We start from the raw sequence: 144,179 nt of genomic DNA on the forward strand, positions 1-144,179 counted from the left end.
ACCATTTTAATGGAAATGATTCCAATCTCTTTTCACTCCTAGCCTGTCTGCAACCATACCTCCTTTCTTTCACATTGCAGGTTGGTCCCTGTCAAATGGCTCAGGATCAAATGGAATGACCAAGCCCCAGTCTTTCCTGCAAACCTCCTTTCACTCTCTATGACCTCAAAGAATTAATGTTGTTGGCAGTCTTTGCTTCAGTTTTCCCATGACCAAATCTCGGATCAAAGAGTACGCGCAAGGGCGTGTGTGCACACTTGAACTTTCTCTCACGTGGGTGAGAACTGGATGACAACATCTGTGAAGCAATGGAGAGACTATTTTTCTTCAGTTGTTTTCAAGTACTGATTTACCAACTCTGAAAATACAAGAGAAAAATTCAAAAGGGAAAGACAGATCAGCAACTCAGGGGAGTATAACTGATTACATAAACAATTTAGACTTTTCTGTTCCCTTTGATTTCTGCAAGCTCATTTTTACCTGTGTTTTATTACAAAAGCCTTTCCCATTACTTGACTATTTGTAAAGCTTAGATTCAATATATGAAATCTGCAGTCTCTCTTCATAGATAACATCACTGACAGCTCAATATATTTTTCCCCTTTGGTGGAAAAATGAAATGAGGAAAACTTTGGAGTTAATGAAGAAAACACAATGGATATTGAACAATGAACTGCTTTTATAAATTAAAAGTTTTTCTTGCAGGAAGGAGAATGGTATACGCACAGTTCTTGACGCATTTTAAATGGTCATAGGACTTTCTTGAGGACTGCCATATGCTGTTATTCAGAGCCGTAGTAGCAGTGATTTAATGTGCTTTTATGAAGTCAGGCTGTCTATGCTGAGGCAGTGATGCCTGATCTGATCACTATAGTTTACTGTTACAGTAAGTAAAGGGCTTTTATATATATACGTGATTTTCCAGCCATGGACTAACACCAGGTTATCTGTGCTTGAGGAATTACAGTGACCTTTGGGTCAATGGGATCTGTAGTAAGTCACAATGGCAGGATGATTACGTTATCCATAAGTTGTTTCTCATAGATGAGCATCATTTGGCTGCACGTCTGCTAGAAAAGACGAACCCACAAAGCTGCCACCAAGTCTCTCAGTTGTTACTGGTGTGGAAAATAGTGGGTCTACACATGCTGAGCAATTTTTAAGACTTGGCATTTCTCCCAACATACGTTATCACTGCTCCATTGCACATCTCCAGGTTAAGATCAACTCTGTTTTATTTTCATTTTTCCCTTTCGACTCATGCTATGTTGCTGCTCAGCCCTCATGACCTTTGGCAGGTGAGCACCACAAGATTCAGTGCAGCATCTCTGACAGCTTTTGGAGGACACTATAAGGAGTTGTGAACTGAGATGCTGATAACATCCTTTTCTAGTGCTATTATGCAGCCTAACAGGATCTGGGCTTTTGGCAAAACTTGGACTAACTTCAGTACAGTTGTGAATTTCTCCAGGGGTTCTCTGGAGTTTGGAAAAATCCTCAGGGAATAATAATTATCTCATGGAAACACTGAAATTATTGTGTTTGGGTATAAGAAATGCTTTAAAGACTGGACATAGACTGCCATCTCCATTCCCAAACCCAGGTAACTACTCTCAGACAGGTAAATTGACCTACAGTTTTGAGGTCATGCTGAGTTCATCACTTGAGCCTTGGTTAGGGGCCGCAGTCAAAAAGCCCTTCTCTTTTTGCCCCTTGGATCTACATTTTTTTTTATAAAGCCATGGCGGTAGTTCTGAAGCTGGATGTTTTTGATGCTCTCAGTCTCACTCATTGCTAAAGAAAAACTTCAAGCAACACATAGCTGCGCAACCCTTCCTCTGGACTATAGGTAAAGGCTAACCAGTCTTTGCAGCAAGACAATTTTCTACTCCCTAAGCAGCGAATCCTCAACATTAAATGGCTTTGCACTGACAGAGCCCTGTAAAGAGATGCTCTTGCAGAAAACAATCAGTCCCAAAGTGTACTGTGAATTGGTGTGGCAAGCTGCCACAAGCAGCCCCTCATGATGCCAAACAAATACTGCTTGTCTGAAAAAAATATCAAAAAACTTTAATGCTATGACTTCTTGATCATACAAGCTGTCACTTAATCTATTAATACATGTCCAGTTATACATCATAGTGCAGCATGAATCAGGACACCTCTAACACTTCCGGCGTCCTGCATAGTATTCTCAAGATTATGGCCCTGGTGATAAGTCTTTTGTTGGGTATTTATTCACATCTATACCATCCTTAGATGTAACACCCCTTCCCGAGCACTGTCAGCAGCATTAACCAGGGCTGAATGAAACACGCTCAGAAAGTGCCTGTCTTTGGGATACTCTTTGGACCCTCACAGTCCAAAATGGATTGAGAATTCACTTAGCCGCTTATTCCACTGTCTCCTGCTGCTAAGCTCACTGGAAACGTGGCCTAACCAGCCATTTCTGCTGGCGTCCCTGCGTGGACCTGAAAAATAAGTGCATAGACATTTTTGTCAGTGAAGCTGGTATTGAGAAGTGCTGAGGGCACGCTGTCGGCATGGATTATACAGTTCAATTTAACCACTCATTGAGCAGAGATTATATTTTCTAGAAAAGGCACAGGCAGAAGCATGTGGTTAGTCTGCATGTGAAGTGGCTGAAATTGTTGGCTGTTTTCACTCCTTGCTTCTAGGACATAGCAATTTAGGAAAAGAATACTGAAGCTGAAAACCTTAAGAGTGTAAAGAGCCTAGGGCTTTGTGCCTGCATTTTAACTTTGCTATAGGCAGAATTTTAGAGGAAATTGCTAAGGGCTATTGGCCACATAAGTAAGTAGAGAGAGAGAGAAAGCAAGAAGGTGAGAACAAGTGCAGTCAACCATATACCCTTTCCTAACAGGAGAATTTTGGGGGTCAATTTGTGAAGCAAAAGCTAAATTCGGAACGTACTCTAGTTATTGTTAAGTGATGCAGTACAGTGAGCAGCCCTCCCAGAAGCATCAATCTTTGCTAATTCAATCAACATCTACACAGAAAGGAGTTTCTCTATTGACTGGTAGCTCAAGATACTTTGATTTTTTTTAGGACTTTCAGCCATTTTCACCTCTATGTTTTCTTATTTTCTGCTTGTGGTTTTAATCAGAAAGATCAGCCCTGTGAGAGGATGCTTAATTGAGAATAGTAGTGAGATAATGAAAGAGGCCATTTGTCACATCTCTTGTTGCATGGTTGCTGCTTCCCTTGACGTGCTTTCCTAGGGAGGAGACAGGCTGCCCTTCTTTCATGCTATTCCAGCTCTGCTCATTTTGCAAATGACAAGCTGGTTTTACATTGTCAAGAAGCAGAACAACCCCTTGCTGCTGCTTGAAGCCATGCCCAAGGCTGAGCATTTGTGAGTTGCTTGTGTGCAGGGGATTGCAGCAGTAGCACTGTCACAGCTGGCAGTGGGTTTGTGGGTGAGTTATTAAAACCTAGATGACTCTGGCTGTGATATTCCCCCCAGGTATGCTGTTTCCTCCCCAAAACTGTGGGTTGTCCTGATAGTGGAGTCTAAATGCAGTTGCTTTTCATGACACCAGATGAAGGAATACTGTTGGGTGGCGAAATAAGTGCAGGACAAAGGAAGGTCAAAGACAAGCTTTGCATTGCATTATTTACATCAGTGCTGGGAAAAAAGCCTCGTGGGTTGAGAAGGGGCAAGTGGAGATTAAAGGTGTGCATTAAAGATTCTTGAAATCAATGAGTAGGATTCCATTGACTCCTGCGAGCTCCAGATCAGATCTGAACAACCATCGCATAGACACTTTGCTTGTGTGGATTCTCTTTTTCTTAAAAAAAGAACCCTACAGTGTCAAATACAGCCCTTCTGGAAGAAATACCAGAGCTTTTACAATTCTTCTCCATGCTTGCTTCCCATATAGTTGCTTTTTTTTTTTAATTTCTCCTCTTGCTTATGGATTTTTTCCAATGTGTCTGAAAGAATATGGATTTCCTCACAAGGTTTTATCGGTTGGAAAAAATAATGGACGCCCAAAAGGGAAAAGATTTGTTTTGTGAAATATAGCCTTCTAATTAAGTGCGTGATGGAACAGAAATACACAGAGTTATCTTGGGAACATATCGTTACGGATACTGAAGACTTGAGTGTGGTTGTATTCATTTCCCTGTAGGTTCCCTATAGCTTAACTGTGCACTATCTGATGCCAGTGCTGCTTAGCTGCAAACCCTCTCCTCCTAGCTGGAAGGGTTCTTACCAGAATTAGGGAAGAGTACAACACTGGGGTGCCAATAGGAAAAGTGCTTGCTGGAGGTCCTGAACTTTTGGCAATAAACTAAATCAAATTCTCTTTCTACACATGGGGTAGCAGAAACAAATAACAACAATAAGACCAACCCCTTGCTGTTAGACAGAACTTTTCATAATGAAATTTTGAAGTCTTTTAAAAAGAAATCTGATTTATCCACTGGGAAGCCAGTCCAGAGAACGATGATATGACTGAGCCTGAGTCCAGTCAATGATCGGACTCAGTGGGTCTGAGATGATAACTCAGATCTCCCCACCTGCAGGGCAGAAGCCTTTAGGCCACTCTGCTGGGAAAATGAAACAACAGACAGCGATCATGTGGAGATGGAGAAATTATTTCTTAGTGTCTCAGGATTGTTTATATGTATATATATGTGTGTATGTATGTGTGTGTATATATATATATAAAAAAGCTATTATCTAGGAGTAACACTGAACAAATAATCTTCAGACATGTATTTTCCATTATTACCATTCGTGGATAGAAGTATCTCCATGTGAGTTGCAGTGCTGTGCTGTCCTGGGCCACATCCCACTGAAGTCAGTAAGATTTTTGGAAATGACTATGCTGGTGCCTGTGTGATGAATGTAACTAAACACATGAGATACAGTCTGAAAAATCATAGGGAAACCCTGTTCCTTTCTCCCTTTACAACCAGAGGCTATCAGCTTGGTGACGCCACTACAGAAGAAACTAAGAGGAGGCACTGTACGTAAATGCACACAAGGCATCTCACCTTTCCCTGAATAGCTGAATGTGGAAAAAGTAGCAGTAGTCAATGGGTTAATGAATCATAAACTAATTCTTGACACCTCCAGTGACAGAACAAATGAAGATTAAGTTCCTTTGGAGAATCATGATTTTCATTAAATTTATGAACTTCAGGACCGATAAATTCTAATCTCTAATGTCTCTACATTATTCCAAAGCTTCTTGATGGGATAGAGCTCTTATAGGCAGGCAATGAAGTGATTACATTAGATAAATTGGGAATAGGACAATGATCTCCTGCACACCAGCTATAGCAGGGCTCTTGTGGACTGGATTATCCTTTGGATGCACAAAAGGGGTCAGTATCAGGTAAATTAAATGATGGGCTGCCAGAGGAATTAATAACTATAACTCCCAGCTCAGATGCAGAGTCCTCTAAAGGAGCAGCCTGGTGCATTCATTAGTTCCTTGACTTCTTTCCAAAATCCTCAGCAAAGACAGTGTCACCACACGGTCAAAAGAAGGGCAAAAGGATGAGATGGGAGATTAGCATAGTTTACTTCAGCAGTTGCATTTCTCTGGTGGGGAAAAAATTCCTGAAAAAAAATATTTAACTGCAAGCCTCTCTGACCTGTTAGAACTGAATGCAGGCATTGCTCTCTGCAGCAGTTCAGGAAGCCCCCGCACCTCCTAAAAACCATGATGTGGGGAGCTCCCTGTTCAGAGCCTGTTTTAGGATGGGATTATAGAAAGTTGTTTGCCAAGCTTCCCTGGAAATTCAGGGCAAAGGATGTGTAAATGAAGGGGAAATCATTGTTTTGCCGATCTGGGTGAAATGTGAGCTAATTACTCATATCAACCCTCTCATTCTCTACAATCGGTTTCTGTAAAAAATGACTCCTGAAACCGGCTTTTTTTTCGTCTTCCTTTGCTTGTACCTCAACAAAAATAAAGGATCATTTTACTTGCTTTTAGTGTGTATCCATTTATGCACTTTAATAGCTTGATCCTGCCTCCACTGAAGCCAGTAAGAGAATTTATTTATAAGTGAAAACCCTTGGACTGATGGCCGGAACTTTTAATCATTTATTCTGTCCTTTTATTGGGCACAGATCTTGCATGGCCTTTCCACAAAAAAAGCTATGCTTTTAGGGATCTCACTCAAAACCCTTTGGACTAGCCGAGCAGAGAGACATGCACAAAGCTCAGCTAAGCCTGCGTAACTGGAGAAGCGGTGACCACAGGCAAGGGACAGGATGGAGCTGCCCAAAATATGCTGCAAATGCAAAGAAAAAATGACTCTGCAACTAATGGTACATGAGGGACTTGGAAATGGAGAGACACTTTCTACTGCAGAGACCTCGGTGCGTCTTTTAGAGAAAACGGGGTCCTCAAATTATCTGAGGTGATGAAAAAGTTTCCATTAAAAAGCAGCTGGGGAAAACAGTGTAACTCAGGGAGAAAGGGTGATCGCAGCAAAGACAGCATCATGCTGTGCTGCAACATGCCACATTTGGAGCATTAAGCCCCAAACACACTGTAAGCCTTGGACACAGCGATACACTGAAGTAGCGTGTCTGTTTTTGGCAGGGATATGAGAGCCTTTCTGCTCCTCTTGTATAGCTTTTGAAGCAGCAAAGTAATGTGAATTTGCTTGGGCATTACTGTTCGGAAAGAAAACCGTTCTGTATCACACATAAGTCTTCCTGCAACACCTTGGATTTTCTGTAGCGGTGCCTCATTTAATCACTGCCCAAAGCCAGCTGCAATTGCTTCAAGAGGGAATTGCCGGCTGGATCAAAGTAGTGGTCCACCTAATTCCGTGTCCTGTCTCTAACGGTGACTGGCTGCTTCAGAGAAAAGAGGGGAGAAACTATTCAATAGGCAGTTACAGGAATACTTTTTCCAGGGATCTGATAAGATCAAGCCACCACATAACATTTCTGGTGATGTGAAAATAAATAAAATTAAAAAACCATCCGGATTATCAAGGTAAATGGAAGAACTGACTTAGAGATAGTGTGTGAGAGAGGACGTAGGAAGAAAGAACAATACTGGAGAAACACATGGGGAAAGATGTGCTACCAGGGGGCATTTTACTAATATGAATACTCCCTTTAGCATTGTTATCAGGACAACAGATGGTAAATCATCAGCAGAACATGAAGAAATCAAATAACCTTCACAGCTCAATTGAGGCTGTGTCTGTAGTAGTTGGCTTTTCCCAAATAGTAGCAGCGTACTGGTATATATTTTCCTTCTCCCCTTTCTGCTTTGTCTGTGTAGATTGTTATTGCAGGCAAATTAATTTCACTCAGGTGAGTATCCCTACTTAAAGAAGACGGAACGATCAAGGTACTGCTCTAAATTGGAATTATCATAGAACCATAGAATGTGTTGGGTTGGAAGGGACCTTTAAAAGTCATCTACTCCAACCCCATTATTACTTTAGAATTACTGGCGAGGACCATCCAAAAACCAAGCACATTAGTTTATCTTTGTAGATAAGCAATACAAATTAGTGAGACCTGAAAATATCTCCATTTTGTTTGGATTGCTCTTGAGCCCATCATCTGTTGATGGTTGAAGACTGGGGGCAATCTTGGTTTCTGTGAGAAGCACAACCTGGATCAGGTTTTCAGTTCACATGTGGCAGATGAGATCTCGTGTCTTGCCCTACCTTGGATCATGGCAGACTCCCTACATTTCTGCCATGTTAGTGCACAGTTGAAACACGCTCCCCAAAAGAAGCATTTTTCATTTTTGAATCTTTGGAGCAACACTGGATGAATTTTTGATGTCTCTTCCTGTATGACCTGAAAGTCTAAGGGTAATCTATAAAAACCCCTAAATAATTAGGCATAACATTTGTAGGTCTGTTATCATTTTATAATAGAAATGCCAAATCTTTGTGTACTTTAAATTGGACTTGACAGGATTGATGTTTACATCTGAATTTAATTTTGTCTATATTGTGAGGTACCCTGAAGCCATTTTGGCAGAAAACACCATGACCGTATAATGATAATCACGTATGGTTGGAAGGCACCTCAACGGTCATCTAGTTCCTCCCTCTCCCAAAGCCAGGACCTATACCTGCGGGGTTTCTCCCAACTGCCTCTTAAAACCTTCAATAACGAGCACTCCCTGCTCTTCCCTGGGGAATCCATTGCAGAACAGCACACTCCCTACATTTATAAACATTTCCCTAACATCTGAAATCCCACCAGAGTCCCTGTGCCTAACGGCTCCTCCTGGCTAGACACCACTGAAGACACAGGGACATAGATGGAATTAGGCTGTCTGGAGATGGCTCTGTACAGCCAAAATTATCTTATATAAAAGCTGAAAGAATCAAATAGATCGATGGACTTTTTAATGGTAATTTACATGCATAGAGACTGTACTGTCTGGACACAGAGGACACAAGTCCAGGTTCAATATCTTGTTGTGAACTCTGGGAGCAGTTCAAATTACATCTGATATGACCACATAACGATATTTGGAGAATTCTATATGGAGGTTAATATATGAACAGCTCTGGCTGAACACATACTTAAAATAAAGTGCGTTTTAAAGTGATTATTTGCCCTACAATGAACATCTCGTTCAGGTAGATAAAAATGCCCTGAAATTCAGCCTTTTCCTCTGTAGATTATTAGCATTTCCCCTTGCCATTCCATAACTTTCTTCACTGGCTGTCAGCGCTCCTAGATAAGCTGGTTTCCAAAGGGTGTGGGACATGTTGTACCCATACTTTCTTCCTGGCCTTTTAAGAAAGTGGGTGGTACCCCTGCTACTGCTAGCGAAAAGTCAGCTGCAGTCCCAAGGAGCATCCCAGAAGCTGGCTTGGAGATGTGAGGTATGTCCTCCAACACATGGTCAGTCACTGTTACTGCATGGGGAAAACCAGGGAGAAGCGCAGGGTTTGGTTGTGTCCTCTGGCCTCAGAAATAACTCTGTATATTCATTTCAGCCCAGTCCCATTTTTTCTCCTCTAAGGCTGAATAGTTCACATGCATTTCATGCTTATGCTGTAAATTAAACTGGGGAAAGGTTTTCAAACCAAATAACAACTACACTTCAAAAGTTTAAGAACAGCATCGGAATATGTGGCTCTTTCTAATCTCAGGTTTTCATGCTGTTTAAGTCAGCGATACTCAAACATACCATTAAATAAATGAAGGTCCCATCACATCCCCTTCTATTTTGTAAGCCCTGAGTCTAACTGCCTCATTTCCGAATCTGACTGGGAACCTTTCAAACTCACCTGCAGCAGTCACTGCATCATTTGTTGGCATTATTAAAAGAATCTTCTCAAAATAGAAAAGCAAGCAATGGGGCATCGTGTTTCATAGAAGTGATCTTTATCTCAGAGATTTTACAATCCAATTTCCTTCATGCATTCTCTGCTCCACTGGGGCCTTTTATGTGAGGCATTCACTAGAATAACAGTGCATTTCCATTTGTATCTCTTTTGTTGCACATAAAAGCTCAATTAGTATTCCAATTCACTGTCAGCCTGTACCTATTTAATGAACTTTTATCCACTTCCATGTTCCTTAAGTTTAATTAACTATAACAGAGCTAGTAGCTTAGCATTTATTAAATGCTTTTGGAATTAAAATATTCTTTCGTTGAAAGTTTTTATCAAAAGTCCGTAAGCAAAAATCTCTGAGTCCAGTCTGAATATTCTAGTATTTTATTGTTGCTTTGCAGTTTAGTGTAGGACCCAGTAAAGCATTATGCCATAAGTCATAAGAGATGCCCCATCACTACTTTCGCGAGGAAAGGAAATGGTGATACGTCTATCGGACTCACTGTCTGGAACCTGTAGGATGTACACTGGAAAGGCGATTTGCTGCCTGCTGTGTGCCCTGTTCCTCCACCCAGTGGTAGCTGCAGTTAACTGGTCGTTCTCTTCTGTAGGTGGGCTGAGATTTTCAAAGCTGCTCGGTAAGAATTAGGTGCCTAAAACTTCCAACATTTTCCAGTTCAGTAAATAAATATTCAAGTTATTTTTAAATGTACTTGTTTTAAAAGCATATGGCACTGTGTTTGTGTTCTTTTCCCCTGAAGGACCTCTGCAGTCAGCACGTTACAGCAAAATCTGAGAAAAAAGAAGGAAGATATTTACACCTCTGACAGTGAAAGAGAAGATGCTTTTTGCTATGATTTATAGAAACCAACATTAATCTCTATTGCTTTATACTATACTCACAATAAACAGCTTTGGAGATTGATTAAAGACTCCGGCTGCAGCTTTCATTCAATTTCAACAGCTCTTTTTACTCCATAAACTCAAAAGCAATAGAGATTATGCCTTAAACAAAGCCCATGATATCCATCTCTAGGAGCATTTACTATTTTCAGTGCTTTGTATTAAAAGTTATACACGTGTATGCGTGCATGTGTAATTTCAGGCTTTTGTTACAGAGTGTCTTCCACAACAAATGGAATAACAAAATCGGATAAATATGCAGTTCTGGACCTCTTGTGTCTTTTCTTCTCTTTTCCTATTCCTTTGCCCCAAGCTTGATTGCTGATAACAGACATATTGCCCACTGCAGGTGTTTTTCAAAACCCCACACGAAAGAAAAGCAGCTGTGTCCAGCCTCAGCAACATTTCCTTCGCCTCCCAAGGCAGTAGAGAATGGTTTTATTACTTTGGTACTTATTATGCCAACACCATGAATTACATTATAAACTTTAGAACTTTTTGCCTTCATGTCCTCTTGTTCTCTATTACTGACTCCATCCTCAACGTTCCTCTTCTTTGTCTTTAGCCCCTTTTAAAAAGCCGCTTCTCTACTAATTTTGAGAATTAACTTACATTCTGTTTCTTGTCTTCATCCACGCCACCTGCTCCTGCCCCCCTGCTCTCCAGTCCCATGTCTACCTCTGTGTTCTTTTCTTCTCCTGGCCAAAATCAACCTCTTTTTGGACTTCAGCACTTTGTTATTTTTTTTTTTTTTTTTTCGCAAACACTGCATTCTAAGTTACTCTGTCTCTACCTGAGAAAGGTCTTCAGCTTTGGTCCTACTTTATAGTCTCCTATCCAGACTTTTTCAGAATCCCACTCCACAGTTCTTCAGTGCAGTCTTGTCTTATGCACCTGGATGTCTATAATCCCCTCTTTTCTGGACTTTCACCTGCTGTTCTTTAATCCCTTTAATGAATAGTTATAATGAAGAACATACGCTTCTTGGCTGCAATGTTAATCTATTCACATCCTCCTCTGCCTTCCTGTCGCGCTCCTGCTAACTCATCTCATTGACTGTGTCTCTGTCCCAGCATAATGAAGATGCTTAATGAATCTGCACTACCAATTCACAAATTTTTGCCTGTATTTAGCTGGTCAAGGTGCTCCCATCACAGTAATGTCTGCTGTGGTAGGCTTCCTACAATCTCACAAGATTCTTCAAACATCCCTAGAACGCCTGAGATGAACATCCCTCTTCCTGAACTGATATATGACTAGCATCCATTTAATTTCTTCTCTTAAAATTTGCTTCTGTCTTTAACACTTGAATATCCTGGATGGCAAGAGAAGTTGGTGGCAAATTTGGCAGGTCCTAGGTTAGGACCTCTCTCTAGAGAACATCACTAATAAGCAAAAGAATAATCTGAATTTCACATCTTAAACCTTCTCTACTTAGTCTTTTTAAATGGAATCTGTAGGAGTTAGTTAGAAATTTATGGTTCTAGTGCAAGAAACTTCAGTGTGATGCTTGGATGTCCCTTGAGCAGGGGTAAACTGAAAACGTCGACTACTGGTTGAATTGACTTCTGAATAAAGTGTCTTCTTCATCTACCTTCTTTCTGAAGGACAGTATACAACAGAAAAATCCTTTCTGTTACACTTCTGCTGACCTGCGTCCCTCTTAGAAGCATGGCACAGGCAGGCTGATGCAATTCTTTGAGCAACTGCACCAACGCCTCTGATGCAGAATATAAAATCACAAAAGAACAGTTGTATCACCACTACTGACATTACACATGGAGTTTTGATATTTGTTCTGTACAGTGTATGTGGATGTAATCTACACCAGAAAAGCTACTTCAGTCAAGGGACTCTCCACTCTGAATCCTTAGAAAACTCACAGAACGGAAGGGGTAATACTGTGATCAATAGCAGGAGCAGTACTAGCAAAAATCTAGTGTTTTAAGGACTCGGCCCTGAATGAATGGAAAGTGTTGGATGACTGGAATAAAGATAACTTTGTCTTGTGATAGGATTGCTTGATAAATCAGAACCATATATGGATGGATTCTTCACCTATCAGTATGGGCTGAAGCAGAGACCTCCAGAAGCCTGTCCTGACTGTCTGTACCCAAGCTAGGAGGAGTCTATTAACTTGTGCTACTTGTAGCGTCCCTAGAGCTGGATGCTGGCAAAAAGCATGATCATGCCTGTGACTGTATTACATAAAGGTAGTCAAGGAGTAGGATGTTTCTATCTATTAAATATTAAAGCCACAGATAACTGTTAATAAGAAAAAGCCAGTTCCAATCAGGCTGTTGTGAGATATGGAGATGCACTATAGTTAGAACTAGCAGGAGGGGGCATTCCCAACACAGTAATTTGTGGGCGCATATTGGAAGAAAGCCTTTTCCATTGCACCTTTCAAAGCAATTTATTCTATTAGATGTGATCTGTGCTATTGAAAGTGAGCTTGAATATAACATTCTGCAGAAAGAGAATACATGATTAAAAAACAGGCAAGTATGAACCACCTCCTTCCCAGAACAAACCCAGACAAAGGAAGCCGAAGGCAGTTTGCAGATGAGCTTTCCAGGGACCTGAGCAACAGCTTGCATGGATGAGCACAGTGCCTGTGTCCTGCTCATACCTGCAAAAGGACATTTGTTAATTAAATAAACCCCCATTGCACACAGCTCTGTTTGATTATTATCGGCGTGCTAATTTTGTCATTAGGAAAAATAAACAGCACATCTTTGCCACCTGCCAGATTTTGCACATTCAGACTGGTCCTTTCTAACGGCACTGGCTGCCTGGCAGGTGGGGTCCCACTTGGCTCTTCCTCCGGCAGCTTGCTCGGCTCCAAAAGCGAATCAGGGTCACACAGCTGCAGCAAATTGAGTTACAGTTATCCAATAAAGCCCTAGTTAAAGGGTAACCATCTAGAAAGATGCTGGCGAGGTTGATGAATTTGGATGAACTTGCATGTGTGGGGAAGAGCATGGAAGATGTCCAGGTTTTGCAGTTTATTTACAACGAAAGAGTATGGACCAGATTCCTCAACCGGGATAAATCTGTCCTGCTTTATGATTTCAGTGGTGCTCCAGAGGGGACATCCCTCAGAGATTTCAGCCCTGCCACAAAACGAAGCGCAGCTCAGTAGATAAAACCTGAGCTTAGATCTCCAGAGATGTGGGGTTTGTTTCTGGATCCAGCACTGACCTGTTGTGTGGTCCCAGCCAGGCCAGTGCTTGTTCATTATTTGTCCTGAGGCAGTGTGGCACGGAGGCTCGCAGCCCATTTGGCTGGGCACCGCATAAGCATCTGATGAAATGACTCCCCTGCCCAAATGTGCAGAGGGAAAATGAACTAGCAGTGATCTCTCTGCTGCCGTGTTCTGCAAGCTCTGTAAATCAGAGTGTAGGACGCCTGGCTGTGCTATTTGTGGTGTAGTACATCCTGTCCTACACCTGATCTGGATTATCCTCAGGCACTAGACACTTGGTTTTCGAGGCAGCTGCATCTTTCCCATTGAGTGCACCACTTGGAGTCGCATGAAGGGCTCAAGTAACATATTCCAAGTAGGCACCTGAAGTAATCTCCTTCTCCCCTTGGTGAATGCAAATAATTAACATTAATTAGAGCTACGCACATGCATTAAGAGCAGACTCCGGCACTCTGGGGAAATTTTATTTTCAATTAAGTGCCAAAAATACTTTAAAGGCTGATAGCTCGGAAAACAAAGGACACTTCTGTGCCAAGATACCTGACTTTGTTTTAACCAAGTCTGCTTAGAAATTAAAGGCAAGGGCATCATATCTAGATGGTGTTGCCCACTGAGCCAGATCTTTCAACAGCATTAATTAGCCTTGGTGCAGCTTACAGCTAGGTTGTATTTTTAGGCATCTGGTAGTGTTTCTGCATGTCACTGCACCGTAATGTGAAGATGTGCTGGATCACTCACTGAGAGGTTGAAAATCCCTCAGTACTTGGTAGTGCCATGACTTGGCAAAGGCCAAGGACATTGATAGTTTCAATAGCTGACAAAATGCAGGGAGATGGACTCTTCCAGGTACAGAAACTAAGTTGTATTACACTTGCATTCCTAGAAGCTCTCCCTACCAGGGCAGTATAAAATTAAACATTAAATTTTTTTCATTAAGAAGTCCTGCATTTAAAAATTAGCAAATGGCAAAGCAGGGCAGCCTTGTAACCTTAGCCACCTGGTGCTTTTGCGTTTTGATAGGCTCTTCTTGTCCATAGTCACGTTCTCTTATTTCTCTGAACACCTGCCTGATTGGCAAGCAGGATGGATGAGGCTCAGAGGACATGCAAATGTTTGACGTTTCTTATTAGCTTTGTCATTCAGCATGTGGCCCTATGCATTATTTACTATGGCTTCCCTGGAACTCTTAAGGCAGAATCTTTCTCTCCCTTATGGACTCTTTCATGATGCTCTCGCTGTGCAAGCTTCCTTCCAGACAATCTGGTGTTCCCAAGACTGTGGTGAGGTACTTAAATTCTTTCTTTGTAATGTATCCTGAACATCACTTGTCTTTCTTATAAAGCACCTTGAGATTGTGGTGCTCGGTGGCATGACTTGGCCATAGCCCATTTCAACAGAGCCCTGTCCATCCCATGGCCCATTCCCGGGGACAGTTAACAGGGTTATATTGCTTGGCAGAGTGTCGGAAGCATTTTCACAGTAAAACTATGAAAAGCCTATTGGTCAGAAGTAAAACGGACCTTTTCCTAGCGGACACAAGGTTTGCTTTTGGGAGCGGGGAGAATTTAACAGTAAATCAAACAGAGCTTGTAATCTGTTGACAGCACCATTTTACATTAAGACAATGTTAGGAGAGAGGATTTCCAGATGCCTGGGTTAGTTTCTGCTTAAGGTGGTGCCCTTATTTAATTTGTCTTTCTCTTTTTTTATAGTAGTTCATTTGCAGCACTGAGTCATGGTGCAGAGCGAACCTCAGCAGAAAAAGGCACTTGTTAATGCCAGGATGCATTTTAAGCAAAGCTGGCTAACTCAGAAGGGGAGTGCCTCATACGGAACATCTTTGCGCTGACGAAGGGAAGAATTAGGTATTTTCTGCGTTCAGTCACTCCAGATTGGAAGGAATCTGTGATGCCAGAGCGCGGCTGGCCTCGTTGCAAATGCCCTGGCGGTGGTGCCAGGGAGGTGGATGGTCCTGCCTCCATGGCCGGCAGCGGTTACGCACCGCCGGCTCTCGCGGAGCCGTTTCACCTTGGCACGCCGCATCCCGCAGGAGCTGGCGTACCGCCTTGCCAGCCGGCAGCCGGCCACCTCCACAGATGGGCCGGAGCGGTGGTGGTGGGCCAGGGGGATACACGTGCACATCAAATTGCCTTCCCTCCCACCACGGTGCAAAGCCTGACAAACAGCGTTGTCAGTAATGAAAGCTGTCACTGGCGAAGATTTTCTCTCGTTATTTGCAGTTCACGGTGTTGGTAAGGTTATTTTCAAGTCAAGCAGTTTTTCAACAATGTGTGTTTATGCAAGATCATTTAAAACAGTAGCTTGTCACATGCTTTATATTCATGGAAACTTCAGAGAGCACTTTTTAAAGCCCGTGCAATCTGGATTTAATTTGCATTTTAATTAATATTTCAAATGAATTCCTCAGCCTCGTTTATTTATTTATTTGAGCCTTCGAGAGCAAAGACCCTATCAAAGTCCTGAAATTAGGAGGACTGGGATTTCTTTGAGCACAGCTTTTATTTGGCCATACTGTCCAAGACACCTCTGGTTAATTTTTAGTGTTGAACTGAATTATCTGCTCTATAGCTTAGAGTCAAGCTTGTCATTTGCTTTATGGCAGAGGCTGGAACAAACTCACTTTGCAAGAAAGAGGGGGAAATGCTTGAATTCCTCTTAAAAGGTATACAGTTTAAAATGGAGTTTTAGACACATGAAATAAAAATTTTTAAAAAAAGAAAAACAATCTCTATGTTGTAAAAATAATGAGGTCACATGTAGATCTTATGGAAAAATTAGAGGCTACATTTCAGGAAACCATTTAAATAAATGCTTAGCCTTTTGTTGGGTAAAATGCTTAGGCACATAATTCAGATTAGACAGCTGCTTATGTTTCAGTGGTTAAACAAAGCAAACCAAACTAAAAATGAAATTAGTTTCCATTGAAGCAATCAAAATTTCAAATATGTTTTAAATTTATTGCAAGAAAACATATTTTTTCAACTCTCCCAAACTGAGATATTAACAACACCAAATAATAAATACTCAGGGTCAACTCTGAGTTCCTTGTATCGGAAACATAAGTTTTGTCTTGGTTGGCTGTATGCCTGTTATAGGTGGTGAAACAGTTAATAAAGTGATGCACAGCTAAGGGCTGCCCACGTGTATTCAGTGCAGAAATTGTAGCACTGAGCTCTAACAGTTCTTACTGCCTGAAGATTTCAAGGCAAATAACCAGGAAATTAGCAATTAGGGAAATTAACTTTATTATCCCTATATTAGAGTCAGAGAAACTGAGGCAGGAGGCAAAGCATCAACTGTTTCAAAATCAGTGGCCGTCTATCAGCAAAGCTGGGAAGAAGACATCCATCAGTTCAGCATTGATGAGCACATCCCTGGCAGAAAGCCAGACCCTGTTCTTGATGGGGAGAGCTGCAGGGTGATGAGGAAAGAAATGGAACTCCGCTAGTGGCGGGGTAGGCAGCTCTGGGGGTGCAGCAGGGTGGCTTCTTCTCATGCAGGTGGGTCTCTGCAGCATTTGTGGCTACTGCCAAATGTAGCGAGTGCCCTGAAACCTTTCCCCATGGTATTTGGGATTAGGACTTTAGTGAACACATTTCGCATTGTTTTGTTTTTTGACATATTTGGCTTTCCAGACTTGCCTCTGTTTATTAAGGAGATTATTCAAACTTTTATCCATTTGCAGAATGAGTTTGTAATCCTCTGTTACAATTTTTAAGCTTCATACTTCTGGAAGTGCCACATTGCAAATGTGTAACTGTTAAAATAGTCCACCATAAATTAGGTGATAAATATATTCAGGTGCCATAGACTTTATGGTTGTAAAGCCAACAGAACACACCTCAGTTAAACCTTTTTCCCTGACCAAAACGAACCAACCAACTAACTGAACCACCTCCCCAAATGTTGATTGCATTTAACCCAAACTCTTTTCCAGAACATTTTAATTTGCTTATCTGTTTTTCAATAGTCAAAGGATCAAGTTTGCCATTCACTGTTCAATTTTCTCTGTTAAAATCTGCTAAGAACATTTGAAGGTAGCTGACTGTGTCAAACACATCCCATAAATGCTCTCAAAGTGTGAATGCTTTCAGGGACGGCGAGGAACAACAGGGCTCCAACTCCTCTTTTAGAATCAATGCTACCAGCAAAGCACAAAATTCAGACTTTTATAATTGTAAGAGATGCTGATTTATAAGGTAAGTTAGCGTGAGATTATGGCATCAAGAGATTTTCCCCTGGAATCAATTCAGTTTTGCTATATGCATGCGTGGTTTCTTTCTCTCTCTTTCTTTTTCTTTTTTCCCCCCCCCAGTCAGCACTGTAACTAATACCAGCTAATACCCACCAGAACCTTAAGGAAATCCACCTTGACAAAAAGCGGAATTAGGCAAGATGAGGAAACATGTGAGCTACTGCCTTTGAGCAACGGGCAAAATGTTTCCATAGCTACTGAGAGCAAAGCTCAGGGCAGGACAGAGTGAGGGTGGGAATCAGCACAGCTCGTGGTGGTGCTCGGAGCCATTTCCAGCATGAAAGCTCTTCTTTTCGACCTCATACTGAACAACAAGGATTATGAGGCAACGGACTGGGATTCAGAGCGTTTAGAGAGAGGAGGATTTCCTTTTGCACCGACTTCCACTCTGATCCTAAAACTTTCAGCATCTCACTGTTCCTCCCTTCTGCAGCTGTAAAACAGGGATTTGAAGGAACAGGCATTGCCTTTCTTGCCAGTTTATGGTCAGTCCTTCTGCTTGTTTCATGTTATTAACAGCTCCCAGCACCTTCCTCCTCCAACCATGCAGAGGCAGTGGAATTAGACGCCAACCATAGCCTAATTAGAAGATGCTTCCCAATTAGGCCACTTTTAAATTTTGTGAAAACCACAAGCACGTTAAAGAACACACACACAAAAAATGTGACAAAAAAAGGAAAACATTTATGATTTGCTTACACAAAACAGAATGGAATGGGTAATATGTCACTCTTCCTGTGTTCTGAAAATAATCTGATTATTTTCTGATGCTGAAATTGCACTAATAGATTCTTGGCAGACAGTTATATTTTCCCATAAGGATTTTTTTTTTTTCTCCATGTTTCTCCAACATGCCACTCATTTTTCATATTCATTTATACTTAGATGTAAACAAAGTGCCATAAATTAATTCCGTGTGCAGTTAATTTTTCTGGTAAAATATGGATGGATGAATGAATACGTCGTCTTCGTGCATTTCAATTAAGAGCCTTCAATTAGTTTTAAAACCCATGGCGCTTCTCAAATGCTGCACTATTTCCATTCAGCAGCGAGGAAACGCCAGCAAATTATAGGCCTGAGGCTGTTAAAGCGGGGTCCTAACAGACCCTGCTCCTTCAGGTAACCCCAGTGAGAGCTCAGAGGACTGTGTGGAGGCTCACAGCTGGAGCTGATGAGCACCTTCAGGACAGAAAAGTGAGATTTTAATTTATAAATGTGTGCAGTTTTCAAAGCGGCCCCTCGTGAACGCTGTATGAACCACAGAGAGGTTTGTGTGGTACCTGGTGAAGGAGATGTGGGAGGCACGAGGCAGGGGGGACGTTGGTGCTGGCAGGAGGGCGAGGTGGCTGGTGCAAGGTGCGATGCCTTCAAGATGGAAATGTGCTACTGTCAAGCTGTGTGTCATGGTTTGAGAAAGTTGGTGCAGAGTGGTCAGGAGTACACTGCAAGGCTGGGGCAAAATTCGCTTTGGTTCTCGGTGCTTGTTTCTGCTGCTCGTTTGGGTTTTGCCTATTAAGATCTGAAGCCATTTGGGACTGAAATTGTCTTCTAGTGCGTGGCAATATATGCTCCCTGGTGCTACAGAGTTCTTGCATGTATGAGGGCGCTGGTATAATATGTATAATGATAACTTGCGGTAGTGTCTATTCCTGACAGTTAAAGGAGGAGGGATTTTTCACAGAGAAAATCCCTTAAAGAATTATACTTACTAATTTAGAGAATGTCCCAAATCTCTACCTAGTGACTTTCATGGGAACTGAGGGAGGCCCCACCCCTCTCTTTGTAATTGAAAGACTGTTTAAAAAATTTAATTATTGTGTGCTATAGATATCACTACGGCAGCAAGGAGAGATGGATCAGGACCACAGGGAGCTGTATACATGCTTTTGTTTGCAAAACTTTTTTGTATTTTGTGAAAAAGTCAAGAGCTGAAGGAGAACAAATAGATGGATTTGGGGATATTTTCAGAGCACCCCTCAAAGCTTGAGACACTGCTTGAGAGAAGCTTGAGAGAAAGCATGAAAATTCTGGTCTGATCATTGAAGAAATAACTATTGAGCGCTAGCATTAGGGGCTGGTTGGAGGCTGGAAATGACATTTTGGGAGGGAATGAGAGACTGTGGATAGGAAAGTGTTAAGTTAGGAAAGACTTTGGAAATAGAGAGAGAATCAGCTTCCTGTGACAGAGAGGGAACAAGGAAGCAGCTATGTAATGTAAAGTTGTCGCCCTTTCTTGTAGTATTTCTGGATATCCAGCCTTGATTCTCACAGGTCAACGATCCATGAGGACAAGCACAAGAAGCGCTTCATGTGAGAAGGGGGTACTGGCAGCCTCCTGGGATCTGGGTGCAGAAAGGCACTATTTGGGTTTTTTTTTTGTGTGTGTGGCTGTGTGTATGTTGATCAGTCTCCAGATGTTTTGCATTCAGGTCACACGTAGATGGAGACATTGGATAAAGAACCTACAACAAACGCTGTCCGAATGAGATCTGAGTTGTTCTATTATATCTGATAAACGTGTCACAGAATGATAGTTTAATTTGTTTTAGAAGATATGATCATCCCAAAATATGGTGCAGGGCAAGATGACAGTGAAGCACAGGACTTACAGAGAGAAGGTCAGGAGGTCATAATCTCCTCCGAAGGAAGGAAGAACTGGAAGACAAAGAACTTTTATGCTAGCGTTAGGCAAACAAGAGAAGGACAGGAATACAGTTGATTAAGTTGTGTGCATGACTGTGAGTTTCAAAGTGACACAATGTCAAAGATGAGTTTTAAATAGAGAATAATGGTGATGAGAATAATTAATTGTTGACAGTTTACGCTGCCCTTAATACGGCAGCAACATAACTGGAGAGTCATTTCTTTGCCTCTAGTTTCTGGCGACTTTTAAATCTTTGCTGCCAAAGCACAATGACAATCTGACTGACTGTAGTGTTTGGAAATCTATTGTTACTGAAGCACAGTAGCATCTAGAAATCCTTAGTCAACCCAGCCTCACTGCAATAGGCATGGTATGTTTAGTTAGTCTTTCAGACACCTGGCATTATTTTTTTAGTGAGTGTTGCAATGAAATTACTGGATAATGTCATCTCTAATTTTTTCATCTCTGAACTGGAGAATGATCATTCCATCTTTCCCTTTTCCCAGTTTTACTAATATGCTCTGTAATGCCGTGCTATTTGTGGGTACAGTGTCACACGACTGAATTTTGACAACTGCAGAGATATCTGTAAAAGAGTAAAACTGTGAAAATTAGAGGGTATATTTAAAGACATGAGAATGATCACCCAGGCCGAGACAATTTTCATCTCATAAAGAGTAATAATCATAATCAACTTGGTAACATTGAGACAAGTAACATTAGGAGTTATGAAAGAAAATGGGGAACAGTTTTTTTTTCAGCTAACAGGCTAGAAAAGACTAGATGAAGGTGGAAGAAAAATGTCCTGCTTTTCTTTCTTCTGCTTTATCCCCATTCAACTGATGGATGCTTACTGGTACAAACAAATATGATGATGCACCCTGTGCAAAGTTGTTGCACGTAAGAATAATTAAAGGTAATTTAAATCGTAAAAATAACTAATTAATGTCATTTACAAAGTGCTTAAGCAATGCGCTTATGCAAATCAGGCATCTTCTCAGCAAACGGCTTCTTCAATTGTGAACGTTTCTCCCAGGCTTTCACCAATTAATGCTTAGCTGTAATAGGTCCCCTTGGGTACATGGGCTTTCTTGCACAGAGGGATTCAAATGTTCTTCCATTTTGTGCTGCACTAGTTTTGAAGGATCACCGCTCTGTTTTCGTTTCCTTTTAAATGCCCAATTTCCCTCCACAAGATGACTCTCCGTATAATACGGATGATATGTTACTCACGTCAGTTTATTTTTTGTGTGAGCAAGCTGACTTCCAAAGTAGCAGGTGCCTAATCTCTTATCAATGAAACTACACGAATTTTCTAGCAGGTGCCACTAACAACGCTGACCCTGTGCAGCAACATGCTTATTGCATGGTGGCATTGGAAAGACATATTTAGGGGATTTTTTCCACAAAAAGAAAAGAGTGGAAAGAGCATCCAAGGCACTTTCTCATCGGAGCAAAAAACTACATGTCCCAGTAGGACAGGAAAGGAGGGAAGATGAAGTCATGAACTGTTCACAGCTCAGGGTTTTTTCCTGCCTTCTGTCTGTGTTTTGGGCCAGGGAAAGGTACCCACTCTATAGTTACAACAATGGTTTTATGTCGTTGATTCAATCTAATACGCACAGTTACTTTATTACTATGACTATCATTGTTATTATTAATTTAAGTTTGTTATCCATGAGATGAAAGCGCAGCAACATTCGCTTGTACAGCTGTCTGGCCAAAGCTTTCTTCCTTTAATTTCACTGCTTTCGCCTCTGAAATGCAGTCTCCTAATTATTATCCTTAAAGGGAACGCTGCCAGGAAGGATTCACTTTGGAGATGGCTTGCTTTATTGGCAAGGCAACTAAGCCTGGCAGTGAAGGCTGTCAAGAGGAGAGTGGTGTGTTTTTACCGAGTAGGAGGGGATGACAGGGAGAGTCCACTGTGCATAATGTTGACTGAGAAAGGCCATGAGAGAGAGATGCTCACGAAGCGGAGAGGATTTGCGGTGGAAAGAGACAGGAGATCAACAAGGCGGTGAAGGGCAGGGAGCAGGGGCAAGGGTGGGGATGGCAGCACAGCAAGGGCAGTTACGAAAGAAAGGAGGCTCTTACTGAGTTTGCAAGAGAGACTGCTCCAGCACATTTTTATTCTATTCTGTCTTAAAAATTACTGAAACCTCCTTGTGTGGGATTTTCTTCAGGTTACCAGCAAAAGTCTTAGCCAGCTTCATTTGTTTGCAGCAACTGTACCGTCTATTCTAATCCAAAATTCCTTGTCACCGTATCTAACACAGGAGCTGACACAGAAGGAAATGGCGTGGTGGGAAGAGGGGAGGCAAAGATGCAAAAGAGAGACCATGCTTCAGGTATAAAAAATATGAGGGAGGAAAGGATGGTAAGAGAGTGAGGGGAGAAGGGAAAAAGAATACTTTGGGCCGTGAAGAAGAATGACCATTACCACTGAACACTGACAGGTATCTTTCCAGGTAAAGGGCTACAAGTGAGAGTCCATCTCAACCATTTAATTTCCACAGCAGAAGAGAGAAATGAATCAATTTGGACAAAAAGTAAGACATTTCACTGCTCTTAATTTATGCTTCATTGAAAGGCAGAATAGAAAACAAATTAAAAAATCATATTTCACGAGATAATATAATCCTAAAAAGTTCTACCAAATGTTAAATACCTCATGTTTATACGCACTTCAGTAAAATAAGAGCATAATTTCAGTGTGATGCATGTCAGCTTTCATGACTGTAAAACCGGAGCAGATAAGGCTCTTACCCCTGCCCTTTCACAGCAGGGCAACTGAGGCACGAAGAGACGATGTCTTAGGTCTTTCAGATCTTAACTTCCCCTGAAACCAGCAGGTGTTAAATTCTGCAACACCTCAAAGAGACTGGCGTTAAATGATCCATTGAAGACCGCACAGCAGAAATCCATGGGGAAGTAAAGACTTGAAGCTGGAAATCTCAAGTCTTAGTTTACCACCTTAAACAGCAGAGCATTCAACACTGCTGCTGAAGCTGAACTAAAGTTTCAAGTGTTGTGCCTGCTCTCCTTTAGATTTTTCAACAAACATAATTTCTAAACTGTAATTAGAGGGGATGAACCTCTGCTCCGTAGCATCAGTGGAATTCAATAACCTTTGGCAGGATTGCTCATCTGTAACCGATGTCAAACCATGGCGCTCTCTCAGATATATTTTACTTTGGCTTAATTAAAATGTACCTTCCTTTAATGGTATAGAAGCCATTTTACACACAAAACTCAGTGAGTATATTTACTCATCTTACTAAAAAATGGATCAAGCAGCCAGTAATGGCGATATAAATCCTTAGAAATTTTACAGAGCCTTGCCATATTTTGAGATGTGTTATTGAGACCTTTGAATTTTTCTTACAATAAAAAATACTGTAACAATAACAATTACTGGCATTTTCTGTTAAACAGAAGAGTAAATGAACTGAGAAACAGCTTGAGAGAAAAGTAAATGTTCATCAGGCAGTTAAAGCATATAGGTATTTGTTCATTTTCATGTACATTATAAAATATCCAGGCCCAAGAAATACATGCAAAATTCAGAAACCAGGGGACTGTCAGACAAGGTCCAGTAGTTTCAGCAAGGAGGAAATTGAAAAATTGTATAGAAAGAATCACATTATAATTAACTATTCAGGAGCTGTGAACAGGGACAATGTTAGCCCAGTAATATATTGCGAAGCAGTTATCAGGAGAACTGGTAATTTGTTGATGCTCAGCGTTTGGATTTTTTTGGTACTGCATTAGCAGTTTTCACTCTGACCTGTTTTCAGAACTGACCTATTCATTTTTTAAAAACAATACCATTTCATCTGGAAAGGGTTTTTTTGCCCCTCTAATTTCCTTTTAAGTGTGAAATGAAGCATCTCTTTTGGATGTTTACATTGGAAGCAGGATGGTAAGAGGCAACACCCATGATCTAGACCTAAATTTAGCCATTTACGTCGCCATAAGCTCATGGGGGCTGGCATACAGCTCCTGAGGAATAGGCTTTGTGCCAATGAGCTTAAATATTACCATATATTTCCATTTGAGAAATAGCAACGGCTAATAAATATGCCAGAGTGTAGGGGCCTCTTTCATATATCTTAGCTGGATTAGAAACCTTTTGAATTTTCATCAGGCTTGCAGTCATTTTGCTTGTTACATTCCTTAGAAGAGTCTCCCCAATAACCTTCAGAGATGCTATTTCTCCTCGCCAGGCATTACCTTGAAATGACTAAGTAAGAAAACCAGATGGGGAAAAAGCACTTCTTCCTCTCTGGGTATTTTGTACAATCAAATTGCCACTTGTGGGTTCTGGAGGGCTTGGCGGACAGCTTGTTAGTTCTCGCCACTTTGCAACAGTCCTTTGCAATGCTGGAGATATCTTTCATTCTGTAGGACAGAGCAAAATGATGAAAACTGCTCAGTCAGTTTCCACCAGACTGGTTTTTTTTTCTCAAGGGAGCAGGGGTGGATAGGCATGCAACATTGCTTTGGGCAGGGAGATGGAGCCTCAGCCACCGGAGAGTAAACTGTCTGCAACTGAGGAGGGGACAGAGTCTATTTCCTCAACAGACAGCAGGATCTCATTTCTGGAAGAGGACAAGACCGTGATTTCCCACTTGTTCTCCAGTCCCAAGCTACACTGAGTTTTATGGAGCAACAGTAAAAAACAGAGTAAATACAGGTGATCCGAAGTCAACCTGGGGTTGTTACCATAGTGTTTTCTGTCCTTTTGAAAGAGCCTGCTTCGTTGGCTTGTGTCAGCAAGCTTTTACATCCAGACGCTGGCACCAGCAAGCGACTCCATAGCTACTGGAGAAAGCAGGGGTTCTCCTGAGGATGTTTCAATGAAGGAGCCTAAATAAATAGTGCACCATTGTCTGGATGAAAAACATCTCTCCAGCATCAAGGAAGACGGCTGAAGGACTGCTGCCTCCTCACAGCCCCTCTGAGCTGGGCTGGGGTCCCCACCAGTGCATGGCAGATGCACCGCCCCATGGGACATGGGGAAATAAACAGGTGGTGGTGGTGGATTTCATCAGGGACAAGACATCCTCCTTGGTGGCTCCTCACTCTTTCTTTTCTTCTGTTCCCTTAGTCTTGTATGTGGGGTTGTGGAGCTGAAGATGAATCAGGGCGCTGTACTAGAAACACGTGAGGTGCCAGCCCCAGAAACAGAAGGTTAGAGGGAGCTGGGCCATCAGGGGAGCTTAAACTAACCACTTAAGGAAAGGAGATGTTAAGCCCACAGCCTTCTCTATCTTCCTGTATAAAGCCGAGCAAAATAAATACTGATAATAACAACAGTAAACCCTCCATACGGAGAGCATTTCCCAGTTTACAGTCTTCCCAAGTAGAAATGCCCTCAAAGCCTCTTTGTTGAGATTTATATAATCTCGGATTCTCACGTAAATTTGTGCTTGGTGACCTGGCAGCAATCAAGGAAAAGAGGCGCTAACTGGGAAAAGATCCCGCTTTGCTTTGTTTAAACGTTCAACTTGTGCTGTGAAATTGCATTTGTAAGAGAGGAATAAACTCTGAAGCCCTTCAGCAGAAATGGATTTCACATATTTAGTGGATGCCTCAAGGCAATTTCTTTTCTTAATGGGATCTGAGCACAGCTTTAATTTTTCACATTTTATAAGGCTTTTCCTTGAAATTACTTTTTATGTGGTTCCTCTGTTAATGGATCCTCCACAGTGAGGCAAGAGTAAGAGAAAAAAATCTTCAGAGAAGGAAAAAGTAGAATCATACTGGGAAAAAGTCACATAATAAATTGGAGATTACAGGCAATAAAACTGTCTTCCATATTTTTCTTTGATAAATGCTTGTCCTATCTCCTTTGGATTTTGAAGACATTAAAATATCGAGCCAAATCTTTGTTTTTTTAAAAGAGTATTTTACTAGCAGGATAGAGAGTCACAGGAACTATTTGCTCACAATATTTAATTGTCCCTGGGAACTATGGCAGTTCTGATGTGATATAGTATTGTGCTCCAAGGCAGGAATAGTGACCTCACCTGAAAAAAACCCAAAGTGTGCAGACCCTTTGCTTAAAATAAGACAAAAACAGATGAACCAGTCTTTCAGAGAGTTTTAAGGTGCCCATTTTCTAACAGCAGAGTAATTATGGTGATAGCAAAGGCAGAGCAGGATAATTTTTGTTTTCTAGGAGGTCATGCACAATAGTTGAATTTAATATAACTCCTGGAAAAAGTCCTTAGTTATTATTGAAGTCGTTAGTCTTTTCTGGTTTTGCCACTGGCATTTTACAACACTGATGCCATTTGATATTGGAAGATTTTTTCCTTTTAATTCAGACGAGAAATGATTTTACAAATAATAAGAATATAGATAGCGCTGTTATAATAATAAGGGACTTTTCTGAGATACCTAATGTGACAAAGATACCTTTTATTTTTCTTAGAACTAATTTTCCCTTAAAAAATAAAAATGTGCAGAAGAAGAGTCCCATTATTGATCTGGAATCCAAAAGAGTTAGTTTCTAGTCACTATAATTGACAAAGGCTTTTACAGCTCATTAACTGCAAGATTATGTGGCACAATTCATTAAAATTCTGTTTCACTGAATGCATTTGTAAACACCTTCTGAGAAGTTTATCACTCTTTGCATAATGCTGAGCTTTCTTTCAGCAGATACTTTTCTCTGCTGCTGTTCACTGATATAAGAGTCTGGAGTAAGTTATGGTAAAAAAGTGCTATCTTCTCACAGCAAAGGAAAAAAAAAAGGAATTGTGTTGAGAGTGAAGCGTAACAGATATTAATTAAACATTGCTATACTATTTCCTTTAGACCACTGTATTTATTAAACCTCTCATTCCATTAGTTTGGCACAGATTTTTTGCAAGAAGAGTGTGAATTTTAGTACAAGCGTGAAACAAAATTTACAGGACAAGCCATATTTATTTTTCCTCTCTCTGCAGCAGAGGAAGAGATCACTGCATTCCAGCCAGAAAAGCCACAAATAATCTTTCCACCCCTCTTGCCAAATAGATTTCAATTCTCTTTCATCCAGAAGCATTTATCCAGGAGAATATCTAAACTATTTCTTGCAGCTCTATGAGTAAATAAGTCTTGTGCTCACAATACAAGCTGGGCAGAAAATGATGAGAGATATAACACAGTGTGAGAGTAGAGTACATTGAAGCGTAGGCAAGTTTCCCACTCCCATTCTCATTTTAGCATCAAGGACCTACAATCACCGCTGCTGCACACGTCCACATTTAATCATAATTACAGCTTATATCTTTCACATATGAGTAGAGCAGGTGCTCATATGTCTGCTGTTTTGTGGATATGGTCTGTCAAGGCATGGAGCAGATGAGCTTCCAGCAGAAAGAGATGGAAAGGCATGTTTTGTGCATTTTATAACATCAACAAAACACTTACTATGGGTGGGCTTCACCTGATCAAGAGCATGTACCTGTAACAGAGCTAGTCATATTAGGCTCCCTTTTGTCTCTGCAGAGGATTGGTCCCCACAATCAGCAGACGCAAGTGGGAATTTTATTTATCAAACATCTGGCGATAAATGTACGCTAAACTCCATTAATTATATTGACTAAATTTGCCTTGACCACAAAGTCAAGCCAGCATGATTGTTTCAGAAACCACCAGCTACTTTGCGGACAGATAAAGCTGTCAGAGGACACTCTCAAGTTCTGTCACCTTGGTGGGTCTCCAGTCCCTCCTCTCTGTGCCTGCCTGGATGCTTCTACCATCACTGTCATTCTTTCTTACCCTTTGCTTTAATATAGCTGTGCTGGCAAGGTAAGATTTGTTCCCATATGAGACCTGATTCGCTGTGTTATTGTTCTGTTCTCAAGGAAGCAGAACCTCACTGAATTTATGGACTTAAAATCAGCTAAAAAGTAAGGCAACAGGTCTAATGTGGTGAATCTAAGACAACAGCCTTGTGCCATTTTACCAGAATTTTTGATACAACTATGATAAGACACCAGAAGACAAGGCGGTACCTGCTGCCTGCTACCGCTAGCTGTGGCTGTGGCTTGGTGATGCTTTTATATTGAGAGTTTTATTATTGACAGCCCTAGTGCTGATAGGGCCGGCTTAGCTAATTGATATAAAAAATATGCTTTTCTCACATACCTGTAGGATTCATTTGATTCAGGACATGAAAACATACCAGTTGGGCTGTTGCTTTCATTCAGCTGTGGCACTGAGGTAGCAACTGAGATAAAATGTCTTTTTGGTGTGGATAGCTTTAACACAACACAAGTGGCAAGATTTTGGTTTGTTCTGGTACCTTTTGTGTTTTTCAATTAACGTGGTGGTACAGACTCTTACAAATAAATGACTGAATTTTCTATTTCAATGCATGAGAATCTTTTTCCTAAGGTAAGGTGCGTCTATTTTTCTGTACTCTGGGCAAGTACCATCTGTGCATTTGTAGATTCATTGGCGTTGGAGATATTAAATGTATATATCTGTGTGTGTCTGTGCGCGCGCGCGCACATGCATGCATGTGTACATGTTCAAGTATGTAGGCTACATTAATAAATAAATATGATTGCATGTGCGTATCTGTTACACACTTAAACTGACAACCCTGGATCTTTTTAAAAGAAGTTGTGGGTGCTCAGATCTGCTTAACTCAGTGACCAAATTTTCGGACATCACTGAGTTGGTAGAATTAGCAAGACTGTCAGAATAAGTGAGCATAGCTGCCTAGAAAACTTAAAACGCCTGAGAAGAGTGGCAAATCAAAGCACATGAGTGACAAACTGAAGACAAGTTCATCTCCTGGTCCCTTTTTTATCTTGACTGCATGTTCTTCTCTTTCGTGTTTGTTTGTCTTGCTCCACAGGTTGGTGCAACTGTTATAATTAACTTGGCTGAAGGGGTTTACTGCCAGCAGATTAAAATAATCTTTCTTTGTTTAAACTTCTCTCCTTCTCCTCTAAGGAAAGGAAGAACGATTCACGAAAACAAGAATGACTTGAGGAATGCAAAAGCAGCTAAACTGTTGGAATGAGGTGGACTCTGCCCTTGGGCTTTCTGCTCTCTTAGGGTCTATGCAGACAGCCTGACTTTGGAAACAAGCACGCCTCTGACTTTTTTCCTTAAAGCTGGTGATGAGACAGAAGGAAGAGGGGAAGGAGACTTCACTCCGTCTTCTCTGCTACTGGCTGAAATCACAGGACAATAAAGGGAGCACGGACATGCCAAAATTTGAAGGTGATACAGGCTGATGCTGAAAACTAGGTTGAGAATATTATTTAGATACCTAATTCCTTTGACATTACTTTTCATGATCTGGACGGGAAGTCACTATGTGCTGCAGTAAAGGCAAAGCTGAAGGAAAGCAGGCATTGAAATTTCTACATTGATCTTGTCTGATAACTAAGTGAAGACAGGAACCAATCCAACCTTGGTAATGTTATTTATCTGTCTTTCAGTGCAACAACAGACTTGCACAGTCAAAGTGAAAGGAGCCATAATCAGGTACAGTTACCTGAGATTTTCCTGGAGAAATGCTACTTTTGTTCCACATAGAAAAAACACGATGTTTAAAGTACCCTGCAAACTAGCAGCTACTGCTTAAGAGATAAAGATCCAGTGTTCAAGCCCCAAGTCTGGATCATGCAGAGGAGGAATTTGAACTGAGATCCTTTACAACCCAGTAGAGTATCCTACTTACCGTGCTATTCTGGTCAGGCTTTCTGTATGGTGAACATTGCAAAGCTTTTATTAGCTGCTGAGGCAAAATACATATGTAAAAACAAAAAAAATCACGCATTAGGAAAATCTTTTCCAACATGAATCTGAAGGCTCTACTTTCAGATACTTGGAAGAGGAGCCGGACTCTATTTGATAAAGCAAAACAGGAGCATGGACTCTGAGGTTTGTCTCCCAGGGGCGCGGAGACAGATTTAGAATTCATTGCAGAAAATATTTTGTGATTTGACTCTTTTTTTCAATGTTTTAGTTAAAGCATCCGAAGAAGATTCTGGTATTGAAGTGTCTCCTTTCCATTGGTATTTTCTTTTGCATGGAAATGGTGCACTACTGAAACAGCTCAGGCATGATGTATTCTGGAAGAGTACTTGAGAGACAGTAAAAAGCTGCACACTACCAAACACTAACATGACATCTCTGAGTGAAAGACTTTTATTTTAAGCATATATATTTCAAGCTCCAAGGAACGCTTTGTTTTATTTTGATGAAAGTGAAAATGACAGGAAAAAAAACAATTTATCGACAGCTTTACACATATGCATTCCTAAGACTTCCTCATCACCTCTAGTACCAATAAGACTGAGGAAGCCAAGAGTTATCCGTATGAAAATAAAAATGCTGCTAGTGAAATGCTTATCTTCTCAGATTCCTTGTTTACTGGGAGCTGAAGATATGGGTGATAGAGCTGATTGAAATCTAGCTAGTTGGCTATTCACACTCACCTGAGATTTCATGGCTTCCACTTCAGTTCTCTGTCAGTGCTTGCTTGAACCTTAAAAAAGGTCAAGCTTTGCAAAAACACAACTCAGAGGCAGGACCCTTGATGCTTGTAATTTTCAACTTGTCAAAGTAAATATGGTTTGTATTGTATTTATTTTCTGAAATCTGAGCAGACAACATTCATTCCTTCACAAGGGGATATAAAGCAATTGGGCAATTGTTTGAGAGATGTGTCTTTTGAGGGCACGAAACTTTTATTTGTAGGTTCCTCTCCTCATACTTTTTTGTCTCTTCTGTGGCTTAATTGTAGGGTCTGATTCTCCTCTCCAGCAATGTTGTTACTCCCATATGTCTCCATTGCTGTAGATGAGGTGCTGCTATCAGCATCACCATTAGCTAAATGAGCCCAGAGGCTTTTCCCACTTCATTAGTAAAAGCAGGTTTAAACTACATTGCATTTCTTTGTTTGCATTTTCTTGCTTTCAACAGCAGGCTTTGCTTTTGTAACTTGTCTTCATTTAATATTAAACCAGCCTGGGAATACATTTAGTTTGATTATAGTACATTGGAAACCTTCAATAGGATCAGTAGCCAGCTGAAGTGGTGTGGTGCATTCCAAACATCTCTGACGCTGCCTTAAGTTTCCCAAAGTCAGCTTCCTGCACAGCAAGATCCAGGACTATGGTGCCACCTCCCACCTCCCTTCTTTCTCTCTGTTATGTCTGTTTATGGTCTTTAGCTGTAGGGCTTTGCAAAATAGATACAGCCATAACAATACTTTTGCTATTCTTGACTGAATGATTTTCTTCTGGGCAAATACGGCATTCATGAGCCGGCAACAAGTATGTCTCTTCACTTTCACAGTGCTGAGGGAGCAAGACGTTCCCTTTGTTAGTTTATACGAAGGCCAGGCCTTTCCTAGTATAATACTTAGGTGAGAGAATTATCCTGGATGGGCACTTACTCTCACTTAGTCAAAGTTTTTCTGCTCTATATAAAATAATTAAAGGTTTACATAGTAGAGGTTTTGTACTGAAGTCTTCCTTCCTCCCAGCAGAGCAAACCAGCTATTAGCATATAGTGTCTCTTCCCCTTAGTGGATATTAAATCATTAGAAATTGTTCCACTTGATGTAAAATACTTAAATAAGTCTCAGATTAAAAAAGGAGAGAAAAAGAATCAATATCCCAATGCTGAATGTTCTCCTGGAAGGCAGTGAATTTAGTTTAAATCTTGCTTTACTGGGAAACTTATGGCAGAATCAGGAGCTGAACCTGGGTTTCTGAGGGCAGAAATTAGGAGACACGACAAAGTTCAATTAATTTGATTTTACAGTCACCTTGTAGATAGGCTTATATCAGTGTGGGTTCCTGCCAACAATTAAGGGTCTCTGTGAAGACATTTAGTCCTGTAAAAAAAAATTAATGAAATTTTCCTGACTCTTCTGGAGTAACTTGTCTATTCCTTAACTTATTATTGGTGACATGAGTCACAAGACGTACAAAAAAATAAATTAGTGGAGAACATGGCATTTGGGCAGGAAAAGTGTTATCATAGTGATTATGCTCTGCTTTATTTACAGTATGGAGAGCAAGCATGGAGTGGACTATTTATTTAATTTAGCTGCACAACAGAGATCTTTTTAAATCAAGTAGTTTTATAGTCAAGCTGACATTATCATGAACAAGAACTGATTGTCTTGGTTAGTTTAAGATTCTTGCTTCAAAGCCAACCATGCATTTAACACTTATCAACAAAATTAATGAGCAGACACTGGTGGCCTCTGAGGGACCAAGATGGCAGTTCTTTCAGAGCAGAATCCCCATAAAACAATATGTAATGCCTTCCTAACTGAAATAAGAGTAGGATCTGAAGCCTTGAAAACTGAAATTGTTTCAGCTTTGAGGTTTAAAACCTTAAAACCCTTCATATTGATGTCTTCGCCCATACAGACAAGACTGCCTGGATGGAAATACTCTTCTCCAGATGAGAAATTTCAGGGTTGATCTAAACTGAAGAGTACAAACTGGGCTTAGTCTGGTGCAAAACCAGCTGGGGGAATAACTCCATCCTTTCATGAACAGACATATTTCCTCTCAACTCCTTCATCAGCTGGAGGTGAAGCACAAGTGTGTTCCCCAAGTATGACATGAAGCAACTGCACTTACACTGTTTAATAAGCAGAGGCAACACACAGTGCCTGGTAGTGCACACATCTGCTCTGCTTTCCAATGCCAAGACAATGTTCTTTATTTAGTTACTCAATGCAAAGTTCCAGACAAGTATTATGGACACAGATATGGTACTGTGTACTCTTTATCTCAGAAAATATCTTGATATAACACAGGTACTAATACCATTCCCACCACTGTATTAATATTTTCTGGGAAGATGGGACACTGTGGACAGCAGCTATGGTAAATGGCTATCCCTAGATAGGGGTGTAATGTCTGTGGTTTTGTAATGAGAACTTATCTCTGATTTGCCTGATAGTCAAAGGTCTGTCTTTATCGATATGATGACCACAATAATGCAACACAGTTTTTTGAAGGAAAAAAAAAAGTTCTTTTTTTTACCCTCATTTTCTCCAAGACTAGAAACGCATTGAGTAGATTTATGGATGTACTCTTTGGCTTTGGTTTGAGGCTGAGCGGATAATGTGGATATTCTGCAAGGGGTGTAACATGGAGACAAATACTCTCGTGAATCTTGAAATCAGAATGTAAGATTTTATTGCCCTATCCCGTGTTGGAAGTTGCTACTATTGCAACAGATCCAGCAGAAGGGAATTTACACCTGTGCTTCAGCTGTTCAGTTTGCAGTCTGGTGTCTTAACACAAGCTCACACATTCATCAGCAGGTTAAACTGAGATGCCAGGCTGAAAACTGGAGCAGCTGCAATGCAAACACATGCTCTCTTCCTGAAAACCCACTTTCTTCCTACTCTCCACCTTGCCAAAGCACTTCATCAGCCCATTCTAATTCCCCAAATTTCTTACTGGCTTTCTGGTATTGAGGAAGTGGAGCTGAATGCAGTGCTTGATAACTGCACCCCGGTTTTACAAAGAGATATTATTTTTCTTTCAAAGACTTGAAAAAAACTCCCTTCTCCCTTGATATCTCAGAGTTATATTCTACCTGCTCAAGGTGCAACTCACCTAGTAAGTGATTAAATAAAAGGAAAATCTTCTTCAGCAGTACGTTCGGATTCCCTTCTCCACTGCCCTGATTTTTTTAGGTGTAGTTCCAAGAGAACCAAACCCTTTCAGGGGACCGGAGCCAAACCTGTAAAACTTCATCACCTCGCTCAGTGGTTTTCCTGACACCTGCCAACAATGCAGAACTGAAAGACGACAACCGATTGCTAGGCTGCCTTGACCATGATCAGGTTTTCAAGGTAATCAAGACAGAACTGTCCCAACAAGGCTGTTAACTGAATCTGCAGAACATTACTGACCTGGAAAGAACCCAGACTGATTTTCAGGTGGAGCTGTCAAGACCAATTTCCAAGTTCCTGCACAATATAAAGTCCTCTTAGGAATACTCTTGTGGAATAGTAGAAGGGAAAAGAAGGAGAGAACTGCAAAGAAAGAAAGGGTTGTATTGTATTTTACAGTATTCTCATCTGCTGCAGGCTCCACAGCTCCTTAAAGCTACTGCAGAATAATCTGATGGGAGATACCCAGCTTTTCCTATCCATCCCTAGACCACTTAAATCCCACTATAAATTTGGTACGTTGCAAACCTTTAGCAAACTCTCTCTGAAGTATGTAATGAAACGTACAATGAAAATGAAATGGGCAGTAGCCAGCAAGTACAAAAGCAATCTGTCATTGCAAGTCATTTCTACACAATCCTAAAATGTTGCACACAAAAGGTGTACTATCAGTCAAAAGCAGAGGAGCTTGAATGTAAAGCAGCCCTAAGCTTCTTTGTACCATGGGTCTTTAATTAGAACCTAACAAATGAATATGAATCTGGAGGAGGAGAACTGGCAGGAGAGCACCGCTGACGACACTCATCACAATGAACAGTGGTGTTTTGACTCTATAGGGCAGATAAAAGGGAATGTGTGTCCTTTGTTTCTATAACAGGATGCAACACGCATTACACAGACAAAAAAAATCAACGTCTGTGACTTCCAAGGCTCAATTTCTAGAGGGCACAAGGTACAAATGAAAAAGTTCATAGGAGACAATGATCCTACACTTAGCCCCAAGTCTGTTTTCTTTAGAATTAGAAAATGCTGTTTCAAAAAATGACAATACAGAAAAGCCTGCGCACAAAAATGAGGAGATAATGAGAACATAGGAGACTAGGAAGGATTAATATTAATCTGGTTCCAGTTTTACATTCATGCTGACGTTTTTTCCTGAAGATGTCATTCCCTGAAGGAAGTCCAACTCGAACTCAGTAACAGAGTTTTTCTGCATCAGGAAGAAGAATAGGTAGTGTTTCAAAACATTTGAGATGGTCACACTATGATTGTTTGCTCAAGGGACAAGGCAGTTTGAGCTCTTGGTGCAACATCCCCAGGGAACTCAGGATCCCTGGCGAGCTGGAGCTGGGATGTGACTCAGAGTAGGGAAGTGGCATCGCTACTGTGCGTGGCATCAAGAATATCTTGAGTTTCTGCTCTCCCGGCATGTAAGACTCACTGCAAAAAAACCATGTCACAGCCAGAATGTGGGTTGTGCAGGGGGAAGATCCTGTTGGACCACAACCTCTCTCACCTCTTCTTTTGAGAGAAGCTGGCTGAAGAGGTAGTGACTGAAAACTGAGGCTTGATGACTTGGCTAGAAATTTTAGGTTAACTCTAGATTAAAAAAGCTTGTATTCTTTCATTGAACTTCAAATCCAGTTGGGGAGTTTTGTTTTAAAATATGGTCCTGTGTCAGCCAGAATGTATAGGCTTAATATAAAATAATCACGACATGAATTTCTCCAACTTTCACTGTGCTCTGTGAATTTTAATGACTGTGACAGTCTTTTGGCCTTAGGAACGTATTGGCCAAGCTATTAACTCTGATGTCTTCGTAGCCGATCTGCTTTGATCCAAATGAGGAAGGTGTTTTAGCAACAAGATTCTTTATTGCCAGAATTTCAAATATTCAAACAATTTACTAATTAAAAGATCTTTGAAAGAAAATATTTTTCTAATAGTTTTGAAGATTCTGTATTTCAAAGTTGCAGGAAAACTGTTTCTTAAAAGATGAAATTCTCACTCCTCAAAAAATGAATACAAATTAGGATTTAATCTGTTTTGGGTTTTTTGTTTTGTTTTGTTTTGCTTTTTTTTTTGATGGGGGGAAGGTAGGGGCAATATAATTTCTTCTCTTCTGGCTTCACAAATGTATTTGGAAGGTACTGTGGAAATGAATGAAATTCATGGCTTGTTGTGGATAGAAAATTTATTTATCTTTTCCAAGAACAAGATCTGCTCAGTTCATCTCACTTCAACCTGGCTGACTGAAGTTACAGCTGTGACTCACAACGCTTACTTCAAGACTTTTGTATCCCAATTTAGGCACGGACCAAAGCACAAACCTGACTTCAATGATCCTTAGAACAAATCAGGGCCTTGGGAAGCACGAAGAGTATGTGAGGATGAAAAAAACCCCCACAGTAAAAGTGAGTATTGCTTTTGTGCATCTTCAAAGTGATTCAGACCCAGATAGAGGAAGACTTGAGTTGTTACTCTTTTCTTTTTACTTACACGAACTCAGTCCTCCTGCTGACCATCTCACAGAGCTTCATGCCTGCTGTGAGATGTTAAAAGGAGAGGGAAGGGGGGGACCAAGCATTTAAAAAATACAGAAGTTGTGGACTGCTGCGGGAGCCGGTTTGCAGCTCCAAGTGCAAGAGCCACGGGCTTAGCAAAATTCAGCAGCTCTCAGGAAGGAGCCAGTCAGCTCTCTGTGAAGGCCTGTGGCTGACAGATCTCTTTCATGAAAGGGATGTGATGGAAAGACAAAGAGAGAGCATGAGACAGAGAAATTGAGGCAGTAGCACAGGTCTGGAGAGCCCTGAAGGTAGAGCAGGTCAGTGTTGGCAGCTCTCTCCTGAGTGACTCCTATCTCCATATGACTGGAGATAGGAGCACCGACATTAGGAAAAGTCCCTCGAGGAAATATTTGAAGAGGGAAAATGCAAGAATTAAGATTTCAGCTAATTTTCCTCCCTATGTATATAAAATGGATAGAGAAAGCTGGTAGGGAAGTGCTGACAAAGCTGTAGGCCTCGAGGGAAAACTAAACTTGAAAATTTTTGATATGGTACTGGAAGAAAAAGTCCTAGCTCTAAATATACTGTGATCTAAGATACATTTGGTTGTGCAACATGTTTTTGTTCTCTGGATTAATCCAGCCTATTTGCTGCCTCTGGGTACCGCACCACAGGCTGCGGTCCTGTGGGACCACGTTGAAGACACTTGTCTGTCTCCATGGAGTTTCTGAGATCCTGGAGGTGTATTTAGCGCTTCAAGTGTGCTTTGTGTGCCTTCACATGCCTCTGTCCTCTCGTCAGTTAAAGGGCTTGCTGAAAACAGCTGGTAGGAAAAGAACGCTACTCTTTTGTGTTCATCTTTGACAGAAATGAAGGAAACTATGATTAAAACCCATCTAAAGTGTTTCACCTGTTTCACCACTTTTTAATGAAAAAATCTATAGGAAAGCTTCTTCACAAAACTTACAAGCTGGATGGAAATAGCTTTAGACAGCTGGTAAAAACAGGGTTTGTAAAAAGACAACCACACAGGACCAAATGCCAAGGTAGAGAGAAACCTCTCACTGCTGTGAGTGGGCTTTTTCGAGCAGAGGTGGGTCAAATCATAAAAATCAGATTCAGATCTCATAGGAGACCTAGCCCTTTTCAGGTATTCTTAAAGATCAAGCTCGTTTCTGGTTGCAGTATCATCCTCTTCTGCACCCGAAGGCAGAGCCGAGAAGCGGGATTGCACCGCAGTGTCACAGCACGTTAGACAAGATGATGCCACCCCTCGAGAGGAGCAATGGAAGTCGACGGGTCGCAGGGGGTGTCAGAGCAGCGCTGCCCACCAGCCATGCCAAAGCGGGGCAGATGATGCTGCCTCCTCTTCAGCCAAAGGCAAGGAGAGTTGGGATGTAGGTTTTACTTGTCAGGTGTGTGGCTGAGGGGAAAAAATATTTGGCGATTATGAGGGAATGATGAAATTCCACAGCCATTTCATCCTTCGCAGAAAAAAAAAGAAAAAGGAAGAAAAAAGGAAATGCCTTTGATTTACAGTCGCCCCTTCTCTTTTGCTACCCAGTAATGGAGCTCAGTGAGAAAATAAGATATTTGTGCAACTATTTTCTGCCTCAAAATGAGAAGGTAGCTCCGAGTGCCTCAAATACCATTGCTGCCTTGCAACAGCAAGTAGCATTTCAGTGTACTCATTTATAACTGATGGGAGGAAGCAAAGAGATAAGAACAAGCTCTAATATTTTATTACCCTTTCCAATCTGATTAATCCAATTTAGTCTGAGGAATGTAAAGAAAGAAAATAGCAATTCTTTGTACTCCTTTCTAATTTTTCATTACAAGTGCCTAATGAATGTTAATGAATTAATTTTCAGACACCTCTCTAAAGCAAAGTATTTTTGCACCTGACCTGCCCACACTGAGAAAGGGAGGGGTAAAATGACTAAATACTATAGGTCTTTTATATAAATCATTTATATATATCTATTATTCATTTTGCAGGCAGCTAAAAAGGTTCAACAATTAAGTCTTTGTCAGAAATCATGGTAATTGAAATCACAGAAAGTAAAAGAGAGTACTGTATCCTAGTCCTTTAAACACAAGAAGAAACCTCATCTATCTGTGCGTTATGCTTTCCTCTGTCCAGCTTCAGAAAGTAAAAGTAGAGAGTTTTTTCCTTTTAAATTTGAAAATTTCTAATTAGTACTATGTTCTACATTATAGGGACACTTATGAATTAATGTGGGTTAGAAATATTAGTATTTTTAAATTAGCCTACACTGGAAAATTGCCAGATTTAGGGTGGCAAATCTGTGGCATAAAATGTTAACTTGTTCTCATGCTTTTTGGGTACTGCTAATGTACACATAGGCACATACATATATCTATATACACACACACATAAATAAATACTTGCAGTGTCGGAATGTGGGGTGACATCTGACTGAATGAATCTCTTGCCTCTCTTATTTTGCTCATCCCTTGGTTAAGATAGGAATGCATAAAATACCATACACCTCTGGCTTGAATTAATACAACTAGTACACAGACATGACAGTTAAAGAATTTTAAAGTAATAAAAATAATTAATAACTTCAAAAACCCTCAGTAAACATATTCCATTAATTAACAGAATATGCCAAGAGTTCTTATATAACTACAAAGCTCTGGAGATATAGTGTAATTTCATGCTAACTCTTCTTGCACTGCTTATTGCTTTAAAGTAACTGTATCACTGAAAGTATTTAAGAGAGCAATTGCTCTTGGGGATGTAAAAATCCTTAGATGTTTGCATCTAAATAAACTGTCAGCCCCATTAAAATAATGATAAAGGCACATTATCAAACAAGTGGTAATTAGAGTGGTGATTCTTTCTGCATGAACAAAACCCCAAAAAAGTATTAATTAGTGATTAATATCACCTGAGATTAAACTGAGCCGATATTAAATTTCCGTGCTCAAGTTCATGTTATATAGTATATATTTTGCCAATTAAACAGCTTAGACTGGTACAAGAATTTATGGACAGACACTATAATGATTTTGCACCAGAAATGTAGGTTTATATATTTTAAACCACTGGGCTACATTTTATTGCTTTTCCCAACAGAGAATTAGAATAAAGCAGTTTCAGCTTCCAGAAAGATTATCAGACCTCATTTCGCTCTTGTTTTGGCCCAGGCACAGAAAGACAGCAAGTTCACGAGGACTCAATAAGGCTCAGGAGCTTCACAATGTTTCCTTTCCGCACTGACACAGCCTGGTGTGCGCAGTACTCTGGCTGCGGGAGCCGTACACGTCTCTTGAACAGCTAGAAGCTGTTCCTAAAATCACAGTCATCTTGTTTGTTTCCTACTACTTGGTAAAATATTTTGCTTCACATTTTCAGGCTTTTCTTGGCAAAACCACTAGATGAAGAAGTGCTCCCTTTTTGAAAAAAAAAAATAAAAAAAATAATTATTTGCCTGCATATTTATGTCTCACCATTCTGGGTTTTCCAAACTCATAAAACAATTGCTGAAGACCGGGGGTGGCGTGAGGGAATGATCTAAGCTGGCAGTGGCATCTCATGCTGACAGCCATGTTTTCATGGTGCTGGTTATTGTTTTTAGCAGTGGATGAACTATGAACGTTTTCCCAGATTGAATGTTCCAGTATTTTGATCAGGGAAACAAATCCCACAAAGCATCTGCAGTGATTTCTGCTAGTCCCCAGCGCTTCCTTCGTCCAGCCTGGACGGTCTGACTGACCATCTTCCCTCACAGCTTCTGGGCATCCTTCTTTTGGCCTTGACTGGAGCCAGACGAAGGAGGAGCATGAAAACAAACAACAGCCAGGCCAGAAACACCCGACTGGTGCACGCTGGCATCTCTGCTCACTGCATTAAGGACTGCAGAGAAAGCAACTATTTGGCTCCATGTCTTGGTTTGTTTCATCTACATTTTTCTTCAACTCTACCATTACCACAACAATGGTCCCTGGCTGCCTTATCTCTGGGCACTGATCCAGGGACCATATTTGCTGTTCAAGGCACAAACTGCCTGTAAAGCTCGAGGGCAGCAGCAACCTCAAGACCACGATGTCATCCGACCAAAGGAGGAAGATGGAAATCCACACCGTGCGTGCATAGGTTATTGTCTTGTGCTGAAACAATATTGCACGGTGAATCTGAAGCTTGGTGCATGTAATTTTTTCCGACAGTCCTTGAAGTCCCTTCAGTCAAAGGAGCTTTGATGCAGTTCATCTGATATCCTAATCTCTCCTATTTAGGCAGCAGTTGCTGCTCATGGGCAGTACCGCAATAACGCAATTGTAAAGGCTGTGCTGGCTCTGTGCTAAAATAGAAATGAGACCAGCTAAATTGTAAAGCAGGCCCTAATGGTGTGATTTTGTGACTAATAAAAAGAAGTCTTTGGGTACAAGTCATCACGGCTCCTAATTCATAGCACAGACATGACCACGTGAACATATTTCTGCTAGAAACTGTCACTGAGGTGTCACAGGTTGGCCCACCACGGCCAATACATTGTGGAAAGGCTGCATCACCTTGCGTGGTGATCTCCTTGAAGGAAAAGCACTGCTGGCTGTGCGCATACACCTCTCCCTCCTGTTGGCAATTCTGAGCTCCTGACCTGGACGCAGGGTGCTTCAAGAGGGCATGGGGCCATGCAGACAGATGGGCAGGAGGATCAACACGCCAGAGAAACGGGATGCGTTTCAGGGGTTGAATACTCATCCAGGGATGTCAGTACAGCAGTTTGGGCTGGGTGCCCATGCATGAGATCGAAGGGATACCCTATTGTCTCACCACTGCAGCACAGGGCGTGATGAATTAGGCACTTAGCATTTATATGGTGTTTATATGGTCCAAGCACTGTCCCGACACTACCTAATTAAACAGTACAACACCCTTTCAGAGAGAAGTATGGCCTTCACTTCACTGATGGGAAAACAGATGGGAAAAATTGTGTGTTTTGGCCATCAGCATCAGAATTAGGATTCTGCCAGGATCTCCCAGCTCCCTGCCCGGTGCTTATTTCTTTAAGCTCATCTACGCAAAAGGCAGTGCGTGCTAGTCTGTAGTTGCCGAAGGGGAAATTTTGTTTCTAGGGACTTATTTCTTTGCAAGTTGATTTCCATTGCCTGCAAGAAACATTTATTGACCTCAGTGAAAGACAAAATTTTTCCCCGAATTCTCTGACCATACCCCGATCCGTGCCTTCCGTGGTGCACAGGTTTGCGTTTGATCATCATGTAACAGAGGCACTGATTTTCATCCATGCTCAGTTTACAGAAAAGGCTAAGATGCTTCTCTGTGCATTTCTCCCTCTCTGCCATTGCAGTGCTGGACAACTCAGCAGACTGTTATGTTTTTTGGTTACAGTATCTACAGACAGACACGAAAGCAGTTTTTAATGGAAATATTTCTCCTTTTTGGGGAATTTTGGAGTTAGAAGTGCAGTCTCTGCATTGGGCCCTCTTTCATTGAGAAAGCTGGCCAAGCTGACCGAATCACATCATGCTGCAAAACCAGGAGTTGCAGGGGAGGAGTCTTTACTGCCACAAAGTTGTTTGCTTGCCGATGTCACTTGAGCCTTACTGACAGCACCACTGTTGAGGACCCGGCATGTGTTAGGGTGGAGCTACGTGGAACTGGGCTGGCATGGAGAGCTCAGGGAGTCCCACGCTCATGTGTCTCGTGCTCGCTTGCCTGGGCTCTTCCTGCATCCTGTCCAACAGCCATCCTCCCTGCTGGCCCCGGGGACACCTGAAGCCTTCACAGCAAGGACATATCTATGTATTATTCCACCTCCCTGGGAATGTCTTGTAACCCAGCAGTCCTTAAGAAGAAAACATCTGAGGGGAATTTCTGTCCCTCTGGTGTTTCAGTCTATCAGCACAAGAAGGAAGTCATGGGAGAGAAAGGGCACAAACTTTTTAGAAACTTCTCCTTCCACCCACAGACTCCTTCCTGTGGAGTAAATGGGCACAGACTGGTCCTTCATGTGGGAGATAATGATCAATATTTAGCTAGGAGGATTGATGAACATTATATTTATTATGTGAGTCTGTAAAGGCACCTCAGTCCCTGTATTTAACTTATCACATTTAATACAGCAGGAATAAAAAAGCCTCCTCACACTCTGTTCTTTTCTATAACAGGCAAACTATAATGTTCTTTGCTCTCATGCTGCTTCATTTTCAAACACAGCACATGTAAACAAATTTAGCAATAAATTATGCATAAGTGTAGTAGCAACAAATATTTCAGGGAGCTAACTGGCAAGTTTGTTCTGTGAATATGAATGATAAATAATTGCTTTATTTGCTTAAACTAGCTCGAATGCCTGTTTAAAACGTTTGGCATTCCACACCTTTTCAAGTAAATGACAAAATTCTCTGCATTATCAGTGGGGCTCAGATTTTATCCATGGATAGAATAAATTAGCCATCATTTTAATTTTTATCCCCTGAATGAATTAATTGTAATTGATTGTTTTTCACTGATTCAATTTCCTTGTGATATACATCTTATATTGATGAGAAATCGTTCGGGTTTTTCTGCCATAAGGCCTAGCGGAAGACTGCTGCATCCAGCGTTTGATTTTTTGATTTCTCAGCATTATGTGATGTGAGTCCCTGAACTATACAAATAGTTTTGTTTTTTTTTTCCTGAGGGACTCCTTAAGATTTAATTACCCACAGTGTAACCACAATCTTTATTTCCTGTGAGAAACCCTTTGTCCCTTGTCCTTCTCTCATCCACAACAGACGTCTGTGGGTGGACTGCAGAGACATCACCAAGTGCTGCTGCAGAATGGCTCTGTAATAGGGATTTGTTTACTGTCTTCCATCCTGAGATTTGCCCCTCGTTCACCTGGAAGAGGCGGACTGCTGTCCATGGCCCCCCGCACATCTGGGCTGGAGAACAGCCAGGGGTCCATCTTTTGCTGCTAGTGTAGTCTATGAGCAATTTAACTCCCCGTTGCAATAAAGGTCAGCAGCCACATTATCAGAGCTGAGCAGACTCAGCCTGGGGCCCGGGTTTTATTTCACCTTTCCAACACACACAGGCTGTGCAATGCCATCAAGAAAAGCATCGGCCATTCAAAACTCTTTTCTTCCCCAAGCAGAACCTTCCTTCCAGTGAAGTGCTAATGCAGGTACGGAGCACCTGACCCACTGTTACTGGAGAGTGGCAGCAATACAAATCCCCTGCTTATGAGTTGATTACCTAATCAGGTGGTTTAAAGGACCCATCTCAGCTCACCGAATAACCATAATTTCTTGGGAGTGAGTGAATTGACATCGATATCTCCCAGAAAATGAAGGACTGAATATATAGCTGGGGAAAAAAAAAAGAAAAAAGAAAAAAAAAAGATGATTGTGCTACTTCAGTACATGCTACTGGGAAGGACTCTTCCTGTTCAAATCCACAATTTCTTAACACAGTGGAGACTTGAAACAGTTAATAGTGAAATGTATAGGAACTGCAACTGCAAGCTCCATTTATGTTGCACTAAAAATAAGCAGGGCATGATGACTCTCCTTTGCCACAGGAGGAAAAGTCCCATGTTCTAACATGAACGAAGACCACAAAAATTTGCTTATCCATTGGAGGCATGGAGGTACTTTAGGGATTGGTGTAACGTTTGAAGAGAAGTGGTCTCAGCAACAGACTGAACAAGTGTCCGATGTCCATACAGGAGTGGCATTTTCTAAAAGCCGCGTGATAGGAGATAAAATACACCTTCCAAAAATTTTCATGAGGCAAATCTCATAAACAGTAAAATATGAAAATTTCGCTAGGGTTATCTGGTGAAACAAAAACTTTCTGATCAAATATATCTTTGTCTGCATCCTGGTGAAGCCTAGATAATGATCCAGCACAGCAATTCTTCCACAAGTGATGTGGCAGTGTATGAATCTGCCTGGATGCAGGTCTCACCTCTTTTCATTTTATGTCCTTCACAGATGGGAAAAAATAGCACAATCTTTTTCTAGCACCTCTCAGCTTCTGGAAGCTTGGTTTTATCCCAACATTGACTAGAGCAGCCTCTCACAACAGGAAAAAAATGAACCTTCTGTACTAAGAACAGAGATTTGCTGGTGTGTGTTTTATCACACTCTCAAGATCAAAAACAAGGTGATGGATTAATAGCAAAATAACTCAGATTATCCAGGCCGAAGCAAACTGCAAGGTAACTTGGGCATTTTTTATGCAAAACACTCGATATCTCTAGATTTACATACTTGATTTTGCTGCTCGCTTCTGGTAGTTGATGACTGCACCCAACCTAAATCAAATATTGATTGTATTCTGGCTTTGCAAATGATTTGCCACTGATAAAAATCATCACAACTTAGTAAAATTAATTAGCAGTTTGGTATTGCAGCTCTGTGTCAAGAGGAGAGCTATGTATTGATAACTCTTTCTAGAACTGCACCTATAGTTTAGAATTGGAAAAAAAAAAGGAATTTACTCAAGGTCATGGACAAAGCAATTTTTACACCTTCAGGCTTTCAAATTACCAAAATCCCTCCTGTCCCTTAAAGAACCGAAACCAAACAGACATTAAGATCTGAACGGAATATCACAATTGTCTTTTTTGCCAGAGGCGGAATAGCACCTGATGAGCTTTAACGCCTGTAACATTTGAACCACAGAATGTGCTTTAAAAAGATACTGGAACCTGATTTGGAGATTCACAGGAGTGGAAACTGTCTTATATCTGCAGCAGCCCCATGATTACCGAAACTGAAGCTAGCACACAAAAAGAGAGTAAAATTCATAGATCATTTCCTTTTTATGATATCAGAAGACAAAAGGCATATCAAACACCTGCAATAATCTGCAGTGATTTCAGAAAAACAGGAAGAACAGAGTGGGTCTCTGCACACTCTTGTGCAGGGTCTATTTCTGACAACCCATTATAAAGGTTTTCCAAAAGGCACCAGGTTGTAAGCTGACCAAATGAAACAAAACGTAGTTGTCTGGCTTGAAATGACTTTGAAATTTGGAATAATAATAACTCAGATTCTTAATACAACATGGAATTTCTACAGATATCCAGGGCTGATTTTTTTCATCTTTGCATATAGATCATTGCCCTGAAATTTATTTCTAGTTCATCAGAAGGGAATTTTGACCTGTAGCTCAGCACAATTTTAAGGCAATATAGATGTTAAATTAGAATCAGACAGACAAGACAGAGCATCTATTCACACAATCCCACTACTTCTCTTAAAATTTTAACAGGCACAAGAGGTCACTCATTTACCTCCAGACCACATTGCCACAGGAAATGGTGGAGTTGCAGACATACTGCTTTTTTAGGGACTTGCTGGGGAAGAACACTTCACATGAAAGCATACCAATTTGTGTTTCTCTTCTTGCATGCAAGAGGAAAAACTTTTTAAGAAAGTGCTTCAGAGCTGTTTTGGCAGAAGAGGGAGGGAAAAGAGTATTTGAATAAAAACAAGAGACCCCATGAATAAAAAACCTGCTGTTAGACGCGGGAGTCTCAGGTTCAAGTTCCTGAGCTTGATCAGCCAGAACCTATCTGTACCACATTCAGCTTAGGGGCAGGAAGGGGGAAAACTGCAGCCTCCTGCTTATCCTGGCATCAAATTCTCATTCTCACTTCTCCTACCAAACCAAAGAAACAGTCTCAACGTGGAAATGTTTTTCCGATTAGTAGATTTCCGTGAAAATGATGCTTTTGAACAAGTACAGTGCCGCAACAAAAGCATTTGCTAGAACGTTTCCAGTAAACACCACTGATTAGCTGGCAAAATACCAAGTTTGCTTTTTAAGAGAGGAGCGTTCTGATTAACATGTAATTTTAGTGTTAAAAAAAGAGATTTTTTTTTTTTTCCAAAAGAGTTGCATGCTGAATTTCAGTTCCTACCATGCTGACGCTGTAAACTGGGTACTCAAGTGACAGCATTCTAGTTGCTATCATATCATTTCACTTCTTTCTGAAGGATAAGAGTAAAGCTGAGGCTTTCAGATAATGTTTCAATTACCTGCAACTGAGACAAGGGAGCTGTGGCAACGGCTGGCAAAGGAAGGACATCATTTGCTTCAGGGATTGCTGTTAGCCAGGGTATCCGAGTGCCTTATTCTTCAGAGGAATAGGAAGAATTCCTCTTATTGCAGAACAGTTTCGTGCCTGTAAACTTTATTGTAGTCCTTTGTTTTTCATCAACTCCAAGCTATGCAGAGACCATTAGTCCAGTTTAGGAGCACAAGGGGGTGCCTGTAAAGTTACAGCAGCTTTTAAGGTGAGACACGTTCCACTCTGTCTGCAAGCACTTGAAAGTCCCACAGAGGTTCTTTAAAAGAACCTTAACCATGCCTTTTATTTTTTAAATGAAGGGAGAAAACAATTCCTTCTGAGGTGACTGTAGGAAAAATCAAGGCAGGCAGAGTTAATTCTGTGAAGGCCTAGGAAATAGCTTCCCTGAATAAACTAAGAGGAAAATAGTTTTGAAACACAAACTATCTGTCAGAGAGCTCCACATGTACCTAGGGCACTTATTTGTGGCTAGGGAATAATGCAGACTGGCAATTTCTGCCATGACAAAAACAAAAAATCAACCAACCAACCAACAAAAAAAAAAAAAAAATCAACGTAGAGATAGCAAAATTATTTAGCTTTTAATCTAAACCCCAGAACTGCATAAGCCCTCCCTCCACTCCTTTTCTCTTTTTGCAGGTGCTTCTCTGAATCCTAGCCTGGAAATGCAGTATTGATAGAAAGCGAAGGAGCCCTCCCAAGTTTTCCCAACTGTTTCTGCCCCTCCTGTCCCCCCACACTACCAGTCTTCCAGCCCACCTCACAGCCCCCATGGCCTCTCAGTCTCTGTATTTAATGCTGCACCCGTTGCTCCAGCAGCAGCCTTTTGGGGCGGTGGCTTTGTGCCAGCAGCTGGTTTCACACCTGAGGGCAGTAATAAACTGCTTCTGGCTACAGGTGAGCTGGTACAATCCCACATCACTCTGCTGAAGCGGGAGAATGTTATTATCTCATATTGTAGGTGAAGAACAGCTTCAGGAGCTTAAACCCAGGTCCCCTAACGTATGCAGGCATTTTTTACGTAGCACAGTGAGGTGCTTTGCACTTTTAAAGGTCCGAATGTAGTCATTTGTGAAAGATTGTAAGCTGTTATGTGACAAAAGAGAAGATGTGTCTCTTCTCACTGCCCAGGAGGCTTTTTAAAATCACTTGAGTTCTTCCTTCCAGGCTTGTGTTCTTAGGTTGACTATAAGATTGAGGAATACAGAGAAGGTGCACACATTCATTGAATTTGCAAGAACAGCATTTCCTCCTAGAAATGAGGAGAGATGGATTTTAAATGAGTGGCCTTGCAAGTTACAAGCCTTAGGAATTTAGCTGTTAGGAACTTAGCTGTTTCTGGAGGAACTAGGGTTATGCAAGGTCAGAATGAATCTGAGAGTCCCAATCCCAAACATTTTTTTCCAATTTAAACAGTGTTGCAAGAGAAACACCTTACAGAGAGGCCAGGGAGGCAGGGAACTACGCTCTTCACCCGTAGAGAGAAACTAAACAACCATTTGAAGGTCACTGCTTATTAGACCAATTGACTGAACATTAAATCAGCAGGGTGTTAATATCCAAGGATTTTGGCTCCAGTCCTACAAAGTCCTTATGCCAGCTCCAGGTAGGTTTTCTGTGCCTGGAACTTGCTTCTTCCTTCCTGTTATTTCTTTGCAAGGCAGCTAAAAGTGTGAAGGACTTTGCTGACATCACACTTTCTTTCTGGAATCTGTTTTTTTGTAGAAGTTTTTTGCATAAGTTCATTTCAAAGACACTTCCAGGGTGCTTCCTTCACAAAGATCGTCAGCTCCTCCACAGGGGATACTCCCTTCTTGGAGATCAGCTCTAGGAACAGGCTGTCAGACAAAGTGTCTTCAGTCTGAAGTCACTTCTCCCCAGATTCCACTCCTCAATTTAAAAAATACAACAACCACAAACCAAACAATTTGATGTATCAACTGGAAGCAATACTCTCTGCCTGACTCAGGGCTGGGTCTCCCTCGAGGTGGGAGAGCAAAAAGGTCCGTTGTGTGATTTGTGTGCTATTCACCAGGCAGGGATCCGGAAAGGGGAGCTCCAATCATTCAGCCCTGACGCTTATTGCTCTGTGTCCAAATAGCCGAGACAGGCGGAAATGCCAACGCTTGTGTAAAGTGACATGTGAGAGAAGCACAACCAGACCTGAGATACCTGGCTGTCAATTTGGTGTGTCTGGAAATGCCTCTGTGCTTATCCAGTGCCAGTTAGAGAGCAGGAGAGATAATGGTGTGAAACTTGCTGGGCTGGAGACTGTATGAGCTATCATCAAAGTCCAGAAGGAGAGATGAGACCTGTGCTGGACTCCTTCGACAGGACAATATAATCAAACACAATTCTAATTTCTGTTGCTTTTTTATAGCCTCAGATGCCAAAAATGCATTTCTTTGTCCTCCTTTATTTCCTTCATTACAAAAGCTACCTGGACAAGCTTACCCCAACAGTTGCCCCCCCGATGAATTTTCCGATCCTGCAAGAGTCACTCTTAAAAGAGGACTGGCCTTCATCCTCATGCATTGTGGTTCTCTTTAGCTATCAGAAATTGTAGCTGTTGTCACAGCTCTGTTAGTACTTTCCTTGTGGTATCAGTTTAAAGATCCCACCATTCCCTCACAACTCTGATGCCTCAGGCTCTGATCACACACCGAATGACAGCTGCTGTCCTAAAGCACTTATGATCTGTGTAGATGAGACTTGCCAGGGGTAGAAGATAAACTCTAATTTGACAGAGGAACCAGGCAATAAAGTCATCATTTAAAGACGTTCAGTGCTTTACCAAATCATCCAAAGACTTGAGGTCCCTGGAAGCAAAACTGAGTAGGTAGATTCTTCAAAGGCTCCTCTGATGATGGATATACGTGGGCCTTAGATGGAGCCCATGAAATCACAGCTGACTGTCTTAAAAGCTAAACCAAATTTGTCTAAGGATGAGACAGAGAACTGCCAATGGAAATTTATCATTTTCCTGGTTTCAGCTGGGATAGAGTTAATTTTCTTTCTAGTGATTGGTGTGTTTTCAGGTTTGATATGAAAGGAATGTCAACAATGCATATTGTTTTGGTTATTGCTAGGTGATGTTTATACCATTCAAGGACATTTTTCAGCTTCCTATAGAAGATGAGAAGGAGCAGAGACAGAACAATGGAATGGCCAATGGAATATTCTACCATAGACGTCATGCTTGGTATATAAATGGAGGTTGACTGGGGGGGTAGGAATCTGCAATCACTGCTCGGGACAGGCTAGGCAACAAATTCACTAAGTGGTGAGTGTGGCTTGTGTTCCATTATTATTCTTTCACCATTATTATTATTATTATTATTGTTATTTTCCTTTTTCTGTTATTCTATTAAACTGTCTTTGTATCAACCCATCAGTTTTTTTCCCTTTCCTTTCCCCTATTTTTCTCCATCTTCTCCCTGCCCTTCTTGGGGGAGCTGATGGAGAACTGTGTGAGTGGCTGCGTGGTCCCAGCTGCCAGCTGGGGTTAAACTATGACAAGTGGTTTCCATTGCGAAAACCACGTGGTTTCCCAGGTCTTTGCCTGGTACTTCCTTTGTTTTGGCAGTAAATAATAGCAGCAACAGCAAATTTGCTTAATGGAAAGAAATTATTTTCAGTTCTTCATCTCTGATGATTTTTGTTTTGGTATTTTCAACAAAGGAATGACAAAGTAGCAGCCTGATCTCTGAGAAGTACAGTATTTGCCATGAGAAATTTTGTGAAGTTTCTTCCATGTCATCCTGGTATTTAATAACAGTTTGGAACTCAGGCTTTCACTTTTTCACTACAGCTCAACTTCAGACTTGAGCTGTAGTTCAGGCATAATATAATTTCCAACTGTGATTTTTTCAAGTCCTGTAAAAAAAATAATTTTTTTAATATATATACATATATATATATATATAAAATGTTATTTTTAGGCATCCACTTGCCTCTAAAATTGCTGTTAGTGATAACTACTCCAGGACATTACTGGCCAGGTGTCTGCAAACATTTTACTGCCTGTCAGGCTAACTTGGTTTCACCATCTCAGGAGAACAGCTTGAATTCTAACGAAGAGTAAAAGGGACACGATGAAAATGCTTGTAGAACAGAGGATAAGGCTTCTACAGGTAAACGAGTTACCTTTTGTCTTTGGTAGACCTAATTAACTAGAGTAAAAAAAAATCAGAACAAATAAGTAAATAAATAAATAAACTAACTCTCCAAAACCCAACAGCAGATTGCTACATTAGCATGAATATTTCATGTCTGATGTGAGGATGCCCACACAGAATTTTATTTTGTTCTGCGGTTTGCTGGTTGTCTTAAGTAGAAAGTAAAAACCATCCAGAAATTCTACAAGGTCTTAGCTACATGTCTCTATTCCTTGTATTTCAGGCAGGGACTGGTATCTCTCGCACATTTCGACCAGCTGTGTGCAATGTGGAGTGGAAAAAACAACTGCAGAAAAAAAGAAGCCATTTCCATTTGGACAAAAAGCCTAAAAAAAGATCAAGCAAAGCTCAGCCCTGTCAAGCCTTATCAGTAATAAGAGGACCTGACAGCGTTTGGCTTAAACTTGTCCATTTTGGGCAAGGATAGTCCGTTGTTTCAACAGTTCTGAAAGGGAGGAAGTGGCACGTGCAATCCTCTGAGGGCTGTACCACAGCTCCTGTGCCCGTTATATGTCAACATACATTAGGTTTCTTTTTCTGCTGGGAAACTGCTGTCAGTCTGACGGCTCCGTGTACTGACATTTATGATATTAATAGTGCTTCCGGGGGACCTGGAAGGCTGAAGCGCTTTGTTGCATGTGATAATTTGGGGGACAGAGTGGAGGTTAATGATCAGAGGGGTTTGGATGAGGTGGTTTGGTGGTGGCACCTTGGTTGTCAGTCTCCTCTCACCCTCCTAACCCTTGCTGTTCAATTAAAGCCAAGTGGAGTTAATTCACCTTTGGCTATGCTGTTGTTACTGGATCACAGTATCATGGAAAAGCAACACTGGTAGGGAAATTGAAGTGCGGGTGAAAGGCTGTGATCATTGTCCTATGGAATTTGCTTTCCAACCCAACTTCCTCTTAGACTGGATGGCAGCCTCAACAGCCCTGAGCTGACCATGTATTATCCTCATGAAGCCACAGCCTTCCCAGCCAGGAAATTGGTCCTGCCCTTTAACAGGCACATTTGCCTCTTTGAACAAGAACAGTAATAGATGTTTTAGAAGACTTGCTTCCTTCCTTGTTTCCTTGTTCCTTTCCTTCCCTTTCCCCTTCCCTTTCCCCTTCCCTTTCCCCTTCCCTTTCCCCTTCCCTTTCCCCTTCCCTTTCCCCTTCCCTTTCCCCTTCCCTTTCCCCTTCCCTTTCCCCTTCCCTTTCCCCTTCCCTTTCCCCTTCCCTTTCCCCTTCCCTTTCCCTTTCCCCTTCCCTTCCCTTTCCCTTTCCCCTTTCCTTCCCTTTCCCCTTTCCTTTTTTTCTTTTTCTTTTTTCTTTTTTCTTTTCTTTTTTTCTTCCCTTCTGAAAACCCAGCCTGCTCTGCTCTTTCATGCAGCCCCCAGGACCACATATTACCTCCTCTTACCCACCCACTGACTGCCATGAACTTCAATAGCAATGCTGTTATTAAACAGGATTGCAGAAGTCCTTTGAGGCTCCAGTATGGATGAAGCTTTAGTGTTTTGTTAGGTTTACTATGAACATGCAAAATACCCATTTTTCAAGAGGAGCTAATGATTCTATGTTCACTTTTAACCCTCTTTAACACCAATATAAAGAACCTGCAGGTCATGGAGAGTTTAGTCATCACTTTTTCATCAACAAGCTGTTTTTTCCCAGCACCTCAAATAAAAAAAAAAAAAGACTGACAAAATGTCAGACACGCTTTTACACTAATAAATGACAGAGCCAACACTCATAAAGCAAAAAATATATATCCTTTGCATTCTGGAGGCAGAAATCCTGCCAATTTTAGTTGAGGACTTGTCTGCTTAGGATTTGAAAAGTGAAATGATGAACATAAATTACATAGAGCTTATGCTCAGCACACTCTACACATGTGATCAGACTTGACCTTGTAGTGCTCCCAAGCCTCTGAGGGCAGAGGAGAGGTTTTTAGAAACACAGGTAAGAGGCAGGTATCCAACTCCCCTTTTTCAGGGATATTTTGGCTTTTTGTTTTGAAAGATGTTTTATCAAGTGACTTAATTTAGTTAGAGAGAGAATCTTTGGTGTTTAAGATCTGTTATTAACTTGATCACAGCTTCCTGCAAACAGCAGTGTTACAGTAAAACAAAGAAAAGAAGATTTAGAGCAGGAGTAAAGAACAAAATGAGCACAAATAGATAACTATCAGTCAGGCATTTTATGTGGAGAAACGGAGGGGACACTGAGAGGTTCTTTGACAAAACATTCACAAAACAAAATAATGATATAAAATTGAAATAAATTACAGTAACAAAAAGATATACCAGGAGAGAAAAGGCTCAACAAATCTGATGACTGCCCTGAAGAATAATGGAGACAAATCTCATTACAGATTTCATGTGATGTTATCTGCTATATCACACATAGTGCGAGCAGTAACAGAATAACTTTCACCAACAGTACTTGTATATTGTTATGTTTGACAAAGTACAGTATTAGGCAGCTACAGCCCGAGTTGGTGAAATAACTAGGTGGCTATGTTCACTTGCTCAGGCTGTATTAATTTAAAAAGTTAATAGCAAAGTTACAAATCATAAAATTGCAGAATAATTTAGTTTGGAAAGGACTTCTTGTAGGTCAGCTAGTTCCAACTCCCACTTCCCCAGTGCAAAGCAAAACTAACTTCAAATGAAAGGATGAAAAAAAAAAGAAGATAATTCTGTTTTGTTCTAGAGGATGCCTAGACATGTTTTTCTTGTGAATTTTTCTATGACCTCTATTTGTAGCTCATTTTCTGCCATTTTCTGAGGCCTCCTTGCTGCAAGCCCTTGTACTTCAGACGTAAATCAGGTAGACTGTACCTGAGCGTTAATATTTAACACAGACTTATGGGAAAGGCAGTGACTGAAAGTGACAGCTGCATTTTACCGGAGTGAAGGTTGTGAAATGACACCAGGGACTGTTTTTTCCTTCTCTTAGTCTTAATTGCCAATTCGCTCAGCAAGTTTTTTGTGTAATATCTCTAAAATAGAAGGATAGACCTTGAAGCGAGAAGCAAACTGGAGTTGTATTCAAAGTGGCAGGAGAATGGCATATTGTGAGGAGCAGAGGGCTTTTTATTATCACAGGAAGTATTTTGTGTGTCCTGTCTGATTGTGGCTTTGATAGACAGGCAGCTAGAGGCCATTTGATGGCAAAGTTTATGTCACGAATTCTCCAAAGAGCTTGATTCTGCTCAACAGATCTGGAGAGCCTGGTCATTGGAGATGCTTCAAACGTAGGGTACTCCTAAGACCCAGCTTTGCACATTCGTAGTGCCTTGGTAGAAGCTGTGAATTCAGGTTGGTGTAGTCCTTACGTGCACTTGCTGAAACCCAGAGCCCTTTCAGGAAGGATTCCTGGATCTCTCTTACCGCCTTGCCTGGGTGTTGCAAGAGCAGATGTAGGTGGGTGGCTGAGTCAGGACGCACCGGTACTGCAGGTACGTGCACCTCAAGAAGTACCTGAGGTTCCCCCATTTCTTTCCTAAGGCGTGTTACCTGGCTGGCCTTCAATCTCTCCCTGAGAGGGTTCCTGCAAACCAGTCTGGCTAGCTGGTGACTTTAACACTGCAGTAGCCTCTTAGGCATGGAGCAGATGCAGAGTGCCTAGCTAACTCTGTCACTACTTCATTTTCACTCCATCCTTTTAAGCTTTATGCCTCTTTTACAGATAGAGTTTTCTGTGCAGAGAAATGAGGCAAAGCAGAGGTTAAGTGACTGACTCAGAGTTGCACGCAGAAAGTGTAACTGAGCAAAATATTGAATTTTCATCTGCGGATTTCTATTCCTGCACTTTACAATCAGATCACCCTTTAAATTCAGTTTCAAATGGGAAGAGAAAAGGGCTGAGGGGTTTCAAACATTTTCTTATTATCAATCATTCACATATTTCCAAGCCTGAGAAAATAACATGTGGAAGACAATTCATATTGGCAGACATATTTTCAGAAATAGATACATGATGTCTAAACTCTGGCTCGCATGACAAATACACCCTTGCTACAAAAACCTGATAGAGACTTTTACCCTCCAGCGTCAGATTTTGACCTCAGGCCATTCCCGAGAAGGTGTGGCATTGTCTCACTGTCTGTCAGCTTCAGGTTTGCTGTACATCTACATTTCCCCAGGTTGAGAAAAGCAAGCCATTGGTAAATGTATAAGTCCAAAAGTTAACAAACAGAGAAATGAAGCATGGCATATAGTAAACAATGTTGACCATTAATTCTGAGATATGCTTGATTTGCTACAAACATGATGAGCTTATTCTTATGAGTGATTTGGAGGAGGGATTTGAAAGCTAGATTTTTCACTGCAGAAGATAATAAATGGGAACAAAGTATGAATAATAAGGAGCAGAGCAAACACATTCGGGAGGATTTGGATAATTCATTAGGGTAGGCCTGAGAATAACAAATGTATTTCAATGAAGACAATTATAACGGAATCCAGAATCTTCAGAGATGACCCAAGAGATATCTTACAAAGTTGGCAGAAAAAAATAAATCTCTATTGAACCCTCACTGCGAATTATCCCTGTATTTGTTATTTCAACCATGAATCAAATGGATAACGTGACATCTACAGAGCTCCTCTCCTTGGAGCCTTTACACGATGGTCAGGCTTTTCAGAAGTATGCAGCACCACAAGCAAGGTTATGTTTTAGGAGACAGTCTGCTCTCATTCGGCCATGTGAAAAGCAAACATAGGGCTGCACTCAACATCAGAGTTTCTTTGCATGTATAACTTGCTTCAGTCCTCTGCTGAACCAGGGCCAAAGGTATCAATACATCTTGCCTAGGAGTATACTGGTGGAGGCAGCTTGTTTTGAGTTTCGGGGCATTTTTAGCTGTAAAACCAATGCCTACTCTCCTTGTAGGGAGAGATAAGTGATAATTTCCTTTCTTAAAAACTGATCTCCTCTTTTCAGACTATGGGAATGTTCTAACAGGAGTCTTCTCCTGGGAGAAAAGTCTTATTACACTTTAAGAAAATATCTTGCATACAGTGAATGGCCTGTGTAATTACAATAAGTCAACAAAACTAGATTCAAGCCAATAGCTCCAGCAAACATCTGTGCTAAAGCCAGTGTTCAAAGAGGCAGGCGAACACCCACTGACTACAGCAGCACTGAATATCATCAGGATGAGAGCAGCAGTAAATTATAGCCTTCTGTGAAAAAAAAAAAAAAGAGACACAAACTGAAGAACTGGTATGAAAATGATGAAGACAGTGCTGTTTTGCAATAAAAATAAATGTCATAATAGTACATAATTTTGACTTGGAGTCCAAACACTGCTCTTTTAAATTGGTATAAATCAAATGCATTGTATGTGCAATTGGCTGCCACCTGGCATGGTTCCATCCTCCTTTCTTATTTACAGATCCTCCTTGAATAGGGAGCTGCTTTTTACAGACTATAAAGGACAAACTGCTCCTTGGGTCACCCCTGTTGACATACAGCCCTTCTGAAATAGCTGACACATGCCACTGTGTAATAACCAAAGCTGTATTTTCTGGAAGGATGCTGCATTGTAATGCCAGCTGGCGTTTTACAACCTACTTCTGGACACAGAATCAGGTTTTCACTGGGCTTCCACCCGCTTTATGCACTTCTGACCATTTAACTTTCAAAATTCCTTGTCAGTGAATCTTCCCCCTCACATTACGGCTTCCATAACTGGTAAATCCATTGGTTTCACCAAAACCTCATGGTGTACAGCAGCAATCGGAGTGTGGCCTTCAGCGAGCTTTAGGTGTGGCAGAAACACATGGGAGCAAATCTACAACCAGAATGAATTGCCTGGTTTTGAGGAGTGCCCAGACATTTAGTGAAGGCTAAGGGCTACTACTCTCACGACTCCTTTGCTGGCCTACCGCTGAAACTTTCTGTATGCACGTCTTCCACAAGATCTCTCCATTTACCATACGCAATTTGGTACATCTGTTTCAGAGTGAACTTTAATTACCCACTCAGCATTTTCTGCTTGCTTTATTTTCTTTCTGGATGTTTTTGGATATTTTCATCAAGCAGTTACAACAGGTGAAATAAATGATCACCCTCTATTAACTTATTCTTTAAAATTGTTTTCCATTTTTAGCTGGTCTGTTCTCAGTCTATTTGCACTGCTGGCATGGATTCTCTGGAAGGCAATGGCTGTGTTTCAGGAGCGGAACATCAGAGATTCTGTTATCTTCTTCCAGGGTGACTCATGAGGAAGGGCTGCTGTGAGGCTGCTACAGTTAGGTGGGGGCATCATAGACATAGCACTGGAAAAAGAAGCAATGGCATGGTAAATAAATGTAAACTGAATCTTGCTTTAAAAGGAATTTAAATGTAAACTCCACCTCCCCATTCTTTTGTGGGTACCCTACCAATGTGAATATGAAAATAATATCTGGCTTCAGGGATCAGTTTGCCTTTTGAAATTAAGAAGCGCCCCCCCCCCATTTCTTTCTTTTAAACAAGTCCTGGTCACACATGATAAGGCGTCATCAAACACTGATGCAAACCTCTGACATCTACTAAGGTATTTACTCACAAGCAATTCATGATCACCAACTCAAAATCTTCCTTTTCTCTATATCTGGCAGCATGTTATTTGACAGACAGGTCATTTTGAAAAAAAAAAAAAAAAAAAGAAAAAATAAGACTAAAGGACTTAAAGTAAAAGAATTTATGTGCACAAATGGCTCAATGTACCTAAAAGGCCCTACAGCACTATCATGACTGAATTGTATCACATACTATTATTGTCAATTGTTGGTGAGAAAATTGTCGGTAGACGTCAGAACTTCTTTACAAAAGTGTTACTGAAGCACAGAGTTAAATGAAGAGAGATATAGAAACAGGTGTCTAATTTCAGTTTAAGCACTCTAAGGTATTCTTACCTAGCCTCCAGCAGCCACACAATAGTAACATGGGTCCTCTTTAAGTCCTGACAGCCCTGTGTAGGTATGCCACATCAAATGGCACTAGATGCCTGTTTCAGGCACCTGAATTCCTCTTTTGGTGTTTTTACCAAAGTTCACATGAAAAAACTCTGACAGAGACTTGAAATTTTGTCTTTCAAATCCGGGTGAATAACCAGTGAATAATATTTCTGAACAGGAAAACTTTGTATTGAAACATGCTATTTATGAGTACCTGGTTTGTGAGCTGATAATGTTCTTTAAATGGATTTTGTTACTCATCACACATGTATATATATGTAAATGTGTGTGTATATATATATACACACACATACATCCCTAAGTATATGTATATATAGGCACACGTAGTTTTAAAGCAAGCTGAATAAAGACAGCAAGCTGCCATCAGTCAGTCAAGAAGCTTTCCATCCACTACACAGATCTCTGCTGTCACTTATACAAATTGAGTGACTGATAACAGAAATAGGTTGTTAACTGCTCCCATAAGCTAGTACCAGAGAGGGAAGGGACCCTTTTTTTCATGCCTTGCAGATAAACTATTGATAGCTTTTGGCAGCTGAGATGGTGTTGAAGGTCTCCTTTGAAATATTCTTTATGATTTTTTTCTGCTTTGATTAGGAAGTGGCTTTTTCAAAGGAAACTTGTGCATGTGGTTGCCCATTCTTTCACTATTTCTGCAGCCAGAAAGTCTCTTTTCCTTTTTCACAAGGTCATTTTCCTTTCTACTTGTGTTCAGAAGTGTTCGGTTCTCTCTCTGTAGGGAGATCTAGCTTATGCCCTACTGCCTGCCACTTTTCTGAGCCTGATGCCTGGAATTTTGCTTCCTTTCTTGCCTCTCCCCAAATCCGAATGCCAAATACTTACCTGCTTTCCACAAGGGGAATGGAGAACACAAGACCTCCCAGAAACCATGACTTGAGCAATATCTGACTCCAGCCGCATTCCCATCTAATGGTGAAACAATCTCTATTCTAAGTTTAATTGTAATTGTTTTTGTGAGTGTCTGACTGAGAGGCAAATGCAAGCCATTATATCAATGAAATATAAAAGCAAAGTAATCAACAGTTCAGATACTGGTTGTTCTGCGTCATCCTTCTGCCACATTCCTGATGATTCTGTGAAGATCCTGGAGTGTCCAGGGCTCTGTTTCAGCCTGCCCAGCAACAGGGCATGCAAGCTCTTTAATTTTATTTGTTCTATCTCCTTTTTATAAATGAACATGTTTGCATGACAGATAGAAAAAAATCACAGAAATATGGTCCAACTGGGAAGGAAGAAACTACAGCTCTAAGATCAAGTGCTCTTGGGGATAGCATCCATCAGGTTCTGCCATTATCTGCCATGAGACCCAAAAGCTGCCAGATATGGGTTAATTCTGTGATCTTTTCAATGTCAATTAAAACTTTCCTAGTTCTGGAGGATGAAGCCATTCTTCCTGCTTATCTCGCTCCATTGGTCTGAATCTACTGATGCCAGACTTTGTTTCTACAGCTTGTTCCAGGTTTAAGTACTTGACTACATTTATGATGCTTTTGCGTAGTCTAAATTCCCTAAAAGAAAAATATTCAAGTCAAAATGGCATCTGTTCATAGAATTTAAACCAAAAAGAGAAAGCGTGGTCATTTGGGGGATCTATCACAGACTGTTAGCTTTGATTTGGGGGCATCTGTATTGAGCTCAATAACATGTCATTGAAGAATAGTTAGTAGATACCAAAGGTAAAACAAACAAACAAACTAGCAAGGCTCGCAGACCTGATGATGAGATATTAGGAGGTAAATGCCTTGGTCCTTATAAAAGTTAATTGGTCTCACTGTTAAAAAATGCACCTCTTTCCCTTGTGAGTTTCTCTCTTTTCCACTTCCAGCTATGAGTTTCTCTCATGTTTTCCTTTGTTAACATAAAAGCCTTTTAGATATCCAGTATTTTCTGTCAGTAAAAACAGAGCTTTATCAAGTTAACTTCTTTCCTTTGCTTAAATAACTAGATTGAATTTTTAAACTTTTTTTTACCGTGAAGGTTTTTCTATCCCTCAACTAATTTCTGTCGTTCTTTTTTCCCTGTTTGAAAGAGAGGAAGATTTTTTTAATGCCATCATGAAATAGCTGATATTTTTCGAAATGTTGCAAACTATTTTGAGGGTATACTGCATTTTCAGAAAAAAAAAAGAGAGAGAGGCTAATATTACAATGAAAATAATGCACATTCGTTTCCCAAAAACCCACAGCACGAGTCCATTACAGTGAATAAGTTGAAAATATGCTTAAGTGAGGCGTTTTCTTTGCAGAATATAATCCTGATACTTCAAAATGGCTGTAAAGGAGCCAAAACAAATTCACAAGTACAGTTATGGAAAATGAGATAATGGTAATCACAAGTCTTAAAATTGCAAAGGATATTTCTGAACAAATTTCTGGAAAGTGGTAAATGATGATGGTAAATGACATAGACTTCTCCAACAAAGAGGAAGTGATTTTATGCCTGCAATATTCAGAAGATGATATGAACATTTATGAAGTGTTTGCCAGGTTGTAGAATGTAGAGTTTATATTCGTAGAGGTTATCATAGCAGTAAAGATAGACTATTGCTTCTAAAGTTGGACAACAGGACATGGGCAATGTTATGAAAGACCTGCTCGTATGGCAGATTTAATGTCAGGTAAAGCAACTATGAGATCTAATGTCTGAAAATATGTATACATGTATTGTCATGGTTATACTTTGAATTTGGCATGGATGTTATTAAAAATAATACCATTTGAATAAATATTCTTAAATCTGACCGCAAAAATGAATGTGTTTAGAAATCCCAAATTACCCAGAGGAGTCACTGTCTTTCAGGTCAAAAGACAGAATAAGCGGCGTAGGGTGGCACCAGCCCTATGTGTCCCCTGCCCTTTGCAGTGGATGCCACACTGACACAATGGGCTCAGATGCTGAGAATTACCTTGTGCAGCCCAAAGTCTGTCCAGGACATCCAGTAAGTGATGCTGAACTGGGAGCTTGAACTGGTGGGATAACAGCATCAGTGGGAATGCTGAACTTCGCTGATGAAATAGGCCAAAAACTCCTGGGTATCAATCAGCCTATGGCTTTGAAAGAATTTGAGCAACAAAAGGATCCTTTTTTAATAAAAAAAAAAAAAAAGAAAAGGCAATTAGTACAATTTGATCTCTCTGATGCAATTAAAATCCATGAAATATAGAGGGAGAAAGGCCACCTGGAAAGCTTGAAGTTTAACTTCTCGGGAAAATGCAAATAGGAACAGTGAACCTGAACTACCCAAATACAGCACAGACTATTCATAAATCCATTTATTCCAAAGCAATTATTTTATAGTGCCAGTACTCCTTTGAGATTAGAGCAGAAATGCTTCCAAATTATATCTCTAGAAGATATTGCTGCAACTGTAGCACAAAGCCGAGGTGAGAATTTAGTTTCAGGTGCCAACTTCAATCATGATTAACTGCTAAGCTTCATCTATTGCAAATGTACTATGAGGTCATTAAAGTCGGTTCAGAAATGTCTCCATCCACTCAGCCATGCCAAATGCCAGCTGTTTATGAGACAGGAGAAGTGGATCAAAATTATTTTGGTAGTGTGTTCAACCTGTGATAGGAGTACAGTTTCAGAGCTCTTTATCATGTTAAAGCCTGGCTTGGATTGACAGTGTAGAAAATCACCCATGACTTTGAGAATTTGCAGAATAATGTTTCACTTCAACAAACACGAGGTGTTTCTCTAGTCACATGTGGAGAAGATTTAACCCTTCACAAGCCACTGGCTACCTGTGCCGTATTAAAATCCAAATCTTATCCAGGCCCAGAAAAAATGGAAGATAAAAATTCAGTATGGAGGTGGATAAATTAGTCTGTCCAGGCTCTCCACTTAAAAGAGAGGATGAAACCCACCGACAAAGAGAGGGCAAAAGTAGTTTTTTCTTCTTAGTGTAGCACTCTATACTGAATAGCAGTAAGCTATGTTGAAGGTCACCTGATGACAGCTTGACAGTACTATCCTGTTGTTCAGCTTCCTGCCACCTCTCCTGGTCTACCCATTCAGGCTGAAAGAGGAGAGGGATTACCAAAAAGAGGGCAATAAAGTTAAAACATAGGAAGACACCCGCTCTCCTTCGAAGCCAGCCTTACTAGATATCCCTGGCTTGTAAAAGTGCATGTTCTCACAGATTTTCCCCCAGTCTACTGTACCTCGCAGGGATCATTTTCCTGAACTGTCATCCTTAAAGTTTTGTAAGTCACTAAGGGTTTGTCAGGTTAGACATTAATAGACAAGAAAGCTGTTGCACAGCGTTACATCCAGGTTTTCTATCTTCCTCCAGTAAAATGTGTTTGTGATGAAAATGACAGCCCCTCAATTTTCTGTTTGACACAATGACATGTTGCAAAGAATCCCTCAAAATAACAGATGCTGAAGTACCCAAAGTAGTCAGAAAAGGTAAAACTTGTTTTTCTTTTTATTACTGCAAGAAATAGGCCTTACTGTTTTGCTCTGTTTAATAGTATCTCTCCAACTGATAGAGCCCCTCAGCACTACAGAAGAGAAGGTTATAAAATTATCTTAGAGAACCACATGGGATACCTTCAAAAGATATTCTTGGTTCATATATTTATCAGGACCTTTCATTACATAAAACAGCTCTCTGCTTGTCTTTTTCTTTTGGCTCCTTTAACCTGTGCAGGCGCAATATATTCAAAAGGTAAAGCAATAGCACATGTTCTTTTCATTCCCGTAACATGGATGTTTGTACCATAGATCAGCTGTTTGGAGGAGAATAAAGGAAAAAATGCCAGTACCTCACGTGCTTCTGCAGTAGAATACATCATGCCGTATCTCAGCTGCACAATAAAAAAGACAAATTTAGTCATTCTCAGGAAACTCAAGTACACTATGAGGCATTTGCTTTTGGCAATGGAAAAAAGCGAGAACTTAACTACTTCTCTGACCAAAGATTTTGCTCCAAAGTATGAGTCTACAGAAACAAGCTCATTCTGCCAACGCTTTCCTCTAACATGGGCATAGAAAATAGCTTACTAGACCTTCCATGTTTTTGCTTGTTAGGAGGAGGTTATTGCAGGGGTTTTGACAATTAGTGATAAGGATCTGGAGGGTTATATCCACAGCTGGTGTAAATTAGCCTGACTCCCAAAGCCAATGAATGCTGAAATCAATGTGGTGAGGCTCTCAGGGAAGGTTCCATCTCCTATCCCCTTCTGAGTCAGATTTTACTTGCAAAAGGCTGTCACTAATTTCTTTGGGAAAAATATGAGATTTTTTTTCTCCACCTGTATGATGTACATAAACTTGTTTACCTGCATTGCAGGGGCATTGTAAGGTTGAATTAGTTAAGTAATGTACACTTCTTTGAGTTCCTTGAAAGAAAAATGCTGTAGGAATGCAAAACAGTGAGGATCCACGGTGGTAAGATTTCCTAAATTCTGCTTACTCTGTTATGGTAATTTGAGTAAACTAGACCAGAGAGCAATATACTGGCAATAGTTCCTCATAATGCTGTGCGAACTATTATTGGTCAGGATAAAATACATGACATGCTGCACTTCACAGAGGCAGTAGGTCAAGTACTATCGTATTTATAGATACTGCTGTATCTATAGAGATAGGCAGTTAGGTTTAGAGGTCCTGGATTAGTTCCCCAGTGTCAGCCCTGGCTGTAGCCCTGAAATAAGTTTCTCCAGGTGATACTATAGTACAGTAATGAGGTTTAGATAATGGCTATAGAAGCTATGTTTGCTTTTGTTTCATTCCTCTGATTTACACATGTGAATTGCTATAGCTAAGGTGGTTTGGACCTTATTTCTCTCTTACACTTTCCTAAATTCTTTTAGTGTGGGATGAGAGACTTTTCTGCAAAAATCTAGGCTGAAGACCGTTATCACTCTTACTGACTTTTTTTCTTTTTCTTTTTTTTTCACCCCAAAATAAGATGATCAAGGATGTGCCTTTAAAGCTCCAGGTCAGCTAATATTGCTATAAGAACATGAGAAGAGGCAAAATGGTTGGCTTGGGTAATTGCAGCCTTTGCTGTAGATCTTGTCTCTGTTGGAACAGACCATTATCTAGCATAAATCGACTACACTTCTCTACCTGATGCCAGTCTGCTTTTATGCATTGTAATGCAAGCTCCTTTCCTGCTTGTGTTACCCTCTTCTACCAGCAAATCGCTTCCATTTGTGGCCTGGCACTGTGGTTTTTCTCCCACCACCGGATTTGTCACAGCTGTAGGCTGGACTCATTACCTGTGCTCAGGGAGCAGGGTTGGGTTTCGTGGGTGGAGAGAGCAGCCACGATATATAAATGCTTGTAGGTGTGATGGGTGAAAAGTGATACCCCAGCATAGAAGATGAGAGTCTACTGCCTAACATAAATCGTATGGCTGGCTGAGAATCATGCGTGATACTTCTAGTGGTTTGGAAGATATTCATTATTAGGGTAGGGCTCAGAGGTAAAAGCATGGCATTGCACTAGTTGTGTTTTCTTCTTGTTTCAGAAGCTGTTAGGCCTCCACTAAATGGGTAGTCATTGCACAGTTGGGCAGCGAGAAATAGGAGCCAGATGAGTGATAGACACAGAGCGTTGAGCAGAAGTACCAGATTCAACTGCTTTTTCTTCTGGAGGGAGAAACTGAAAAGTTACCCTGTTGCTCCTCCTCTTGTTATCGATAGTAATCAAACAAAACCAAAATTAAGCAATATGGTGTGATGGATGCTTATTAAATTTATTTTTTCTAGAGAAATGAGTTATGAGCTGAAACTGGTTTGAAAAGGAGAAGAAAAAATAAAGGGTCAGAAGGGTTACTTTATTAGCCTGAGTTTTGTTATGCAGTGAAGTTACCTTTGTAATCATTTTCCCTTGAATACTCCAAGCGTTGCCAAGAGTTCAACATCCTTGTATTTCAAAGTAAAGTGAAGGCCTGGTAAATACTGTATAAATAATAGGATTGTCTTCAAAGATAAATAGGCTGTTAGCTTTCTACTGTTGAAGAAAAAGCACATTTTAGCAGCATATGAAGAACGGGTGATGTAAGTTTTGAGATTTGCTCTCTCATAGCTATCTGTCTTCCTGCCATACAGAACTTAACACTAGAAACCAAAGACAATGTTATGAAATTTGGTATGGGAATGGGAAAACCAAAATCTCACACATGTTTTCAAAAATTAAGCATTTATAATTTCAATGCACTTTTTAAAAGGCAGTTCCGAAGTCATTATGCGATCCTAGAACTTTTATCATAATTTCAACTTATACCTGGTTTTACCAGTTAAAACAATTCTCCATCCAGAAGAACCCAGTTCAAAATGTATTGTTAGCTCTTGAACTTAGACTTTATCATTCAATAAGCCATTGTAGTAAAAGGGTGGAAACCAAAATAAGCAATTATGTACATGACAAAGAACTGCATATATTAAGGTCAATTGTTACAGTATTTCACCTCCTCTTTATATCTGAAAATATGTATTTTTCTCTGAATGATCATCCTACATGCAGAAGGAAATTAAATCAAGTGGAGGAAATTAGATCAGAGCTTGTAACAGAGAATAAGAATAATCTTCTTAGAAGAAAGAATTGGGTAGCTGGACCTACTTCCAAGGGATGTGGTGAAGACACCATTGCTACACATTCAAGAACTAGTTAGATGAGACATTAATGGAGATTCTAAATTGAATTGTCTGTAATAGCTGTAGGCTCTGTCTGGAGGAAGCTGGTTTGACTTCACTGACAGCAGACAAAAATCTGCTCTGGTGACAGGTAGAGACAAAATTTGTTGTTTTCTTGGTATCATAAATTTTAACATCAGGCAATTTGAAATAACTATACTGGGAGTAAACTTATGCTTGACTCAAGCAGGTGGAAGGCTCCTTAGGATAGCAATGAAAAAAGAATTTTAAGCACAAATAGGCCAAAGTCTACTTAACTGACTTTTGGTTTAGAGGAAGGTTTATGTTCTCTGTAGCAAAACCCAGAAGAAATCAATTCTGAAAACAAGGCACTGCAGAGAGAAAGCAGGATTCTTTTACATCTTGCAGAAGGCTGTTGGCATAAAGGCAAAATGAACATGTCTTCATTGTAACTTTATCCGTTTTTACTTTGTGAATGTAGAAACAAAATGCACATAAATATCCACAGATAGCTATGAAATAATACACGTTTGCATGTGGATAACAAAAGAACGTAATTTACTGGGTACCACTTTGCTTCCTCATCTGCAGCTGAAGAACATGGGAAAACAGAAGTAATTAGAAACAGAGGCGGTTCTGACCTAGAAATGCTTCCTTTCAAAATCAAGATTATTTTGCTCTCTGAGGATGGAAACAGCTTTGGTAAAGTTTCAGGGAAGTGTGATAGATTTTGTCTTGTTTCATTTCACACTTCAGAGTTGATTTAACTGTCGCATATAGGAAAATGTTGTCTCTGGCCAAGATAATGTACACTTCATGCAGAGTCACAGCACCGAGAATAACGCCATCTGAAAATACCTTTTCAACTTATCTTACATATTGATTACTCAGTTAGCAAGGGAGGTAGATTTTAGCAGGGATAACTTTTTCCTTTTGTTATTTACTTACAAAAACATGCACCCTTAAATTAAACCTTTGGCAGTTTGAAGCCTTTCCTTGGATAAAGCACTGATAGGGTGAATAACTCCTGTGTTAACCAGTAATGGTAATGGCGCTAACCAATATGAAGCCCACAACTCTGTAAAGCTTTATGCTTGTGCCATTGCCTAGAGCACAGGTGAAACTTGAGGAGCCTGTCTACACCCTCAAGAAAGCCCAGTTCTGCCTCATCTATTATCCTTATAGCTACATGAAGGCCACGCTCAAATTTGACCAACCCTTGGACCATACTCAGGCAAGAAAGTTGATATACACCCTGGTATGGATCGTGTTGACTGCATGAATTGTGCATGGTTGAGTTGCCCACCTCAAGGGATCTTGGTCCTGGTGCGACAGCGCAGTTACTGTGAGTCCTAACTATGGTTAGGTCAGTAGTGTATAGAGAAAGGCAATAGGCAATAAAAACATGTAACTCTTCCCTTAACTCTGCCCTTCGCCCCATGGTAGAGGTATGTTGCAAATTGACGAGGACCACTGATGAAGGCTATATTCATGCTTCACTCTCACAATAGGGCTAGAGATTTCTGCAGTCCGGTAGGAAGATAAAAGTCTTCTGACCAGGACAGATTGTCTGTCATAGAGCTATCTGACAGGTAGGCAGTAATGGACACATCTCCCGCCTCCTACCCAAAGTTTATCCTCTCTCATTTTATAGAGCTAGTTACCCTTTTATTTAGCATCCTTTCCCAAGACTGAAATCCCACAAAAAAACGTAAATAATATCCATACTCCCTGGGTTTGAACTCATCGCCCCACTTCAATTTTGTCACGTTGTCTGTTCCTTTAATCCAGCCCGTCAGAGCTGCTTTTTGGGAAGTTTCCCAGTAAAGCATTCCTCTTTCTTTCACCACAGCCAGCAGTAAGGGTTGTCCCTTTCTGCCCCTGTGAATTCAGGAGGGGTTGTTACCGGGTGTCACAGACATGGATAGGGAAGTAGAGAGAATTCACTTCACTTCATTGAAGCCAACAGAAAGCCTGGGGCAGAGGCAAGAACAGATTCATGGTCCTTCAGTATTTCTAAGTAGAACAGGAACTATGTATATTACATGGAGCAAGAGAGCGATGTTAACCAGCAGTATTAGAGAAGAATTATTGGTTAATAAAAATGGCTATAGCTACATGCAGGCAAATTAGATGCATTTCAGTTAATCTGAATTCTTAGTAGCTCAGCCATTGAAGTCTAGTGCTAACATTTATCAATAATAACTACAATAACAATAATTATTAATCGGAGTAGTTCTGATTAATTATATGCTCTGACTGTATTTAAAATGCTTTTTTTCTTTTTTCCTCATTCATCTGACAGAAGTAATTTATCTACCCCTTTCATTACTGCTGGTAATTCACATACACACACATATTCAGGCGCACACACATATATATGTATGAAATAAAAAAAATATTGTATTTAATTTTAAACTGCATATAATTTTTCTAAGCATGCTACATAGCAAGGTGCTTTACTGTGGCTTTCAGTTAATGTATATTTCTGCACTAGACTCTTAATTTCCCGCACTTTATCCACTGTACATACCCACTCCCTGCCAAAATCATCATTTTGAATTTTAGTCTGAATGGTTTCAAGCTGGTTAGGTTTCATTCCCCTGCTTCCTGGGAAATAGCGGGGGAGAAAGCTACTTTTCTTTTAATGTTGAGAGAATAACTACAGTACTTGAAGCCTATAGTGAACTAAGTGGGCAAAGTCATCATTATCACACTGAGTCCCAATTTTAACATCTCGTGATTTGTCTGAAATTCAAGATATGCGGCAATCAGCCCTCTGTAGTTAAGCAGTTTCAGCAAGCTTTCCATAGTGCAAAATGCAAAAGAATTGCGACTCCTGGGCTGAACAGTTTCACAAAAGGTTCTTAGGGGTTTTGTTCGATTCCTCAGGAAGCTAAAATCTGAAATAACACAGTTGACACTGACAGCTGTGAACTACTTCAAAAGGCTTAAATTTAACATGACAAATCTTAAGGTCCTTAACTTAGTTCTTGCTCAGACAAACTCTTCCGCACTCCTCAGTGGAAGGCTGCAGCGGAGTCAGGACTGAGTTTGAGCAGTGCTCGTGGAATGAAGCCTCGCTGGACTGCTGCCCTCGGGCCGTGGCCAGACGCTCAGCAATCCTGGACGCACAGCTGCGTTGCTCTGTCGAACGAGGCAGAGCAGGCGCCCCAGTGGCCACCTCAGTTGGTGCCGGGGATGGGTGTCCCACTCTGCTGCTTCCTGCCCTCTGCCCATCTCCCGTGGCCTTGTGGCCACTATGGCCCTGTAGAGATGTTTTCTGATGGCCCCCTGAGGGGCCCAGCCTTCTGTTTCTGAGGTTAAATGCCCCATGGTCTCGTTGTTGCTCTGCTCCATGGGCACAGTCTGCAAGCTGCTCTGTCTGTACTCCCACACCTCACCCTGGATTGCCAGGCCCCAAAGCCCTAAAATGTCACCCTGCTCCTCTCCTTGTTCTTTATCAGTGGGGGAAGCCTTTATGATGCCCTCCGATGTCCATCCCTGAAACACTAATGAACACTACCTTGCTCTCTCCATTGTAGTTCATCTTTACCATCTCTAGCAACTTGTCCCTAGCTTGAGACTCGACTAATGGCTATGTCGAGGGCTGAGGAAGGGGAGGATGGCCTGAACCCTGCTTTGCTCTGTGTTTTGGCATGTCCTGCGTGACAGAAATAGAAAAGGGCTTGTTTGATGTTGGTGCCTGCTTTTGCATTCTGAAATTTGCTGCCCTGTGGTTGGGTGTGAATGGCCTGGGGCAAAGGACAGGGTTTTGGGGTAGAGGAGCAGGAGACCGAAGTGTTGTGAAACACTAGGAGACGTAGGGCCTGCAAGAGCAAGCAGGTGCTGGCCACATGGCCAGAGACACTCTCAGAGATGCAGGGCAGGAGTTCAAAGTGTGGAGTGCTGAGCAGAGAACATGAAGCACAGCTGGACAATGTGGGCAAACCTCCCTGACCTCCCATGGAAGCAGGTGCCACCAAAGGACTTCATGAGAAGCAGCTCACATGGGTCTCCATGGTGAGCTGGTGATGTACTGTGGGGACCACACTGAGGGCAAGACTGGTCCGCTTTGCCTGTGTGTGCCACTGGCAATTCAGAGCAGAGAAAACTAATGCTTATTTCAGAAATGACTGTCTCTCCTATTTTCCTGGCTGGAAGTGATCAGCAAATTTGACTCTACAGACAAATAATTTCTGCCTATCTCAAATCCTTGTTTTGCTAGTTTCTGAGAACATTTTTTGCCAACTCTAGCTGCACAACAATCAGAGCTACAAAGATTGATTGGCTTTTCAGACCAAATGACTGGATTAACAGCAGATAAACTGTAACACAAGCTGCTGCGTCTCTTGCCGTGCTGTTCGTTCCATTTTCTGAAACACGCAAACTTCAGCCCATCCATTTAGCAACCTGGTGCTAAAAACCTCACTGCACTCAAGCAAAAGACAATTTTTTTTGTTGTTTTCTGTGTGTGGACATTAGAAAGTAAGACTTCCAATTATAAGTCTGAGACAACCGCTAATGGTAACTTCCTAGTGAGGCAATTTTCCTTTGATGAAGGAGCACTCTGCCTAGATTGGCATCCTTTTTTTTTTTCCTCAGGGTGACTGATGCAAGGACAGGCTGTTCAGGGATGTATTAGACAGAACAGCAGAGCAATTAAGATACCTGACCGTAAACCCAAAGTATGAAGTCAGAGCTCACCCTGGCTGTGTACCACACACTACCCCCCAGTGTACCCAGCTGTAAAGAAGTGTCCAGGCATCTGAGCTGGGCAGTCACGGGCGACTGGACATGCTGCCAGTCCTATCGGTCCCTTCTGTGCTGTTGGCTGTAGATACTGGCATGCCCAGGCCTTGATGATAGAAGGGATTTTGATGAACTTGGTGTCAAATGTTTCTCCTCTGGTATGGCACGTATTAATTTTCAACTCACTCTTCATTTGCCTGTTAAAATGATAGGGGTGTTTTTAAATAAGTATTTTCCCTTGGAGGCAAATTTGTATCAGCTATGAGGTTTTGATAGATAAAACACCCCTCTGTTGTTTTCCGAAAGCAGTTAGGGCATTAAGAGTAATGCCCTGATTTACAACTGCAGGTTCTTGGAGGATGCAAAGCAGCATAGGCCTGTGAAATCAGGGAGTTTAAAGCTCTTGACTTCAGTAGGTTTTCACTGTATAAAAGGAAAAGTGCATAATTTGAAAATATGTAAGTAAGTACAGGTGTCAGTACCTTTTCTATGGAATTGGGACATTTATATTCATAGTAAAAAAATAGTAAAGGAAATGCATACTAACAACAGCCTATTACACTGTATATAAATTACATTCAGTTAAAAAGCTTGTGTTTTTCTAAAAAGAAAAAAGTAAAGAGAAATTACATAAAACATAGTTTCTTTTTACAGCCCAGAAAGAGGGCATGGGATCCTTAAAAAAACAATTTTCTGAAGACTCATTAGGCCAAAACAGCTCTTGGAATTCTGCCTCTGGCTCTCTAATGATCCATGAAACTTGAATTCAATAAAAAATGATTTAACTGTAAAGTAGTTGAACTGAGCCGACTTTTGCTTACTGGGGTATTTTTTAAGCCCTTTGTTGTGTAAATAATATTTGTTTCTCTCAGAGTTGAAGAATTTCCATTGAAATATTACCCAGATGCTCTGAGATAGTTTGCAGCTATATTGACCTTTGTGCTTTTTTTCCACTGATGGTATCACATACACCCAGAACCCAATAGCAGTAACTTACGGGATATGCACAATGAGGCTGCTAGTCTTGGGAGACTTTTGAAAGCTCGTGCATTAGACTCTCACTTTCCAATCCATTAATTCTGCTGTTCTCTGCCTGTTGGGAGCTTTGTTGTGTCTTGTAAGAATAACAGATCACTGTTGAAGCTTTTAAGATCTGTTACCAGGAGGAGCTGCTGTGCAGACAGTGTGTCTCCACTCGCCTGGCACTTTTGGCTGCCAAACTTTCATTTTTTTTCCCCCTTTTTTTTTTTTTTTTTTTTTAATAAAGCATTATTTTCAAGAATGGGCATAGGACATTTCTCTTTTTGTCTTGGACTGAGTAATATTTTATACATTGACCTACCAGAGGATGGCACAACGCCTTGGAGTACTGCACCCGCCACTGGAGAACTCGGCCTGATTAAACTTTCATGACTGGGGTTGCCCTGCAGACTCCTCTAGGCAGCAGCTGACTTAGCATAACTTTGCACAAACTCCTTTACCCTTAGGAAAACTCCTCCTGGAAGAGAAGCAGTGTGAAATTTCCTGGGGCAGATTTACCTTAGGGCAAAGGATTATGTCTAGTGGCTGCTTTGCTGTTCCTCCCTGGGGGCAGCTGGGACCTTCCTATGCCGATGACCTGCTCGTGGTGTTCAGTGTGTATAAAACTACTGCTGTGGTTTCCTAGATTTGCACATCGTGTAGACCTCTTCCCTGGAAAACTGCAGGGTTCTCAGAGACTGGGCAGTGCTGCAGCATTCATATCATGGAAATCAGGTCAAATTTGCTGCAGATCTGAATCTCTGGACCTGCCTTGGCTTCCAGGGAAGCATTCCAATTTACAGCAGAGGGGAACTGGATTTCATATGCTTGTACTGCCAGCCTGACTACTTATTTGGTGAATATAAAGAGACCTAGTGTAACTTATCCAGACATTGTTACAGGATTTATCATTACAGAAAAGGTAATGCGTAGAAATTGGTGTGTCAGCTGGTGTAAGAAACCCATCTAACAGAGAACAAGTGTAAAATAGTTTATTAGACTACTGCACACAAAGGCATTCTCAGTGTAGGCTAAGAAAACCCTCATGGCAAGTTATTGCAGAATACCTTGTGGGCTGTAAATCCACGTCTGTCTGCACACTAACATCCCCATCCATCCACATGAGCCCATTGCACATGCCACTGATTTTAGAGCAGAACTCCCCACTGATTTTCATAAACATAAAAATCAATCCCCCGATTTTCTCTCTTTGGAGACCATTCTCCAGATATGGCATATACCTGTACTTTATTCTTATTTATGTTTTAGCTTAGTGTGGTATAAACTACTTTCCATCCAGGGATCGCTAAGCACTTTACAATCTTCAGTTAATATAGTCTCAAAACACAGGTAAATAATCACATACCAAAAACCATGTTGGGTTTGTGATTACTCAAAACAGTCTTACGATGAGTCACTGTGTTTGTGTTCTTCGCTTCCCTCCAAATCCTGACATTCAGAACATTAAATATTCAGAGTAAATATTCAATTATCCTCATTTGTTTAAGTGAAAGGGGGCCAATAGAGGTGAACTGCAGGCTAAAAGCATGTACATGAAGTTCAATGAGGCCACGTGCAAGGTCCTACACTTGGGTCGGGACAATCCTCGTTATCAATACAGGCTGGCGGATGATGTGATAGAGAGCAGCCCTGCGGAAAAGGACTTGGGGGTACTGGTGAACGAAAAGCTGGACTTGGGCCAACAATGTGCACCTGCAGCCCAGAAGGCCAATTGCAACTTGGGCTGCATCAAAAGAACCGTGGCCAGCAGATCCAGAGAGGTGATTCTTCCCCTCCACTCTGCTCTCGTGAGACTCCACCTGGAGTACTGCAATCCAGCTTGGGAGCCCTCAGCACAAGAAGGACATGGACCTGTTGGAGCAGGTCCAGAGGAGGGCCACAGAGATGATCAAAGGGCTGGAGCACCTCTTCCGTGAAGACAGGCTGAGAGAGTTGGAGTTGTTCAGCCTGGAGAAGGGAATGCTCCAGGGAGACCTTGTAGCGGCCTTCTGGTACCTGAAGGGGGCCTATAAGAAAGCTGGGGAGGGACTGTTTGCAAGGGGCAATTGTTTTAAACTAGAGCAGGGTAGGTTTAGGTTAGATATTAGGAAGAACTTTCCAACGAGGGTGATGAGGCCCAGAGAGGTGGTGGAGGCCCCATCCCTGGAGACATTCAAGGCCAGGCTTGATGAGGCTCTGAGCAACCTGATATAAAGATGTCCCTGCTTACTGCAGGGGGGGTTGGACTAGATGATCTTTAAAGGTCCCTTCCAACCCAACACATTCTATGATTCTATGTGGAGAGCTGCAGAGGGCCAGCTAACATGCAATAACTTTTCCTTATGTCTGACCCCGAGTCAGTGCAATTCATAGTTTGTAACTCATGAACCAAGGAGATGGAAGAAGTATGTTCATGGTAAATACATTTCCAAATCTCTCATATCGTTGCCATTTATCAATTAAAAGAAGAAAAAACTACAAAACCAAACCAAAGAACGCTGCTCCTACCGAATTACATTGTGAATAGAAATAATATAGTTTGGGGATTTTCTATTAAAGCAAAGAGAATGGATGTAATAAAATATAACACTGCGAAATTTGAGAACATGGAGGTGATGGGGCAGGGCTTCTGATTTATATCGATCTAAACTTGTACCCAGTGGAGACCTTGATGAGGTAAACTGCTGACATGAACACTGATGTTAGCCTTGTCTTTCACCCGGTGTGTTTGTACTGGGAGTGAGGGGGAAGATTTCAACAACTTCCTGTTTCACCTGTGGAAGTTCAGAGTTTCTTCCATCACCATCTTCAAGGGCTGTCCGTATCAGGTTGGTTATGCTGTAATGGTTTAGATATCAGCTACTCTGTCCATTAAGGCTGTACCTAGATTCCTGCTGCCTTGGTTGCTTTACCGAGCAGATTTCTTCTGTTTCTGTTCTGTGAACTAATGCTGGATGCTGGATCGGGAAAGTGCCTATGTCTACATGCAGGTCTAGTAGCCTAGTCATGGCTGGACTTCTCATCCTGATTTGGGAACTGAGACATGCTGCAGGGTCCTGTAATTTACGTATAGCTGTGCCCTTGCATTTCTGCTTACCACCTTGAAATTTATTTTGCATGCTATCCTACAGCTTTCAAACACTAATAGGTTTCATTCACTGCTAACTTTGTAGCTGAGCGAAAGAACAAAAAATATAAAGGTACAACTCTTGATTATCAGTGGTTTAATAGTACAGTTATATTAAAGCATTAAATATCTTCTACGCTCCACACTGTTTTAGATGATTTTCACTGTTTTAGATGAAAAAATGTCCAGATTATAAAATCTGTAGTGTTCATTATACTCCTAGTATTTTATTTTCTATCTGGAACTGCTCCCTGCCTTCCTTAATATCTTTGCTCACTGCCCATGAGGAAACAAGTAGTTTTGGGTACTTTTCCTGTTTGCTTCATGATATCCTGACAGTGTTGGTATCACTCTGCCTTTTCTTTACATGGCTCTCCAGGGACCAGGAAGGCTAAGGAAAAAAATTCAGGCAGAAGGAACCATAATAATTACACTTGTGCTAGGGTTCCCTGTGATAGACTGGAGCTGCTTCAGAGACCATCAGAGCCTATTATTCATGTGCATTTCTCATGGGATTCATTTAGATCTGGGGGATAGCAACTCATTAGATATGTCTTTGTTGAAGGTTTAGTCTTGACTCTAGCTTAGACATCGATCCTCACTAAACTTTTGCACTGCACAAATCCTTTGTTTGAATTCACTTGCTTTAATCAAGAGTTTATAGGCTGATGCCTAAATGCTGATTTCAGCTTGGCTGATAACCTATACTAATGTACAAAGCCTGAAGCATTTGATAGTTTTGGGGTGTTTTCCAAAAGTCTCCCTGAAGATATCCAGCTGTTTGACCAGAAGACTCGTAGAGTGGTTAGAAACCAAAGGTCCAGGAGTTTTTCTCCTTCACCTCTTAACACATAAACAAATGAGATGAGTAAATTTCTGTACCTTTACAGTTTGGCTGATCAGATCTCATTTGGCCATATCTAAGACGTAAGAACTATGAATTTTTTCCACAAGAGGGAAATAACCTTAAGCGGCAATGCTTCCTCTTCATCTACCCATTACGAAGAGAGAATTTCCCTATGGAAATGGAGTTGCCCTCTGAAGAAAACAGAAGCAATCCTCTATATAGATGGGCAGACACTGAATCTAACTCTATGCAGCCTCTTGATCTCAAATCGATTGCAAGACTTACAGCTCTGTTTATATGCAGGGTGTCTTGGGGCTCTAGCTTTGGTTCAAGTCATGGAATGGGCTGCCAGATATAAAACTATTAATTACATGGTCATAAGCACTCAGGATTACTGGTACTGTGATGGTAACAGTATGGAAGCTGATGGAAATTTTACCTGTTAGAATTGAATTGTCGATATTTCAGAGGCTGCATGTTTTTGTTTCAGTTTCTGCAGTGTGGTGATGAGTTTAAGTTTGAATCCTCCACTTGTGAAAGGAATGAGTGGTACTTCGACAAGGTTTTGGAATTTGACCAGGAATAAATCTTGCAGCACCTTGCCACCATGCTTCATTTTCTATTATATAAACTTTTTTTTTTCTCCTTCTTCTTCTTTCATAAATAAAGTTACGACACAATTTCTGGTTTGGGTAGAAACACATGCTCACAGTCTTCTTGAACACCCTCAATCCTTTTCATTTACTTACAAAGATGTTTAAATGATGGCCCTTCCCTCTCCCTTATTGTTGTTGGTTTTTTCAAAAGCTATCCATTATGTTCAGCCTCATTAGGAATCTCTGCAGAATCAATTAAGAACGGAATTCATCACTTTGGTTTGAATCTAGGCTAATGAGGTCTAAAGCCCTGGGGCCATTTTTGTTGTTCATTGGAAATCAGTATATTTACTCACTTAACTTTGTAATATATGTTTTTGAAAGAACTACAAGGGACATATTCATAATATCAACTTTTGGACATCCTGCTCTATTCTTTGGCTGTAGAAGGTGATTATGTTGATTTTGAATAGCAACAGAAGTGTGCTGTGAATACCTCTTTTTAGTTTTGCGGTCTATGTGTTAGTGTCTGTAACTCCTTTTTACCATTCATATTTTATATCATCACATGTAGGACAGGGTCCTGCCTCAAGGAGAATGGGTTTTGCTGTGAACAAAACATCTGTATGGAACTCCCTCCTATCAACTTCAGCTTATGAAAATTGCATGTAAATCACACATACCAAACCCCTCCAAGGACTGGCTGTAGCTTCAGTGATGACTGGAGGAAAATGAAAAGACTTGAAGAGGACATCGCAGTAACTGTCTCCCATCCTCTTGTGTGATACCGTACATACGATGCATCAGTGAAACCAAATGGGACTCCTTCAGTCCTCTTCTGCCCACATGAAAACATCCCCCGAATTGCTTTCAGAGACATTTTGGTTGAATAAGGTTTACAGAGTCAGACCATAGTGCATAGAAACTGGGGGTTGGCACCTGCAGCAAACTCCTTAAAAAGTGCTTTGTTCACATTGCCATTTTTTGGAAGTCACTTGCCTGAGACAGCATCAGCACCCATGTTTGCAGCACCAGAGAAGGGGCAGTATTAGGACTGTACAAGATAGTAGGAAGTTTCTTTACCACCTGCATCTTGTACAGTCCTCAGGTTCAGTGGACATTAAAACTTCACATGCAAGGTTTTATTTCCCTTGTATTTATTTCCTTTTTTTTTTCCTCCACTGGCTATTTGATTTTAATCAAAGAACTATGTTGGCATTAAGAAGCTCCAACATGCACAGTCAGTCAAAACAACTGTGAAAACACATCATAGTAACACCATCTGATTGTATTGGTACTGATATGTAGCCAGCTGATAAAAAAAAAAGCCTGCTTCTTGTCACTGGAGGTGAAAAATCACCTATATGGCTTTCCGTATAAGGTAGGATTTTTTTAATTACTTCATTTTCTGATAGTCCTCTTCTTAGCAATACTAAAGGGAAATAACTGGTCAAGGATGTTTAGGAGAACATTTTACCTTCTTAAGTTTGTATTAACTAGTGGATGTCACAGCTCTGCTGAAAGAATTTGAATTTCTTTAGCAGAGAAATCTGTAAGGGACTTCTATTAATTTGTAATCATTACTAGGTGACACAAATGAACAGAAAAATCATACGTGAGATCTCAGTCCAGCATAAGTTGCTGAATGTCTTCTCAGAGTTTCAACAGCAATAAAACATCATTCTTATGAAGAACGTTTCTTTCAAGGAAGATCCAGAAGTTCAATATCGCTATTTTTATTGTACAAATATTAAAAGCAAGATGCAGAAAGTTCATAAAAAGTAGAGCCAGAAATAACCTCAGGAACCCAGAATAAATCATCTTGATTTAATTGTGGTGAGAGACTCAAAACAATTGACCAGTTTGGTAATCTATATTCCATATTCTTGCTGCAATGCCATCAATCCAAGGTAAAAGAAGGGGACAGGCAAATGCCTACAATTCTCCTGCATCCTTATGAGATTTCTGGGTATGCTTTGCCTGGAGAATCAGTCAGAAGTCAGTTTTACTCATGCTCTAGTGAGACTGATGGTGCCTGAAGTTTTGGGCCCTTGTTGTCCCGGTACACCCTTGCAAACATGCATTAAGGCACACAGAGATTCTTTTTCAAAGAAGGGGGTGCTGTCTAACTATTCACACGATGGCAGACTGGAGTGGAAGTGAGATTTAAGAGCCTCTCCAGACATCCAAATGCATGTCTCTTCCTTAGACTTGACAAAACCAGGAAGCGTAAACGTAGATTTAAAAGACCAAACCAACATAAAAATCTCTAACGGTTTTTGAGTCTCAAAAATTGTTCTCACCGTTGATCAGTAAAAGTTGCTACAAATTCACTTCTCCCAGTATCCACCATTGTCTCCTTTAAAACACTATTAGAGATAATGTTCTGCCTCCTTAATTTACTCTCCCCTAAATATGCTGAGCAAGTAGCTCTACATTACTCTTCACCCTAGAAAAAGTAAAAAATGAAAATAAAAAAAAAAGGTATGAGAGTGCATTACTAGTTGTTGAGAGCAGAACACCTACAGCTGTCAGGATCAACACTGATTAGCATTCCCATGGTACCAAGAAGCTTCCAATCTGGAGCTTTCATGTCAGCAGTCTCCTTTTTAGCCTCATTTTAGTCTCACATATTTCATTCAACAGATGGTTTCTTGGCAGGAAACATCACATTCCTTAAAGCAACATTAATACCTCAGTTATGGGAGTGGTATAATATTAGTTCAATTATTTAATTCTCTGTACAGAGCAATAAAGTGCTGTTCTGCGGTGGGTAAGTGAAGATTTTTTCAAAACAGGAGTCAGCAGTACTCCTCAGGCAGAGCTACAAGCATTTTTTTTGACTCCTGTGCAGTTGGTATGAAAAATCAGAAGGGTAGTTTTAATGGAGAGAAATTTGTCTTATGGTTCCAGAAGAGGGCCTGGGAGTTGAGTTGTCTGCCAGTGGGGTTGTTTGCAGTAAAAAAACCCTGATGCCTTGAATAGTCGCTTTTAAGAGTGAAGCATAAAAGTCAAATGCAACTACATATTTGGTCCATACGTAGCTGCCCCCCATCCCTTTTAAAGGTCCTTATATGAGACAGCATGGAAGGACAGCCAAGTGAAGTTGTCAGTTTTTGGCATGGTTTTAAGAGCAAATCTGAACTTTCTTGCACATAAGAAAGATGATGCCATGCAGATTATGCATCTGTGTCTCTTTGAACTATCAGTCTCTCAATTCCTCAAACATTAGATGGTTCCATAGTCCTAAGGTCCCTGGTAAGTGGCCTCGATTAAAAGCAAAAACTCACAGAAACGCATTGTAGAATGAATGCTTGGCACCATGGAAAAAACAAATCTCTTCTCAAAAGTTCCCATTGACTCTGGTAGTACCAGGCCTTCACGAGAAAATAGTAGGGCTAGGGGACAGCTGGGAGGGTCATACTGTGTACCTTCCTGCCCTTAATATACACTCCATGAGAACTTTGAGGCCTGAGCATGACCAACATCACTTACAAAAAAATTTAGTTGTCCTTCTGTACCTTAACACCACATACCTGCAGAACCTGGGTATGATTTCCAGAGCCTGTTTTTCATTACGTAGGTGTTTTTGATGCATGGGCAGGCTATTTCTGTTTACATTTACATTTATAAATTACCAATGCCATTTACACATGTACAGACCTGATTTATGCAGCAGAATCGTTTATGGTCACGTTTGCGCTATCATTTCCTAAAAGTTAACAGGAAGTATTTGGCTGCTTTATGAGATCCCATATAAATTGATACAAAGGCTGGCAATGTGTGAGCTCTAACATTACTTAAATATATATATATATGGCCATTGTTAAATTAACAACCTTTTTATTTATAATACTATTATAAGACTGATATGTTTATATCCATACTGTCAATGATAACCTTCCTGCCTTTATTTCAGCCTTGGCTGGTAATGTTTATGTAAGGCTTTTATGTCAATGCATTTTCAATGGCATTAATGTCACACACAAAGCAACATTAGGCCTGCAATATAATTCATAACATTTTGATACGGGTTTTGCATCTGTCCCTTTACTGTTAACACAAGTGTAATTTACACATTTTTTTCACTGGAAGGTGTTCCTGATGTTTCCGAGCCTCAACATCTGTCTCTCAAGATACAAAAGTTGCACTTGATGAAAGTCTAGCTTTCAGATTAAAAAATGTCTGTGTTATCAGGCTCCTCCAGGTTTACAAGAAATAGAAATCCCCTTGCGCTCTTCAAACATGCATGAGAGAGACAGTCCCTTTGTCACCTAGCATACCTCTAGTCTAACAAGGCAATAGCTTAAGTATGTGACATCCTCTGCTGAAATAGGACTGAAAATCAATTATTATTATTATTATTGGTATTTCAATGGAGTTTAGAAGAGCTAGCTAGTATTATCTGAATGATTGACTTCTTGATTTGCTGTCCAGACTGAGAAAAGAGGAAATTTCAAATAAAGGAAAAAAGAGGATCTGGGCGTGTCTGTGAAACAGTAAAATCCCCCAACAACAATAAAAAATCCCTCCCTCCAATAAAATGCCAAGTCAAACTAAACCAAGCAAATAGAAAGAACCTCACAGCTTTTTTTCTTAAGTGAATGAAAACACCTATCTGATTTCAAAATTGTTCCCAGATCAGGATCTGGTTGTGCAAGATACTAATTAAATCTGCATTATAGTCTCATCTTAATAAATTTAGTCTAAATAGATGCAAGCAGACGTAATAGATTTTGGAGTCCCAAGGTCATACATCAGATATTTAGTTGGTATGAAAAAAGAACAGAAGATAATTTAGTTGTCTAGTTGCCTTCTCCACCAGTCTATGCTACAAGGCATGCTATGGCCATGCAGGCTGAAGAATCAAGCCTTTGATGTGCCATGAGTTGGATGTGGACTTGAGATCTTACAGTGAAGCAGGAAAAGAGAAAAGATTTAGGGAGAGGAAGGAGGGCTTGTACAGAGAGGACATTAGCAAGAATTCACACAGGGGCATGGGTAGAAGGTGATGATGATTACGGAGGTTAGGCCAAATGCTGCGAACTAGATTTATGGGTGTGGAAACCTCATGCAGGTGTCCTAGAGGGAGACATAGATAGATGGGAAATATAACTTGGTAGGGTGCTGATATTGCAGATGCAGTAGACATATGAATATGGGAAAACAAACAGGGCCTCCAAGAACAGGTGAAGTGGCTTAGAGAAAATGAAGGAAGGATGGGGGAGTTACAAGATGCCCTTGAACAGAAGTTAGGGTACTCCATGAGTGAGTTGTGAGGAGTGGGTGCAGAGATGTGACTGAGTCCCAGTGCTTGATCTACCAACTTTATGACTTGTATATGGCTGCAGGCTTGACCCAGAGAAAACTACAATTTCTAATTACAGAAATGTTATAGGGAGATATTTAAGGAAGCCAGTGACTTTATAAGGAAGACAAAGAAAAGTAAGGAAATGCTCTGAGTCTCTGCTCAAATTTACACCGAAACATCTTTGAATGATTTTTGCGAAAGTTAATTCATGTTTGTCCAACTTGTCCTTTATTCTTTCTTTTGTCTAGTCAACAAATTCATGTTTTAGTGCTGACCTCTAGCAGGCCTCACAGGATGAATCTGATGCCTCTAACTAAGGCGTCATACCACTCGCCTGACTGCGCGACCTCCCGCTGAGGAGGGTCTCTATATGCTGAACGTATACATTGAAATAATTGCTTTGCTGAAGACAACGGGAGCTTTGCCAAGGATGTCAAAAGGGATAGGATTTCAGCCAAACCATTGGAGTAATGTAATTTGGCATAACTCCATTAAAATCTGTGGAGCCACTTGAATATACATCAGCTAAGGATCAAGCCAATAAAATACATATTAGTCAGCACAGTCACGTAGGTGTTTAAAAGAGGTTATGAGGAAAAGAAGCAGCATATGATACCTGTAATTTTGATTCATACACATACATATAAGTCCTAAGGGCATTTGGATGGCTACAGATTTGAACACACCTTAAACTAAAATGACACCAAGGCTGAGCTGGTGTTTCATAGAGCTGTGCACATCCTGCATGCTTAGACTGAGGCAGAGGAAAAAGCCAAAGAAACAAAACATTAAAAAAAATTTTACTGATAAAGATCTCTTTTTTCAGTTATTAGAGAGTGATATCTAAAGGGTATATAGTATTGTAGAGGGTAAATATACCTGGTGCTTTACAAACTGGTGACTACGTGGAGACTACTTCAGTAGGTTATGGAAAACTAGACTTCTTAGTTTTCAATATTTAGCAGGGTATCCAAGGATATGAACAAAGTAATATCAGATTCCATTAGTCTATGCTTGCAAAATGCAAAGTGGTAGTTTCACACAGGAAGAGGCTGATGAGAACAAAAGGATTTCAGATGAAGTGGAACATACGGCTGCAAAACAGATTTCTATAATGAATTCTGAGGGGCGCATCTGTTATTATCTACGTGATATAAAATTGCTCTTTTTGTCTCATTTCGCTCAGTTGCACAAGATGCAATCACATCAAACAGGCACGTTCAATAAAACTGATCTGACTGATTAAAATGAACAGCAATCTGTTTTCTTCTGACAGTCACATAGCAACTTGAATAACAAGGGCTGTGAACATGGAATTGAATAGCCACTCGGAATTGGTATTAATGTTCGCGAGTGCTGTTAGGGCATTTGACCAAATCCGTCCAGCCAATGAAATAGCAACCCTGTATCATTAAATCATTTAAACCACAAGTCATTGTGAGGCATATTTGATGGCATAATGCTGTTCCTTGCCACATCCAAAGCCTTCTCCTGAGCCACCTCATTGCTTTTCTGTGCAAAAGGAAATGTTTCTGGAAGGAGGGAACAGTCATCTGTGAGAAAGACTCTGAGAATTTTCCATCCGTGGTAGCAGGAAGATAGTTTGGGTAGAAAGAGGTATCTTGGGGAAGTAGTTTCACCTAACTCCAGCATCTAGCCTAAGCTTTCTGTTCACTCCCCGTCTAGCTGACAGAAGTGAGAGCACCCTTCCCTTGCAGGGAAAAATCCATTCTCCTTGTTCAGACACATGTCTGTGGTGGATGACTGAATCTCCTTTTGAGACGTCTCCCGATGAAAATATTAAACCTGCTCAAAGCTGTGATTTTTATAATTTTCCTACAAAATCCATCCTGACTGATTAGTACCATTGAAATTTTGCATTCTTCTGGCTTGGAGCAGGCAGCCTTAAGCTCTTTTATTGTTAAGTATGATGAGGTCTAACATTGTAACCCACTGCTCTGATGTTAATGGGAGATAGCTGACATTTCTATTGATTGTAGAATTCAATGTCACAAAGTGGCAAATTTGATGCCTGTTTTGTTGTCTACTCCAGTCAAATTTGTTTCTTTTCTTTAAGTGTCTCAAACCCACAAAGAGCTTTCAAAAGGGCTTCAGAAAGATTTCTAGCATGAATACAGCAGGTAAATATTCCTATTTGCACTTCCTTTTCTTACAATTTTGAAAATCTATATTAGCTTGCAAAATATGTTACAATATGGAAGCAAATTGAAGGGAGAGGGCAAAAGCAGAGTGAATTCATTCATTCTCACACTGTTTTTTAGCAGTTAACTCTTCGGCTCTGTATCAAGGGCTAAAATATTAAGCAATGAGGATAAACTTTCAGGTTAATATATAGACCCCAGATCATGCGGTCACTTTATATGTAACTTTTTGCTCTTTTTTAAATAGGTATCAATGTTCCATTGAGGAAAAAAAAAACAACCAACACAAAACACTTAAAAGGGCAACTTAAATGTAACATGTCTGTAGATAATACAAACTTATTTGACTGACAGACAGCTAGAAACAATAGGTCTGAGGAAAATAAGCTTCCTCATGTGTCACTGTTTAGGGTCAAGTCCAAGACCAGTGGGCTATAGGACACCCCTCCCTTCCCCCCTCCCCTTCAGCAAACATTTTATGGAGCAAGGGCGCTAATTGTCCTGACTTTCTTACCAAGGCAAATACTTTTGTAGCTGCCCTATCCTCTGTCCCCTCCAAACCCTTCTACCAGGACTGCTGGAAGAGAAACACATGTCTACAGAAGCGTGAGCTGTTTTTCAGTGGTGCTTGTTCTTGCTCTGTATTTATCCTCCTGTCGGACCTTTCCTTGGATGCCAGATAAACCTTTTTTTCCTATGATGGGAATAATAACTTAAAAGGGCTTCATTTCACTATTCATCTTGAACCCAGGATGACCTAGTTAAGCTCTGGAAAAAAAAAAACATTTTCATAAGAGCAAATATTTCTCCTTGTGTGCCTTTCAAATGACAATTTTAGGCTAGCATTTCAGCTTGGGGGAAGAAAAATTATTGAGTTGCATTTCATGTGGTCAAAGTCCCCGGGTTTCTCATTCCTCTCTCTATTCTTTTGACAGAAACTTCAAGGCGGTGAAAATCGCTTGGCAAGTATTGTCAAGATCCATGTAAAAACTGTCATGGCACATCGAGGGACTTTTGGAGTTTCTTGCCTGCCGGCGCAATTAGATTATGAATGAGCCAATTGTCGGGGAAATTTTGAAATGTTTCAGTGATGGCTTCTCATCTTGACAAGCCTTTCATGAAAAATAAGCAATACAAGTTTCTCAGGAACAAGGGGAGTAAAGAGGAAAGCTACAGGTGAAATATTTATATCCACTAAGGATTTTGTTTATAAAATTAATAAAAAAATGACACTTGCCTGCAAAAAGAGAGGAATCTACTTACTGCTCCTTGCAGACAGGACAAGATAAAGCAGTGAAGCATCTAAAAAGTCTGTGTTCTCTGTAAATTAGTAATAGACTATAATAGAACAAAATTGTCTGGCATGCCTAAGTCCATGGAAAGCCAGTGGGGATCTGACTCCAATGCACCCACTGACACCTCTGAAAATGAGAGCTAGAGGCTTTTGTTCCCTGTATGGATTTAAATCGCCTATGTTTCTGTCCTTCTTATGTGGAAGACAAGCTGAAGTGAAAAGTATTGACTACGTATCTATTTTAGACCTGTATACCAATTCTTTACACCAGCCTTTCTTAACATTATTCTGAGGTTATTTAGAACTGGTGAAAATTGGTCACAGACAGAGCGCTCCCTGCATCCTCACTCCTGTTAAGGGAATGGCCGCAGTGCAAGTTCATCATGCTGTGTCTGACTGCTAACCCACCAGTACTACCCAAATAGCTCAGAAATTACTTTCACATGTCCAGCTTCACACCCAAAAAATAAAGATATGGGCACCATATAAATATCTTAGATGGGTGTGTGCATGTGGGGACAGATACAGAGGTGTTTAGGAGAAGCTGAGAAGGACAGGTCAGTGAGATGGCTCAGGAGATGGCTTTGGAAGCGCTGAGGACCTGGCAGGGACAGGCGATTGCAGTGGGCAGTGACACAGAACATCGGTGCATGCTCAGAACCTGCCTCCAATAGTTCCACTGCTGACAGAGCAGCACTTTCTTTTTCCAGTTTTTAGCTTTATGATTTACTTCGTCTACTTCTTGGTCATCCCACAGTGTTGTTGCTTAGGTTTCTAATCTCCCTTGTTAAAATTATGCTACTGATCACCTTCTGCTGCCATTTTTATGGGGTGTCTTTAATCTCTTCTTTTTGTGCTCCACTGATATATGATGCCACATCTATTTCTCTGAGCAAGAAGATACTGGACAGAATTCCTGCAGTCGTAGTAAACTTGAATAACCTTTAGCTATTTTCCCTAGCTATAGTTCATTACTAAATGAAGTGGCTCACAAAAGGATTTTTTTAAATGGGTTAAATCAGGGACAAGTGGAATTAGTGTAGACGTTCTTACAGATCTGATTTGTCCACAGTGTCAGTGAAATGATCATAGTCTCATAAGCTTCTGTAGTGGGCAGTAAACACACACAAGTGTTGGCTAAAACCAATGATGGCAGTTTGAAAAATAGAGGAGACTTGTCCAGAAAAATCTGCATTTTCTTTCCAGATTGCCAAAAGCCATCTGAGATAATCAAATACTGAATATACATAATTCATAAACACAAGCCACATCTTGTGAAGAGACTTTGTCTGTACCAATTGTGGCAGACTTGCCTTTTACTCACTGTGTTGTCAATCAGGAACAGTTCTATCCAGGTGACCATGTCCCTTGAGTCCCCCAGTCTGAGTATTGTTAGTTTCTTTCAAATACTTCGTAAATGTTATCTTGTTGTGATATCTAAAACTCTGACAGACAGGCAGGCCGTGTGGTGGATACGACCATGTCATGCTCATTATTATGCCCATCTGAGCTGGTACTGTCCTACTGTTTCCTTAAACTCTCTCTCCACCCCTCTGCTATCTATCACATACATTTTGTTGCAGTTTTCTACAACGACTAGCATCAAAAAGCCCGTGTCTAAGGATCTACCTGGCATCAATAATAAACAATAATACAGATGAGAATGACACTATTTTGACATCTCTCTGATCGTCTTTGTGTCAGTGATAAAGAAAATCTTGTCAGAATATCAGTTTTCCAAGGAGGTGGCAGGCACTTCAAGATGGGAGAAAAGCATACTTAATAACTTAATTATTAATCCTGATGTAAATATCTTCAAGTAAAATTGTGACTTTGCAATTCCACTGAAATCAGTATGCAGAGGTGACTGAGTTATATTGTTCTCTTTTTCTCTTCTTGTCTTTATCTTTGACAATTAATATACACAAAAAAAAATCATGAGGTGTTTTACCAACACCAGTCTCCCTTCTAAGTTTGTATTGTCTCCCTACACTATGTACTGTGTAAACTAAGTGTTTACCATAGCAACCTTCAGACTAGTCAATTACAAGACAAAATTTCTAGGGAAAATACTGCAATTATTCAGAAAGGATTATCAACATTGTGCATTCTTGTTCCAAACACAGTAATTATTCAGGTACTTAAACTGCAATTTTTTGTACATTAGATGATACAGCACATTCCTTTTGGCTACAATTTTATTTTTTTTAAGTCTCAGATCATTAATCACTTCATTTTACCTTGACCGTGGTTGTACTTCTCTTCTTCCCACCCAGTCCATGGAAAAGGTTTTTCTGATTTTGCACTAAGAATTACATTAGTGGAATAATACATTAAATGGAGCGTGGAGATCAGATGACTTCCTTTGAAAATACATCTCTTCCGCGTCCATTTATTCATAGGCTAGGGTGTGGATAAGAATGCAGTGCTTAATAGAACCGAGAATTTCTTGCTTAAGTTTGTGTAGACATTTATTCCTAACAGACATGGACTGAGGCAGTTACAGGGTAAAAGAATTGTGACAAAAAGGGAAAGGAAAAGAAGAAGCAAGTTCATCAGTGAGGAAGATCATATTGCTCATTGCTAGAGATATTTAAGTAAGATTTTATTCAGAAATGGTCAGCTCATCAATCATGTGCTGTGTGAGCTGCTGTACAAACATACATCTTCGAAGTTACAAATACACCAAAAGTGTGAGCTGATGTCTTATAGACCACATCGTTGTGCTTTTGTGGCATCCCAGCTAGAACTGGGGCTCTCTATGTCTGTCAGAAAATGAGGCCTGTCTTTTTCTGTTTGTTGACACCTTCTGAGCAATTGTAGCTGCTCTCCGGAATTCCATTGGCTAGCAATGAATGTATGTTAGCTACCATTACTTGGCCAAACCTAAGCATACACATTTCAGTGGGTGGAAGAGAGCAACCACTGCACACAATTTCCCCAGCAGTCCTTTCCACATGTCTTTGCTAGCCCTTTCCACTAATTTAACAAGGGTTAAAACTGAAGTTCTTACATGATTTGCGTTTAATCTCAGCGGCACATCTCTTCAGCAAACCTCTTAACCTTTGGATATTTTCAACTGCAAGTTGTCTGAAAGCTAAATGAGAAATTTGGCTTTTGCTTTAACTGTTGAATTGAAACATCCAAGCAAACTTTTGTGAGTATATCAGTTCCAAATTCAGAGTTCGAGGCCAGACGGTGTGCCTGACTCATCTGGTGTCACTTCTGTCTACGTTTGGATTAGCTAAATCAAGAAGAGTGTGAAGACATTTTAGCATTTTTAATTTCTCGGAAGCAACGAACTCGTGCTTCAGCTCGGAATCAATGTCATTTCTTTGTCGCAATTTTACTGTTGTCTTTCCACAACCACGATTGCTACTAGCTGATTTACTAGTTTTCCTTGATCAGCAGCGGTGGGATTGACAGATATTTTTAATGTGCAAACAGCTCTTTGATGTGAGGCCAACCCTCTCTACAGAACCATGAAATCTCAATGTAGAGAGCATTATCTCACCTTAGGCTTCTCCAAAAATAGAAGGCTGCATATTTAGTGCTTTTCATCAAAAGACTTCAAAACATTTTACATGGGAAGATAAGTATATTTATAGTGCAAGTGTATTTATAGTCAGGAAAGACATCAGATTCTGAGACATCAAAACCAAATATAAATGTAAAGCCTTTTTAGAGAGCTGGTGGGAAAATTTATCTTGCTATCTAATACAGTGATGCCCAGTTCTCTGTGTGATTTTCTAAGCCGACAGTTCATTGCCTCTTTCCTGCAGCTGACAGCTTCCTACAGCTGGCAGTTCTGTTCCCTTTTGTGCTTTGTTTATGCTGAATTTTCAACTGGTTGACCTAATATAAGCAATGGGCAATTGTGGCTTCTCCAATAGCTTGGAAAGTCCCAGCTGCTTGTGTAGATTAAATGGTTCTGTGTAGGCCTTGAAATGCTATAATGGTATGCCCTTTATCTCATCAGGCTACTGGGAAATCTGGACAGTCTGAGTCCAGACTTGAAGAGTAACGCTAAAGAGGAGAAAACATATTTGTGCACCTTAATTTTGGACTTCCAGCTTGGGAGTCTTTAGAAAACACAGTCTGAGTCCAGTGTGGCCAGTCACTTTTGGAAAATGAGAATGTCTTTGGCTAACCATTCTTCCCCTGCCTGCCTTGCACCCCCACTCCAGTACTTACCAGTAGTAATTTTTGAAAATGATGGCAAATACCAGCTTTGACTTTGGAACCTCTTCAGTCTACTTGGACAACCTTACTTTGCAATGGCATTAAGTTAAAAAAAAAGAACAGCAAATAAAAGTACCTAGTGTTTTGGGAAAGAAATAAGACAGGGAAGATTGTTTATGCAGTCTCATGCGTACCTCATGATAATGATAATTTAAAATATTTAAATGCATGGTCATCATGGCTTTTAAATTAAACCTTTCCTCTCAAAATATCTTAAGTCAGTGGAGTGCTCTCAGGTAATAGTTTTCAGTGGCTGTGCTGCTGACTTACATAATTTGGATGCTAATCAGAACAGAATGTGTCAATATACTTCTAGACAGTTTTTATTTTGAACCTTTTCTTTGCAATCAGGCAGCTGGAATATTCGTTAAAAAGTTTTAATTTCTATTCATTTCTTTCTGTTCCGTTAGCTTCTCTACTGCTGTGATGATTGTGGCTGTGAGGCATGAGTATTACCTGAACTTTCTATGACCTAATCAAGCTCAGGTAAAGATAAAAAACAACCCTAATTTCTCTTCCTTTGTGCTCTTAGAATTCAAATTATATTTTCAAGGTAAAGGGGTCATCATCTCTTTTCTGCCAGGTATGCTTTTCTCTCTCATTCAAGTTGTGAAGGTATTGTGAAAACTGAGTAAAATCAGATTCACGTTAAGGACATAAGCTTAGTCTTTACTTCCTAATCAGATAACAGCTATTTGTGTATAGGCTTAGAAATCAGAGTCATAGTTCATAGTTCTATTGTGTGAATGTTTCCAAAGGCAAAGAACAAAGAAAAATCCTTGCCACAGAGAGTGGTTTCACTTATTATTGGATTCAAGGTGACAGAAACTATAGCTGGCACTTTAAACTCACTAGATTCACTAAATTATAGTTGGCAGTAGTTATGAAAAAGCAAAGCTTTCTTCACCTCTCCATGATCCTCCTTGTGAGGAATATTGGTTTTCCAGCTGTGATTGCAGTAATGTATCTATTGAAGTAGTGATTCGATCAGCAATTAGATAATTAGATATTGGAACCAAGGGTTGTTCTTTTTTGACAAGGAAGATACGAGACAAAGACAAGAGAACTGTCAGCATTAGCTCAGGATTTCCTTCATACAATCCACACAATAAATTTGGGACTGGACCTCTTAGACGGGGGCCTTCCCTGTATTTAGGCTTGTCAAGTTTCATGCGAAGTCTCTGACACAGACAGCTGTGCACGTGCAAACTCCCACCTCACCCCCTTGTTACAGCTGGAGGGGACACATTTATTTTTTGTACGAAGAAGCTGTGTCAGGTCCAGCCCTGTGACCTGCGGTACCAGACGGTCGGCTGGTGGGAGCTCTGGCTGGGCAGAGCTGGGGGATGAAGGACTGCAGTGCTTTGATGCCTATCCAGAGACTCCAGTGGACACAATATGGTGGTGTTATATGAGAAATTTAAATGATAACCAACCTCACTGTTCTGAAAAAGGAAGAAAACCAAAAAGATTAAGAAATCAATCCCACCCGTAGACATGGGGTGAAATCATGGCTTATTGTTTTCCTTTGGCTCTACCCTCATGTTTCTTCTCAACAAGGAATCTATTTCTACTGGCTGGTACCCAGCCAAAGTTGTATCTTTCTTTGAATAGTTTGATCTGCTTTGGATAAGGATCACTAATGCCGGTTTGATTTTAACTATACCAATCTTGTGTTCATTCTTGTTAATACCTTTTTTATTTTTTTATTGTTTATTTCAGTTTCAGGGGATGACTGCAAAAGGGACTTGCTGATTCCACCTAGTCAGAATCTGGGCTGAGGACAAACTGCCTGCGAAGTTATGTATCAGTGGCAAATGCAACCTCCCCTATCTGTGTTCCTGTAAAACTAAAACTTCAAAGGGCTGTTCTTACCTTACTGAATCTTTACTGCTTTTTGTAGGCTGTATGTTATGATTGCTTAGTTTAGAGACAGATGAACTAGCAACCTAAGTTCTTTTATGGATTTTTAACCCTAAGGGGAATCTTCACACCATTTATCTTCAGTTGCTGTAGGGCTCTAACTTAAATGCCATTCAAAATCTCAAAGTCAGAAATTCCTATAAATCAGTGAAGATATGCAGCCACCTCTGGTGCTGACAGTGAAATTTTAGGACACTGAATTTAGCCTTCTGAAGTGCAGAGTGTAGATATTATCGGTATTTAAATAATCTGCAAAATGCTATTCATAGAAAGCTTTTCCTAAGGGCACCCAAGAAGCCTGTGGTATTGTGCAAAAATAAATGCCCATGTCCCAGGTCCCATGGTTGCACTCTAACATCTGGACAATTCATCTTCTGTGATATTTTTCAGGAAGAGAAAGAATAATACTGTATTGCACTCTGTGCTTTTTCTTTTCTCTGTCAAAAAAGTCAGCATTATTCAGCTTTCTGTCAACAGACACTTCTGTGCTGTTGAAGGTAAAACTCAATGGTTTACAGCAGAGAGGGGCCTGTTTTCTCATCCACTTTCCCACGGCATTAGGTTGGCTCGAAGCAAATGGGAAACTATTTTCCCTAACAAGCACCAGGAGTTGCAATTTAGTGATACAAAGAGCTTTGCCCTGTGCTTATCTTGTATTTCAATGAATGAGAAGAGCCTTTGTTTTACTGCTTAGACATATTAATCATGCTGGAAGATGCACCATTAAGAGAAAATCAGTTTATGTTAGTTATCAAACATGGTTACAGTTATTAGAGATATGTTTCTCTAGGGAAAACATATAGCCTCATAGGCTTTTCAAAAGGTATTTTTCTCTTCATACTTCAGGTTATCAGTGTAGGAGCGTGGTCTCTGGCAGGAGACAGACAGAAGAATTAAGGTCTGCACCTGAACAAAGGGCTGAAATCACAATTCTGTCCTCAGACACTTATAAAATTATACATGAGACCTTGGGCACATATTATAAATAATGAGGTTGAAAGTGTTAATATAAAGAGGTTGCACATGCACGCACAGGAGTTGGGAGTCAGTGGAGCTCTGCAACCCACCGTGTAGTCTGTGCTCCATTTCCCAGGACTGTGACCTGCGTTTTCAGTATGTTCCCCTGGGCCACACGTGCACCTGCATTTGGGATGGTGTTTGAATGGGTTGAGCGGATGGGACCTGACAGGCATCTAGCGCTTTCTCACAACCTCATCCTGCAGCACTTGCTGAGGTACCACATTGTCTAGTGCCTGTCCAGAGAGCGCTGCAGCCTCCTGGAGAGGGCAGGACAGCCACTGCTTTCTGTCACCTCTTGATGCTGTTGGCGTGATGGTGTACGTGCTCTCTGAGTGCAAGTGTGACCCTTGTGCTACTCCTTGCCAGCCCACTGAGGCTGTGTCTGCATCTTCCCTGTTCCAGGCACAGCTGTAGGAGGTCTTTTTGATAACCCCTGAACATTCCTTCTCCCCCAACAAGTCTGGCCAGAGCAGTGCTCAGCACACACCTCCAACCCTGCTCTGAACTTCAGGGATGAAAAGTTGCTGGTTTTCAGGCTTGGCAGAGCTGCACCCAAAGCTTTGCTCAGCCACAGCCGTGGATATTTAAAAACAAAGATGAAAAGGACAGAGAAGCTGCGATTCACACACTAAGACCAGTCCCGTGTTTTCTTGGGAGATTTCCAGGGAAGACGCTAGACTTTGAGGCATTGCTGAGGAGAATCCTAATGCAATTCCAATTATTTTCTATTAAGTCCATGGCAAAGACCTGTTTGGTTAAAATGCTGGAATTCTGCCTGCACACTCCTCTGCTGAATAAATCCTCGGGTAGTCTGCTCCAAATAGGTAACTAATCTTTGGATAATTTAGCTGTGTGAGAGTGCTAAACTAATTCCCATTTATTCTCATTAGGTTCCTGTGCTCTCCTGCCCACTTCGTCTGGGCTGGAATCCAGCTGACAAGAGCTCAGAGAGGCTGAAGGTGGAATCCAGGTTTGATGACAGTTGCTAAAAACTCATTTATTTTCCAGGCAGTAACATTTATTTAATTTACATTTTAATAGACTGTTATTTCAAATACTAATCAACCTACCTGCTACTTTCAGGTGTCTCTTGTTCTATGCACGAAATATGAAGAAATATTTTTGTTGTCATTTGAGCTTGAACTCAAATCAGAGTTTAGCAAAGTTGTTAAGCCTGTGGTTAGTTTTATGCATGTTTATAATTTCATTGCATATTAGCAATTGAATACTGGCTGAGTTTGATTTTGCTAGTAATTTTTCAGATTTAAGTCATATCATGCTTCTTAGTCTTCACATTTTACTAATTTAGCAAACTCACTAACAGTATTAGTAATTTGTATAGGGATGGATGGCTGAAATGTTCCTCCCTCCATGGTCTGTCTTTATGAAAATATAATTTTTCCACTGAAATAGTTTTTTAAGACAAAGAGATTTTCTCCTGTATTTAATAAAAAATTCTGTATACAACTTTCTGCATAAAGCTAAATTTTAATTTTGAAAACTGGTACTTGTTTTCTATAAAAATCAGTTATTTTTTGAAGAACCCTCACCCCATAATGTTACACTTTTAAGAAAAACTTTCTTATGAAAAAAAAGTTGATATCTTCTCATGGCCTGATTAAAGCCGATGGTAACCGCCTATTTTGCGACACCAGAATCCTTGTAATTCTTATCATATATTTTCGCTAGGAGACAAGCAGTAGGCAAAAGAGGGTACATCTGTCCCTGTAACACAAATGAGAACCGAGGGAGAGAATTATAAAATAAGCTGGTCAGGATGTCTGGAGAAGACAGAGTAAGAGCAAGAAACGGAGTTATTTCTTGAGCCTCTTTTTTCCACCAGGGAACTTGTTAATCTTTTCAAAATTAACCTTAACTTTCTCTGTCATTCTTTAAACCTGTGTTTGTTTTGTTAGCTTCTGAATCCAAGTGAACAGGATTAATTGCACTTGGAAAGGTTTTCTTGAGTGATTTCTTTGAATATGAAGGGTAAAAAAAGGTTTGGTGAATGATGCACAGCAAGATGCTAACCAAGCACAGATAAAGAGAATTGGGAAAGTTTGTTGTGTGGGTTTTTTTTGGTTTTGTTTGGTTTTTTTTTTTCCTCTGGGCAAAGACTTCTATGGTCTGCAAGCTGCTTGAGCCTGACAGAGCAGCTGAGGTTCATCAGGCATCTACAGTGTATCACGGCTGGCAGCTCACTGGGTCGTGTGGGACTTATCAGTGGGAAATCAATTGTAAACAGTATAAACTATACAGAGTATCAGGGCTGCAGGAGGTGGAAAATAGGATGTTCTTATATTACTGGTGTGGAGCAGTACAAACCTCTGAGGAGGTGAAAGAAATGGAAATAGTCTGACCATCTATTTTGGGCAGGTGGTATTGCACGAAAAAAAACGATAAACCGTAAAATTGGCTTTGGGCCTTGAGAAAGAATGTTTAACAGTATGGCACATGATCATGGAAATTTTTCTTTCACATAAGTAAAATACTATCAAATCTTGTTCCTACGTACTAGTCAGCAGAAAAATCAGAATCAACAGTTACTGGACTCTACGGGAAAAGACGCTTTTGTAATATTAGACATCGCTATCATAACAGTCATCACATGTAGCCTTCCAATTTGTACTTCACAGGCCGGATCAGCTGCTTTTTCACTGAAAAATAAAAAGGCAATTTTTTTTTTTTCCAGTGCAAATCTGAAATAGGAAATATTTTCACTATACTGTATATTCTATTAAAAGCTGGTTTTAAAAATTAATCTATTCCTCCCCATCCTTTTTGCTCTCACTGTCATCATTTTGGTAAAGAAAATAACTGTCACTTCACTCCCTCAGCCGGATATTATTTCTCTGTGGAATTAATAAACTCAAAAAAGTACACCCGCATAAAATTAGAGCTACCTACAAGCCTGAGCCCAGGTGTGTTCAAGGAAGGATGAGCAGATGAATAATCCCTGCTGAACTCACTGGAACTGCTCATCTGCACGAACTGTTTAGGGTAATGAGAGAAACTGAGGCCCAAATGCACAAGGGATCCATGAGCTGTAATATTTGTTTGCTGAGTTTATACATGTTCCTGAGCATGCCATAAGTACGGTCCTGGGTGTCGGGAACCTCTAGTATCAGACACGAACACACTCAAAGCCTTTAGTTGTTGCTGAGATCGTGCGGCAGACAAGCAGACACATTGAACAGCTCGGTCTGAGACTTAAAAGTATATACAAGTGAAATGCCTATCACCGTTCCATAGGTAAACTTAGAAAGGGAAATCAGATTTCCTGGTTTCCAGTCTAGTACCTTCACAGAGCGATTCCCCCTTCAAGTCCAACAGTCCTCCTAGGGAAAATGGCCAAATTGGTAGTACGCTTGTTGCATAAAGTTTGCAGTAAAGTACCCTATTTGCCTTTCACTGACCTTAATCTTAGAAATGTCCTCTTCAGATCTTAATTTGAATATAAATTACAAATGATTCACAACTTTTTCATAGAAAATGTCTACAGCAGAACTACTGTCTGTCTATTTATTGCTTCCTTTTCTTATCATTGTAAAGATATTCTTAGCACAACTGAGAATTACCACAAAAACCATCATGATTTAAGTGAGTGTGTAGAATAGGCTTCATAGCGAGCTATGGCTATCGTAAAAATGATTCTCAGTTGTTAAAGTTGATTCTGCCTTTTAATGTTTCCTCATAACTCGATGCTTTAAAATAGTCTGTCTTTGGAACTTGCAACAGCTTTGCTCATTTAAATATATTTTCTTCTCTGAATTTTGGAGAGCAGTCCTATATTATTTCTCCAGTTCATCAGTTGATAAAGGACTTTGTGTAATAGAAACTTTCCAAGAACATCATACGTTACGCTGGGTATCCTTCAGAAATTCATCTAGACCCAACCAAATGTGAAGAATGTTGAACTGTATCTATGTCAACCTTTATTGACTTGTCAGTATATGAGCTTATTGAATACGTCAGCTTTCAGGAATGACAGCAGCTGAATGTTAACTAGCATGAACATCTACCCTCGTGTGATCTCTTTCTGTATCCATATCTATACCTATACCTGTATGTATCTCTATATACATACTGAACGTAGTAGCAACATGCCTGGAAAGGAATGGCAACATGGGTACAAAAGCTCATGATAAGACTAAGGATAAGCCAACATCCAGCAAATATTTGAAGGTTACAAAGGGATAATCACAAAGATGATCATGTCTACAGCACTGAGAATAAACTAAAGGCGATCGTATTTAATGGAAATGGAGATACATGAGCCTGGGGAAGTGAGTGTAGTCTGTGTGGTGGTTTAACTCATTTTTCCTAATGCTGATTTTTCAGGTGACTGTTAAAACATGTTGCTGAGAAAAAGAAATACAGATCCCTTGCAACTGTCACAGTGAGAACACCTAGACTACAAGCATCATAAGAAAGCAGACTTGCAATAGGTGGTCATCAAAAAGAATGGAAAACCAGAATGTGCATTTAGACATCATGTAGGTAAGTGCTGTCTATATAATCTTAGCAGTGGTATAGTCATCACAGCAGGTTAATTTTCCAGTTGAGTCCATCAGGATAGAGCAGGAATGAGTGAACTTCATTTTCTTGGGTATTCTTACTATTGCATCCCTGTTGTCTAAATGTGGTGGAGAGAAAATTGGGTCTTAGACAGAGAAGATTTTTTCACAAAAAATTTCTTTTTCCCAGGGAATCTCTCACTTTTCCCCAATGTAATAATTTATCTCAGATTACATAAAGTATTCTTTCTCTGAGAAGCTTTCCAGTATGGACTTCCTGCCTACAATGTCTACAATGTCTTTGGGCCTAGAGGGGACCATGGTTTGGTAGGGAATTAAGGTCTGTGAAGGCAAACATGGGCATGGGGAGTGAACTAGCAAACTACATCTTCCATTAGGGAATAGAGCTCCTTGGCTAAAATTTCATTTTTTACTTTTTATGAAAAACTTAAAAGTGTCCATAGTGTCCGTATATTTCCTGCTGCCTGAATTTATTTTTTTGTTTTAATAAAAGTAGTTCCAGAGCCATGCTAGTATTTGGTTTCAGACAGCAGTACTAACCCCAGAAACTCCCTTTGAATTTATGACACTCTTCTTCAGGGATCCTGTAAAACAGTGTGCCACATGAATAGCCAACGACACTCCTGAAAACTTTCCTTTCTCTTCACTGGCATGTGTGGTAACTTAAGCATTTGAAAGAGAGAAAGACGAGTATTTCTGTCTGTATTCCCCAGTTTATTAGGGATGGTTATCATGTTTTGTACACTTTTCTGTATTAATATTCTGATTCTAATGATTTATCTAGCTGTAATTGAAAAGTTCCGAAATTAAAAAAAAAAAACAACCCCAAGGTAATACAAACCACATATAAAATTAATTAGAACTATGTTGGGTTGGTGAAACTGGGTAATGAAAGCAATAAAATTCACTGTCATTGCAGTCCTTGAAGGCGCTTAGCAGATGTGGGGGCTTGAGCACTCTTGCCATTGCAAGGGTACTGAAGGAGCAAAGCACCTCTCGGCTTTGCACGGGGGGTTGTCTGGTGCAGGCAAACCCCAGAGGTCTAGTGTGTCCTGCCATGCTTTGTTAGCAAAGGCTGTAGCCTGCACCGTGAGTCTCCCTGTGGTTATGAGCTTGCCTTAGCATTCTTTTAACCTAGTTTTTTGTTCTCTGATTAAGGAGATTATGTGTAATGCAGAGCTACTGAGCTAAGCCCAGGGAGACCAGAATCTTTATTAAAGGAACAGATCATGATGCAAACCACATTAACTTTGTCAGCTTAGACTGATGAGAACTGTTGGTGTCTCATGAGATCAGAGATTTGGACAGCAATTAAGAGGAGCACAGTTTTTGTCCATAGTCAATGACTGTGAATGGATAGTGGAATCAGGATGAATAATTCAGGGCCAGATTCTCTCTCCTCAATTATATGACGTGTACCAAGGTTGTAGGTTGACAAACACATTTGGCAGCAGTGTTTACATAGTGATCACCTACGTTTCACTCCCTGCCGCTCACTGTTGTTGCTGCTGTTGCCCGCTGTGATGTGGTAGGGCAAATAACTGATGTGACCAACAGGTAGTCTCTTTTCCATGAAAAATACGGGGTTTTTTGAGGTGGATGAGTTCCAGCAAAGGTTACCATAGACATTCTCATAAAATAATGCAGAAGGAAATGGGTACATGTGAGGTTAAAATATGGTTTCATGCAGACAGGAGCAGTGTGTAAAGGAATATGGTGGATATGTGAGTGTAACCTACTTATAAATGAGTGAACACCATATCCACCATATTAACACCATAATTTTTTATAGAGGAATTAATTTCCCAACGTAGCCAAATAGTTTAAGGACTGTGTGTTCTCTGAAAAACACCTAGTTACCCACTCCAGAGCCCCCAGATTTGCATTGATTCAGTTCTAATGTGTGTTTGGATGAAAGCAGATGAAAACACTTGAAGAGGGAGAGAGTAAGAACATAAGGTCTGTATTAGACTGAAGTTCCAGCCTTTCTCCTGTATTCAGTGAGAGATGCCTAAGGAAATAACATAAGGATACAGGAGGTACATAGAGTGATCGCTCCACTTGCACCACTTTGAGTCTCTAAATATTTTGCACCCTTAGGGACATCCTGACCAAAACATTTCCTCTGTATGCTGTATTTAATAGCTGTTCATTAACTTTTCTACTGCAGTTGCTCTTTGAATCCATGTCCAGACTTTATCCATGGTTTAATTATTTGTTTTAATTCTGTGTGATTATTTCATTAGGTGTCTTCTAGCCCCCGTAGTATAAGAATTAAAGAATAGCTATTTCCCCGCTCAACAGTTCTATTCCATTAATGTTTTTATAGCTCTTTATTGCATTTCCCTCTCCATCATTTTTGCCTAGCACAGTGGCTCCTAATTTTGTTGTGTAACTTCAATATGGATACTGTTCCATGTCTCTAATCATCATCACTCTTCTCTGAAATGCTTTTAATTCTGTTATATCTTTGTTGAGATGGGATGACCAGAATTGCTCTCAGTTTTCATTCAAGTTAAGGTACCCTATGGCTTTAAGCATCATCGCAATGATGTCTCTATTACTTTCCTCGTAATCACTAATACTCTTGATTTGATGCCTAGGCAATGAACAGATATTTTCATAGCAATGTCCCCAGTTATTTCAAGGTCCTTTTTTGAGATAATTTAGCACTTATCCATTTCTATGTATTCTTACTGTGTTTTTCAAGTGCATTGATTTGCATATATTAGTATTGCACTTCATCTGACATTTTAGTAGCCAGTCACACACTCTTGTAACATCCTTCTGCAACATCTCACAAACAAATAATTTTATCTTGGATAACTTTACCCCCTCACTATTCCCTTCCTTTCCACATCATTCATGGGTAAGCCAAAAGGCCCAGACCCCTTGGGAATTTACCATTCTTCTAAGGACTATCTGTTTATCCCTGCCCTTGACTTCTAATCTTTTGCACAGTAATTAATTCATGGTGGAACCTGCTCTTGTATTGCATGACAGCTTCTTTCCTAACCAGCTTTTGTTGTTCATGTTAAAGCTTTTTGGAAATTCAGAAGCCCCATTGTACCCTCTGTGCCACACTGATCCATACCCTTGTTCATGACCAACAAACCGGCAAGCACTCATGAAGCATGACATACATCTGCCATTTGGATTCTTTCTCCATTTATAACATTTATTCAGATGACTATGAACTCAGTTCTTTGTGTAGTTTCAACTAATTTGCTCTATATTCCAGTCCAGTTTACTGGGGTGTAGCTCTTTGAATACCCATAGACTTTGTAAAATTTAGGTCACATTTTCTGCCTTTTACTCCTTTAGTACTATGACTGATTTAAACATAAGGCAACATACTACAGATTTTACATTTGATTTCCTTTAGAGCTCTTGCATGAGTAGCATCTGGTCCCACACATTTGTTACTATTTATTTTACCACCTCTTTCAAATACTTTTCAACTGACGCTTGAATTTGAAACAGTTATTCTGACTCATTCTCCAAAGGTGCAGGTGTGGGATCAGGCCTTAAATATAATGTTATTTCTTTTTATATCTCTTTTCCACATTAAAAATATATGATAAATCAATCACTTATCTGAGCATTTTCAAGAGAGTCTATATTTGAGCTTGAGCGTTTTTGTCAATGTTTTTCCAAGAAGGCGGCATTCGAGAAGATAGATATGTACAGCTATTTTTTTTCTGACTCCATTTTAATTAAGTTAATTTCCTGTTGGTTTTTTTTTTTTTTCCTGCTGTTCCTTCACCATCCTTCTTGTAAGGGGTTTCTTGTAGGTGAAATGTTTGCTTCAGTCTGAGAAATTGTACCAGGCAATATCTGAGGGTTTGACTTTCCGAAGTGCCTTTCGTGTGCTTACTTGAGTACTATCAATATGTTCAAAGCTGCAGCCTAAAGGTGGCCAAAGTCCCCTCTTCACCTGTATTTTTTCCAACCAGGATTTCAAAAGCTTCCTGTGATTTTTAGCTGCTAGTAACCCTCATAAGCTTGAAACCTAGAGATCTCAAGTCAGCCTCGCCAACACTAAACACTCAGGAGAACCAGAGCAAGGTCCTTGGAAGAGCTCAACCAAAATGAGAATTCTATGTGAAAAAAAAAAAAGAAAAAAACCCCCAAACCAAAAAACAACACTTCAGAATTGAAAGCAGAAGGAAAAGAGTTCAGGAGAGAGCTATTAAATACATACTGAAGGCAGAAAGATGTTCTGATGCTATAGGACATCTAAGCAGCTCAACCATACTCAACAGTGACAGTCTCAGGTCAGTCGCACAGAACAAACCTTTGGCTTATGAGCCTTATTTATCAGAACTGGTATTCCAAAAATCCTTTTATTGGGTATTTAACTGCAGTCATTTCTTCTAAAGACAACACCTCCAGGCTGACAAATCCATCCAGCAGAAGATCTTCTAGTGCTGGAAAACTTCCTTATGAGCTGAACAACAGCTACAGCCCTTTAAAAATATGGCTTCGTCAGTCTTTGCAATCCTGAAAAGTGCTTGGGACACTCATGTTCTCGGTGCCTCATGGTGATCTGTTCAAGGAGGCCCATCCAAGGTCAACCAATCCTTTGCAGAAGCATCTTGCCTGTGAGGTTGTTTAGCTACCCTTAACTATCCAGCACCTAATGTTCTCCTGTCTCTCAGTTATAGTTCCCAGTTGTTTCTTGTTGTGTCCTCTGATCCTGAGGACGGGGAAGCTTTTTAGGGGAAGCTTTTTAGGGAAGTTTAGGGAAGCTTTCAGTTGCAACCACTGTTGGGGTAAATGATTCATTTCAGTGACATTGCTTTGCACACTGGTGTTCTGAGCATGAATGGAGAGAGAAAAATTCAGTCCTCAGCTAGAAATGGAAAATAGTCAGATGCTCCTCATGAATTTTAAACTGTTTTTATTTCTAGCATCAGTAGCAGCCGGAGAAAACTTGGTTATAAAATTGAATAATTCCTACTAGGTCCAGGATGAGAAATGAGAAGCCTTCACTCCTCAGAAGCCCATTTGACAGGGGCAACAGTTTGATATTGCAGGGATCTGGAAAAGCTTTCAGGCTTGAAGCTCCTTCTGCAGAGGAGCTTTCACCTGAAAATGTCTTCAACATGGGAAGTCAGAAGTGGAAGAGGAGAGCAAAATTAAAGACCAGTGAACCCATGCTGAATGACTAAGACAGGACTGAATTTGAATGCCCATTCCAGATTAACATCATTTTTCTCCAAAAGCAGTCAGATTAATTCCCACTGAGCTGGTCACTGCATGGGATAATGTGGTAGAAGCTGATTATGTTCTGTGAAGAATCTGGAAAAATAAATTTTCTGTTTGGTTTCTGTTTTGTTTAAGTGTAATTTTTAACCCCCGTTTGTTATCACCGTTGTTATCTTTGGCTTATTTATTTTGGGTACTGCAGAGTCCTTCCCAAATCTCTGGTCTGATGCATCTTTGCTGCAGTGTGAACAGTTTATTGCTAGTACAATATTAGCTTTTCTAATCAGAAACTGACATTATTACCTAATAGTTATTGCTCTGCATTACTAGCCAGATGTTGGAAATAATGGGCTGATAAAGCTGACTATTAATTTAAACTGGTTGACAATTCCAGGCTTTTGCAGCACAAGATCAGGAGACCCATAAAGGAGCAGAAAAATAATTTGAGTAGTGAAGGTAATCAAAACCTTGTAAATTCGGGAATTAATATCCAAGTGCGATACCTTTCCTCAGCCTGACAGCTGCGTAGTCACAGAGGGTACAGTATGTGCTCCAGTCCAGAGCCCAGAGACTCTGACCAGACCTCAGGCTGACAAAAACTATGAGACTGTGTCGATGTTGCTCTGAATCTCAGTTAATATGTTTGACCTCTTCAGAGAAAGTATTTTATGTTCTAGCACTGAGACAGTCCTGAGGTTTTTGGTCATTTGGAAACACGGACAGAATGGTCTTTCCATGGAGAAGGAAGTGCATGGTTATTGCATGGGATTTAAGGAGCTGTTGTTGTGCATGTTTAGCAACTGGCTGGGGAAAGTTCTCTCCTCATTTGCTGTGTTAAAGTCAAAACTTTTCCCTCTGATGACGGAAGAGGAAAACAGAAGATCATTGCAGTCTCAAACCTGCCTTTCTCTGTGAAAAAAATGCTTCACTCAGCTTGAGAATGCATTTGTAGGGCTTGCAATTCTAGGATGGAAAGAAGGAACAAAACTTTGATACCCAGCAAGGTACCTTTCTTTGATCTTCAATTCTATGTTGAAAATAAAGAGGACTTTAGTGTAACATAATGGAATAAATGTCATCACCAGATGACATTTCAGCGCATGCCTATCTATCCTTGGAGAAAGATTAGACAGCAAAGGGGTTTCAGATAATGGAGTATTTAATAAACATGTTGAAGGTGCTTTGATGCAGTAGCAATGAGGAAAAGAGGACATCTATTGTCATTCAAAAATAGAACAGAGTACACAATAGAGCACAGTCCTTTTGGAGCAGAGAAGGTATACTACTAAGGATCTACTGATGTTTCAACCTCCAAGAAAATCAAAAGCAGCTTTGCTACCTCATCATAGGCAGCAGTGCTTCCTGTGCTTGATTCTTGTCTCAGTTCCAACTGAAGAACCTTCCAGAACAACGTTCAGTGAACATAGGCACAGACTCCTATTCAGTTTACTGAGCTTAGTCCTAACTCTGCTGAGAGAGAGGAAAAATGCAAAAGTTAACCCTCACTGATGGATTTGCTTGTAATTCTAATTACTGGATTTGCTTGTTTGATCTGGACTTTTTTACAGTCTAATTGGGATAAAATATATCTAGTTATACATATGTGATACTAATCTATATGATGTAGAGAATGTATAGAGCATGCTCTTTTCTGTTATTTGGCTAATCCCAATTATACCATCTAGGATAGAAGGAACAAGGATAAGGAAAATAGAAGTCTAATTTAATTGAATTCTATTTAACTTTTGAAATCTCACATTAAGAGGTTTGCATTTTACTGTGATTTTATAAAACTAAACTAGTATCATGAGAAAGCATGAATACTCCTTTTAAGCCTTTTTGTTTGAAATTATGGCTAGTATTATATTTATATCTTGAAATAAAATATTTTTATTGTCATTAAAAATATCCCTTGGAGAACAAATATAAATTTAGTAGAAACATTTATTAAATCTTTATAGACACATTTATTTTAGCCTACAAGCATTCTCAGAATCTTGACTAAAAAAATTCTAATTATGATGTCAAATGTGATCTGACAATGTCTTTTTTTTTAAAAAAACAAGCTGATAAAATAAATGGAAATGCCACATTGATAATTGAAACACTAAGAAATCTTTTCTGTGAAAAAATGCTTCTCATTCTGTTTGATTGGCATACACAAGGACTTACAGGTAATGACTTTTATTCATCAGTGACTATCAAGATATCAGCATTGTCTGTGAAAATGGCATCATTGACTCACTTCCTCATCAGAGGTGTTTTCACCCAAATATAATGGACTAAATACAAGAATACTTAGACAGCTATTGTAGCATTGGTGTAGATGAGTTGTCTAAATCAAAAATAGTAATCTAAAGAAAATCTTAATGAGCCGTCACCTAACACTGGAAATGTCTAGATTCACTACTTTAAAAAATTTATTTACTTCCAGAGTTGTTAATATCTGAGCAGCTATCTGTTCCAATGACTTGTATTTCTTAAGAGATAAAACAACTCCACCAAGACTGGTGGTGAGACCAGCCCTGGAGTGCCTTGTAGCCTGTTGATTTCTCTGAACCCTGCAGAAGAGCAGGGGTTTGAGCTCTCATCCTCAGGCAAGTGCAACAGAGAAAAACTCCCGGGAACCCATCAACTGGGTCGGCTTTTGTGCAAGACCAAATCTGGTTGGTTTATTTGGAGAATATCCACGGCTTCAGGCAAGAGTCACTGGGGAGTGCCCAGCCCGAGAGTTTTATTCACCTCTGTGGCACCAGCACTACTGATACTACTTATAGGTCCCTGCAGCACAACAAAAAGGACACCGAGGACAAGATGACAATATCCATGCTCACACTGAGTCATGCCATATCTTTATGGGGCTATGCATGGGCTAAATAGCTTCTGAGAAGGGGAACCCAGATAAGGCAAGCAGACCACTATTTCCTTTTAGTTCCTGAGGGAGAAACAGGGCTCCAGTCATTTCTGTGACCTACCCAGCATCAAATTAGCAGATCAGTAGCAGACCCAGCAACATTTATTTCTCAGACCTGAAAGTTCGCTAAAATCTTAGAACAGAGATTCTATAGGCCCTTTAGCCCCTAGCAGTGATGCTTGCTTTCTAGTGCCTCCTTTAGAAAAGGTCAGCCATGTGTTATTCAGATCAATTTAACTACTTTTCTTTCTAAGAACTGGTTGGGTATTTTCCAAGATTTGCTATTCTAGAAGATCTAAATTTGTTTAAAAAAATGTAAAGTCCTGTTTTACTTTGAACAAAGCACATCAATTAGAGAATTATGAAAATACTAGTTAGGAGAGTATCTTCAAACCTTCACATTCTTGCTATAATTAATAGCTCTTAAAATCTCTGTTCAGAGACATCCCATAGATTAGGAGAGAATTCAGAGTAGAAATAGATTTATTCATTCAGCATCTGCCTTTTATAGTCACATAATTATAACATTTTTAACAGCTATGTTTTTGTTGGATGTTTTTGTGTCATATTGTTATCTTTCATTTTGGATTTCCATATTGTCTAGGTTACAGTTTCTGGTTTCTGTTCTACAAAACAGGTTTCTTCTATGATTTTCCTTCCTTCGACTTGTTAATGTTGTCAGTTCTTAAAATGGATTCACTTTTACACTCAAGTTTAAACAAATTTTTTGTTATCCAATAATATAAGATTATCTTCGCCTCCATTTTATGCTAATTAATTCTTCTTATTTAATATTCACATTTTGCATTATTCAGTGCAGATGAGGAGTGTTCTCAACTGAACAGCTTTTCAACAGGTCAAACTGACTGATTTTACATGCTCATAGAATTCAAGGTAATAGTTATAGGCTTCCCCATCTTTCCCACCATCTTCTTCTCCTTCAAATCGTCCTGTAAGCAAATTTCTAGGGAGAAATCACTGTGAAGGCTTTTATTCATTGAGAAATGTACTAGCGTAATTATATCACTGCAAATTACAATATTGATATAAGCCCCCATGTGTTTCTTCTGGGACAATGATTCTTTGTTCCTGTTTGGTTTATGTTGCTGCAGAGATGATATAATGCTAGAAAGGAAAAAAAAAAAAAAGAAAGTGCAATTATGTTTATTCCATAATAAAACACGTGTCTGTGCTGTGGCAATGGTATAAGAACCAAAGGGATATCATTTTAGCAAATACCCCATGTACTGGAGATCTGTAGCACCATGTCCCTTGGGATGATGAAGCTTACTGACCTAACCTCCACGAGTTCAGTGCTGTGTGTTAAACTTTTCAGAATACCTTTTTTTTTTTTTTTTTTATATGGCTTATTTTTCCCAGAAGAAGGCCGGGATAAAATTTCTAAAAGCAGTCTACTTTACAGCCTTTGTCTTATTTCCAAAAGAGAACTTCTTAGCTCTGTTGGAATAAATATAATTGAAAGCATTCAAGATTGTCTTTGTGTTATTTGCCAATTGTGGAAAGGTCATAGGGTACTGAATGGCTGTTTAGGTTATACTAAGGGTTACAACAAAGAAAAATCACTCCTATGAAGATTCACCTTTGAAAGCGGATGCTTCCTTCTTTAGTACAAATTATTCAGTGTTTTTCTCTCTATAATTCAGTCACAGTGCAGAAACAAAGTAATGCTGTTCAGGTAATGCAAAAAAAAAAAAGAACTAAAGAGGTGAAAGAAGTTATTTGAGAGGTGTTTGTGGATAAGGAAGCACACAGCAGAAAGCGGAAAAAACTCATAATGGAAATGTGGGGGAAAATCTCCATGCTACATTAAAAATTATGCAGTTGCTAGAAAAAGGATTTTGCCGGTTTCTTTTTGCAGAATCTGAGCGATGCTATTGCAAAAGAGAAGTTTGGTTAGAGACATAATGGATTTTTTAAATTATTAATTTTAGAAGTTGAGAAGTGGCCTTGAGCATCAATATAGTGTTTATTTGTTGGGGGATTGGTTAGCTGGAGGAAATCACAAAACAATTACATTATTAGGAAGCACTTTCCAAAAGGGGATAATTTAAAAATACTTCTTTTGGAAGAGTTGGTATATATTTTTCTCAAACTGTTTAATGGGAAATTCAATGGTGCCAGTAATTTGTGTTAAATAAAAAGAAGAAATAATAATTAGAATTAAAGTTATAAAATTGCAGTTGGAACCTGAGTAAAAGTCTCGAGCCTCCATTCATAACAAGTGCTTAACAATGCCTTTGTAGTGCAGTTTAACTTATCAAAAGGTTTATGTTTGATGAAATGAATTAATCAGAAGAAACTCAAAGCAGCACTGAAAAACCACACTCTCTTCGTTGACATAGTGCCAATCTTTACAGTCCGCTTATTTTCATGTTGCAATGTACCCATGTGAAGTAGACAGTACAGAGTTTTGTAGGTCAACATGGATCAGGTTTTCATGCATGAACTGGAGAAGGATGATCGTGTTGCTCTTAACACATAGTTATATTCAAGTTGTAATTAAAATATGCCTTGTATGCCTGTTTTTTCCTCTTAGGAAATTGAACTGTGATATGTTCCAGTGGAAGTGCTATGATGTAACATGTCTACACACTGAAAAACTCACTGTAGTTTTTCATTATCACGAGCACTGCAAGAGGTTGTCATTTATCTCTTTTTGTAAAGCACAGGCAGACTATTTCATCTTAAGAAGGAGGAATGTTCAAGAGAGCAACTAGTGGTATGTGGGTTTTTTGAAACTCTCTTCACAATGTTTTGGTGTGGAGATAACTCTCCTTCAATGGCTGAAATGCCTGGTACATGACAGGCCCGGGTGCCTGGTTTTTAAATCTGCTCTTACAACAAACTTGCAGAGGACACGCAGTGAGACAGCTTCTCAGTTCCATGTTCTTTGCTTAGCAAACAAACAGCTGCGCACACTTTTGCTATTTAAACAAGACAGCTTCATTTCAAATGCATGTACAATTCCCATTAAAGTCAAGGAGAGCAGGCCATGTCTGAAAACACCTTTTTTCTTTTACTTTCCTTTGGCCTTCTGATAGAGACACCAGGAGAATGAACAGCATCTTTTTGGGAAATTCAGTCTTTCAGAGCATTTCAAAGGGAATAGTGAATAATGAACAAAGAGACAGGACTGTAAACAGGACATACAAGAGAAAGTAAAGAACGATAACAGGACAAAACCGTTACAGTGTTATCAGGGAGTGGAGAATGAAGTGTGCTGCTAACACCCTCCTATGAAGTATGTATACCCTGATCATACCATACAGCCACAAATGCTGCTCTATCCAGCCCTGCCTGGAGCATGGGAGGCATTCTCCTCCTTCCCTCTCTTACAAGGCCAAGGTTTCTTGAGATTTCTCCTCTCTGTTGGCTCTTTCAACATTTTTTAATCAGTTTTAAAGTCTTCTAGGTGAAACATAGAGTAGAGCCGTATTCTAAAAAAAAAAAGAAAGAACAATAATAACAAAGGACCTCATGTGATCTATCCCCATTCTTTAAGACAGGACAATCCTATCCATATCATTGGTGACCATTACCTGACTTTTTCTTAAAGGCCTCCACAGCTTCTCAAGGATTTCACTAATCTTTCTAATGTTAACTTTCTTAATATCTAATCTTCATGTTGCTGCAATTTTAAGTCCATTGGTCCTTATCCCACAGACCGTGGATATGAAAAACAGATTATTTTTATCATCTTTGCAGTACCCTTTCATGTTGTTGGTGATTTATCCATGCCCTCATTCTGTTTTCTTTAATCTAAGCAACCCCAATTCTCTCAGAGAATTGACATCCTGTGAACTATGTCCACATATATCTTGACACAATGCTTCTAAATCTTGACAGAGTATTCCAGGTGAATCTATACCAGCACTGTGTGGGAAAATTATTTCATGTGATTTTCTGGTTACAATATATCTCATATTAAATTTTCCGGGGTTTTGTAACAGCTTGGCATTGTTGATTTATGACGAGTTTGAGCTTTCATTGCTTTTTAAAGATGCTCCAATATTAGCAGCCTAAACACTTGAAAACAGACCTTGGCCATCAAATTTATTATGAAATAATAATGCAGGGAACTTTTGGAATAAATAGATGCTTATTTCTCATTCAGCATTGTATTCCTTAAAATCCATCTTTTTGAATATCTCATTTCCATCAGAGGTAAGAAACTCTATTATTTTGTAAATGTCTGCTGAAATTACCAAAGATTATCACCATTCTCAGAAGATGAGGGCTTCTAAGGGAGCACATAAAAAATCTTATAACTGGTAATAAAATGTTGTGAGATTTGATAGCACCAGGATTCAGGAGATCACCAACGAGAATAGGTTGCTAAAATCACCTCAGAGTGGTTTTACAAAGCACTAAATTAGTGAAAATTGATCATGATTTTATCTTGGGATCCAAAAATCAAATTTTCAGTTCCCAGTTTTTTTTTGGCTGTGACCTTGGCTGTGTGTTTCTACAATTGCTTCCCTTAGTTTGGTCTGAAAGAGTTTGTAGCTAAATAGACAGTCCCCTACTGTGAATTTATAGCATCCCATGCCATTGACCCCCATCTTATATTGCAATGTTAAAAACTGAAGGGACGTACCTGAATATTGAAAAATGTTGATCATAACGTCTGTTGATTATCAGAGGAATAACAAAAAATAGGCTGCAGATTGAGAATAAAAATATACAATTTGTGCAGTGGTGAGAGCAATACAGATGGGAAAACTTTGGGAAAGAATTTGAAATACTGTGGTAGGAGGAGGTATCAAAGGAGAAGAGTGGAAAGGAATACATTTCCATTACCCAGCAGAAACTTCACCAAAATAGCCCCCACAAATCACACACACATTAATTCATATAGGTCTGGGCCAAGAGAGTGTGTCTAGACTTTAGCAAACACATTTTGTTCTGGTAAGGAGCTGTACAAAGTCATTTACTGCAGGACTGAGTATTTTACTCAACCAGCCCTTCTAATTGCAGAGAAATCTCAGTGCAGACAAGGTCTACTGCGTGGGGGAGAATCAGAGGTGCTATAATGTAAATAAACGAGAGGGAAAGGGAAGCTTTAAAAACAGAAGTCAAATTGCACCATCATAATTCCACTGCAAATAATTCAGAAGTACAGAAGTAGTTCTCTGCATATGAAAGACAGAAAAAAGATAGGAGCACCAGTATTGACCTACATGACAGGTAAACCTCAGCGTGATCCTCCTCATAGATGAAGAACACCAAGAGCCAGCTGGAACCAGGGCAGTCTCAGTCTGACGCCCAGAGCACAGGCTGTGGGACTTCACCACGTGCCTCCACCCCATGACTTCTGCTTCTGGCACAACCTGTCTCTCAGCCTGGTTTTGCTGTTTTTCTCTGGTTGCCTGCAGGGCCTTGGACTTTTTGTGTCCCCGATTTCTTCTGCCTTTGAGGGAGTCTCCCCAGTTCTGCACTCTTGAGTTAAAGCCAGTAAGACCCACCTGGTCTGGTTGTCAACCAGCACGAATCAGCAGCAGTGTCCTAGCACCAGAGAATTTGGCACTAAGCGATTTTTTCCTGTAATAAAACTAGGTTTATAATATTCTGTGCTATACGATATATGCTGATTATCAACTTACAGTATTTTTCCACCATAAACTACTTTCTTTTTGGATAAAAATATCAATCTGGCTTATTAAGTTACAATCAGAGTAGGTGTGTGTGGAGACGAAATGTTCCTGTCCAGTGCAGTAGCTACAAAGCTGAAATGGTGGGTAATTGTGAAATGTCTGTACCTTTCCTGGGGGGTACTGTAAGCACCGCTTTCACTTGATGACAGGAATATTGACAGCTAGGTCTCTATTTGTGTTTTTAAATGTACCATTTATGGACCATGGAATAATTACTTTTGAAAAAAAGAGAAAGAAATCATTGGGCAAAGGCTGAGTGTACTGGAAAGAAAAGTTATAACCTTAGAAAACAAATGAATATAAAAAATGTTGCTCCTAATGACTAACTAACATTTTTCTTGCTTTGGAGGAGCAGTTTGACTCCAGTCTTGAGGCTTGAAGAAAACAGCATCTGAATTTGAAATGAATGCTAATGATTTGGGGGGGGGGTGTGGGAGTCGGCTCCATATATGTTTATCATCTTCTATAATGGGTGTGGGTGCCCACACTATAAATACCTCTGTTAAAATTATGCGTTACATGGGAAAATTAAATTTATGCGTTAGTGCATGTTGATTTTCAGACCCAGGCCAGTGTCAGCACTGTTCCTCCTGATCCTCAGCGCTCTCTGTTGCACTGGGTCTCTGGTGTAGAATGTATTCATTATTGCTTTTGCAACATAATTTACATTTACTAATTTGCTACAGATTGACCTTTTAAGACAACAGAAGATAAATAACGGGCTCAGTGAATCCCTGGAGCACCTTCATGAAAGTTTGGCAAAATAGCCCTAATGATTCACACTTTTATAAGCCTTGGATTTGCATAGCATTAGGGATGATGCTGATGTCCAGTAAATGATGAGCACTAAGATATCTAACAACCAAACAGCTGAGAGGAGCACCGTTTCCCATGTGCCCATATCATATGCTTAGTGATAGTAACCATTTGCACGGAGGGGTGAGTACTTCTGAAATTCTTAGAATGAGATATTAAATAAAGGGAAACTGCCTGACTTTAGGAGCCTGCAGAGCTATATATAGCAGCACAAAGCTGGTCTATAATTCTAGTCAATGGCACGGCTCATTTCTAAAGTTGTGCTTTCCTGGATGCTTTGAATGAGAATGATGCTTCTAATAGCTATCTGACATGATAGTAAATGTCCACTTAAATCATAATTTAAGGATTTAGTACCTGGGTTTAGGAAAGTAAATCTCTCTCTGTATGAGAAAGGCCAAGTTGTGAAGGCATCTGGATCAAGCCCAAAACACTACCAAAGGGAAAAAAAAAAATCACTGAGTGGTAAAAAGCTCTTTAAACAGTATGGATAATAACACATATATTCTTGTAATGAGGAAGGAGAATAAAATGTTAATTCACCCAAGATTTAATAGATGTATTAGTAGAATGAAGCAGATTCAAGAGCTCTGAGACTTGTTAAGGAAACCCTTATATGCCCTAGACAGATCTGGAAGAATTTCTCCTGAACCAGCTTTTGACTGCAACTCTGCCACGTGTATCAGAATAACGCACTGCTCTTGCCATGGCCCCAGCACCCTGTGCTCTGCCATGTGTCACAAGTGCTGTGTGAGGTATCACAAGGGTGGATGGTATGGGAGACACCCAAGAAATACCCTTATGGTATGGGAAGGTCTACGGGCATTTTCCGTACAGCTGAGAAAAGTTCTTGGGAGAAACAATCTTTAGCTAATGCTTGCATTTGACTCCCCTTCCCGTTAAATTGCTTTTGATAATGGGAGATACTGTGGGACAGCAAAAGTTAGCCAACATACATAGCAGTGTACCACCAACCATTGTATACCACTGATTACAGTGATAACGTGGAAATCACAGAGACATAAAATTCCTCCATGTTGAAACATGTGGGTTTTAAAAACAGGGTCAAGGCAGCCCCTAGACTCAAGCAGCCCAAGTGGCCACAAACGCACAGTACACTGCCTCGTGCATAAGATTACTTCTGTGTGGGTCAAAAGTGGTGGAAAACTGAGGCTGTGGGAAGAATTGTTATACTTGGAAAACACTCCAGAAAAGACCATCTATTTGAAATAAAAGGAAAAAAAGTAAATAGCTAAGGGAGGGGATAATGAATAAGTAGATTATGTAACTGAAAGATTTGCACTCAGAAAGCTAGCTGGTGCAATAATGGAGGAAATGGGTAAAGGGAGTTTTTGGAACCTGTTTTTCCTTTTTACTTTTCCCTTTTTCCTTTCCACTTCCTTTTTTCTACACTTTTCCTATTTTCACCATTCCCTCCCATCTTTTCCTTTTTTCCGCTTTTACCTCCCCTCCACGCCCCAATGGAATCTTCTGAGACCATTTTCCATTTTTAAGGCTAAGAAAATGAACTGGGCCCAAGAAAAAGCATCAGTGACAGAGAAAATATTATGAAGGAATAAGGTATGATGGAAGTCATTATGAAAGGTCAGGGAAATGGACCAGAAGAAACACCTGGATGCCACAAAACTCATGAAGAAAAAGAGGGCTGGAGGTTATAACACAATAGAGGAAAATGAATGAGATGATAAAAAGAGAAACGGAGGTAAAGATTTATGACAGATGGAGTTAATATGTATAAGGCACAGTGTACGTGACAGGTAGGCAGACATGGCATGCAAGACTTTCTCTTAGCTTCCTCCTGGAAGAGTAAATATACTGCTAAGGATATTAGTAGGTAATGTCAGGAATATTAAGAAACTAAGAAAAGTAGGACAGAATAATATATGGTATCAAACACTAAATTATGTATCTGGTCTCAAAATATTACCTGTTTCTTTCACCTTAATCATAGCTATTTGTGGGAATTAAACAATAGCCAGTATGAGTAAAATTTTCAGGATAGGATATGAAATAATCATGTTTTAATTTTGCTTGCAAAATGTTGTCTTTAAGCAAAAAAATCTCGGAGTAGAACTAGACAACGATGATTTTCTTCCTTTGTGAGAACATAGAGAGTAAAAAAGAATTCCACCTCAAAAGAGACTGAAAAATCATAATCCTGAAAATATCAATAAACAGATGAAACCAAATTCAAAACAGTGGAAATGGTATGATAACGTCAATAAATAACATTTTGATGTTTAACTTTTAACTAATTTTTAAATAAATTTCAGAACAAAAAGATATTGATAATGATAAAAAAACCCCTTTGTGCTTTGAAAACATTGAGAGAACCCCGTCAGGCACCTCCAGAACTTGCTCAGTCATTCAAACCGATCAGTGAACCCCACTGCTTGCTGAACAACTCGGACTGATTCACAGTCCCCAACTGATGTTTTTTTGGCCGCAGTTTTTCTAGGCATATAATCCTTTCCGTTCAGCTGCTCTCATCTCCAAAGAGGAGAGCAGGCTGAAACCTCTCTCTTTCTGCTTTGCTTTCAGTCCTTAAGAAACTATCTTGGATTTTTCATTCAAGGAAAAAAATCCCTCTGAAGAGTTTCATTGAGTTTTGGCTTTTCTGTTGTTCCCAGGGCTGGGAAGCCTCTGCTCTGCAGCCCGTGGCAGATGAGATCTCCTCTGCTTCTCACGGTCCTACCCACCCTGGCTGCCTAATGTATTTACACTGAAATTCGGGCACTTGTCTGCCATTCAGATATCTGACCTTTTTTCTTCAGCTCATCTTAATGTACCTGCATTGGGAAAAGCCCTGGGGACACACACATGCACAGAGTTATAAAAAATAATAAAGTTAGTTTTTTTTGGTATAATTCATTCTCCTCAAAGAACTACTTTACAGCAGAAGAGCCTTTCCCGCTTCAATAGTTTCTGTGCTCTAGAACTTTGGGGTGCAGCATGGCAGCAAACCTTTCCAGGACAAGGCTTCCTTTTGTGTTTGTTGAATATCCAGCACAACAGAGCCTGAGCCTTCACTGTGGCATTTAGGTGCTGCTTTAATACTGCTAAAAACAAGAGAGAATAAGAAACAGGTAAAATGGCACACAGCAATTTGCTGAAGCAGATTTCTAAATTCCTTTTATATTACCTGTACTAACATCCTCCATATTTATTACTAACCTTTTCCACTTAGCTATGCAATCATTAGTCTGTCTAGCTGGTATTTATAATGGTGGCACAGACTCTGGTGCACCAAACGCATTAAAACTTTCAGAGACACTTCTAACCAACAGCTAAACGTGAGCAGTAAAAGCTGACCAAGCACATGAAAGGTTTCTATAATTGCTATAATTATGTAAAAGCTTTAGAATAAAAAAAAATCATTCCTTCCTGCCCCCCGTTTTACCTTTGAAAATTCATTGTCAAGGAAAATGAAAAGGAATTGTTCAATAGCGGGGTCGCTCTCCTCAGACTTTGATGCTTTTGATTGGAAATTAAAGCCATAGTGATTACAAAGTGGATACAGTACCTAATTATAACGTTGGTTCTTGTGGTAATACATAATAATAATGTACCTCATTTATATCACTTCTTTTGTGGTATAGGATTACAGGAGCTAGGGAAACACAGCCTAGTTATAACTCTTTAAAAGTTACTGCTGGAATAAAGCTAGATAAAACCGAAATCCTTTCACAGCACTGAAATAAAAGCTTTGTGAAGATGTGGGAGAGGGGAAGGACCCTTTAAGAACCTTTTTTAACTACAGAGCATTTTGGGGCTTTGAAGGTCACAAATAAAGATGTTTGCAGAAGCAAAATATAAGGAGGTCCTGCTCTGCGGGGATGTAGCCCCCAGGGACAACAGCCCCTCGCCGTTCAGCCTCAGCAGGCAAACTGGGATGTGAGAGACCATTAATTCATTGCAATATGTGGAACTTAAGTCCATTTTTCACTTTCTGATATTAAAATTCATGTCACACATGCTGCCGGAGAATTTCAGGCTTGAAAACATGTTTTTGTCCTACGCTTTTGACCTGCCCATAGTCATGGAGATGAAACTCCATCTGCAACAGTGAGGGGCAGGAGACTGCATTGTTTTAAGGACTCCTCTTGGAGGAGCGTTGGTGTAGGTTGAGCTTTCCCAGCATAACAAGAGATAAGCTCTGTTGGCTGTTCCAGCCAGAAACACATCTTGGTGCAGACTTCATTTTGTTGAATGGGAAAACACCCAGCACCACAGCCTGAGCCGTGCAACATCGTTCTGTTCTGCTTACACAGCAGGAATCTAGGGTGAGAGGGGCAGAATTTCAGTATTCCAATATCTTTGGTCATCAAAAACATGGCAAAGAGTCTTCAAGGATTTACAAAGGCCTAAGGGAGCAGGTGGTCTGCTCCCTAGTGAAACAAACGATAATTAGTTGTTTAAACTCTGTCTACGTCTTGAGAAGAAATCTGCAAATTCCACCTATGTGCTTAGATAGCAAAAAAAGTATTGAAAATCCATTCCTAGTGTGTTCATACTACAGCTGTGGATCAATTAAACGTAGTTAAATTCTGTAGAAATGGCCAAATTTTCCTCTCAGAGGGGTCAGGATCAATTTAAGTTTCAGAGATGTTCTCAGTTTATGTGGGCAGGAGAGAAAGCAGAATTTCACCAATATTGGGTCATATATACATCAAGCAAATAGAGCAAATCAGATAGAAGGAGAAGAAACCTAATATGAAATAGATATTAAGAAATATTTAAACAAAATATATCCACAATGCTATAGACAGGAGGCTTCTGAAAAATGTTCAAAAATGTGGGAACCAACTTCATTGCTATTTAACAAGTCATCACCAGAAGAGCCTGCTGGGACAACAGGCATTTTTCATGTTGCTTAATACCTAGTAGTTCCTGGGTTATAATGTTGAGTACAGAGTGAGTTTAGCAATTATTTTTTAAAGGGATGCCACTGGTGTGACTGTCAGCAGTAGGGTGACCACACAAAACTGGGAGGCATTTTGAATCCGTGGACCTGCAAAAGTAGTAGCTCTGTTTGTGTGTGTAGTCTTTGCCTCGAACTCCTCTCTTCTGAGAAGTGATCTGTTGTTAAGCCGATTAGCCTGCCTCTTCAAGCCAGGCAGAGAAACCCTGGTGATTTCACTGCCTTAGAAATCTCCTTTAGCCATAGGGAAGTGTAGTAGCAACACGGCAACGAGATGGTTGCAAATGGAATGTAACCAAGTGACACGACTAATGATGCAGAGCATGTCTGTGGCCACAAGGCCATCTTTTAAAAAATGATTAGCTACTCTGTTCTATTCTATTTGTTTCTTACATTGCAGCTGTCAACTTTGCATCAGAGCCCTAGTGATTTCCATGACAGATAATCTGTGCAACACCAAGAGACTTGCTTTTTATGCTGTCTTTAATGCATTCTTGCACATTTTTATTCTGTCTCCAGGGTAGTATATTTGTCAGCTTTATCCTGCAATCATTCAGTAGGTAATTATTACCCTAGAACAATGAACTCATCCAGCAACACTCAGAAGTTTGCTGATGGTAACAGAGTTTTGTTAGCCTTTATTGTGCTTACCTGAAGGTGCCTACTGAGCCTCGGAGCTGTGGTGCTTTTTGATGCCTTATAATTATAATGGCATGTGAGAGAACAAAAAATATTCCTCCTCTGGACAATTTTTTTTAAAAAACCTTTAATAGAATAGGTATATTGATTACAGCTTTTTCCAGCTTTCAGAAGGAACTATTTATTGCTCCATGAGTTGAGTGATCTCAGCTGACCTGCCGAGTCAAAAGCTTTCATGTAGTCGATAGAATATGTCTAATGTCTCTGGTTTGGGTCTTCTGTCAATTCTATAATTGTCTTTCAGCTGAAAGATTCCATCCTATATTGCTTAACCCAGTGTGTTCCGGTACCATTTCACTAGCCAGGATTGGTCTTTTCTCCCGAACCATAGCGATACTTTGCTTGAAGGATAAAAAAATGGGACTTTTGGGGTTAATGGTAAGTGAGCAACTTCTGCTAGCTTTTTTGTCCATTGCCTGCTTTCACAAACAAACCAACAAGCCTTATTAAAAATATTAAGATGGTCAATGATCATTTTGTCTGGTCATATTGTCTCATTGGCCTGCCTGCGGGTCATGTCATCTTGATGATAAAGTTCCTTCTTTTAAAGCGGTTTCTTTTAGAGAAATTTAGTTTGGGAACTGTGATAGCTGCCTAGCTGTAATTCCGAATTTTTTACACGATTTCAAGGCAGAAACACCATTTTCCTTATTACACAGTTCTTCAGCTCTGCACACTCTTGGCATGTTCAGCCAGAACCTGCATGGGTGAGACTGGCATCCTTCTGGACTATTATTGTCAATGATAAATTTAAGTGTCTCAGCCTTCCCGCTGTCTGGCAAATTAAAAAAAAAAAATCGTTCAATTTGCATTTATGAAAGAAAAGGTTCAGAGGTAACCTGATTGCAGTCTGTAAGCACTTTGACAGGGAGAAAGCTGATGAAAGTATAGGAACCTTGAATTGATCAGAAAAGGGCATTAAATGGTTGAAAGATAAAAACATTTAGGCTACAAAATGAAGGGCACAATTTCCACAGTGGTGATGATGAGCAACTGTGGGAATACATTCATTACCAGTGTACTCTCCATACATGACATATCAAAATATTTTTTTTTTAAGAACATAGTACATGTCAGACATGTGGATACAGAGCAAAGATTACTGCAAATTCCACGTCTCGAGTTGCTCAGGAGACTAAAATGTGTACATGAATATCTTTAAAGGCTGAAGAGCCTTTCATCAGTTTTCATCATTATAACCTGCTGTTCAGTTTCATACATAACCTTTGAGAAAAGAAATGACAACTAAACCAAGCCCCAAACAGAATTATGGTACAGACTCAACTGCTTCCTTTGAACGGGTTGTTCCATTCCAGAAATCAGCATTGGCAGTGTTCATTTCTGCATCAGTGGAAGATTTAGATCCGTTTTTTTGTGCCTCTTGGTGAATAAGAATATTACACTTTATGCATCTATTAACTTAAATTTTCATTACTTAATATTAAGCATTTCTTTTGTTGAATGTCATAACATTTCATATTTAACACTGTTCAGTTTGTAATTTTGTTTAAATATCCTGGCTGCTACCAACAATATTTAAAAATACTTACTACATTTACAATTACTGAACTTAATCAATCATCTAAAAATATTGGAGATATTTAGCTTTTCATTAATGGATTGTAGTTGGGATTGATGTTACTTTCATTCAATACTTCAAATGTTCTGAGGCATGTCTGCTGTAAATCTTGTATGATCCAGAGATGTCACTGTATCAACTTTAGTAGTTTGTTTTGGAACAATGGTATGGGTTTGAAGTGAATTCCTTGAATACCACTATTGTGCACTGATTCTGTTTGCAGAATGGTTTTGGTTCATGCAAACTTGTTTCACAGAATCACAGAATTCCAGAATGGTAGGGGTTTGGAGGGACCTCTGGAGATCATCTAGTCCAACCCCTCTGCCAAAGCAGGTTCACCCAGAGCAGGTTGCACAGAAAGGCATGCAGGCAGGTTTTGGATATCTCCAGAGAAAGAGATTCTACAACTTCTCTGGGCAGCCTGTTCCAGTGCTCTGTCACTCTCAAAGTAAAGACGTTGTTCCTCATGTTGAAATGGAATTTCCTGCGTTGCAGTTTGTGCCCATTGCCCTTTGTCCTGTCGCTGGGCATCACTGAAAAGAGCCTGGCCCCATCCTCTTGACACCTGCCCTTTAGCATTGATGAGATCCCCTCTCAGTCTTCTCTTCTCCAGGCTAAACAGACCTGGGTCTCTTGGCCATTCCTTATAAGAGAGGTGCTCTGTTCCCTTGATCATCTTTGTAGCCTCTGCTGGACTCTCTCCAGTAGTTCTCTGTCTTGAACTGGGGAGCTGAGAACTGGAAACAGTACTCCAGATGTGGCCTCACCAGGGCAGAGTAGAGGTGGAGGAAAATCTCCCCCGATCTGCTGGCCATGCTCTTCTTAATGCACTCCAGGATACCATTGGCCTTCTTCACCACAAGGGCACATTGCTGGCTCATAGTTAACTTGTTATCCACCAGTACTACCAGGTCCCTCTCTGCAGAGCTGCTTTCCAGCAGGTCAACCTGCACCGGTGCATGGTGTTATTCCTCCCCAGGTGCAGGACCCAACACTTGCCCTTGTTGAACTTCATCATGTTCCTCTCCGCCCAACTCTCCAGCCTGTCCAGGTCTCGCTGTCTGGTGGCACAGCCTTCTGGTGTGACAGCCACTCCTCCCAGTTTTGTGTCATGAGCAAACTTGCTGAGGGTGCACTCTGTCCCCTCATCCAGGTCGTTGATGAAATGTTGAACAAGACCGGGCCCAGCACAAACCTGAATCCTAGTCCCATATCTTTTCGTCAGATATCACCTAATGTGCTCCAACCCCAGTGGGGACAGAAAGACCAAAACAAGGCCAAAAATGCACAGTCTGGATGCAGGGCAAGTTGCTCTTGATTTAAATTACTTGTCTGATTATTGTATTGTAGACTTGCTTCTTATTCCATTCCTGTCAGCGAGAGCATTAACCTCAGCGTTTAAAAGCTGCTTTCTGCTCCCTCTTGCAGAAAACACAAAATGCCTAATTTTAAACAAGAAAGAGCACTTCTGACTGAGGACATCTTGGTTTCCATAACCCAAACTTAGGTAGAGTTGATTCTGACAATTTATTCTTTAAATTCAGGTAGGAGCTGAGCTGACGACAGAAAGAGACATAAAAGGCAAGTTCTACACTTTTAAGAAAACTTTGTTAAACCAATTTTAATTTAAAATCAGTTGAAGTTTCACAAAAAGAATTCTACACTTAGAATAATCTGAAATTCTCTTCTTTTCAGCATTCAAATTACAGACTGCATTTTCTTTGTCCTAATATACATCATCTGTCAAGATAGCAGCTTTCAATTTGATTGTTAATTATTCTTCTTTATACGTACGACATTTGAGCCATTTTAGAGCTTTATTCCTTTTTGTAATTAGATGTGGTGATTATAATGTCTTTAATATGCTGTTCAAATATTCTTTTAACAGTGCTTGGCTTTACATATCCATTCTTGCCTCTGAGTAATTGGCAAGTTCTCTCGCTCTCCATTGAACACCTCTAGGTATGTCCCTGTTGTTTTTCCATTCAAGTATCTCAGACTGTTCACTGATGTAGTTGATGCCTCCTTATCAAGTCTCAGCAGACAGGCACATGTTGAGTTTCTGCTAACTATTCCTTCCTAGCATTTTCGTTTGGGGTTCTTTTCTTTCCATTTCTGAGCTTTCTTGTATGCTCTATTGACTCAACCGAAATTCAAGTTTTCGTTTAAGCTACCTATTTTTTTAATTATAGTTTCTCTCCAAGAACGTTTTTAGTTTTTTCTTTCCAGTAATCTGTCATTTCATTTTATGTCATCTTCTATTTTTAAAAGACTGATGGTTTCTTATGGTAACTATAAAAATTAAGTGATACGCTTGAGTTCATGACAACAGGCTCATATTTAGAGTGAAGTATGTTGGTTTTCTACTTCCTCAGTAATATATGCAATTAATCTGATACCTACAGTGAGATCAATCTTACTGCAGGTCTACGCAAACTATTTGCACTGCTACCGACACGACCTCCATCAGTTTAATGTCTAATTATACTATTCTTGATTCCTCTCTCTTCAGATAATAGATAGTTCTTGATCTAGAGAGACACTGTTCTTTTAATCTTAAGACTAGTTGTGATCTCAACACCCAAACCCTGTATCGAAGCACCTGTGAACATAGGGGCCAAACCCAGCTATCACTTTCCCATTTTGCCTTTTTTCTTCTATGCTCCTTGCATTAGAATTGTAGTCACTTCAGAAGACTTGAAATTCAAACAGGATTTATATCTCAAAGCTTTCCTCCTTTTGAGCCAAAACCTCACTTCACCATATCTACAAGCTCATTATCATTAGGAGTAGTTCTATTTGTGGGGTTTTTGTGTGTGATTTTTAAACAAAGGATACACCTTAGACAAAATATTTGTTTTGACAACAGAAAATCTGAAAACCTGAATGTACCACTGTAAGGATTTTAACTCATGAATCATCACTAAAGGGAAACATTCACTTCCTACTGTTCCAGTTCTTTGAACAATCTGCAGGTTTCAAATCGTACACTTTATTAAGTATTGTCTTTGCCACAAATATATTTGGCTTTTTTTGCTCTCTATGCCTTTCAAATACAAGAGAACAAAACATAAAAATATTTTTAAAACCACCTACAGTGTACGCCATAGTTTTTGCTTTCTTCTCCTTTATCACAAGTATTTGAATAATCACTGTGGAACACCACAAGCTAGAAAGGCTTTCATTTTCTCAGTTTTACTCTACATCCTTTAAAATAAATCTGGTGTGAAACATCATGAGTCACCGTGGTCTTTGACCCTGAGGTCTGCTGCAAATACTGGTCTCTGGCTGGCGTTTAACATCTTGGCTATAATTTCAAAAGCCGTAAATTGTCAGAGTAGAGCTAACAGGTAGAGTATATGTTTCACTGTGAAAGTGAAATGGGCAATACAATGCTTTTCTTTAAAGATTTCAGATCTATTACATTTCCTGTCCCAAACTTTCAAGTTGAGATAGTTCAAATCGTTTGCCTCCTGAGCATGTTGCAGATTACCATTACTTAATCACAGAGGATATATTTTCTCTTAGCAACTAACTGTAGAATTATCTGTAGGTGCTGATCTGCTGAGCAAATATTTCCAATATTATGTTGAAATAGCTGGCATTGTGTTAAATAACTAAAGATGTCAAGGTGTCTAGGCTAAGCAACCTTTTACAATTCAAAATAGCTTCAAGAAAGGGAGAGTGACTAAGATTTTCAAGAAGGTCATGATGATTTGGGGTGCTGCTTTTTTCTGGAGTCTGTCTTGAGGATTTTTTTAAAGTCCCTGATTTTCTGAAACTTTGATGAGACATTATCTGGAAAGCATTCTCCCCGGAAATGTTTCAAAGATTGGTATTCAAAACTTCAGAGCACTTTAAGGTCAGTTTTGAAAACTTATTATGACATTTTCTCAAATTAGTACTCGCTTGGCTGTGCTCTGGAAAAGAAAGCTTTCCCAGGTCTTTTTAGTCTTCAGTCCTTCACTAGCTTGTCGGAGTGCAAACAGGGATTCACCAAAATGTTTCTGTCACTTTCTGATCAAACATAAAGAAATGATCGGTGCTCAAAGGGAGCACTGGTATATACCACGAAATACACGGTATTAATGTTTCATTCTCTTTCAGTCAGATAACCGGGGAAATCTGCCTTTCCATAGAAGGCAGTTTAGCAAACGGCAATCTTCATCGCATCATACAAACAATTGAAAAAGATTAGAGAAAACCGCTACTAATTGGATCTATATAATCCAATTTCTCTCTCCTTAATTAGAAAGCAAACTAGATACAAATTCTTTATATCTTCTTCCATGCAATCCTACCTTTTTTATTCAATCTTATACAATATTAATCAGCAATACTTGATATTTCTATGGAGTCTTTCAGTAAGATTGCTAAATGCGAAGTGTAATCTTTCGTGTAAAATGGAAAGAAATAGGTATAATTAAAAATGTTTTTTTCCCCACTATAAAAAATAGTCATTTTTATGTTTTAAAAGGTGTCTACAATATTTCATGAAAATACATATTATATGCTGTTAGTTATTTCTGTCCTTCAATCTATGCTTCGATTAAAATGTGGTTTTGGTTAATATGACCATGTGTGGTCACTCTGCAATTCTGCTGTAACTATTTAGCAGCCACAAAATAATAAAATACAAATGCCACTGAGGCTATGCTGACAAAATAAAGCTCTCTTCAGAGTTATGAAATCTAATGTTAATGATGAAAGTAATGGAAGAATTTAAAGAGATCTTACAGTTTATTTTTAGGGCATAAACAAATCTATGTGGACAGAGGATTTTGTAGCTTTCTGCTATTGATTTTTTTAAACTTCCTTAAAATACCTGCGTGACTCACTCTAGTGCTTCCTATCTTCTGTATAAGTTTTCTTGGCGGATCATTTAAACTTCAAACTTGTTGAAGTAAGAAGTTTACAACGTAGAGCTGCAAATCTAGTAAGAGACACTGAAGTTTTGGCTTGCATTGTGCAAACATGCACTTTTTCAGAGGTACATAAACCAGCAAGTTATAAGTACAATAATTTTTCTTACGTCATTCCTCTCGTGGATTTGTTATTTCAGTTAGGCCATTTCATATTTTATTTTGAAGATAGGGAGATATGCCTATTCCACTGTGATCCATTAAGACTTAGTGCCAGTTGAACTGCTAAGAAACTTTCCTTTCTATCTGGAAAAAAAGTCTTGTTCTTTCTCTTTGTTTCTCTCCTCCCTTTCCTTCTCCCTTGGTCTCTTTCCCACCTTGCACTTGACTTGCCCATTGTTTCAGGTGAATGCAGCTGTTGTTTTTACTTTCTTTTTCTGCTTCCCACACTTTCGAACCACTGGTCTGTTGGAAAGAAATTTTCTGAAAATCAAAGGTTGTCGTGAGGCTTCTGCCTGCAGGTAAGCCAGGCCTCTTTTTCCAGCTATCCTCTAAGCCATCCACTGCTTCCTGGCTTCATTTCTGACAATTCTGAAATGTTTTTTGCAAAATCATTGCAAAAAATAATATATTTGTATTAACAGCAGCTTCATCAGACATCATAATTCTTTCTCTTCTCACATGGCTCTGCAATACTGTATTTTAATAACTGTCCTTTTGGAACCTTTTTCTTATCTTCACATAGCTTTCTTCCTTCCATCTTTCATTACAGTGCCCCTTCATCATGAAGAAGTTTGCTTCATTTCTAGTTATTTGTTATGCCTAGCATTTATTTTGTGCTTTAAAGGATAGCTAGGTTTCTTGTTACTGAGGGGACATGACCACAAGGCATGCCAACACAGCATGCTCCACGTTTGGTTTGTTACTGGGTCTGTGAGTTTCTGAAATCTTTTGAAACCTAGCAGAACTCTATTAACTTCACTTTTACATTAAAATTTTTTATATTCATAGAACAAATACTTCAAACAAAACCATTTATCATTTTGTTTTTCTTAAAGAAGCAATTTTTTTATACGAACAACCGTAGGTCTACCATTGTCTTTAAATCAACAGGGATTACTTTGCAGGCTTACATACTGAAAGAAGAATACAATAAAAACACTGCTGGGATGAAAAAAGAAGGAAAGGCATCCAACTGTATTGAATTGCTACAATAAATCTTACAACCAAAATAAATAAATCATGAAATCTAGAATATGGGATTTTTAGGTAGAACTTAATTAATGCACTGCATTACACAAAATTTTTCAAGACTATTTCCTTAGCAAGGGGGTACTTTAATAAATAAAGCCAACATCCATTCTTAATATTTCATATCAAGAGTTATTACAGATATTTCAGATGCTAAACCTGTAATGGTTGGATATTCTTTATTGCCAACTTTCTTCTGTATAAATAACCTGCTGCCAAGAAGCTAGAATTTCTTGGTGCCAAGTGATTTGATTTAATGGGCAGATAATCATCTGTTGATTCTTCCTAATCTAAACAGGGTGTTTTGAATAAAAGATAGAATATGGGAGGTAGGTGGTAAAGCACACGAAGCACATGATGTTTTCACAAAATGGCAAAAATTGAAAATCTAAATCAGTGACTGAAGGGTAGGTTTTCAAAAGGCCATTTTAAGCCAGAGTTTTGAAAGATTAACTCTCACTTTGGGGCCAAACATCATCTATAAACAAATTACTTTAGTTATATTTTGTATCTGCAGTGAATTTTAAAAATTATTTTAACAACTTGTTGCTCTTTTAAACAATTATATAGCCAACAATAAACAAAAATGCATTTCTTGTCATTTTGGTAGCTGGCCAATTTAACAGTTCTTTTAGTGGTACTGACTTCAGTTGTACTGACTTCAGTTAATAGACAATTCTATCAAGACAAACTTATCACAAAGCATTTCTATTATAAGAAATATTTCAGCATCCAGATTCTCCAGAAATGGGCACCTTAATAAATTTGGCCACCACTTCTGCTTAATGTGGATATATTAATGCTACCCCAGTTTTGATAAGGTTCAGGAGAAACGGGAAACATAACCCCCATTTTTAAAAAGGGAAAAAAGGAAGACTCAAGGAAATACAGGCCAGTCAGTCTCACCTCTGTGACCTCCCAAGATCATGGAGCAGATCCTCCTGGAAACCATGCTACGGCACATGGAAGATAAGGAGGTGATTGGTGACAGCCAACATGGCTTCACAAAGGACAAATCATGCCTGAAAAAATTAGTGGCCTTCTACAATGGTGTCACAGCACTGGTGGATAAGAGAAAAGCAGCTAACATCATCTACCTGGGCTTGTGCAAAGTATTTGACGCTGTCCCACACAATATCCTTGTCTCTAAATTGGTGAGACATGGACAGATGGACAGATGGATTTGACACGTGGATTTGACGGATGGACCACTCAGTGGATAAGGAATGGGCTGGATGGTCACACTCAAAGAGTTGTGGTCTACAGCTCGATATCCAAGTGGATACCAGTGATTAGTGACGTTCCTCAGGGATAAGTATTGGGACTGTTGCTGTTTAGCATCTTTGTCTGTGACACAGACAGTGGGACTGAGAGCACCCTCAGCAAGTTTGCCAATGACACCAAGCTCTGTGGTGCAGTTGGCATGCTGGAGGGAAGGGATACCATCCAGAGAGACCTGGAGATGCTTGAAAGGTAGGCCTGTGCGACCTCATGAAGTTCAACCAGGCCAAGTGCAAGGTCCTGCGCATGGATCAGGGAAATCCCAAGCACAAATACTGGGTGAGCAGAGAATGAATTGAGAGTATTCCTAAGGAAAAGGACTTGGGGGTGTTGGTTGATGAGAAGTTCAACATGAGCCAGCAATGTGTGCTTGCAGCCAAGAAAGCCAACCACATCCTGGGCTGCGTGAAAAGAATTGTGACCAGCAGGTCGGTGGAGTTGATTCTACCTCTCTACTGTGCTCCTGTGAGACCCCACCTGGAGTACTGCATCCAGCTCTGGGGCCCCCAACATAAGAAGGACATGGACCTGTTGGAGCAGGTCCAGAGGAAGGCCATGAAGATGATCAGAGGGCTGGAGGACCTCTCCTGTGAAGACAGGCTGAAAGAGTTGGGATTGTTCAGCCCGGAGAGGAGAAGGCTTCAGGGAGACCTTATTGTAGCCTTCTAGTACTTAAAGGCGGCCTACAGGAAAGATGGGAAGGTGCTCTTTATCAGGGAGTGTAGTGATAAGACAAGGGGTGATGGTTTTAAACTGAAAGAGGGGAGATTTAGATTAGATATCAGGAAGAAATTCTGTATTGTGAGGGTGGTGAGACACTGGAACAGGTTGCCGAGGGAAGCTGTGGATGCCCCATCCCTGGAGGTGTTCAAGGCCAGGCTGGATGGGGCTTTGAGCAACCTGGTCTAGTGGAAGGTGTCCCTGACTGGCATGGAGGGTTGGAGATAGATCTTTAAGATCCCTTTGAACCCAAACCCTTCTATAATTCTACGATTCTGTGAAAGTTCTCAGAAACTTTTAGATGCGTGATCTTTTTCCAAATAAACATATCTTAGTCTGTTAGACACCAAAGTCATAAAGTGTGGATGAGAAATTTTGTTCACATTGTATTTGTTCAAATATGGGGACTATATAAACTGTGCTGAAGAGCCTCAAGGAAGGAGATGGTATTTCTTCCACCAGTCTTCAGCTTATTTAATTTAACATTTAACTTCAGATTGTGAGATAGAAGTGGGTGGTGTTGGGAAGCATTCAGGATCCAGATGGATGCCTAGTGGAACCACTCTAGTCAATAATAAACTTAGTAAAAAAGATTTTCTATCAACTTGCAAACTCTTCTGTTTCCAGTCAAGCATAGAAAGAGGAGAAGCAGCCTGGTGGCACATACATATTCTGATTCAAGTCACCAGCTGAAGATACCAAGCTATATTTGATTCCTCTGAAGCTTAAATAGCGTTTACACTTAAAATGTCTAGAGAGTTTATTTCTGGAAATGATGTAAGTCAGTGGAAGCTGGAAGAGTTTGACTGCAATATTGATACATTTGAGTAAATTTGTACCACTGGAGGAAGCAAATGTCGCTGTTTGAAGGACTTAATTTCTTGGAAGAAGCAAGCCATGAGACAAATCCTCCAGTAACATGGGCGATGTATTCTATTTGCCTTGTACAAAGGTAACTTAATAATATTGTACAAAAAAGCCTTGTGCAGCCATGATGTCTATGTGAGTTCCAATTCTAAATACTAAGAGGGGCTTGCATAGTGCAGGTGACAGGTTTCATCATACAGGGGTACTAAGGAGTACTTACCAGTGAGTTGTGTTCATCAGCAGTATAGTGTCCACTTGGGACACTAATGACTATGATTCTCAGCCATATATCATCTTATTTATCCTTACTCCCTGCTTACTGTATGGTATTGATATCATTGAAATTTTGCATTAACTGTAATTTCAATGGCATTTATAACAAACGGGTGTCAAACACTGTGCATCTTTTGTATGTGAATAAAGTAGAGTATTTTTGACTCCTTGAGGAGTTGCAATTATACAGTGCATCCAAACTTTTTATTAACAATTTGATCATTTCCCCAGGGCTTTCTCTTTTTTTCTTCTTGTTCTTTTTCATAATTAAATACGATCCCAAGAAATAAACTCAGGTTATTGTTGACACATTCAAAAAGTTATGGGTCATTCTTTGCAGCAGATGGTTGCTGTTTTCTTAAAGATGTCGTGTTCTGGGTGAGCTTTATGCATGGTATTTTGATAAATAATATCATATTTTATTAATTATTTCCATGAGCACATTGTTTCTGGAAGGGCAGGTATGTGGTTTGAGGCTTTGCATGGTAATTAACATTGTGGTAGTGCAGTCTTTGCTCTTGTGTTTGAAAAAGTCTTCCCCTTCCCTTAATTCCACATAATACCCTGGGCCATTGCTATAATATGCCTGCAGATTTGCTGTCATCCCTAGGAGATACATAGACAGAAAAATAAATAGTTCTTTTAGTTTCTCCATTTAGGATTCATCAGGCCTCTATTGATCTTTGTTATTTCCCTCAAAGGATTTTCTGAAGAGGCATATTAACTGTATAATAAATATTAAAGGCACTTTAACTTCTGGCAATGAAAGCTTTCCTATTTTAGGGTCTCTTCTGTATGCAGAAAGTGTATGTAATCACTGAAGTAACTACACTTACACACCCATGTCCCCTCCTTGAATGGATCCTGCCTTGGTGGATCCCGACCGCTGTGAGAACACAGATGGGAATCGGTGGAATTACAAAGAGGTCAGGAAGGTTGAACATGCTCAGACACTTTTTTTATTTTCCATTATAGTACAAAGCTTATCTAATATGAATGCAAACAACTGTGTTTCCTCACACTCTGGGGCTGGGTTGCTCCTGGGAGACATCAGAAGAAAGAAATTGTATGCTAGTCGTATGATCCCCAACGGAGCCCCACTGCACTAGATGCTCATGCAGTGAGGAGATACGCTCTTGCCCAAAGAGTCCATAAACTAAGTTCTGCATTTCTTTTTTATCACAGATGGTCTCCCAGAACTCAGGATTCTCCTAGACCTGTAAGGAAAGCCCTGTAATTTCTTGACTAGGACGTTTTTCTGAAATTGTCCCCGTGCATCAGCCAAAGGAAGCAATGCAGTATTGTTGTAAAGGTGTGTCAGAGGAGAATACTTACAGTTCAGGGTCAAAGAGTACAGGTTACTGCAGTCCCTAATGTTCAACTTGGCCATGCCTGAATACAAGCATGCGGACAACTACATTTGTGCTTTCCTATCACCACAGCCACAATGAATGCTGCGACAGTAGGCATGAGTATCCTCAAAGTCTTTCTGGCTGACATTTCCAGGGTAAGGCAAACCATATGTCTGCATTGCCTGTTGGCATACAGCCTTCTTCAGTACTCAAACAGCAGAAGGGATAAGAAGTTAGTCTCAAATGGTTAGAAAATAATTCTTTTTGCAGAAAAAAAGCTCCTGGAGATTGCAAATGTGCCAGCCTCAGATCCTTGCCTACCTTGTGCATCCACCCACAACAAGTGCAGTAAAGTAGGTGCTAAGCACAGTAGAGCAGGCATGACCAACCATCTTGACTCTGCAAGTCACAGTTGTATATTCATTGGAAATATACCACATAATTCAGAGAAACAAGGGAAAAGATACTTCCTGAAACAGTTGCTAGTAATAGAGCTCACAGACCCCTGCTTTGGGGTTTTCATTTGTGTTACAAGGTGACCCAGCAGTGCTGGTCACAACCAGCTGGTCACCTTCCACAGCTGGATTCCACAGCAGGCTACCTGGCCAGCCCCTGCATCAGCACGGGCTCCGCACCTCTCACTAGCTGGACCGGCCATCCCACTTTAAGTCAGGGGCAGACAAGTGAGCTGGCCAGCTATATGTTTATATGGTATCCACACTTAAAGAACTGGGATAACAATTTTACCTCCCCCACTTTTTTGCCCTTTGCTCTACCAGAGAAAAAAAATGGTGATATGGTACAGGGGAGGAGAGAGACTGTGTTAGCTATGATTAATATAATGTGCTTGTTATAATGATCATAAAAGCTAGCTTATAGTGGAGCAGAATGTAAGTAAATAAGTACTGTAAAATATGACAAAGTTTACAACATAGAGTGGATTACTATTTTCATATTTGCACAGTCTGGCCTCCATACACAGTCGCAGTTTCTTGACTACTCGCTTCAAATCAAGACAAATGCAAAATAACAGCCATGTTAATTATTTTTTGTCATATAGGATAAATCTTCACTTGTTGGGAACATCTCTCAGCAGTGATTCATTTTGAAGTACACCAGAGTTGCTTTTTGAAGGAGTCTGCTCGGATTCCTCAGAGGAGTAATGTTTTGATAAAGAGTCCTGTTCATTAAGATGAGTTCATCAAGTTACATCAAGTGTGTCAATCCAGACAGCAAGGGCTATTCTCTGTTCGACATTGCTTTACTTGTTTCGTTTCTCCAGCTCTCAGCCTGTTAAAGACTGTCTTTACACTAATATTAAAGCCTGTGGAATAACACCTGGTTGAAAAAAAAATATGTACCTCCCATGATACAAGCTAGCTGGGAATAAGTTTCTGAATTACCTATGTATAGAATCAGAACAGCAAAATTCATTGATTTTATACAATGCAAGCACTTAAAACTATTTTTTTTTTCTCTATGAAAACATTAGGATGGGTCTGAACTACAGATTTGGTGGTCATTTCAATTATTCATAGTAGCTGAATAGCTTTTGTAGGTGATTGTTCCATTTTGCTTGAGGGATAAATTATATTGAAGGCAGTTATACAGCAGAAAGCAATGCAACGTTTTTTTATTACTTATTTACTGCACACCCCAGGTTGGGTGATGGCTCTGAGTAGCATGTATTATGCAGGTAGGCCATTGTCTACTGCAGGAGAAAATCTGAACTTTGTTTGCATCTCAAAAGCTCCTACAGTGACGCAGGTGAATGGCTCATACGTTTTAAGAAATAAAAGGCTTGGTCTTTTATTCTAGTGTTCTCCCTTATATTTGTCCTAGTCCTCCCCTTAAAACTCCAGTCTTTCAGGTTTCTAGATTTCAATAAAATCTGGATGGAAAAAAACCCCTTTTTCTTAGGTCCTAGGTAAGATTTCCAGTCAAAAGCAGCACAGAGGGTGAGAGAGCAACGACACTGTTCTGTGCAGCAGTTTCCACTGGGACACAGCTGTCAGAAGCCTCATTGCTAATGCAGCACCAGCTTTTCTGAAGCTCGGTGGGAGTGACGATGTACACTATTCGTTACTCCACATTAGCCCATGACATTAACTCATCCCAAACTCAGGAAGGAGGAAAAGAAAATGTTTGTCTTGTCACCAAGCATCATAGTCACAGTCCTTCATCCATCAGTAGAGCTGAGGGAGAAAAGCAATGGAGATTTTTAGCTCATTTACAAACCAGAATTATGGAAAATGTGAGAAAGGCGTTGATATGACAAAATATCTTGCAGAGTTGATGTTGGATCTTAATGAGTGAATGTTTCCTTTCTGTTTCTGTTTCCCATGTATTTAGAAATTATGGGCATAATCTGTTTCATACTATGCCAACAGGTGCTAAATATTTAGAAAGTAAATCTTTCCTTACATGTCAGATTTCAAATACTTTAAAAAGACAAATGTGGGAAAGTTAGTGAAATATTCAATTGCTATATGCTAATAAATAACATCTACAGCCTTTGGGAAGCACCATACTTTCTAAGGAAGAGGTTTTATCACAGAAATTCTCTCTTCTGCATTGATATGTCTGTCATATTTTCACAGTCAATCTCGTGTATCATCTCTTAGTAATGCTGCCAAAAAGGATGATCCTATCTTACCCTTCCCCTTTCTTTTCACTGATGATAGCAGCTATATGGACACACAGGGGATCAGAGTGGGAAAATGATGAATTTGAAAACCATTCTGATATGTTTGTTGTTATGGTATTTTTGAAGCAAAGTTACCCCTGCGGCAGAAGGGAAAGTGTGGATGTGAGGGGGAAACAGGTGTCAGATCGCAGAGCAAAAGCATTATAACACTTCTGAGCAATACCATTGACTTCTATGAGACCAAAGGGTTTGTGGAACAGCAGTATAGCATTAAGTTTCTATGAAAGTTGTTTTCTGATGATGAAAAATAGGATTTAATGTCAACGTACCCAATTTCCGTTATAATTCCCATCATTGCTTGTTTAATTAAATTAAATAGACTGCATAGCACACCTGAATATTGAGAATAGAACCCCTTTGCCAGCATCTCATTCATTAAATATAGCTCAATGATTTTTCTTTTCACTTGTGCAGACAGTTATTGAATGTGCAGTAAATGTGCTTGTATCCTCGTGGCGTTGCAGCAGTACTGTATTACAGAATGCTTTTTTAAATTGGAGCTAGCATGGAAGCCTCCCAGAAAGTGCATTTATTCAGAGCTGATCTTGCAGAATTCTTGCAAGGAATGAAATAAATATCTGAATATCAGATTAATAATTGGATGTTGGCAAGCTTACAATTCATTACTTTGTATTATTGAAAAGTTGTTTATTCAGCAATCACGTTAAAAAAAAAAAAAAGAGGAAGGTGTATAATTTTCTGCAAGACGTTTTCCCAGTCAAAAAAATCACCGTGGCCTTTCATCTGGGCGTGACAGGCTACATGTGTGCAACAGGGGAAGTTGTGAAGGGACATCATTATAATTTGAAATTAGGATTACTCAAGAGTGAATGTGCTGAAAGTCAATATATTTTTTGGGTGTATCTAGTAGTAGGTTATATTTTCTATTCATTTTCAAAAAAACAAGAGTGCATTCCCACAAATGTGTTATATACCATATTAGAAATTCTCATTTTTAGGATAAAGTTTAGTTTCTTTAGTTTTTTGATTTTTTTTTTCAAATGAATAGGGTTAAGTTTTGGGGCACTCATACAAGAAAATATCCTTTCTTTAGGAAAAATTCAATGTGTCTGATCATAACAAACTCAAATGTAAGGATTTGCCTAAATTCTTTCCTTAGTCAGAGCCTGGATCCTAAAGCCATAATGGCTTCTTCCTTCAAGATCACAAAGCAGTTAGACTTAAACCTTCAAAATACTACTTAGGTGCCTGTCTCCCATTGAAATGAACGTGAATCAGTGACCCAGAGGATTTGGGAGTGAATACTCTCAGATTCAGTAAAAATTGGCTGAGCTCAGTCATTTCGCAGGAGCCCTTACAGTCTTCACCATCTTGCAAATTCTGGTGTAAGTTAATACCAACTTTGTCTAGGTATTTAAGATGTTGTATTTTAACCTATAGCTCAGTAAAGTCATCAAAATAAGAGAGACCAAAAGTTCCTTCCCTGTGGAAAAAACTAGGATACGTACTATGAATAACGTGTGTTTTAAAGATTTTGATTAATTAACGGCTGGTTAATAGATATTTATTCCATTCCTTTATGCTTATTATGCATACATTTTTTTCAATTTTTAACAAGCCCATGCCTGAGTTTTATGAGACATTTTTCATTTAAGCATCATTTTTTATGCAGAGAATCAGTCTCCAATGTGGTCCAAATATATGAAACTAGAATCCTGTTTAAGTCAGTTGCCCACTTCTCCTCTGTCATCAACACAGAGATGTTACTCTGTCTCCTTAAAGCAGTTCCATCCTAGTCTCTCATCCAGGCATGGAGCAGTTCCTCTTGCCTTCCAGTGACTATAGAGGAAGATGAAATGGCCAATGTAGATGAGACACCTGCATTTTGTATGGTTAAATTAAATAAGTTTAATTCTACCCATAGAATTAAATGTAATTATAAGGACAGAATTCCTTCTGGAACTCTTTGAAAGGACCAGGAAATAATGAATAGTAAATCATGTATATTAATTACTTATAAAATTGAGAAGTATATTTTAACTTATGGTGATTTGCACTTTTTCTTCACAAATATTTGTTGCCTGTCATGTACCAAGTGTTATGTTCATGTTATACTGAGTTTAGCCCTTGTGTTCCCCAAAAAACAACATTAAAGAATGTACTTTATTTTTTATTTCTATCATTTGACATGCTCTGCCATAAATCCTGGGTTGCTGGGTGTGCAGTAAAGCCAGTATTTTTATAAAAAGTAATATATGGAGCCCTCCAGGGGTGTGTTGCTAAGCAAACCGACCATAAATGCTGAGTTCAGTAAATCATATCCCATCACATATAATGTCTCTTACCATCCCTTATCATATCCTGCTTTAGCTTAATCCCAAATCCTGTTGATGCCGGCTGCACAGGCTCCAGCTGAGTTCAGATATTGAGGATATGACTTCTAGAATGTGTTCCTTGTATCTCAGGGCTCATGGAGGTACTTTTAATCATTCCTATGGAAGCTGTTCCAGTTTGCGTGGAGTAATTCTCTATTCACTGACCTAGAGAAAGAGAGGTTGATTGGGCACGACTAAGGTTGGGGCACTTGGGTTAGAGTCAGCTTTCCAGACAAATCCTCTGCTAACTAGCTAGTATAAAATAGTTCAATACACTTCCACATATTGGCTGATGTTTGAATAAAAAAGGAAACCACCCCCTTTATTTTTTTCCTTTCAGTTTTGTGTAGGGCCTGTCCTTTCTGGAGTTAGCTGGGAGCATTTATCAGGGCCCTGTAGGTGAAGCAGGCAAAGGGGTGCCTTGTGTCTGCGCTGGAGTCGGTGGCGAGGGCTCAGCCTTGTGAGGACGCAGGTGGCTCTGGGCAGGCACGAATGCAGATGTTCAGTAGCACTTTCAGGTTTCTTCCCCCACAAGATGCGAGGTCGGAACCACACAATTGTAATATCCTTGCCCTCCAGGCCTTTATGGAGGCATAACTTCAGTGAGTGAGCAGTGCCTGTCGAGTCCTGCTCCATGACTGACCAGGGCAGCTGACAGCTCACCGCCAAGCTGCTGGATGGTGTTGTGCCTTGCAAGGAGTAAGAAGGTAGATTTCGTTCCAGGAAGATATTGTTCCAGGAAAACATGAAGCCAGATTTAATGGGTTTCACTCTCGGTATGAAAAGCACAAAAGAGCTGCCCTTATATGCTTGCAACACTAAACTGCTGAAAAGTTGAGCAGCTCCTCAACGATTAGATAGCAAGGAGAGATAAGGCTCAGCAATTGAACGTAGACAATTAGTTGTTTCTTACGAGTGCAAATTTATGACTAGCCCTGTGGGTCTGAGGAGATCTCAGCAGTGGGAGGACCTTGAAGAAAATGCCATCTAAGCTATGTATAAAGTATAGCACCAATAAAATTTAGCCAAGAAGCACAGGCTGCATCTCTTGTTTGTTTGCAGAGTGCCACACACGCATTTATAATTTGGTATAAATAAAAGATAACATTGAGTAATGACAGCAGGCAAGGCTACAGCAGTTGTGCTGGCTCAGCCATGAAAATTTGATAGTGCCAATAAAATTATAAGAAAACCATAATTAGGTTAAAGGCTTTCCCATGTTACTCATTTTCTAAGTCTTGTATAATAGTCTTTTGGGCTGCATCTTCTGAGATTCCTTCTGGAAAGCAAATTTGTACTGTTCTGTTTTTATTTGGCCTAAACCTGCTTTCCTTCACTTTGCTTTATTGTGAATAAAACATACTTGTTTAGAAGTCAAGATATGTATAATAGGATCTCAGTTAAAAGCTAGACTGGAATCAGAAAGTGCTTATTCTAAAGAGTAAATACGTTCTTTACAAGACATATGTACATGTGGATATTGTCAAAACAGAGGAGGCATACACTACAGTTGTTTTTTTTTTTTTTAAGTGGAAATCTTAAATGGAGGTTATACTTGGTCCCAAGTCCAATCCTGATTTTTCCTGTCCTTGTCAAAGTGTGAAAGTTTATGGGTAAATGAGGCATAAAATGGATATGGATAGGCAGGCTTCACACCCAGAATAAATTTTTTTTTGTTGAAAGGTAAGTTAGGACACAATTCTATCTATAATTTACTAATGGTGTTAGTTTGTCTTGACTTTCTGTCATAAATATTAGTTTATAATGGAAACACCTTTCTGCTGTTCCTTAATTTGTATTGATATTTTTATCCCAGCATTTCATACAGTCTTGTTCAGAAAACTCTGTACTATTAAATTCTCCTTGGTGGAGGTAGGAAGACTCAAATCAATTCTCACCAGGTTTTGTGATCGTGGCAGGCACAGACAAACAGTGTTTATTTTTGTGTCAGGTAATTAGAAGTAAGTCTTCAAGGTGAATCTGAAGCTTATGAATATAAACTCTGTTAAGAGCGGGAGCACAGCCTGTAAACTGAGTGGCATGTCCATAGGTTCAGCTCGAGCTGTGAGAAAGGCTGCTTCTGCAGAACTCACCAGGTGACAGCGGGTTTTCATCCACCTTTGTGCACCCTTTGTGCACCCCCAAATGTTCAAAGCCTGCCTGAAAGTAAAAGAATGTAAGTGCTCATCATGGATTCACGTATCATATTTTGTCATTCTGGACAATATATACTGGAATTGCTCTCTGTTTACTCAGACCTTGTGCACAACCATCCCCAAACTAGGTGAACTGGATAGTTTTCTACTGCAACATACCAATGCTTTCTGCTATTCTCTTTAATAGCTTCACTGAAGATACGGCAGGCAAAGAACAGTGGGCGATGGCCACTGGCTGGTGCTACCAATTCTACTGCTACTGTGGTGAGACACAACGGAAATAATGGAAGAAATCTTTGTCTCTCTCTGTATGAGCAGGTAAGAGAGCTTGGTGTTACTATATGTGCAACGTGCGTGATGTAAAATAATATATTAAGGGATCCCTCAAAGTTGCAACACTTGGCTTCTCTCTCGATCCTGTGCACAGGGTGAAGAAGAGAACTGAATGAGAAGGTTGAAATGAGACAGTTAAAGCACTGGTTAACAAGACTGCCAGCTTTCATTCCTTTTATTCTCGGAATAAAGCTGTCCAAAAAGAGATAAATAAATTGATCACAAAAGCAGATTTGGGTCATTTGCCCATTAGCTTTTAGGGTAAGAAATGCTCCTTAAAGTGATTATGAGATAAATTACTGAGATTAAAGAAAGCAATGAAGAAGTGAAGAATGACATCCCCTTTTACCAAAGCACCGGGGCAATTTAGGGAACTGCTGAGGAAAGCATTGATGCTGGTGTGGTCTAGACTGTGATCAGTGAAAGCTAAGTCCTGTAACAGTTGCGGGTGTGATGACCTTATCACCTCATGTTGTTAAAAAGACAAAACCTGACCCTTCAGGTCCAAAGCACGTCTCTCCTTCACAATGCAGAGCCTGTTAGCAGCTCTGGTAGGTGGTGAAGTCTCTCTGTGTGTTCCAGGCACTGGGGAGGGCGCAAAGCATGCAGCTATTGATATATTTTGCAGCATAAAGCTGGTAGGAGTGCGAGTACGTCCATGTTCCTACTTTGCATACTGAAGCCTTGGCTTTCAGAGAGCATTGGTAGAACTGTGGCATCAACACCAAGAAGGTGTCAGCCATGGGAGCAGATTTGCATCAGGACCATGTTTCGGATGAGTATGTCAGAGTGGGTTTACGCAGGCTGTCGTGGATGGAAACTTCTCTCCTGCTACACACAGGTTGGAGCAGGGCTGAATTTAAAGCTGGCAGAAAAATACCAGCCATCCTGTTACTTCAGTTCTCTCCAGGTGCTCGCTTCTCTTGGCTACCTGAAATTAGCTGGGGTTAAACACTTACCACTTTTAGGGTTACTAATCACATTCATTGGCCTCTAAGAAAAATCGAAACTTGTGACTTATATCCGTCGCGATTCTTCTGTCAAACGATCTTACCTTCAGATGACAAACTCTCCATTTCTGCAGTGTGGCAGATTAGATGTTATTAAGGCTTTGTAGAATAGTTCATGGAGCACATTGATTTTAATAAAATACATATTGATTACAATAAAATGTCAGTCTTTCTGCTCTGAACATAATATCTAGCTGTCATTAAGCAATGTTAAAATTTTATTAAATCAATATTACGTGCTCCCTTTAATTAAGACGAGATTGTCTTTGACCTTATTTGTGCTGCTTGAATGAAATTCCACTCAGAGTCAGTAGAAGGCTGGTCTACTTTAAAGATGAAAAATATTAATACTAATGTATGCAAAAAATAATATTTCATAAGTGGACAAAGCAGCACATATAGCAAGTCAGTCTAGACTTTTATTCATTAGAAAGAAGGATATTTTTTAAAGCAATATTTTGAGCTTTTCTGGAGCTCCTCAGCATCTCACAATATCAGGTCTGTGAGAATACAGCAATGTCATAAAAGACGGAAAAGAAAACTCTACGGCTGGAGTTCAGAATGACTAAATTGGAGAGAGGTAACAGGATTTAAATTGGCTACAGTTGGGTTAGCCCCAAATCCTTGCAAGTTTTAAGTGGCTCAATCCTGGAAGAAACACGAGGACAAAAAAGTGTTCTCTAGGACAACAAAATTGAATGGCTAAAAATCTCTAGGCAACAGGATTCCATTAAGGAAAAAATGAATCTCAATGTTAGAAGAGTTTTTCATTCACTGAGCAACTGAGTTATACAAAAGTCACAAATTTACTGGCAAGATAAAGGGACATCAATTCACACCACTCCAGAATACCCTCAGAGCTATCATTTCACGTGTTTACAGGATATTTATGACCCTCCATTAGTTTCCGAACATGCTGGAAAGCTGGTTTGACCAGATGGGTGCCTGTAGGAAGAGAAGTATCAGCACAGCCAGTGGGTCTGGTCCAGAGGCAGCTTTTATTCACGAGTGCTTGCTGGTGCCATTTGACCACGCACAGTCCTGCAGCAGCTCCTCTGCTAACTTGGGGAAGGAATGACATGTACAGCAAAGGGTAAAATTTTACACTTCATATTTGCCTCTTATGCCTTGTAAGTAGGATGTCTGTTGTCCTTATTGGTAACCTGATGGCTTGTTTGGGAGTTTTATTATTCATATATGCAAGTAATGTTTGGGTAGTTATGATTATTAATGTATACAATTAGTGGTTTTAGTAGTTGCCCAGCCTTGAAAAATTATGCATACCACAAGACCAAAAGTCTTTTTAAAGCCTACAGTTTTTACCCAAAGACCTTGGGCAGCCAGATGACACCATCTTCATCTAACAAAATGCCCACTTTGTATTCTCCTGTATAATCTAATAATTAAACCACACAATTAGACCCATTATAACAGCCTAATTTATAATATTTTCAGCTCAGTCAGAACTCTGCCTGGAATGTATTTCCTTTCAAGTTTAAATGAGCAGAAACTGAGTATTTTAACTGAATAACTACATGAAGAAAAACAATTATATCTTTGCTTTAGTTAATTTTTCTCCCATAAGGAGGTATTTACTTAATCATGAAGAGTGAAATTAATACAAGGCTGGGAGTTCAAACATAACAAAGTGGCTGAAAACCAGCTTCATGTGTTTCACCGGGCTGTTCTAAATGTCATGTAATTTGACGTAAGAAGTTGGAGAAGGAAACAGCAATGAGGTAGCAAAATGTCAGTCACCTAGAGGCAAAAACATCATAGGACTTCTGGAAACTTATAATTAACATAATTATCCTATTGATTAACATGGAAACTGAGCAAATGTTTCCCTGAATTTAGAGTTTACTGTTTTAATTCATATCACAGTTACAAACTGGTAAAGCTGGAGCCTGCTGTTTGCAAGGACATAAAGTCACTTTGTTTAGGCACTATCTTGCACTGTCCACCTGCAGTGGATCCCTTCTTCTCTCCAAGTGTCTTCTCAGATTCTTATTCACTCCACAATCCCCCTCGGTTCTGTGTCTAACCTCCACACCCTGACCATCATGCAGCACCTCACCGACATTTTCCCACAGCTCCAGTGAAGGCCCATGTGTAGTCACCTTGTGTTGGAATTGACAAGTGACAGAGCGGGTTTGTGAGCAGCGGGGTGCAGGTCCAACCGTTCCTCATCGCAGTCCTCCTGGGCTGTGGGTCCGGTGCTGTGCGTCCCGCCTGAGGGTTAGTCCCTCCAACCCAGCTCCACGCGGGCAGAGTGGCTCCGCACGTGCAGAGGGCTTTAGGCTTAACCATGCAGCTTTTGGGCCATGTAATTCTCTGCAGATGCCACAATGAGACAGACTGAATTGTGAGCATGGAAGTAGTCTGTGAATTTTCAGAACAGGTAGGAGGTCCATAAGTAGGAGACAAAATGCCCAATAAACATGGTTTTTTGTGCGGGAATATTGACTGGGATATAGAATCACAGAATCATAGAATCATAGAATGGTTCGGATTAGAAGGGACCTTAAAGATCATCTAGTTCTAAACCCCCTGCCCTGGGCAGGGACACCTGTGATCACATGAAATTTAAAATGCTAAAACAAGCGCATCCAGGTATATTTAAGAAAATAATGCAGGTAAAATAGCTTGTTTTTTTTCAGGTGGAAGGCATCAAGTTGGCCTGTTTGTATCAGCTGCAGTTCTGAACTTGGTTACTCAGTCTATGAGCATCAATAATTATATTTGCTCTAGAAAGGACATAATGACATCTATTACCTTTGATAATTCCCAACATCAAGGTTTTCACTTTCTGAAAGAAAAGCACTAGGAGTTTGAATTAAAACACCTCAAAGTTGTCACCAAACTCACTCACAAGTTACCTTATTACCAGACCTTTCCCTTCCCACTCCCAGTAGTGTTCATCATAAAACCTTCAGTTTTACTGGGGGTTTGAAGTGGCTTTGTGAAACCAGACATGAGTATGGAGGGACTCTATTTATGCAGTGTTGAGGTAGTGAGGGAGGTGCAGCAATTGAGCAGAAAGGGTTTATACGACAGTGTGGAAGGGCTGTGCTTGAACGAGCTGACTGCTCTTGCCGTGTTCAGTGGAATATTTGGTGGAGTTACCTTTTGTGTTAAAGCTCTAGAAGAATGACTTTTTGAGACTTGAGTGCAGCTGTTTCATAAGAGGCACTGAGCTGATGAGGTCTGTGTTATCCACCTCTTTGTGGTCTACATTTGAATTTATTTCCTTCTACAGTTCTAGTCTGGGCTGCTGCTTTCAAGCATTCATTTTTTTTTTTTTTCCCCTTTGAGTTCTCAAAGCAGCTTGGTGAAAGAGATTTGCAGTGCTGGCTTTCACCACACCGGCTGCACAGAAAGCTTAGGTTGAGTTTTAGTGTCAGAAACTTTCCTGTCATTTTAAATAGGTTAAGTAGCCTTGAGAGAGGCAATTTCCTTCGAGGGCTGGGAGCGGGAAGCAGGGATCATAACGAGGAGGACTGGACCAGATCTTGAAAGAATAAGAGAAAGAAACTGCAACTAAACTTCAGAGGAAGAAAGAGCAAATCTTGTTTGCCAAGTAGTACTGTGATAAGGGAGTGGAGATCAGTGGAGAAGAGGGGAGTCAAGGCTTTCCTCCCGACCGGTAAAGCTGCAGAATTCGCATCGCTGGCTGGTTGCCGGCATTGACACCAGAAGCGTGCCACAGGGACAGGAACTGAAAGGACCCCAAGTCCCCAGAAGCTGCCGTGTGTTCCCTCATGGTTTCCTTCTTGCCCTTCAGCAGATCCCATTACCTCATTTTGCCTCAGTTTCCCCCTCTTACACAGACTTTCTGCTTGGTAATAAATTAGCTAAAGCTGTCAAGTATGTTGACTATGCAGCACAAGCATCAGGTGGAAGGCAAGGAGATTATTTCCAAACATATTTCACAGTTTATGCGAAGCAACTCTTACCATATAATCTTGTTGATTGCCAGACATTGAAACAGTGCAATTTTCCCTTAAACCGTGAGATCTGAATGGAGTCGCTGAGGACTGAGCAATTTTAGATTTTTTTTCATAATTTACTTATGCTCACTTCTGCTAGCCACTGCTATCTGTGGAAAATCTACCTGGCTTTCTCCCTGGGTTAGTGCAGTCCCCAGTAAACAGTTTCATCACCACTAAAAAGTGATATTTCCATGCAACCAACTTGACGTTACAGATTAAAGATGACAGGTGTGACAGATACTTTAATTTCTGTGTATTTCAAAACCTGAAGGGTTCCTGGTTTGTGTGCAAAGCAGAGCTGCTTTAGAAGCAGGAACAAAAGGATTTTAATAGCTTCCTGTCCTTGGAAGCTTCCGAAACTCCACTTCTGCACAGCCACACAGTTCTTGCTTTTATTTAATTGAAACTATTTGTTATTATGTGATGGTATTTATTTGAACACCTCTTGCACCAAGAGAGTCCCAGCAAGACTATACTAGCTTCTGGCCAGTAAAATAGGCTCAGTCCTGAAAAACCTAGGATACAAGAAGTCTGGGGAGCAATAGAAAAGACAAACAGCGTAAAGCAAAACAAGTCCCCGCAGCTTACTGGCAATGCACAACTTGCAAGTATCTCCCTGTTTCACTGCTGCTCTTACGACAGTTTTGGAGCACATTGCAAGTGGTGTTTCAGGCTGGCATTTAGGAGGAGAGTCCCCAGAGCTGGGGCAATGTATATTCTGTGATATCTGTGAGAAAAGTGATAGAGAATCACAGTAGCTGTCCTGCCCTCTACTCCTCACTGCCGTGCTCTTGTTATCGCCAGATGCAACTTTGGAGAATTTACAGCTGCCCGACCGTGCTGAGCCTTTTACCTCATCAGGGACGGAGATGGGCCATACAGTAATGCGTATTGATCAGTGCCCCAAAATGTGGTTTATGTCTTACATTTATGTGCTGAACTATAGCAAGGGGAAAGCAGACCATTACAGCCCAGTCTCCCACGTGCAGATACAGCCGCTAAATGAGTGATGACAAGCCTTTAAGACTGAATGGATGTAGGCGTACATGGGATGATGGCTCAGACGTAGTAACTGTCCATAACCGAGTGGATGTGCACACTTAAGCCTGCCACAAATCTCTGGTAAAATGAGTTAGCTTAAAAATCAATAAAAGATCTTCAAAGCACGCATTTAATTGTGTACGATGGCTCAGTTGGCCTGGGGTACATCGCTAGGTGGCAGGATCTTGTGAATATGCCTACACCCCTCATGCCTGGGGCAGCAGTGAACTGCCGAAGAGACATTCCCCTGGCCTGAGAGGTGCAAAGGCAGCCGGCGGTGCAAAGGAGGCATTGCCTTTTGGGTCAGTTGCACAAGTCGTTACAGGCGAGATCTGAAGAGCACTGGGAAGAGAAGAACAGACCAAGAAAGGTTTTGTTTGGTTTGTTGGTTTTTTTTTTTTCAGAAAAAAGTCTACAGCACTCCTGTAACTGAACAGAAAAAGCTTTCTGGGCTCAGCAGGCAGGAAAGTGTATAATTAGAGGATTCTAAATGTGCATATAGGATCCTTGCTCTTTTAAAAATTATTTAATTGTAATATTTTCTTCCAGCTATTGAGTATTGTTGATCGTCACTGCTATTGTTCCTTCCCCTGACAAGAGAGGACATAGGTGTCCGAACCCTGTCTCTGCAGAGAAGGAAGTGGTAGGTGACCTGACCCGAGAACTGTTCTTCATGTGCGACAGCTGAGGATTTCACCTTCACACCACACTTAAACGATGAAGGGAAGAGGGGCCTGTGTCCTGCTGTGGGGACCAATGAATGTCAGAGGAAGGTTAGCAATGCGGAGCAGAGTCAGTCCTCCTCGCTGTGTCCATATGTTCAGGAATGGGCTGCTACCGCCCTGATGGCACTGAAGCTGCAGCAACACCAGCACCGGTGCTTTGTTCAGTCTAAAAGATCCAACCAGGTAAGGGCACCATCACACAGTCTACAGCTAATTTCTGGAACAAAGTCGATTTGAAGGGTCTCAGCTCAGATTTTCAAGCAGAATTTAATACGTACCTAGTATCTGAGAGTCCACAGACACACCGGGCCCTATGATGTGCCAGCACTACAGGTGTTCCCCAGGAGTGCAACCATTGAAGTTCTTCTGAAGATCGGTTTGATGGAGTATGTGACGGTGTTTTTTCCCCTTAACTTACAAACTTTTCTATCCCCTCCCCAAGAGATACAGCCTAATGTAGTTCTTCTGTATGATGATGATTGCTTTTTTTAAAAAATTTTATTCATCACTTGGGCCATGGGAAATATCCAAACGCACCCAAATTGTGCGTTGAGGGTTTCTTTTTCCTTCCTCTCCCTCTCTGTAACAATACTAGAAAGATCCAACTTCAGCTGCATTGGAAGCTAGTAATTTTCTTAATGCTGGCAAGTATAAGGTATATTTTATGAGACATCTTATGGAACTGATGGGGGGAAATAAATAATAGCAATATTAATAAAAAAAAAGTGTTATCCAAGCTGAAAGTGTTGCGAGGATAAACAAATCAGTAAAAGGTGCAGTTTGCTTATGATACAGTAATTTTATGAGCAATAATTTTTCAGATGAACTGAAGCTATCATCATTATCAACTAATAGCTTTAAGAATGACTTATCTAACTTGTTACTGCCTATGGTATTTCTGGAGTGTGAAAGAATTTTAAATTGTCTGTAAGGAACTGATGCTGCCTAAAGGACATTAGAATAAACGAACCACAGCATTTTAAGTGTTATTCTTTCAGAAGAAAAGAAACAAACATCCTGCACAAAATGCATATCGTTTCTGGAGTATCTGTGCCATTCGTAGTGACTTGCATCAAATCTTCAACAGAAGGGTAGTAGTAATGCTGGATCAGGTCCTCTTTTCTTGTCCCAGAGAACCACCAGTAATATCAAAGGGCTTGTGGCCCTGGAGCTAGCTGACCTCCACTGCAAAGGAGCTGGGGGAAAATAAAGCAATATCCAAAATGAT

Source organism: Chroicocephalus ridibundus, chromosome 7 (assembly GCF_963924245.1).
Source record: "Chroicocephalus ridibundus chromosome 7, bChrRid1.1, whole genome shotgun sequence".
Lineage (NCBI taxonomy): Eukaryota > Metazoa > Chordata > Aves > Charadriiformes > Laridae > Chroicocephalus > Chroicocephalus ridibundus.